The 142202-nt window shown below is 46.3% G+C and overlaps 3 protein-coding genes across 17 annotated transcripts in view; 1 reads left to right on the top strand and 2 right to left on the bottom strand.

Moving 5' to 3' along the window:
• The window catches only part of NPHP4 (nephrocystin 4), a 60529-nt gene extending 18449 nt beyond the window's left edge, over positions 1 to 42080 (bottom strand). The window contains exons 1-16 of one of the 4 annotated variants that reach the window (XM_089534503.1): positions 41907 to 42080; positions 40876 to 41017; positions 39175 to 39327; positions 31011 to 31183; positions 30261 to 30325; positions 29240 to 29389; positions 21810 to 21937; positions 17999 to 18180; positions 16215 to 16341; positions 9338 to 9520; positions 8751 to 8895; positions 4305 to 4363; positions 2689 to 2808; positions 1673 to 1821; positions 1288 to 1479; positions 598 to 788 (exon numbers count right to left, since the gene is read on the bottom strand). In XM_089534503.1, the coding sequence (XP_089390629.1) occupies positions 598 to 788; positions 1288 to 1479; positions 1673 to 1821; positions 2689 to 2808; positions 4305 to 4363; positions 8751 to 8895; positions 9338 to 9520; positions 16215 to 16341; positions 17999 to 18180; positions 21810 to 21937; positions 29240 to 29389; positions 30261 to 30325; positions 31011 to 31183; positions 39175 to 39327; positions 40876 to 41017; positions 41907 to 41941 (2194 nt within the window). In that variant the 5' untranslated portion in view covers positions 41942 to 42080. Of the gene's footprint in view, positions 1 to 597; positions 789 to 1287; positions 1480 to 1672; positions 1822 to 2688; positions 2809 to 4304; positions 4364 to 8750; positions 8896 to 9337; positions 9521 to 16214; positions 16342 to 17998; positions 18181 to 21809; positions 21938 to 29239; positions 29390 to 30260; positions 30326 to 31010; positions 31184 to 39174; positions 39328 to 40875; positions 41018 to 41160; positions 41173 to 41600; positions 41654 to 41906 lie in introns of those variants that run through there. The other 3 variants (XM_089534502.1, XM_089534504.1, XM_089534505.1) reach the window with 3 other exon arrangements.
• Positions 42081 to 44624: 2544 nt separating this feature from the next.
• Positions 44625 to 106679, top strand: LOC149307849 (voltage-gated potassium channel subunit beta-2-like). 12 transcript variants are annotated; one of them, XR_016282077.1, is made up of 18 exons: positions 44625 to 44709; positions 61716 to 61832; positions 62962 to 63003; positions 86558 to 86601; positions 87050 to 87087; positions 87356 to 87435; positions 88406 to 88450; positions 89090 to 89134; positions 90371 to 90414; positions 91862 to 91948; positions 93208 to 93252; positions 96750 to 96835; positions 98991 to 99111; positions 100358 to 100452; positions 100593 to 100713; positions 100865 to 100953; positions 101513 to 101696; positions 101911 to 101980. XR_016282077.1 is itself a non-coding variant. In XM_089534510.1 (17 exons), the coding sequence occupies exons 2-17, from the start codon at positions 61756 to 61758 to the stop codon at positions 101998 to 102000; spliced, it is 1149 nt and encodes a 382-aa protein (XP_089390636.1). In that variant the 5' UTR covers positions 44625 to 44709; positions 61716 to 61755; the 3' UTR covers positions 102001 to 106679. The 12 variants fall into 12 exon arrangements, 6 of the variants coding, with proteins under 6 accessions (XP_089390636.1, XP_089390637.1, XP_089390638.1 ...); XR_016282079.1 differs by lacking the exon at positions 44625 to 44709 and adding an exon at positions 45742 to 45759; XR_016282078.1 differs by lacking the exon at positions 44625 to 44709 and adding an exon at positions 49283 to 49512.
• A 1012-nt stretch (positions 106680 to 107691) lies between these two features.
• On the bottom strand, positions 107692 to 140376 carry LOC149307848 (ATP-dependent chromatin remodeler CHD5-like). The gene is made up of 41 exons (XM_089534501.1): positions 140132 to 140376; positions 138970 to 139094; positions 137954 to 138142; positions 137691 to 137809; positions 136640 to 136923; positions 136393 to 136520; positions 136020 to 136143; positions 135581 to 135747; positions 134565 to 134780; positions 133579 to 133782; positions 132929 to 133140; positions 132256 to 132387; positions 131725 to 131836; positions 130863 to 131054; positions 130580 to 130780; positions 129651 to 129788; positions 127991 to 128112; positions 127728 to 127901; positions 126763 to 126904; positions 126045 to 126176; positions 125556 to 125673; positions 125165 to 125289; positions 123767 to 123998; positions 123456 to 123581; positions 122478 to 122650; positions 121593 to 121767; positions 121353 to 121445; positions 120754 to 120842; positions 119993 to 120126; positions 119655 to 119799; positions 119244 to 119403; positions 119047 to 119126; positions 117360 to 117483; positions 116232 to 116330; positions 115920 to 116054; positions 115002 to 115110; positions 113975 to 114107; positions 113304 to 113499; positions 112723 to 112886; positions 111867 to 111981; positions 107692 to 109207 (listed from the first exon to the last, which is right to left on the bottom strand). Exons 1-41 carry the CDS (start codon positions 140190 to 140192, stop codon positions 109083 to 109085), a joined length of 6024 nt encoding a protein of 2007 aa, XP_089390627.1. The 5' UTR covers positions 140193 to 140376; the 3' UTR covers positions 107692 to 109082.
• Positions 140377 to 142202: the final 1826 nt, after the last annotated feature.

Genomic DNA, 142202 nt, shown 5'->3' with positions numbered 1-142202 from the left:
AAGAAGCACTGGGGCGGAGAGAATGAATTGCTCAAGACAGACTGTTTAAATCAGAGGTTCTCAATCTTTGATCCTCTAGCTATTTTGGACTTCAGCACCCAGAAGCCTTTGCCAGCATGGCCAATGGTGAGGGAATCTGGGAGATGAAGTCAAAAACATTTGGAGGACCAGAATCTGAGAACCACTGGTTTAAATGGATGGGGCTCAAAGAACTGGTCAACCTGAAGCCCCACGTTTTCCCCAATCCTGGGGCTCTAGGCGACTTCCATGATTGAAAGCAAACACAGCTGAGAAGCAGATACAGAGACATAACTGAAAACATATAAAAGTGGCTGTTAACATAGTTAAACCAACCGTAGAATGAGAAATATTGAAAAACAAATCCACTCTGCTTTTTAAAAAGATAAGTCAGCAAAACAGCACACGATTAAATGCACTTGCAATCGGTTCCTCAAAGCCTACAGGAACCAAAGAAGTTTTCATTTACCAATATGACAAAGAATCATGCTCAGGTCCTTCTCCTCCTCCATTACTTGTAAAGGGGTACTTTGCTCCCTGCCTCAGAGTCCCTCCTTGAGGGTCTCTCTCTGGGCTTACCAAGGTTCAGGGTTCCATCTTGGTTAATATGGACCAAAAGGTGGGGGGAGGCCACGGCCGAAGCCCCTCCGGAGCTGTCCGTCTTGACCAACTGCAGCCGCGGCGTCGTGACCGGAGGGAACCGGTAAAACTGGAAGGTGAAATAGATGGTCTTCGGCCAGGCCTCTGCGGCTGTGGGGTCCTGCAGGGTCCTTGTGGAACAACACCCCAAAGGAACAAAATGCAGTTAGTCTCATTTGGATTAAATTCCTGGCACATTCCCAGTCCCACACGACAAGTAACCAGTGTTGCGGATAAACTGCACACTTCCCAGAGAAAGGCTCCAGAGAAACAGAGTCCCTGAAAAACTAAGTGTTCCCATGTGGCAAAACATTAACACAACACAACCTGCTGTGGTTGCACAACTCACTGTTCAGGTATTGTCTCCTTCCAACCAGCTTCACAGTTGGGAGCAGATGATTCTGCCAAGCATCTCTAGCGGGTGGCATCAAACCACCTCCACTGAGTAACCTCATGAGAAGAATTAATGGACCAAAAAGACTTTGGTACCATTTTCTCTTTGTACAGAGAGTGTTTGATTTTTGAGCAAAAAAAAAGGGAGGGGGGGTTACACAAAGAAAATGCAGAACAATCTCCCCAGAACATTTCCGAATGTTTGAATGTTGCAAGAAAATAGCCTCGGGACGTTACCTGGTAAATGCGAGAAACTGCAAGACAATTTCGTTGTTCTGCAAGAGGTCAGCTTCTTCCCGTTGCGGGTCAAAGTGCACAGGGTCCGTAGGCTCCACCATTTGGACTGGCTCCTTGTTGCAGTCGAGGAGCTGAGGAAACCCAGAGGCACGCAGGCGGGCGAGGGAGGCCCGGGTCAGGACAGTGCTGGAGCTAGAGAAGAGGCAGGCCTATGAGTCTGGCGGAAACCACATTTTGGAGAGAATCCACCAAACCTAGGAAACAGGGGGTGCAAAAATCCAGCTGCCCAGTAGCCCCCAGTTGAACTAGAGCAGAGTGCAGAAGCAACAAGTACCAAATCAACATGGTTTCCTGCAATGAGGTTATTTCTCACCCTTGTACTCACCTTCCTGAGGGTGCCCCCAGAGCAATGATGGGCACATGGACAGGTGTGAAGGGCAGCTCACGGAGGTGGTCCACAGGAGAGGAGTCCTGGACCAGGGAGCTATGGCTGAGGTCCGACTCTAAGTGAGTGATGGCACCTTGCAGACACTCCTGCAGGAAAAGGAGAGAAAACAGTGAGCCTTTGGAAAAGGCGGAGGGGGTGATACAACTGGAGCAGGAATAAGGAGACCCCCAAACCTTGAAGCTCAACCTGCCCTTTCCAGGGTGCCAAGCTGGTTCTTCTTGGTTTTAAATGATAACCATGCATCCTTCCCCATAACACCATCATTCCGCAGACTCCCAGCTGTTTCATACAGCTTTTCTCCCAGACTAGAAATTGATCCAAAGTTAGGATCGTGCATGCCATGGTGTTTCTGATTTCTGTGCATGGTTGTGAAAGTTGGACAGTGTAGGAAGCCGAGGATGAAAATCAACTCATTTGAAACGTGGTGCTGCAGGAGGGTGATGGGGACTTAGAAGTTAGATGATCCATCCTGGAGAATTAAGGATCCAACTTTCAAGCTATTAATCCTAATGCTGTTTGCCAAGGTTGCCAAGCCACCAATGCCAAGCGCATGGGCTTGGACAGTTCCACCACACTAACAAACAAGACAGAAGTCAAAGCTAGGTGTCAGTGGTGATATACAGCATTCTTCAAGGAAAACAAAATGTACTATGTAGCCTTCATAGTGTCAGGTTGTTCTTTTGGAAGAATTCCCCTAGCACCAGGATACAGATGCAAGCAATTTTTGGCTTAGCACATGCAAAGCTGTTTTCATCCCTCCTTCAGACTTTTGTGGAATCTACAGAGAACGGATGATAAACATAGGAGGATTTGGATACTTTGGAGGTGCCTTGGGAGACGTAGTGGACCAGACAAAGAAGACAGGGGTCCCACATAGCCTAGGGGTGGCACTTTCTCCCCCCACCCCTTAGTCTAAACGTTCACCTCTTACCCCCATTTTAAGCCCTATTTACCTCTTGCGCAACCTGCCTGAGAGCCTCTGAGGGCTGGGATGGCAGAGAAGTGATGGAGGGCTGCAAGGGGGGCTTGGATGCGAGTTGCACCGGAGACACAGAGAGCTGAGATATTGAGAGCTGGAATGAAATGAAAGTGTTATCGTTAAACGTGACGTAGCACCATCCCTTCATCTCCTCTTGCATTGTGAAAATGTACGAAGAGAGGAGAGTTTGGATAGCATCCACATCTTCTCCCTTATACTATGCAACTTTCCCAGTAACCCTGTGAAGTAGGCTAGGCTGGCATGGGGCAGAGAGCAGCACCAAACCCAGAACTCCTGGGTCATAGTGCCCAGAATCTAACCAGCACCAATACAGACCATTCTTACAAGAACAGCCACCTCAAAAATGCTGAAAAACATGCTCAGTAAGCAAGTGAGTTAAGTGGGGAGCGTTTCTGAGTGAATGTGACATGAAAGAGATGGGAAGAGAAGCCAGCGTCCTGTTCATAAATGGGATTTGTGCAATATCAGCTTCTCATCCAGCGGCTGCAAAGAGCAGGTCACAAAGGGACGGACGGTCTCCTGGCCTCTTTCTCCAAATCCCAGTGGCTTTCTTTGGCATGCTGACCCGCTAAGCTCCTTTCTTTTTCTGCTGCCCTCGCCCTGCCGGGGCCAAGCTCTTTAATTTACCACGGGTCCTGCCCTCCATGAAAGACAGGGGGAAGAACTGGAACTTGAAATGCTTTTCTTTCTTTTTTTAAAGCAAACTAAAAACACAGTAAGTTGATAATGCCCAAACCGGACGCCACAAGAAACAACCATACTTATGACAAACAAAAAAGCAAAACCAAACTCTCTGGGGAGCCAAGAGAGGCTGCCTGTTGGGCCTCAGCAAGAGCCCTATTTTCTTCTCCTCGGCCCAATGGAGGACCAAGTCATTACGAATGCAGAATTATTTCATTAACTATCTGTTTTAATATTATAACAATTTCATTCCTTTTTAATCTACTTCTTTCTGTTTTTAATTGTACTGTTTTTTAATGTTGTGAAGCCGTTCTGAGTCCCAGTTCTGGGAAAAGAGTGGGATACAAATAAATAACTAATAATAATAATAATAATAATTATTATTATTATTACTTCCCACCTCTCAAGAATGATGTCCCTTGGTTTGACATAATCCTAGACTTATGTTTACTTCCCTCAAGCCTACGAAAGCTTATGCTACCAACTTCTTTCTTTCTCCCAAAGGTCCAAATGCATCTGAGGAAGTAGACTTAAGTCTAGGAAAGCTCATACTGCCAACTTCTTTCTTCCAGTTAGTCTCAAAGGTGCTGCAAGATCTCTCTTCAAACTACTTTCTTTCTCTTAGTTAGTCTCAGAGGAGCTACAAGTTCCCTTTGCTTTGATATTCTAGACTCACATCGCTATGTCTCTGAATCCTATTTGACACTGGAATAGATTGCTTTGGAGGGTGATGGACTCGCCTTCTTTGGAGGTCTCTGAACAGAGGTTGGATGGGCATTCTGGGGGACTGTGGTAGTTCTGTATTCCTGCATGGCAGTAAGATGGACTATATTGTTCTTCTGGTTTCTTCCAATTCTTAAGATCCTATTATCCTCCTCTGTCACTTACCCCAGGGCCTTGGGAATGATCTTGAGTGGAAACTAGCATCTGAGGAGAAGATGGAGAACCTAAGGGAGAAAGGAGAGAAGGAAGGTCAGGCACAGTTAGCTACAGGCAATATTGACCACATGAGTTTCAGATAATACAAGAAAAACCACAGCCCTAAAAACTGAATCAGACCATCTTTTGCCCACTCCTGAATGAGACCTTTCCACTGAATCAAACAACATGTAAGTAAGGGTTAGCTGAGCAAGTCCCCATAGATTCAGTGGGTCTGCTCCGTCTGGGGCCACTGAGAACCATGCCACTTTCCAGACATTCCTGCACTGTAGCTCCCAGCAGCCCTACCAATAAGCCCATGGTGAACGATGCTGGGAGGTGTAGTCCAGTGGCATCTACTTTTGGCAGCCTTTGAGTTGAATTGACTGTTGCTGAATTAACGGCACACTGTTTTGTTGATTTTTTAACTTCTGTTTTTAATGGATGTTTAAAGGATTTTACTTCTACAGGTTGCTTAGTGGCATTTTAAAATTGCTTTGATGTAATTCCTACTGATGTTTTTGCATATATTTTAATATGCATTTCTTTTCATGTTTTGTAAGCCACTTTGAGTCCCAGTAGAAGAGGTTTATATGCCCTGAAGGCACCCGATCTCCTCTGATCTTGGATGCAAAAGCAGGATCAGGCCTTGGATGGAGGACAGCCAAGGAAGACCAGGTGCTTTTGGCTATATTTCAGAGGAAGGAACCGTCAAAACAACCTCTTCCTGGCCTAAGAAAATTTTGTGAAATTCCTGAGGTTGCCATTTAAGGCAACTTAAAGGCACTTGTGTACACACTGAGAAAAAGTGGGATATAAATGAAGAAAAGCATCATCATCATCATCACCACCAAGAGGCCTAAGTCCCATTATTCATCCTGACTTTGCTCTCTGTTGCTGTTGTTGTTGTGTGCCTTCAGGTCATTTCTAGCATATGGCGACCCTAAGGTGAATCTATCATGCGGTTATCTTGCCATATTTCTTCAGAGGAGGTTTGCCATGGCCATCCTCTGAAGCTGAGAGAATGTGAGCAGTGGGTTTCCATGGCTGAGCCAAGAGTCGAACCCTGGTCTCAAGAGTCAGAGTCCAAAGCTCAAACCATTACGTCACGCTAGCTCTACGAGTAGACTCATTGACTAGACTAGACTAACTCTGAGTAAACTCATTGAATCAATGGGATTGATCTATGTGTTGACTTACCACTCAACTACTGATTCAATGGCTCTACTCAAGTGGAGAATAACCAACAGCTTTCTGCCCAGAGTTACCTGGCTTGAAGCTTGTTCTCCAGGTTGCTCTCCATGGTCTTGAACTCTGTCTGCCAGTCCTATGCCCAGCTAGAACGCCCTTCTGGGTCTTGGTGAAGTACCAACCAAAGAAAGGGAGCATCAGGTATGTACAGATCCACCCACCACCTTTTCCCTCTGCTCTCCTTGCTCTCTGACTTTCCTTCAAACCATTTGAAAGGATCTCGGTGTGTGTCAGCTGCTCAAAAACACCCAGATCCAGCATCCATTTATGTCACAATAAACTCAATTGTCTCTCTAAACACCGCACTGCCTTCCTCGCCGCTCCCCAACTAACTCCATAGCTCTTTGGGATGATGTCAAGGAGAGTCTGGCTGAAACAGTCACCATCACCCTTTTTTCCAATTGACCCATTCAAGCTCTGGGTTTTGAAAGCTATTAAGCAACTCACCATACCCACACCGCTCCTCCAAGGGAAAAAAACATTTGCAAAATAGGATATGTGTGTGTGTGTGTGTGTGTGTCAATGCTGAGCTCTCCACGGCAGAACCTGGGGACAAGCTGCACTCTAGTGTCCTGAGAAGGAATAGCACCATCTCTCTCTTTCTCTCTTTTGGCCCCAGAATGAGGAACAAAAGACGGTCGGAGGCACTGTTTGGGTCTCTAAGCCTGAGTGCTTTTCGTAAAGCTGTCAGCTCCGGTGTCATTTGGATTACAGAAGGAACTATCAGAGCCAGAGGAACAGTCAGGTGGAGAAAAGAAACTCCAGCAGAACTAAAGCCCTGCTATAGACAGAGGAGTCTTTGGAGAAGCCGATTTCCAGGGGAAGAAGACAGCAAGGCCAGAGACTCAGAAATGAAGCATATATTCACAGGCTGAAAAACAGCCAGAAAACCCCATCAAGGTTAATGTTAGAGAGCAGCAAAACATCTGTGCTGTTTGTCCCAGGATTCAAACATCCTGAAGTTTTGCAGCGGAACCATTCTCTAGAAAAAATATGCATGGTTTTGGTTTTGGGGAGGATTTTGTGCCCAAAAAACCCCATATGTTTTCTGCACAAAAAGCCACATGTATCTCTGGGCCAATTCAGACCGGCCAAAATAAAGCTGCTTCGGGTCACTTTGGAGGTATGTTGTTTAAATTATGCATGCGTCCTAAGAGTCCAGAAGCCGTGCCAAAGACACGCTCCATTGCTAAGGACTGAAGCATGGCTTTGGCATGGCTTCTGATCTCTTAGGACGCATGCATCATTTAAACAACATACCTCCAAAGAGACCTGAAGCAGCTATATTTTGGCCTGTCTGTATGGGGCCTCTGCAGAATAGTTCCTCTACAATACTTTAGGATGTTCAAATATGGGAAGAATACTGTGGAGAAATATTCCATTTTCTCCCACGTTGTGAAGAAAATTAGAATGATCATTCATCCTTGCATATGAGGATGAAATAAGTAAAGGTTTGCATCTCTGTCTGCCCAAAATACAAACAGGGAGGGACTCACGTGCCAGTTCTTCCTCAATTCCCTGGACGAGGCTTGATGACTAGCTAAGACTATAGTGAGATTTGGACATTTTCGTTCTCTTAAAGCAGGCTAAAATATTATTTACCTTCTTTCCTGAAGCATCACACTCCTGGCTGATGTTCAGCCTACGATGAGCAATAATCCCAAGGCCCTTTTCCTGTGTACTACTGCTGAGCCAAGCATCCCCCATCCTATACCTGTGTGTTTGGGATTTGTGGCCTATATTTGGCCTTGAATTATTCATTCTTGCATGTGAGAATGAAACAACCACAGATTTACATCCCTGAGATTTGCATCCTGATGCCTGGAATAAACATTTGCAACTGCGCCAAGCCCCCAGGGACAAGAGACGTCCTTTGAAGAACCCACTCTCTCAAACCCAAACCACAGCTCTCTGTCAAGGACTCCTTTATCCATTTTTTAAATTTCCCTGGGTTCTTCCTCAACCGATTGTAAAGTTGGCACTTTCCTAGGAGACTAAAAAAAACTTTTGCTAACAGCCTACTCTCGCCGACCTTCCCTCAAGTGCCCATGATCCTATAGATTTCAGTAATGGTGCCACATTAATAAGGCAATAAAGTCATGTGCGAGTGTTCGCTCAGGCTGTTAAGTGGAGAGCAATCTGGTTGAAACGTCCACAGACAAATGGGAAAAGATTAAAAAAGCGCAGAGTGAAGTGGATTTTGATGAACAGGGGGAATACTCTGCTTCACTTCACCTTTTTAATGCAAAACTGTGTGTTACCCACTCCAGTTGAAGAGAAACGCGATAAATGCATTAATTTCTATCACTGCTTCTTGAACTGGAGCCAATGCACCGGGGTTGAGAGTTCAATGCAATTCTCCCTTGTCTTGTTTACCGACTGAACAATAAAAGTCTAGGGTCTTGAGCTACAAAGTCAGTAGAATTACAGAATGCGGTTACTTTGTTGTTGCTGCTGCTGCGTGCCTTCAAGTCGTTTCCAACTTATGGCAACCCTAAAGTGGCCCTGTCACTACAACTAGAATATGCAGGTTGCAGCACAATCCCCTCCCCAAAATCTCTGGACGGAAAATTAGTACCTCGGCAAGGTTTCTCCTTTGGCGCTAAGGCCGACGGACAACGGAGGCTACCAGACTGGCATGAGGCGGCCTGGAGCAGACTTCAAAAGAGACGACACGGGGGCAGAACACAACCAAGAAAAAAACACAAGAAAGTCCAGAGACTGCAAAGAAGAGACTTTCCCCAACCTGCAGAAAAATCCTCCACTATAACATGGGGAATCTGTTTTTCCTTTGCAGGACTTTCCATGGTTCTCAGTGGAAAGTAGCATGCACTGCCCACCTCTGAATCTGCCACAAAGGCTCATGCGGTTTCTCATTAATGCAACTCCATGTATGAGCCTGAAACAATGCCTTCTGAAGCTGCAGGCACCTGTTGCAGCAGAATGGTGTCACTGTTTAAAATAATAGTAATAATAAATGCAACAGGAAGAAAGCAAGAAACTCAACAAGCCAGCTTAGCTTGAGATCTTGGACCTTCTCTCCTCCTCTCAAAATTCTCTGACCACTGTGCTACATTTTCAAGTGTTTCCTCAGTTTTGGGGTTGCTGTGCATTTGAAGAGTCAGAGATCTGGGGGGGGGAAGGGGAAGACGCAGACATGCTCACCAGGAGAGGAGAGGGGTGGGTTCTTTGCCTTAGCAAGAGGCGACTGTTCCTTGACATTGCCGGAGGGTTTTGTGGGGGTCCCAAGGCGCTTCTCAGAGCCAGCGGAGAAGTGGAACTGGATGGTCCCAGATTCAACTTGCTTCACCTGCAATCCAAAGGAAAAAAAGAGTGTAAGAGGAGGGAGTAAGGATATCCTTTCTGCCTATTTCCAAGATGCTGCAGTGGAAGTAGGGGTGGGCAACAGCATCATTTTTATCTCCAGCCCCTCTCCCTTGGGCCACAGCAAGAGGTCCAAGCACAGGCTAACTTCCTTCATGACTTTGGTTATCATTTTTGGCAGGTATTTGGCACAAAAATGAGTGTTTTGCAGAGGAATTTGGAAAGCTGAATTGCCACATTCACAACAAAGGATCTTCTGGAGAAACAACAGCAACTGAAAACATCAAAACCTTGTATAATCTTAGCCAGCAGAGAGAAAACTTGGGAAATGACTCATTCCTCCGTTACAAGAATGAAATATGCCTTCTTCATACTGCCAGCACAGGGACCTGCCTTCTCAAAAGACTGATTTGGGGGTGTTTCCTCACCTCTTCTGAGCTCATGGCAGCCGGGGGCGTCTTGTAAACCAGCACATGGTTGGGACTAGGCTGGGCTCCTCCTTGCAGCGGGAGGACCATATCCAAAGAAACCGCATCCAGCGAGGGGTTCCAGATGGCCCAGCGGATGGCATGCATGTAGGATGGTGTCCTCAAAGAGGTAACAGAGGACCCCTGGAGTGCAAAATGGGGTGGAGTGGGGAAGGTGGAGAGAGAATGGATTTTAACCTAGATTTAAACTCAAGGTTTTGCTAAATACATACATACATACATACATACATACATGAGGCAAAAACTGGAACACCTGTATAATTCTTTCTTTCTTTCTTTCTCTCTCTCTCTCTCATTCTTGACTTACCAACTCAGGTATCAAGCCACGGAGCAGCCCGAATAGCTAAGATTCTGTTTCTGGCACCTGCAAACTCTAGTTCTAATCCCGCCAAAGTTGCTCCAATAAAGTGGGTCAGGGTGGGGGCAGCCTGGCCCTCCGGCAACGAAGGGATTCATTTTCTCTGAGAAAGGATGCGAAGCCCAACAGAATCCAGATAACATCCCATCTGCAATTCCCTTTTGGTCCAGCTCCCCTGAGGAAAGGGTGCTTGGCGAAGAGTCTTTGAAGGTGCAACAGTCCTCTTCCTCCAAAGTGGACTCTCCAGAAAGCTCTCCGAACCCAAACACCCAGCACTCCCACTCAGAACTGCATCTCTCCCCCGGTGTCCTGTCAATTGCTCCTTATGAAAGCTGTAAAGGCCCTCCGCTTTGGGATTATCCAGCCTCCAGAAACAGGGAGGGCAGAGGTTAATTGGGTTCATTCAGTGTGAAGCCACAGACGGCTGGGCCTTGGAGTCACCGAAGGTACTCTGGTTGGAGGCACGCTAATCCGCCTGTCTCTTTGTCACATAACTGGTCAGGCTGTCTGGAAGAGGAGCTTGACTGAGTCAGGATATTCATCTGGCTGGACTTACTGGCAGGTGCTACTTGCTTCATGGAAGCAGTTTCTTCCTGCTGCAAGGTCTACCTTTTCCCTGGATGTCAATACCTCATCTGCCACCTGCTGCTTTGAGTGCAAAATACAAGTAGTGGTCACTGGGTAAAGAATAGGGCCTCCCTGAGAATATTGGCACAAAAACGTTTCTAATCCTTAATCTCTCCCAAGGTGTAAGAAAACCAGAATGTGGGGTCCAAAAGGGCACAGTAAATGAGGCAACATCACAGCCACCCAGGGCTGCAGGCAGAGGTCCAACACAGCCCCATTACCACCGATCCTTATAGCTGGACTGAGGCCAAGCACATACCGTTGCAAAGCATTTGCTCTAGTGCTCTGCTTTATCCCTGTGCAAAGTAATATTTGAGTAGTGAGGACTTGCTAGGCCCTAGGCCTCCGCACAATTTTCATCACTTTTCAAAATGGAACCGGGGTGAGTCTGGAGTTCTCCAGCTTCCAGCGAATGCATCGGACTTTTCTTCCCCTAGTTGGCCCATGCCTGCCATCTCTGTAAGAGTCCTTGCATCGCTTAAGTGAACATCCACGCACACAGCCATTGCCCACCTGTCTGGACTTTCCTTTGGAGAGACACTGTGCCAAGCGCTGCCACTGCTTGGCCTTCAGTTCCCCCTTGGTGGGATAATGAGGCATCCCTAACAAATCAATGGCTATTGATTAAAGCTGCACAGTTGCCACTCTCCTATGTCTCATGGCAGGGGAAATGCAAGACCCCTGCCTGCAAAGCATATTTCATATTTGCTTTTTCTAAATGAGTCTGGCTGGAGCCTCGCTAAGGAGACCTGCTCCTTGCATTGCAAACACCCACTGCCTTGCAATTTCAGGCTAACTTCAGCAGGGACAACTCTGCACCTATCCAAAGCCATTTGTGACTACCGATGGTCCTGCGAATGGCAAGACCACCAGAGCAGAAGAGTTGGGGACTGAGTCTCTTGGAAGTCTCTCATTTATAGTTGATGTTAACTTAACACATCAAACGACAAGATTCTCCATGTACCATTATCCCTAGTAATGGGTGGGTTAACAATGTCATTACAAGTAGTCATCTTAAAAGTCTTCTTCGGGTTCTGCTTCGCTGTCTCTAGTGTTCCACCATTTAGCAAAAAATCTGGCTCTTCCGCAAAATATTCAGCCAGAGGAGGAAGGAGGTGGAATTGTAGGATATAATGAGCTGTTTGCTGCCTGGTGGATTTCTTTTTTTCTTTTCTTTTTAATCTGATGTTGCTTGGCAACTCTTTCATGTGTTTTGATTTCTTTCCTTTTCTTTTTAACAAATTGAGATTCGTTCTTACAGTTGCCTTGGGCGTGCCCCTTTGCCAATTCTTAAAAAGGATATAATTGGTTTTTCATAAATAGCACAAGCAAAACAGACTGGCACGTGTCTGCGAACTTTTCAGTGGTGGTGGCATCCCCAACAAAAAATCAGGGGGAGGTAAAAAGAAAAGAATTAATCCATTTAAGTCATGTCGAGTTGAAAGTCAACAGTTTTCCTCTAAAACTTTCAGGGATGGAAGTTGTGGAGGTCACCTTTATACCCTGGCACCCACTATGAGCCACATAGTCTAGCCAAAAATAATATAAAAGAGAACTCCAAAGTACAGGGAGGCCTTGCAAACTGTTTAAAAGGTATATTGTTGCACCCGAAGGTTTCCAAAAGCAGCAGTTCACCTTCTTCTTTTGGCCAGAAAGAGGTCAGTCTGGGGATTCTGGAGGTGTTGAAGGCCATAAGAAAATTGGGGGGGGGGGGGGGGCTTTATGTGGACCCGGGGCCACACTTTTCACACCTTTACTGTTGAACATCAACAGTAAGATGTAGGACGCCTTTTTTGCACCTCAGGGGAAGTTGCTGATGAAGTCCGTTCCAGATCTGTGACACTGTTATACAAGAGCCGCTCTTCCTCTAGGGTGATGACACACATTATTCTCCTCCTTTCTCCCTGGAGACCCGTGGTCAGTTCATTTGTTATATTTTCCGACAACGTATTTGTCAGAACAAGGCTGCTCCTCATTCCAAGAGTGCAAGGCGACCATCAAGCAAGGAACACAAGCAGGGCATGACATCTCAGGACATTTCCAAAGCCTCCGGGGAAATCAAGCATCGGGTTGATGCATCGTCTGACAACTTCCATCATCTCCATCGCGGAACGGCCCCAACATCGATGCCGACACGGACGGAGAACCAGTTCTCCAAGCTTCTCGATAGCTGGCGGAAAGAGGTGAGAGGCTGCACAGCGGAGGAAGCAAAGATCTGGCCAAGTTGAGATGGCAAAAGCAATTTGCCTGCTAAGGCCCAATTAAGTGCTCAATTAACAGTCTTTCCGACAACTTCTGCTCCTTTCCCAGCAACTGCAGGGAGGCGAAGGAAGGGCAGAGAGCCAAAGGAAGGCCACTGTCCAAATTCCAGTTTCTTGAAAGAAAAATGAGACAGCAGGTGGAGAGAGAGAGAGAGAGAGAGAGAGAAGCCATGGCCAGATGGCCAACACAACGTTGCCACAGTCCTTGATGTCCCAAGGGCCTGTTGTGTGCCTTGATGGCTTCCGCTCTTGAAAATATTTAGGGGGAAAATTAATGAAAAAAGCTAACTCCATGTTTTAATTAACAGCTTCAAAGTAGAGGGAAAAAAACACAACTCAGCTGTATCAAAGGGAATGAGAGCAGAAAACACCGTCGACATTACTATTTATGTCTGCGTCTTGATATAGGACATAGGAAGGTACTTTTGGTAGGTTTAGTGGCTGATAGTCTATCCCAGGGCCCCTAAGTGACTGCCAAAAAATTCCCCTGCCCCTAAAAAACCATCCTGGAAGTGACTGGAAGCCCACTTCTGCTGCTGAAAATGGCATTTTACCTTAGACTATAGCAGTATAGTTTTTTGTGGGTTTTGGGGGCTATGTGGCTATGTCCTAGAAGAGTTTATTCCTGATGTTTCATCAGCATCTGTGGCTGGCATCTTCAAAGAAAGTTGCTGGCTCTTCTAGAACATGGCCACATAGCCCAAAAAACCCACAAAAAACTATGGATGCCGGCCACCAAAGCCTTCAACCTTAACGGTATAGTTGCAAGCCATTTTGAAGAGGAACGAAAATGGGAGGTAGCTAAGGAAACAGGAGTGACTGCCTTTCCTGGGCTCAGCTGTAGATGTGGAGAAAAAAGGACATGCAGAAAAGGAGTTTGGAGGACATCAAGGAGGAAGCCATTGTAGGAAAGGAGTTCTAGAGCCTGGGAGCAGCCATCGAGAAGACCTTGCCTCCTGTCTCCATCAACTGTCCTCTCCTGAAGATCTCAGGTCCTGGGTGGGATCATACCAGGAGATATAGTCTGTCAGGTAGCCTGGACCTGAGCCTCATGACCAGCACTTTAATTATACCTGGAAACAAGTGCAAGGGGGTTATATAATCTGTGTAACTCTGGTTGCAATTGGAGAGCATCCCTGCCCTGAAATGGTGTCTTCACACACGCAACCGAAATTGGTTTCCCTTTGCAGTTCAGCTCCATGACAGCTTGGTGGGCTTCAGCACTCCATTAAGACAATACCACTTACAGCCGATTTATGAACTACAGCAGAACCATCTGGCACCGGGTCAAAGGAAGCAGCGAGTTTCGCATCTGCTTTTCCTAGCCTTAAATAATTTTAAAGGGACTTAAAAATCAATGGGAACACGTTGTTGTAATGCGCATAAGCCTGATGACATGCTATAACTCTTCCCCGGCTGCTTCCTGAAAGGATCACTGCCGTACAAGGCAGGGGTGGCCTTTTTGACGGCGGCAAAATTCCAGACACGGAGCCGTTTGTATCATGCCGCCCGAAATGAGTTTTGCTATTGCTCTGCTCTGTCATTATATTTCCCCTCTTGATGGGCAATAGCAGTAGCAGCCCACGCAGAGGACTCCCTCCTTCGCTTCCATCCCTCCTCTTGCGTTCCAATTATGGACGCAGCACAGGTTTCCAAATTCATTAAAAGCAGCCATCAATTCAGCCAAGATAACAATGAACCACCAAGGCCCAGCTCCAGAGGAAATTTATTGGGAGCCTCTATAGATAACTCCAAAGATTTCTGGGAGGGAAAAGGGAATATTTTGACAATCCGTCACAAGAAGACCAAAGTCTAGTCAAATGAGGAAGTCAGAGAGGAAGTCTCATCCCTGGTGGTGCCACCACAAAGAAGGTCCTGCTACTAATTTTCATGGTCCAGCCCTTCTGGGAGTCCAGGATGGGAGGAAATAAAGTTTAAGGCAAATTCAATGCTTCCTTAACCTTGCAAGACTAGACTGGTGCACCAACAACGGACTTTCCTGGACAGGGATAATTTAGCCGCAGAAGTCCACAAACTGGTAACTTCCTAATCAGACTACCAAGGACCATCCAGTCCAACTCCATTCTGCCATAGAGGAACACACAATCTAAGCCTTCCCTGGAACAGATGGCCATCCAATCCTTGTTTAAATACCTCCAAAGAAGGAGACTCCACCACACTTGGAAGCAATAGCATCTTCCACCGACAATCAGCTCTTACCTTCGGGAAATTCTTCCTGATGTTTAGCTGGAATTTCTTTCCTTCCCGTTTGAATGCAAGCTTGTTCCATCTTCGATACGACCTCAAGCTTGTTCCATCTTCAATATGGACACGTTTGTTCCATCTTCAATATGACCTCCCCTCAAATATTTAAACAGGGCCATTGTATCACCTCTTAACCTTCTCTTCTCCAGACTAAACATGCCCAGCTCCCTAAATTGTTCCTCAAACGGCTTCATGGTTTCCAAACCCTTCACCATCTTGGTAGCCCAACTTTGGAGACATTCCAGCTTCTCAACATCCTTTTTGAATTGCATTGCTCAGAACTGGATGTAATATTCCAGGTGATGTCTGACCAAAGCAGAATTGGGCGGGACTATGACTTCCCTCGATCTAGATCCCATACTCCTATCGATGCAGGCTAGGATCGCATTCTGATTATGGGACTGCTGCTCGAGGCATAGAGACTCAAGAAGGGATGGTATAGAGAATTTATGGTTAATTTTCAGGAGTAGCTTTAAAGCATAAATCTGAGCTGAACACAGGCAGTGTCTGAATCAGATCTGGCTCCATGATGGCATCCCCAGAGGCAAGTGAGGGACAAGGCAAGTGAAAGAAAGTGATCACCAAAGTGTTTTCAGTGGGTAGCAATTTGGGATACTGCTTTGCAAATAAAAGAAAACAAAACCAGGGAGCCCTTTCCGCTTCCAGTATTATTTATAGTTTTGAACTATGGAGGCTGTTTCTGCTCTCTCTTTCCTCTTATCAAAAAGCACTCACCCCAGGGCTAGGGAAGCCAAAAGGAGTGTCACAGGAAAGCTGATAGGCAGCACAGTTCAGTCAATTACAAACCCCAGAAATGCCCATCGCGGCACACACCTTTGCCTTTTTTTGAGCAGCACCTTCAACAGACAGCTTGTAGCTATCCCATATCAGCATTATTTACAAGCCAGACAGAAAGAGATTGAAAGCAAGAACTTGCTTATTGTCGTGATAACTGAGCGGAGCCAGGAACGCATCACTATTCTGTGGCTTTCTGGTCTCTATCAGGGAGCCATATGTAAGATTTTTAAAGGCTCGCCACGGAAATGGGAATCGGAGGACAGAACACTAGCAGTTAACCAATTAATCAGAGGAAGGCAATGGGCAAAGCACCTCTGAATAGCTTTTGCCTTTAAAAGGCATGGTATTCATGGGCTCACCATAAGTGGACAGGTGCCTTCAAGGCACATATGCACACAGATACAATTGTGAGAAGACATTGGGATGTCAAGGGCAGCCATGGTGATGGAAACTTGGTTGACTTTCCAGAGAAAGAAGCCAAAGAGGTGGGCAGAGACACAATTCCTACCTTAATGTCAGATCTGCGCACAGCAGAGAAGACGTACTCCAACAGGAAGACCACTGCGAAGGCCGGATGGCGGACCATCTCTGTCAGGTGGATACGGCTCCTCAGGACAAGCCTTTGCCTCTCTGGGCTGTGCTTGGAGAGAACCAGTGAGAAGGACTGGTGAGAAGGAGCTCCTTTGCTTGTAAAGGCCAGCCAACCACATGCAGTCCAGCAAGGGTTGGAGTTGGCATGGACCCCATGGCATTGGACTGCAGCTCCCAGCAGACCCTACGCACCAGGGGCAATATAATAGCAGTTTGACACCACTTTATTGGTCATTACCCTATCCTACAGATTACTTGGATTTGTAGTTTGGCGTTCTCTGACAGACCAAGCTGAATACCTTACCAATCTACAAATGGCAAGCTTCTATAAGACAGAATCACTGTAGTTAAAGTGATGTCAAACTGATTTAATTCTGCAATATGGCTTCACCCAATGAGATACTTCATTGGTGTTCTTGTATAGATTATTCTCTTCTATGTGATTCTCTACCCTGCTGTAAAATTTCAAATTTCCCCCCTTTTATGAATCTCTGCTCCTCTTACACTGCCTAGGAATGTACCATGTGGTTTGTGGGTTTTGTCCTACTAGTTAATTGAATTTACTGGGTTGCTGTTCAACAAGTGAGACTTGGATATCATTAGCTCCTTGGGCAGCCTTGCTTGTCAGCTAGTCAAGAGGAACATAACAAATTCAAATAAACAAAGGCCCACGACATTCAATAGGTACAGCAGCAGAAAGATAATCTTTGTGTAGCAGAAGAACACAAGTTGTGGTGTAATTTGGCAAGGGGTGCAAGGCATTCCTTTCCAAGGACTTGGTGCAGAATGTGGGAAATTGTGACCAAGGGACCACATACATCCCCCTGGAGCCCAATTTTGAGGCCCTCAAAACCACCTGCTAATCCCCCAAAGCATCCCACCCACCCCATTTTTGGTGTGATATTTGGGGGGGGGGGGGGACAATTTTCATCCTAAAACTATGCCCATACCAAATGCACCTCAACTGTTGGGTGAACAATGGGAGATGAGATATAAGAATAGTCCAGTATATTGTCATAGCTGCAAGGGTAGCATATGCACAGGAATGGAAGAAGGACTTAATACCTGTGAAAGAAGGGTGGCTATCTAAACTGAAGGGTTTAACAGAGATGGATAAATTGTCTGTATTGCTGAAAACAATCATTAACAAGATTTTGGAAAGACTGGAAATTGTTAATTGCCTTTAGAAAATAAAGAAGGTAATTTATGATTGTTGGTTTTGTTAACTAATATGAGTTAAATATACAGATAACGGGTCATTAATAGAGAGAATGAAGAGCTTATAATGAATTCAGAAGAGTACATTCAGAAGAGATAGTTGGAAATCATATTTTTTAATGTTGCTTTTGTTAGTTGTAGTTTTGGTTGTAATTTGTTTTATATATAATTTATAGTCTATAGAAATTTGTGTTGTTTGTAAAGGTTTTTCCCCCCTTTTATTCTTTGTACATTTTACACAATAAAAATTATTGGAGCGGGGAATAAAAAATGAATAAACAACTGAATGCTCTTGGAAAGGCGACATCCCATCCAAAACAGGGCCAGAAGTGATGCAGCATCACTTTCGGTCCCCATTTTGCCTGGCACATGGCTATGCCCAGGGAGTAGAGCCCATGGTGGGATGGGGGGAATGGACCCCAACGCTGGCATGGTTTCCCAGCCTGTCTTAGGAAATCTCCCCTCTTGTTCTTCTTCTCTCACCTAGGCTTTCCAGCGGCTCCTAGTTTTCTATGGAAGCTTCCAGCACGTCCTCGGGCCACGTCCATCTCGGGCACCACAACTGCCACCTGCGGGGGCTGGACGAAGCAAAAACCGTTGTGGACCCCAATGTGGAGCCGCCGTTCCTGCACAAGAAGGGTGTTCCCATCCAGGGCCAAGTTACCCTAAGAAAATCCATTGGAGCAGGGAGGAAAAGAACAGTTTTTTAACCCGAGGTGGTACTCCCATAGCCTCCTAAAAGCAACCCCTCTATCCAGAAAGTCAGCTTTAACACTAACAACAACATTATTCTCGTTCCTAAACAATTCTGATTATTCTCCTCTTTCCAACAGGATTAAGAAAGGCAAGCTGTGGAAAGAGGGCGCTCGGCTCTAGCGCAGGACACCAATGAAGGCAAACAAGAATGAACCTCCAGGAGGACCAGGGAAGCATTAAGGCAGGTAATTTGCTCCAATAATAGATGAAGCCGAACGGAGTTCGTATCGATCGGTCCCCCGATCACATCGCTGATTGTTTGCTTGATAAATTTCCCCCCTTGTCTTCCCAGGTGAGATGTCGATGGCGGCCAACAGCAAAACACAATAAACAGAACGCAGTCTTTCAAACGGTCCACAATAAAAGAACTGTAGAGCAAAGAATAAAAAAGCAGGTTAAAATCCAGAGATGTAGGGAAACCAGTTGAAAGAGCACATATGAAGCAGCACTATGTCTGCACACATCCATACATATGTACACATGCATACATGCACACATACTTAGTTTGAACTAAGCCCCATCCTTCCTTGGAGCAGTGGTTTCCAAACCTTGCTCTTCCAGATGTTTTGGACTTCAACTCCCAGATGTTTTGAACTCCAACAGTCAGGAGTTCTAGGAGTTGAAGTCCAAACATCTGGAGGACCAAAGTTTGGGAAGCACTGTTTTAAAGGGTTTCATCTCTCCTCCAGAGCCTAGCCCACCATTGGCATACGACCGTTTCTTAAAAGACTCTGGGTGCATCTACGCTGTAGAAATAATGCAGTTCGGCACCACTTTAAGGTCCGTAGCTGCATCCTAGGATTTGTTGTTTTACAAGGTCCTTAGCCTTTGGTGCCAAAGAATGCTGGCGCCTCACTAAACAACAAATCCTAGGATTCGGTCGGATGGAACGCCATCATCAGGGGTAGGCAACCTTTTTGAGCCGGGGGCTGGGTTGCTGTCCCTCAGACAACTGGGGGGCCGAACTCAAAATGGTGCCCGGAGCAGCGCAGAAGCTGCGGTGGGGGCGGCAATCGGTGGCAGGACCGGGCTGGGGCCAGTCCTAAGGCCTCGCCGGGCCAGATCCGGCCCACGAGCCATAGGTTACTGACCCCTGGCCATCATGGTATTTAAAGTGGGGCCAAACTGCATCCAAGATCCTGCTGCAGGGAACCTTAGGAATTCATGGCATGATGAGAGTGCAGTCAGGATTTCTTGGAGATCAGGGCAACCAAAAGGATGGCTACGTACCATCTCCAGTGTCAGGAACAATTGGGTTCTGTATATAAGTTCCTGGGAAGAAGCGATGGAGGATGCAGTCAAACTCAGGTCCATTGAGGATACCTGGCAGGCGGCAGTGTGTCCAGAATATGTGACTAGCAACACCAGCTTCGGGTCCTTCTCATGCTTGCAGCTCATGTTTTTCACCAGAACCAGAAGGCAATGAACAGCAAAGACGGATCCTTGAGCCCAGTACGAATTTTGATTTTAACAACTGCCATCGATTTCTCCTCATTGCAGGAAAAAACAGATATTCTTCCCCGGGATTCTCCTTGGATGTGGATGTCACAGAGGAACAGTATAATGTGACTATTGTTTGTATTTTGTATTTTTATTCTATGTTGTAACCCCACCTCGATCCGCAGGAAGAGGCAGGAAATATAAATCAATCGTATTAATACAGTATTATTATACTGCGGTGAAAAACAGGGAAGGGTTTTTGTACCAAACACTGGTTTTCTGCATTGAAAACAGGCCTTCTGTGGCAGTAAACCATGTTTTCCATGCTGGAAAACCATTTTCTGTGCAAACAGTTTTCTGTGCAGAAAAAGAAAAAGGAAGGAAGGAAGGAAGGAAGGAAGGAAGGAAGGAAGGAAGGAAGACCATGCATTTCAGCCACAGACTAATTCTTCACAGTTCTATTTAGCTATTTAGTTCAAATAGCAGATGCTATTTGGAAGGATGGGGCTTAGTTCAAACTAAGTGTGTGTGCATGTATGCATGTGTACATGTGTATGGATGTGTACAGACATAGTGCTGCTTCATATGTGCTCTTTCAACTGGTTTCCCTAGATCTCTGGATTTTAACCTGCTTTTTTATTTTAGCTATTTAGTTCAAATAGCAGAAAAATTCTTACTGGGCTATTATTCTTCCTGACAGGGCTTCATGATGGTTGGGAAACCTGCTTTTCAACCTGGGAAAGGAACGATTACAACTCTTCTTTTCATCCCTGGTCCCAGGTGGAAATCCCTCTCTCTTTTCTCCATTCAAACACACTAGCAGCAACCTCAAACTACAAACCTGGCATCTTCTCAGGAAGGCCTGTGTTTTCCAAGCCAACCTTCCTGGGGTGGCGGCAGAAGCAGTGGTAATGTTCAGCGATATGTCATAAAGGTAATAAAAATGAAAGCTGCCCCAGAGTGGCTGCTCGATATTAAAGTATTTCATCTTCCTCCTCCGCCAAAGCCGTCCTGCACCTGACAAACCAACGGGGCTCATCCTCGGGGTCATTATGGCTTCCTGAATTACAGGAGCTCCAATACAGGCGTGCAAACACGGAAATCTTAAGGCGTCGCACCGTGCGCCCATTCATCAAAACCAGCCTTGCCCACAACGCAGCGGCTCATTAGTGTTCCCTCATTCCAGGGAGAAAAGCAAAACGCAGGATCAAGAAATTTGTCTCTGAATTGAAGAACGAAGGTAATAAAACAACTCGGAAGGAGGGGAAGAGGAAAGACACAGCCCGAAAAGTGATCCATATGCAAAGAGACAAGCAAATGCATTGTTACTGTACAGATAACAGAGGCCCCATCCCTCTTGCAAACCATCCATTCTTTTATTGTCGAGAAGCAGAGATTATATTTACTTGCAGCAAGGCTCCAGATGCTGGAAATCGATCTTGTTTGTTTTGGTTTTATAAAAGGTTGTCATCATTACAACAAAAGTGGGCCAAATTTGAGGTGCAGGTGGCCCTGGAGGCAATATTAAGGCCCACTAGCCTTGTGTTTAAAAGGGACTTTTAAAATGTCCCTTACAGGGTCTGGACGACTGGGCGATATTGGGCTGCCCTGGTCTGATCCTGGTCAGGGAAAGACCTTTTTAAAACTCTAACACAGATGGATGGAAGACTTTCTAAAAGTGTTACTAAGTGGGGATTTCTCTGTCAAGCAGAACACACAGGGTTTATTTTCACTATTCTTTTTTCATGTTTTGTGGAGGGGGGTTTGTTAAAAGGTGGGAGCTCAGGAATGATGACCAGAAGTCCCCGTGTTAACAGGGCAGTGAATCCGTTCCGGTTTTGGGCTTGCTTTATGAAAACAAAGGTGCTCATTCTATTGCAGGGACATACACAGACTTCTGGAATTGCAAGTCTGGAGTAACACCTGAGCTGGACTCAGTACCCCACCGACATGGGAAAGCTGGAGTTTTGAGACCAAAGACTGGAAATGATTGTGGAAGAAGAAGGCCACCTCATATATGTATATAAAATATACTTCTGGAGGTTTCCCCCTTTCTTTTCTTTGGACTTGGTGCCTTTTCAGGGTCAGAGGAAAGTACCTGGTCATCCATGAGTACGTCTAACAGCTCCTCCTCAAATTTCTCCAGCGAAGGGTACAAGTGGATGGCAAGGGTCTCCAAGTACCAGGTCACTGTCTTCATGAGCCGTGGTTTCTGCAAAGGATCTTCTGCAAAGGGAATAAAACTTGAATTAACCTAGCCAAGAAAACCCCATGGTAGGTTTACCTTACCTTACCTCCAACTTATGGAGTCGACTTGAAAGCATGCAACCACACCAAAAACTTAAATCTATTGGTGGAGACCCCTTTCTTTATTGATTTAATTCGAGCTATTTGATTTATATCTGGCTTTCCTCCCAGGCTGAGGATGTAAGGGTTTATCATTATCAAAAGCGATTTTAGACTGCATCAATAGAAGTATAATGTCTAGATCAAGAGAAGTAATAGTGCCACTCTATTCTGCTCTGGTCAGGCCCCACCTGGAATATTGTGTCCAGTTCTAGGCACCAGAACTTAAAAAGGATGTTGAGAAACTGGAGCGTGTCCATAGGAGGGTGGCCAAAATGGTGATGGGTCTGGAATCCATGTCCTATGAGGAACAACTCAGGGAGCTGGGGATGTTTAGCCTGGAGAAGAGAAGGCTAAGAGGTTATATGGTAGCCTGTTTAAGTATTTGAAGGGATGTCATATTGAGGAGGGAGCAAGCTTGTTTTCTGCTGCTCCAGAGATTAAGACACGGAACAATGGATGCAAGCTCCAGGAAAAGAGATTCCACCTCAACTTTAGGAGAAACTTCCTGAGAGTAAAGGCTGTTCGACAGTGGAACAGACTCCCTCAATGGAGATTTTGGTGGAGTCTCCTTCCTTGGAGGTCTTCAAACAGAGGCTGGATGGCCATCTGTCGGGGATGCTTTGATTTACCATTTCCTGCATGGCAGAATGGGTTTGGACTGGATGGCCCTTGCGGTCTCTTCCAACTCTATGGTTCTATGAAAGGGTCCCAATAAAACCACACACACACACACATTTCTCTAGATATTCTATATACCACTACAGGTCACCTTGTTTCGTACTGATGGAAATTCCATGTAAAATGATTGCTCAACCAGGACTCAGCGTATCATGAAAGTATTTCCAAATGTTGGGATTTCAGACTGCTGTTTCATCATTTCTCTGTGCCGAAGGTGGTGAGGATGTGCAAAGGAGCAACCGCATTGGATGTAATTCAACTGACTTTTTGACTATCCTATAACTCACGATCCACTGACAATAATACTGAGCGCAATGGGGGATTCATTTATGACAGTGCAGGAGATGGATTTAGAAGTTGTGTCAGTAGCAACCGAAATAGCCTGGGCTCAATATTGGAGTAAATGGATGCCTTGGCCTCTCAGTCCTCAGCCGGCTGAGGAAAATTCTCGAGATTGCCAAAATCGACTGAACTAATAAACCAGAGTAATAGAGGCTGCATTGCACAGGGCTGAGGAGAGAAATGAAAGGCGGTTTCTCAATTATGGGAATACAGATTGCAACCAACTGTTACTGCAAAGAGACACGGGCGTGATTTAATATCTATTCTACATTTGCTTATTAACTATGAGGATAAATCCTCGGTAAACACTGTCATTGGAAAAGGCACTTGCTTGAACTATGGATGTTGGCCATGAAAGCCTTTGCTTCCCATGTTTGAAATTTAATATCTGCTACATATGATATGTGCCTGTATTGTCCCCCTTTTTTCCTTTGTGTTTTTATTTTAGATGCATTGACAATTCAATTCCAGTCAAGCAACAACAGAGAGTTGTTATAAGGTCCCTAGATCCATGGAAGTGGCCACAATCCATGGAAGTGGCCTGGCACCCCATTTCCATGTCAAATGCAGAGACAGGGGTCTTTCAAAGCCCTCCCTGTGACAGATGGCCATCCAGCCTCTGTTTAAAAACCTCCAACGATGGAGACTCCACCACTTTCCACGACAGCAGCGTCTTCCGCTGTCGAACAGCTCTTACTGTCGGGAAGTTCTTCATAATGTTTAGGTGGAATCTCTTTTAATGTCGTTTGAATCCATTGCTGCATGTCCTATTCTCTGGAGCAGCAGAAAAGACGCTTGCGCCATCTTTGAGCAAGCAATATTAATTCATGCTGGGCCTTTTCAAAAAGCAAGAAAACAATCCGGTGCATACAATTTTGTACTTGGAGAGGAAGAGGAAAACAGGAAACAGGAAACCTTCTCACTTTAAAAAAACTCTTGCAAATGATTAATTTTTTCAGGGGAGGGGGGATATGTGCAAATGGCTGATGGCATCGAAGTCCTACTGCAAAAGCATGTCAGGCAACAAATTGCACCATTCAATCATTCCAAGGGAACACATCTGGGAGGGAAAGGAACAGCTGTTCTCCCTTTGGATCAGCTTTCTTCGTTCCCTGGGAGAAAGCAGCAACTGGAGCAAATCCCCAAATGGGAGAGGAACCAGCAGCCACCACTGTCTGCTCTGTGGGGCCTTTAATATGCTGACCACTTGACCACAACCTCCAAAAGGCCTTGGTGGACAGCCCCCGGGAAGAGGAAGGGGAGAGGGAAGACGCAGGTCTGAAGCCAGGGTTCTGGTACTGGCGGTAGTAAGAAGAAGGAAATGGGGCAGGGGGGCAAATCTCACACATCCCTGTACCCTTTTACTTATACAGCTTGGAAGCAGCCACTGAAAAGAAAGAAGAAATAATAATAATAATAATAATAATAATAATAATTTATATTTCCTGCAGATCGAGGCAGGTTTACAACAGATAAAATCAAATACAATTACAAAATATCAATAAACAAAATATCAGTAAAAGCACACAAAGATACAGGCACAGTCATTAAAATAGCCAAATCGTCATCTGTTTCTGTACTATTGAATCAGATGTGGAAAATTCTTTAAGATCAGCTATAGAAGATCAGATGGAGAGGCCCACCGGAAGAGATCCACCTTAAGTGCTTTCTTGAAGGCTTCTAAGGTGGTGATGAGATGGATCTCTTCTATAAGTTGTTCCAAATGGCATTTTGGAGCTAGCTTCTGGGCCCCAAGCTCTGAACAGTGTCTACAAGGCTCAGCCGTGAAGATGCCAAACCAAAACCGATTCGGCAGCAAAGGGTCTTCTTACAAGAGATTTTGCAAACCGCTCCCTTTTCTCCAGATGCATCAGTGGTTCTGATCCTGGAAGCATTTGAGCCAGATCCTGAGCTGTCAAAACTGCTTTGAGTATCCCTCTGCAGGCTTTCACTGATTTGAATGGACTCAAAAAGAAGGAGAGGAAGAGGAGAGGGGTGATTGCTCTGAGCCCCTTGAACTGGCTTCCAGGTGTGTGAAGGGGAATTGCATATAACTCAGGACTTAATCAGAGCCAAGTTTCAGACCATTTGGTAGGGCCTGAGTCACAGAAGAGCATGACAAGGCAGGGCCAGGCCAATGGGGTATGAAATAAGCCCACCCTGCCCTCCCTAAATCTGGGTTGTGCTAGCAGCAGCATGGGAGAGAGAGTCCCCTTTCACAACAGGAGGATCCATACATCTCCATTACGTGAATGGAGGCTGGGGAGGTGTGTGACTTCAGCCGCAGCTCCGTGTGCCTTTGCTCAGAGCGACAAGGTTGCAAAAGCTGGAGACGGTTGAGGCCAAACGGCAGCCGGGGAGATAGATGAGGATGCAGACAAAGGATGATGGATGGCGCAACCTCAGGAGAAGAGAGCTTTTGAAGGGCTCAGCTAGGAAGAACCTCTCAGAAATGAAGCCCCCGCTTCGGGCAGGGCAAGCCGGTGGGCCATTGGGGTCCGGGGGGAGAGTCTGAATAAGCATACCAAGGGGGTGGTCTTGGAAGAATAAAGGCAGGACCGGGAGGGGAGAGAAGCAAAAACGTTTCACAGCCTGAATTCCCAGGCTGCCAGTGCTATTTTTCACTTTCTCGTTGAGCTCTGGAATGAAGGTTGAGAAATCTCGTGTGCCCGCGACACAGTCATTTATTTGCTACAGAAACCAGTTTGACGCACTAGACATCGGCAGTACTAACAGGCCCCACCAGGTGTGTAGCTACAGGGAGGCAAAATGGAGGTATCGCCCTTCGAAATACAAATCATGCCTCCCAAATGAAATTTTCCTCCCGTCCCCATATTCCTCACAAGCATTGAGAAATACAGTTTAGCCATTCAGAGAGCGTCCAAGGAACGCAGCAAATGGAAGAACCATTGTCAGCGTCTCTCCCTCTGCAATGCTAGACTTTGAGGAATGGAGGGAAATTTCATTGGAGGGCCGAATTCGCATAGGATGCGGGATGCTTTCATTTTACTTCCCCTGAAGCTACACCCCTCATGCAGTGCCTGAGGTGAGATCTGAACTCGGTGCTTCTGGAGTCCTTCGTTTCTTCTCCTCTTGGTTCACTGGCGACTGCAAACATGAGTTACGTGAAGCCTCCATTTGTTCCAGTCCCAGACTGGTTTCTGGGGCAGAACCGCTCACCTTCAGAGTCCTTGAGAGAGGAGCTGCTTCCTCCAAAATACCTGCAGTGCCCAAAATCTGCTCACCTGGAAGGTCCCAGAAGGGAAGGATGAGGGGGACTTCACAAACCCATTTTCCTCCCTGAAGAGGCAGAAGATTAAAATTCTTCTCCTCCTCCTCTTCTCACAACCAAACATTACAGAGCTTCTTCCCCTGTCGAGTGAAGAGACTCAGCCCAGGCGAGATATAAAGCACTCAGCAAAGGCATGAAATAATACCTCTCCGGCCGGCAGAGCCATTTAAGAGCCGCGGGAAGCACTGGGAACAAGACTTTTCTAACAAATTAGCTTTCGCTACCACTAGAATCTGCCTTAATTCAATTTGGGGGAACCAAATATACCTTCTCCTTTTCATCGAGGCTGTTATCTGATGCTCCGGTGTATCAAATTACAGGGTACATTTGGCTGGAAGTGCCCATTTGCAGCCAATTTCAGGTCCTCCACTCTTTCCTTCCAGTAACCAACGAGTATTTACTGCTGAGCTGCCTTGGTTAAGGAGAACAAACAAGGGCTGGAGGGCTGTGACTTTGGAGGATGCCGTTTTCCATCAAAAGGAATTCAGCCAGAATACAGAACACAGCCAAAAGGAATACAGAAATATAACTACACTCAATGCAGAATAGGATTCCACCAGGATTTTCAAAGCCTGCCTAGTTTTTCTATAGCAAATTGTGAGACCCTCGTTCACCATAAGGACTGAAATCACTTTAAGATGTCCTCAGGACAGGGTAAAAGCAGGAGTATCCACATCGAGGGAAGGAGTAGTGCTACTCTGTTCTGCTTTGGTCAGGCCTTACTTTGTGGAATAATGTGCCCAGTTTCGGCTGCCACAATTCATGAAAGATATTGTCAATGTGTCCAGAGGAGGACAACCAAGATGATCGAAGATGTGGAAACCAAGCCTTATGGGGAAAGAAAGTTGGGTGTGTTTAGCTTGGAGACCTTCCTGGCAGTAAGAGTTGTTTGGCGGACTCTCCTTTGGAGGTTTCTTTATGTGTGAACCTGAGCTGTAACCATCCACTGACAGGCTGAGTCCATCTGAAGACTGTTACAGGAATGCATTATTGGCCATCTGTCAGGAGTGTTTTGGTTGTGTATTCCTGCATGGTAGAATGAAGTTGGATTGGATGGCCCTGCGGGGTCTCTCTCAACTCTATCATTCGATGATCTTCAGCTGAACACTTGCTGAAAAATCTTCCTGTTTCCACTTTTGGACCTTTTTCAGCCAATTTCTGGCTGGTTTTCAGTGTTTCTGGATCTTTCCCAATAAGTCATGTCATCTCACAAAGCAGGACTTTGTGGAGTGGAGGGGCTTCAAGGGCCAAAAAAATGGGGTGCAGTGGAGGCACTATATTCATCCCTGCCCTATAGCGATCCATGATGAAAAATCCTCCTACAACAATTTCTGTCCATGGCCACAGGGTGGTGTAATGATGCCACACGTTCTTTATTCAGAAGTTGCCTAGAAGCTGGTAAAGCCTCTGAGAAAGAACCCTTCTGTTTGTATGTCAGCCAGCCCAGGGATTTTGAGTTGTGGAGGTCTTGAGTTTGGAAAAGGCATAGCCGTATTAGTCTGGAAAATCAGCATGAAAAGGCATCTTGTAGCACCTTTGAGACTAGCTGAAAGAAAGCTGCTGGTAGCATGAGATTCCATAGACTCCATGCATCTGCGGAAGTAGACTCAAGTCTATGAAAGCTCGTGTTACCTGCTTCTTTCTTTCGGTGAGTCTCAAAGGTGCTGCCAAATCCCTTTGCCTACTGAGTTTGGAAAACATGTATTTTTTTGGCACTAACATTCATACAATCTTCTGTCACATGCTAAATTGTCTTGCTTTATATTGTCTTAACAGGCTTGCATTCATTTTTCTTGTGCATGAATTGGGCAGGACTGAAATATTTTAACAAATAGATAAGAACCATCAGGTTCTAGGACTTGGCCAACTTCTGCCCTTTCTCTGGGATTGTGGGAAGAAGAGGGTAACAAGTCCAGTTCAACTAGCATGCTTTTGGGGTGGTTAGGGTACTTTTTAGGTATTTCTTGGCTGCAACCTTGGCCAAGAATTGTTTCCAAACTTTTGGGGTGGTTTTCAAGGGCTGCAAAACAGGGTCCTTGCTGCCACACGTGACCCACACTTGCTCCATCTTTGCCTTAGATGTTTGGGCTGCAGGCCTTCACACACGACATTGGCTTAGAAAAGGTGGAGCATGGATAGCCACAGATGTCAGGGATGATGGGAGTTGTAGCTCTTCACCTCTGGCTCGAACTCACCACCTTGTTACGCACCGGCGCTGACCAGTTTTGGTCAGTGGTTAAAGCTTTGCTTCAAAAGCAGCAGAGTTACAGAGAATAGGCTGAAGACCCTGACAAACTCTCCAAGCCTTCTCACTCTTGCTTCCACAGAAGTCTTCCCACTTCTTCAGGATCCAGCTGGCTCTTGTATCTTCACCCAAGACACCAGACAACTCAGTAGTCTTATATAAAAGATCTACTTTATTCTACTATATACAGCTCCAAAACTATCCAACACAACTCCAACAATACTCCTCACTGCTACTACCCACAAAATACATTAGGAATCATAGCCATTATTATAGTCCTTGGATCATACCACCCACTCTTGTCAGTTTCCACCCAGTGGGCGTGTACATCCATTCTCATTGGCTCTCTTGTTTCTACCCAGAATTAATGATTTCATCATCTCAGCCTTGACCACTTAACAATTTTCAGGTGTGTTCAATTATCCACTTTGCATTTCTGTCCTTGGCATTCAGGACTTGTTAATTCCATTACCTTCTACACCTGTGTGGCTCTTAATTTGCTTCTGCTGAGTCACCCTGACTCTCACATACATGTTTTATTTCAATCACTGTATGTCCCATGCTGCTTTTTCCTTAACAGAGACTTTGCAGGTGGCAAAACCCAAATGCATTTCACACATACCTTCATGGACTGCTAAGACACCAGGGATTCCTTGCTGGGCAGAGACAGGAGTGTTTTCGGAGAGAAGGTGATAGACAGCTTCCAAGGGAGGATGGAGCTGCAAAGTACATTGCAAAAGGCTGCCCTCCATCACTGCCAGGAACTTGTTCTCTAAAGAAAGGAAGAGAGGAAACATATTGAAAACAGAGAAGAAGGCTGGTCTGTCCCAGAAAAGAAGCCCTCAGTGATCTAATCCGCACTGCAGAAATAATGCAGTTTGACACCATGCCATGTCTCAATGCTAAGGAAGCCTGGGATTTGTTGTTTGTTGTGGCACTAGAGCTCTCTGACAAAGAAGGCTTGGTATCTCCCAAAACTATAAATCCTAGAATTCCACAGCATTGAACCATAGCTGTTAAAGCAGTGTGAAACTACATGATTTCTGCAGTGCAGATTAGAACAGTGTCAGGAGGAGGACCAGATCCAGAAGAGGATGACAAGACTTTTGTCTTATCATGCAGAGAGGAGGATTTTATCTGGCGCCACTTCTCAGCCTCCTCCTGGGTGAAAAGCTGCACCAAGCAATGCTCTCTCTGTGAATTTTGGAGGCTTTAAAGGTGTTCCTTAACTTCCAGCTGCCTTTTAAACATCTTATAATGTCACTTTTGCAATTGATTCCTGGTCTGCTACACAATGCCTTAGGTTTCAGAGAGGCGATGTATAAATGCTTGAACAAACAAACCTGCACAAAGACAAAAAACAAGTTGACCAGGTTTTGTTTTTTTAACTAAATCCATTGCCATGGCTAACAACACACTGGTTACTGGTTTGGGCAGTGGAAAAGAAAAGTGGCAAACTCTAGCAGCCCTTTCCTCTTCCCAAGTCTATTCTATCCTTCCTTCCTTCCTTCCTTCCTTCCTTCCTTCCTTCCTTCCTTCCGAGCCCATGTGTTGCCTTTCTCTCAGAATATTCTGCAAGATCCACCATCTTCAATAAATAAAGAATATACGGAGTCTAGCATGTGGGGATAAAACCGACTTACTCTCTATCGGCTCCTGGGCCAGCGGGTGCAAAAGGGCTCGTGGCGTCCCATGATACAGACTGAACCTGTAGAGAAAAGGGCAGGTGATGAGACTGAAGTTTTGGGGACCCAACACAAAATGGCAACCCAGGAACTCTGTTGAGTCTCATCTTTGGAACTGAATGCATGCAGATATTTGGAACTGAATGCATCATCTTTGGAACTGAATGCATGTCTCTGGAGCATCAAGAAAGAAGATTTTGTGGTTTTCTAAGTGATGACCTTTCAGAGATTTGAAAATGATGCTATGCCACTCTCTTCCATCTAATCCCCTCTTCTACCATGTGTGAGAGAGAATGTGTGTGAGCGTGTTTAAGTCACCTGTTGGTTTACAACAACCCCATAAATGTCATAGGGTTTTCTTAGGCAAGGAATACTCAGGGGTGGCTTGCCAGTTCCTTCCTCTGAAATATAACCACACATATACAGTTGGATCTCTGTAGCCATGGATTTTTTAATCCATGGATTCAAGTATCCATGGCTTGAAAAGATTCCCCAAAATATATACATTCCAATATGCAATCCTGGATTTTGCCATTTTATGTAAGAGGTACAATTTTACTGTGCCATTGTATATATCCATGGGGGATAACTGGAACCAACCCCCAGTGGATATCAAGGGCCCACTGTATAAATATAACCACATTTTGTCCACTCTTGCCTTGAAGGCAATATGGTTTGTGCCCCTCTCTCAAGAGCTGCCTTCTGTACCCTTTGTCTTTCGAATCTGGGTTGGTTGGCTCGGGTTTGGTGTTGAACAAATGGAGTAAGGCAAAGCCGCAGGACAGATCTTGAGGAGTGCCGTCCCGTTTCATGGCCACAGCTACGACTTCGATCACCAGGAGGATGCTAGGATGAGCCAAAGAGGTGTGGAAGTACACAGTCTGGGGAGAAAAGAGGGGGAAACAGGGGTGAGTCTAGCTCAGAGCCTGGGCCACCGGATTTGCAGTTTGCTCCTTCTTGGCATAACTAGGGCACAACTAGGTTGCATTAAGACTGTAGTGCAGGGGTGATAAAAGTGAACCCCTCCATATACACACTTCTGCTGCTCACAAGCCCCTGATCCACTGAAAAGAAAGAAAGAAATATGATCATAGAATCATAGAGTTAGAAGAGACCACAAGGGCCATCCAGTCCAACCCCCTGCCATGCAGGAACTCTCAGTCAAAGCATACCTGACAGATCAACAGACAGACAGACAGATGAGGCTGAAGACACCTCACAAAGGTTAAAATGGACAACCACCACTTTCAAATTTAGTTCATATACAAACTAAAAATGTGTAATTAAACATAGTAAAATAAGGTAAATAGAGTTAAAAGCAAGACCATTAAAGAAAAAAGCAAGAAATGCAGACAATGCAACATGTTCTGAAAGGCCCTTTTGTACCTTCGTCCTAGCAACTCTTCCATCCCAACTTGGCCGGTTGCCCCTTTTCCAAGCATGCAATTCAGGGGCCAAAATTTACAATGCGGCCAACTGCAATTTGCTCCGACGAAAGGTTCCCCCCCCCCCCGCTTTCCCCTCTGCTTGACCGGAGGGTGACATGCTCCGGTGTCCATTGTCACCCCTTCAGTCAACAGGGTATCCTTTACCAGATTAACCTCTGGGTGATCGTCTTGTACAGATAACATGTCAGGGTTTCAGAAGCTGAGGAAGTGGATCCTGAAATTGGAAATGGTTCCGTGGGCAGCGTGCCAACAGAGTGGAGATTGCAAATAAAAATAACACATAGAACGGGGATCAAGAGATTGTCCAACACTCTTTCCCTCCTCATATAATGCGGGCTTTGGTTTTTCTCTTCTCTGGGAAAAGCTTCTTGTGTGCTTTCATTCCCTGAGATACCCTTGAACATCTAGTCTCTTGGTATCAGAGAGTCATAGAGTCTTATACTTTGGAGGGAGCCCAAGGACCACCAAGTCCAAACCTCTACCATGCAGGAAAACATAACTTACTCCTCTCCTGAAAGATGCCCATCTAAACTCTTGGAAGGAAATCCCATATTTATATATTTATAACGTATAATGTGCTGGACTTCTATTATTGTCGTTGTTTCTTGCTATTCAACATCTTTATCAATGACTTGGATGACAGAATTGGGGGCATACTTACCAAATTTGCAGATGACACCAAATTAGGAGGAATAGCTAATACTCCAGAGGACAGGATCAAAATTCAAAATGATCTGAATAGACTAGAAAGCTGGGCCAAAGCTAACAAAATGAAATTCAACACAGAGAAATGTAAGGTACTGCACTTAGGGCGGAAAAATGAAATGCACAGATATAGGATTATGGGGGACACCTGGCTGAATGAAACTACGTGTGAAAGGGATCTTGGAGTCCAAGTAGACCACAAGTTGAACATGAGTCAACAGTGCGATGCGGCAGCTAAAAAGGCCCATGCGATTTTAGGCTGCCTCAATAGAAGTATAGTGTCTAGATCATGGGAAGTAATTGTGCCACTCTATTCTGCTCTGGTCAGGCCTCACCTGGAATATTGTGTCCAGTTCTGGGCACCACAATTTTAAAAGGATGTTGAGAAACTTGAGCCATGTGTCCAAAGGAGGGCAACTAAGCTGGTGAAGGGTCTGGAAACCATGAAGCCCTATGAGGAAAGACTCAGGGAGCTGGGGATGTTTAGCCTGGAGAAGAGAAGGTTAAGAGGTGATATGATAGCCCTATTTAAATACTTGAAGGGATGCCATATTGAGGAGGGAGCAAGCTTGTTTTCTGCTGCTCCAGAGACTAGGACCCAATGGAGCAATGGATGCAAGCTGCAGGAAAAGGGGTTCCAGCTCTACATTAGGAGGAACTTCCTGAGAGTAAGGGCTGTTCGACAGTGGAACAAACTTCTTCCTTGGAGTTTTTGGTGGAGTTTCCTTCCTTGGAGGTCTTTAAGCAGAGGCTGGATGGCCATCTGTCAGCGGGGATGCTTTGATGGAGAGTTCCTGCATGGCAGAAGAGGGTTGGACTGGACGGCCGTTCTTGGGGTCTCTTCCAACTCTACAGTTCTATGATTCTATGATTCTGGTTTTTAATGGTCTATGCTTTCAACTGATTCTAATTTTATGATAATTGAATCACATTTTAACTGTTACATGCTATGAAACTTTAAATACATTTGTTTTAGCTTTTGTAAGCCACATTGGGGAAAAGGGAGGGTATAAATAATAGGAGGAGGAGGAGGAGGAGGAGGAGGAATGATGATGATGCAGCACAGCAAGGCTGAAATGTGAGTTGCAATTTCACCCTGAAAATGATGCCAGGTCTCAAGGCGGGGATTTGTCCATCTCCTCCGAAGGGTTTGGGTGCAGTCTCTGACAGCGGCACGAGGAAGGAGCTGGTTAATCCTTCTATTAAAGAATCATTATCCAAGTGTCGCGAGCAAAACATTTGCTGTAATCACAGACTGTCAGGGAAGGATAACAGAGAGAGGCACTAAAACATCGGCCTCCACAAATAAATCGTTATTCTATTATCTTTTATTGCAAAATGATGGGAGGAAAACAGCCAGCAACTTCGAACACGCCAGCCGGCCAAGCAGAGTTATGTTTGGGTTCTGATAGAAATCAACGGCCTTTTCCAGCACGCCAGCGTCCGTCGTATATACCTGAGCTGCCCGCCGTCTCCAGAAACACTAATATTGGTTTTGCTAACAGACGGTTCCTCTCTTTTCCTGCCTCTGAGCTAATGGGGCTGCCAGGTTGGCGTTGCCCGGTGAGTTAAGAAACATCGTGGCAATGTTTTGGTCTCTCCTCCCAAGTCAAAGGACCTAGAAAATACTGTGATAATACAGAGGGGTGTAGTTCTCAAGATAGCTCTGAGGACTGGATAGGTCGGTCCAGGCCCATGAATTGGATAAATTACCTAGAACTGGGTCAACTATTGAAGTCAGAACATCTATTAGGATCCTGAACATTTTCAGATTCAGGCCCAGACACTTCCAGTTAAATGCCTTCATTGGGAGGCAAGAGGAAAAAATGATGCTTGGTTTGACAGGTTGGGTATAGAGGGATCTTCCACTATTGATGTTAATATATACTTAATTTCCTTCTATCCATCTTTCTTTCTCAGAGGATGTTTTGCTTAGCAGTAGTACCTGGGGAAAGCACTTTGGGGTTATTGTTGAACGTGGCCCAGCAGCGTGACGCTGCAGCAAAGAAGGCAAATGCCTGTTTTAAGCTGTGTTAATAGAAGCAGAGTTTCCAAGTCAAGGGCTGCAATATATTCTGCACTCATCAGACCACTTCTGAGGTCCTGAGTTCAGTTCTAGGTGCGTCATTTTAAGACAAGTTGGAGCTGGTTCAGAAAAGGGAAACCAGAATGATAAGATGTATGGGGAACAAAACATGTGAGGAAAGGTTGAAGGAGATGGTCATGTTCAGCTCGATGCAAAGAAGATTGAAGGGTACATGACTGAAGTCTTGAAATACCTCAAGGGCTGACAAGTTTGGCCTCTGCTGCCCCAGAAGATAGGACCAGATCTAATGGTTGGAAGCTACAGGGCGGTAGATTTTGGTTGAACATCAGAAGGACCTTCTTGACAATAGCTGGGCAATGGAAGCAATGGTCCAGAGAGGGAGTGGGGTCTCTTTCTCTGGGATGCTCTAGCCCAGTGGTTCCCAAACTTTGGTCCTCCAGGTTTTGGGGGGACTTCAGCTCCTAGAAGCTCCAGCCAACTTGGCCAACGGTCAGGAATTTAGGGAGCTGAAGTCCAAAACATCTGGAGGACCAAAGTTTGGGAAGCACTGTTCTAGCTGGAGAGCTCACACTAAGCAGGAGTTGGATTTGATGGTCTCTGGGAGCACCTTCCAATTTAGGATTCTATCATTCTTTCTTTCTTTTATACCCACCTTCTTCTGATTTACAGAAAGAGTTACAGACATTAGGAGAGTTTTGGATTGGCCAAGTGCATTTTAAATCATCATCATCATCATAAACTGCCCCAGATCTACAGACGTCCACCTCGAGTCCTTAGAATATGCCGGCTAATAAACCCAAAGAAATGCAGGTATCTCCCGTCGGCCTATTACCAGCCAGCCTCCTTTCTGAAATAGGATCAATTTTTGGTATGACATATTTGTTATTTCACATCTCTTGCTGCCAACAGGTGAAACCAACCCAGACTCCCATCATTCAGGTAAGTCTCTGCGTTTGCCAAGACGTTTCTTTGCAGCCAAGCTGTGCCTCGCTCCTTCGCTGTGCCAAAGGCTTGGAAAGAAAACTCCTCTCCCAGCAAAGTAAACAAAGAGAAGGCCGTCATTTGCAGAGACACCTCTGCAATTCCCCCCATTATAATTGGAGAGAGACATAATAAGGGAGTATCAGCAACGGGGGAAACTCTTCATTAGCTGGAAGAGGATGGCTGGGGGAAGAATGAATTAGCTGAGCATGCGACGGAGAAGGCCTTGTTCTCCTGTCCTCCTTTCCAGCTGTTTGCCTGGCTTTGACAGCTGTTCTCCCTCACAAAAGAGACAACTTTCTAAGGCACTTAAAGGTGCTGCTGTTTGGCTGCTGCGGCTGACAGCCTTCGGAGGGAAAGAGAAAAATACAAAGATTTCTCATTCCTCAACCAGAAGAGCAAGTCTTATCCGCCAAATAAATTCACTTAGAGAGTCCCTTGAAAGCTATCCTAAAACCTGCAGGGGATCCACTGTTCCACCGAAATGGAGACCAACTGGCTCCATTAGGGTTCCTTGTGGGAAGCAGGAAAAGAAGAGGTCTTTGTGAGGGTCCAAAGGGCAGCAGGGTGGGAAGCCACTTTGTTGTTATTGTGTGACTTCAGGTCATTTCTCTCAGGCTGCCCTCATACGCAATGTTAGCATAGAAAAGGTGGAGCGTGGACAGGCTGAGAATGTGTGACTTACTCAGGGTCACCCAGAGAGTTTCCAGGGCTGAGCAGGGATTCGAACCCTAGTCTCCAGAGCCCTAGTCCAATGTGCTGCCATCCAGCTGCAAGTGAGTGGGAGTTCACTTGTGATTTCAAAAAGCGTCCATCTTAAACTGTACAGAGAGGGTCTATGGGGGAGTCTATAACCTATTGAATAGATCAATTGCTATGCTGGGTGTTTCCAAGAAAAGCAATTCATCTCTTCTCCTAAAAAAAAACCCCTCATTCCCTGGTGGTTCAGGAAGACTAGTGGGACTTTGCTGTTGCGTGCCTTCAAGTCATTTCTAACAGATGGTAACCCTAAGACAGTGATGGTGAACCTTTTAGAGGCCGAGTGCCCAAACTGCAACCTAAAACCCACTTATTTATTACAAAGTGCCATGTCCCTCTGGCTTTCTAGTAACAAACTCTGGCAAACTCTGTGCTGGGGCGATGGCACATGTGCCCACAGAGAGGGCTCTGAGTGCAACCTCTGGCACCCGTGCCATAGGTTCGCCATCACTGCCCTAAGATGACCCTATCATGGGGTTTTCTTAGCAAGGTTTGTTCAGAGGAGCTTTGCCACTGCCTTCCCCTGAGGCTGAGAGAGTGTAACTCACCAAAAGTCACAACACTTGGCTTCATGGCCAACAGGGACTTGGACCCTGGTCTCCAGAGTTGTAGTCCAACACTCAAACCACTCTGCCATGCTGGCTCTTAAGGGATGTATAAAGAGCCCCAAGGTGCTACATGTGAATCCAGATCTGTCTTTGCCAATCCCTGTGCAAGACAAAAAGCTGAGGACGTTGTATTTGGGGACCAACCTCATAATGATAAGACATCAGCCTTGCACACTCCCATATCACATGGATGCATGGTGTACTTGATTTCATAGCCAAAGTCCAGACCCCTGAGGGAAAGGGTAAAAGACAGAATCATGGAGTCACAGAGTTGGGAGGGAACCCAGTGATGGAGAACCTTTTACAGACCGAGTGCCCAAACTGCAACCCAGACCCCACTTGTCTATTGCAAAGTGCCACGTCCCTCTGGCTTTCTAGTAAGAAACTCTGGCAAACGCTGTGCTAGAACAACAGCATGTGTGCCCACAGAGACGGCTCTGAGTGCCACCTCTGGCACACGTGCCATAGATTCGCCATCACTGAATTAGGCCATTGATCCATGCAATGCAGAACATATTGCAAGGCTGGAGTTCTTGAAAATCTGTGAATTTTTCAAAAAAGGAAAGGGACCCTGATTTGTGGGAATACCAGAGAAGAGGGAAAGATAGGGGCTGTTCAAATCCAGTGCTGTAACCATTTTAACTCCAGGGAGGAAGATAATCCCAGAGGGACATCCACTGTCTCCTGGCCAGTCTCCTGCGTTTCACTGCCCTGCTTCATTCAGCCATTCCTAGTCCATTCCTGGCCCAAGAGCACCCTCTGCCGCCTCACCTCCAGCATGGCAACGCATGGCAAATGAAGACATCCGTTCATGTGCCAACCTGTCTCAGACAAGGCATGATGGAAGCGTAATTGCCATCTTAACTGCCTGCATACTAAGAAGAGGATTTGCAGTTCTGTGCAAGCCCTACTTAGAAGCAATTCTGCTGTTGGGGAGGATAAATTTAGAATAAGGGCGGAGGAGTTGTTTTTCCTGACAAAGTCTGCATCCCTGCAATGATAGTGTGTCAAGAGTCGTGGGTTGTACGATTTGAACCACAGATGTGGATTCCCTGCATTGGCAGAGGGTTAGGCTGGAGGATCCCTGGGAGTCCCTTCCAGGGGAAGGAAATGGGCAGAGGGCACAGCAGCACATACATATTTTATTGTACCATTTTTAGGGGGATCCCAAGCAAAGTGTGTTGCCTCGGATTTTTCCAGCTTCAAAGTCCATGCAGGACAAAGGGAACGATCCCCGTTTCAGAGAGCCAGCAGCAGAGAGGTTTGCATCGTGTGCCCTAGGCTATTAATAAAATGCAATGGAAAGAGAACGTCTTCTTTTTTCCACTGTGAGATCAATGCCAGCCCAGCCCAGATTACGGTTACAGAGCAGGAGATGGTTCACCGGCAGAGGTCTGTGTGGCGCGCGACGGGGGACCCTGTTCTAACCTCGCGTCCTCAGCACGTCCCATCTCTCTCTCCTTCATTATGATGATCAATAATTGATACTGACTCCCGGTGTATTATTTGCAGGGTGTAATGTGTACGCCAAAGGCACACTCTTTTCCGTCGTGACCTAGGACACTGAAGATCAAAGACAGCCCCTTGGATGGAACCAACAGGAACCTTGTCTGAACGGGCAGAGCATGGCATTGGTGTCAATGTAATACCCATTTATGGGGAAAAAACATGGGAAGTGTGTTTGTGTGTCTGTGTCTGTGTGTTGCACAATGGTTAGAGCATTGCATTAAGACCCAGGAGTCTCAGCTTTGAGTCCATACTAAACCAGCCCTTAGGCTATTCAGGTATGCTCACTCTCTCTTGATGTCCCAGCCTGACCTACCTCACAGGGTAATTGTTGCAGAGAAACTGGGAAGAATGTCACCCATGTGGGATGCCTCCAGCCATGGATGAACGATTGGGAAGGCTTGGGGGCCACATTAGCCCTCAAAGAGACCATGGAGAGCCACAACTTGCATTGTGCCTTCCCCAAAAGCCATTGAGGGGGTACAAGAGAAATTTTGCTATGTTTTTCAATCCTCTCCCAAGTCATTCTAGTCATTCTTTTAGACTTCCTTCTTAAAAAAAGGACCAAAGTTTGGCCAAAAAAGGACCTAAATTGAGCCACAGATTTACCAACATTACCTCCCATTTGCCCAGAGGACATTTGGGGGCAAAAATGTTTTACTTTTTTGGTCTCCACTGTTCATTGACAAAGCAGCATTGCATAGCTGCCACATTGCTTCAGGAGTGTCAAGTTGCGCTCCGTCTCCTTGGCTCAGCGCTGGCACTGTCTGATGGACCTCTGACCTCTGCATTTTGTCCCATCGCTCAGAGCATCTTACCTCATTGAAGACCACCGTGGGAGGCTGCCCCGGCATAGTTTTGAGGGTCTTCGTGGCACTTTTCCAGGTCTTCCCGAAGAAATGGCGGTAGGTGGCGTCAAAGAGGGAAAGGCGCAGCTGGAACTCCACCTCCGCCATGTTCTCCAGCGCCTTCTGCCAAGGGAAGGAGCAAACACCAGTGAGCAGAGGTTAGATGATGAGATGATCATCTTATTTATGTAGAGTATTTCTGCATCACCTCCCGGCCCACAAAGGGTTCCCAAACCAATGAACAAATAAAAACCAATTAAAACACTTGGAGGGTCCAAGGGTCAAGCGATTGGTGGGTCCACTGAACATCTGGGATGGTCCACATCCCATCCGACCCAACGTCTTTTTAACTCCTGGCTCCTGTGGGCTTTCGGCACCCGCAGCAAGCTCCAAATTAGAGCAGAAAGATATGAACGCGGGCGCGATTAAAGATTTAGTTGCTCTGCATTATTTAGAGGGCCAGGGCTTGAACCCGCGCAACGTTTCAGACCAAGGACTTGCAGGCCGGCCTGCTCCCATCTCTGTTTGCAGACTGGAAGCAAGGGTGAGGGGGATCAACCATGCTGTCATGCTACTGCAATGTGCTGCCGGAGAAGCAAAACGGCTGAAAATGCTCCTATTTTAAGCCTTCAAAGCCATATCTGTGTTGGCATAGAAAGCCTGGGGAAGAGAAGACTGGGAGGGGACACGATAGAGCCGTTTTTTAAATATCTGAAGGGATGCCATGGAGATGGAGCTTGTTTTCTGCTGCTGCAGAGACTAATACATGAACAAATAGAATTCAAATTGCAAGGAAAGAGATTCCAGCTAAATATTAGGAAGAGCTTCTGGAGTGTAAGAACCGTCAGAAAGATGGATATGTTGCCTCAAAGGATGGTAGGCTCTCCATCTTTGAAGGTCTTTACCCAGAGTTTGGATGGGCATCTTTCAGGAGAGGAGGAGTAGTGTCTTCCTACATGGAAGCTAGAGTAAGGCCTGTTACAGACTGCCAAAACAAAGCTGCTTTGGGTCTCTTTGGAGGTATGCTGTTTAAATTATGCATGCATCCTAAGAATCCGGAAGCTGCGCCAAAGCTGCACTCCAGTGCTTAGGAATGGAGTGTGGCTTTGGCGCAACCTCCGGACTCGTAGGACCCATGCGTCATTTAAACAGCATACCTCCAAAGAGATCAGAAGCAGCTTTATTTTGGCAGTCTGTAACAGGCCTACATGATGTTTACGGCACCTTCCAGTCCTATGGTTCTCCATTTTGAGATTGAGGGAGGTTTCCCTGTACAAAATGCAGATGCTATGCCGCCGTCATTTGTGCATATTAGAGACGACATAACGTTGGTCTTACAAGAACGTCGGTCTCATCTTGTGGGCCGCCTTGGGTCCCTTTTTGGAAAAAGGGCGGCATAAAAATGAAATAAATAAAATTAAATATAAGCTGGCCTTGCTCCATTTCTTTTGGGCTTCCATCAGGGCAGGGCCCTTCCACATGGCTCTGTTTTAAAACTGCATTTCTGAGCTGCTTTGAAAAGTGTTCAAAGAGCATTTTGACGTGTGTTGTCTGAAACGGTTTACCTTGGTACTCTTTTCACTGCTTTTACATATTCGTCATACCGGGAGCCCTTTTGAGCTGGGAGGTAATAGCATATCTCCTCAAGAAATAAAAGCATGATACAGTCACCTGCTTCAATGCTGTCCCCTCCACCCGCTTCAGGGCGCACTGAAACGCGGTGGATTCCCGGGGCGGTTGGTGTCGTCTTCTCTGGTTATGTGGAGGGACGGTCCGATGTCGGGCAAAGACCCTTTGCCATTCCCCCATATTGCTATGGAAAATAATAACAGAATCATAGAGCTGAAAGAGAACCCAAGAATGGCCATCCAATCCAACCCCTTTATTCTGCCATGCAGGAACTCTCCATCAAAGCATCCCCACTGACAGATGGCCATCCAGCCTCTGTTTAAAGACCTCCAAGGAAGGGGACTCCACTATACTCCTCTTGAGCAGCGCTTGGACAGTTTAATGGACATGAATCCATTGCTCCAGGTCCTATTCTCTAATGCATTGCTTAGGGGGATTCTGGGAGTTGTGACCTCAAAAAAAGGGGGTTTCCCCAACGTTTTGGTCCAGTTTGTGTGTAAATTTGGGGATGAGGAACGAACTCAGCTTGGCAAAGTTACTTTTCCCCCCTTTCCCCGGCATTTAAACGCATTTATTTTTTTAACGGCAAAGGCTTTTTAACACAAAGTGAGGCACTCTACTTTTCTGTGATGGAAATAATTGAGTAAATCTGTTTTCTAAGCCTTCTTTGAGACACAGGGAGTTGGGTTAAAATGTAATAACACTCTGCACATGTTCGGGGGCACTTTTGTTCTCGATTTTCCCTCCAAAATGGCAACTTAAGTCACCTGATAGGGGAGGAAAGGTGGCAAAAAAGAGGCCTGAGGTGGAAAAGAGGGCTGAGGAGAGGCCAGAAAGAACTTTCTAGAACAATCTAGGCTCCTCTGAGAGGGGAGTGTTCCTCCAGCCAATCAGGAAGCTCCTCTTATTCTGCCCCCAGCTTTCTTAGAGGAGAGGGCAGAAGAAAGGGGCTCCTCTATTGATAGCAAAGAAAAACCAGCCAGCCAATCAGCTTCCTCCCCCTGCTCCCCTCGTCCAATAGGAACGCTGTAGGGGTGTGATCCCCAATTCTGCCCCAGAGCCCCCTTTTTTACCTGCCCCGCTCAGGCTGCTCTCCTCCCAGCGCCATCTTGTTAGGACTGAACCATCTTTCTGGAAAGGAGAGGGGGAGCTGAGGGGGCTATTTATCCCCCTTGTGAGCCCCTCGCCACCATTTTGTCACATATTCCTATATCATTTTAATTTTCTTTCTTTCTTAATACCCTTCCTTCCTCTCTACGCCTCCTCCTTCTCTCTCTTTTCCCTCCTCAGCCTCCCCCACCAACTGCGAAAAATGGTACAACCCGCTTTAGCTTGCAACAGGCGGTGGCGGTTATAGCATCAGGGTTGCCTTGGCAACGGAGGGCGTGGCTTATCAGCCCAGGTTGCCAACTGTCTCCCAAGCCTCTGCTCCTGTGCATTTAAACTTGAAAGCAAGCTTTACAAAGCAGAATTTTAACCTGGGAAATCTTTATTTCTCTTTATTTCCTTGGAAAAGTGAAGCCTGGCTCTCTTCCAGAGGCTAGGAAAGCTGCCTTTTTTAGACTACAAGACCCAGAATCCCTTTCTGAGGGGGATTCTGGCGCTTTGAATGGTGATAACAGCAACACAATTAATTAAATACACAATGGCAAGGAACTGAACTCAGGGGATGTTGCTTTCTGAAGGAATACAAGCCCCAGGATCCCCCTCAGAAAGCTGGGGGTTCTGGGTCTTGTTATTCCCTCAGAAAGCAACATTATTCCCTCAGAAAGTAACCTCCTTGCCATTGTGTATTTATTTAATTGTGTTGTCGATATATATATATATATATATACTGTATATATAAACCACACAGTTCGACGTAAAACATGGACAAATAAACAAATAGGTCAAATATGAACAAATAAAACATAAAATTTGAAACAGAACACAAGCAAGACAATAAAAAAGATGTACAAATGCAAAAAGAAGATGTTTTTTATTGTTTTACTTGCTGTAGGCCTGTCGCAATGTTTTTTCTGAGGCTGAGAGTATGTGACTTGCCCATAAAAGCTTCATTTCCATGACTTATTGATTTATTATGGATTACATTTGTATAGCCAGCCTTTAAAGAAGCCAAAGGGCAAATAATATACATAGATTTTGCCTTTTGAAATGCTCACAATGACTCTGTGAGGTAAGCCAAAGCCAAAAAAAGGGAGCCCAGAGGCCTGTTTCCCTCCATTTGCAACTTGAGGCCATTAAAGTCTGGCTTTTATAAATAGTAAACAAAACAAATGAGTTAAAAGTGGGCTTTGTAAACAGCAAAGGAAATTTAACAAATTGGCATCACTAAGTTTGGGTCCTATACAAATAACCTCAAGACAACATTGGCGATAGTGTGTTTGCAAATAAACAAAAAATGGAGGCTCGGCTTTGTAACTAAATGTGGATTTTTACAGATCATAAATATTAATCTGAGTCCTATATTTAATCCTAGCTGTAGGAGGACTGTTGAATCTATAGGGTTTACTTAGCAATTGACTGACAAAGCCATTATTTAGGTCCAAAACATGCTGCAGAAATAATACAGTTTCAGACCACTTCGACTGCCCTAGGATCCTGGGATTTGTAGTGTGTTGGGGCCCCCAGAGCTCTCTGACAGAAAAGGCTAAATGCCTCATAAAACTACAGTTCCCAGGATTCCCTAACACTGAGCCCAGGGCAGGTTTCAAACTGAGTTATCCCTGCAAGGCGGTTTGGACCTTTGGTTGAGGCCTAATAACAGGATGGAGGCCAAAATGAAGGTGGCTAAGGTTGTATCTGCACTGTAGAAATAATGTTGTGAAGGAGAGATGTAGGCCACTTGGGTACCAAATGGATACCCAAAGGATGTTGCAAAGGAGGGATGTAGAAAGGGATGCAAGCCACCTGGGTACCAAATGGGTACCTAAGGGATGCTGCAAAGGAGGGATGCAGGCCACCAGGGTACCAAATTGGTACCTAAGGGATACTGTGCAGGAGGGTTGCAGGCCACCTGGGCACCAAATGGATATACAGAGGATGCTGCAAAGGAGGGATGTAGAAAGGGATGCAGGCCACCTGGGTACCAAATGGCTGTCCAAAGGATGCTGCAAAAGAGGGACGCAGAAAGGGATGCAGGCTACCTGGGTACCAAATTGGTACCTAAGGGATGTTGCAAAGGAGGGATGCAGGCCACTTGGGTACCAAATGGATACCCAAAGGATGCTGCAAAGGAGGGATGTAGAAAGGGAAGCAGGCCACCTGGGTACCAAATAGGTACCCAAAAGATGCAGGCCACCTGGGTACCAAATGTGTACCTAAGGGATGCTGCAAAGGAGGGATGCGGGCCACCTGGGTACCAAATAGGTACCCAAAAGATGCAGGCCACCTGGGTACCAAATGGGTACCTAAGGGATGCTGCAAAGGAGGGATGCAGGCCACCAGTGTACCAAATAGGTACCCAAAAGATGCAGGCCACCCGGGTACCAAATGGGTACCTAAGGGATGCTGCAAAGGAGGGATGCGAGCCACCTGGGTACCAAATAGGTACTCAAAGGATGCTGCAAAGGAGGGATGCAGGCCACCTGGGTACCAAGTGGGTACCCAAAAGATGCTGCTGATGCAGAGAGGGGAGGGTTCACCAGCAGTTGCCGCCTCTCTTTGGCCAAGCAGCCCATCGCTCACCGGGAGGCGTCTCCCTCCCCAGCCAATCCCCGCCTCCCAGGCAGGGGGAGTCATTTGCATGCCTGTTGATTGACGCCTGGGGGCCCCCAATCAGGAGCTGCGGGGGCGGGGCTGGGCTTCCACGAGGGCGAAGATGGTGTGAGGCTGCTGCTGGGTGACCGCTTGCTTTGGCTGCCGTCGTTGTTGCAGGTGAAGGGCTTTTTTTTTGGGGGGGGGGGCGCATGGGGATATCATTTGGGGGGCAAGGGGGTGTTATTTGCATGCAAGGGGAGGGGGGCTTGTTGCAAAGGTTGGAAAGAAAGCAATGCATGCCTGGGATGTTTGCAAAGAGGTTGGGGGGTTGCAATATATCTATATCTATCTATATATTTGTGTATGTATTATGATTATGATTTGCAAGGAAGGAAGTTGGTGGCTTATGTTTTTTTTCGCCACGAGAGTGGAGCTGGCAAAGAAGCCCCTGGTGCAGAAGAAAAGGAAGGAGGGAGGCTTGGAACCATATTTTGGGTGGTTTTTTATTGCATTGTGGGTGTCACACTTCCTGCTCTGCAGAGTGTTGCAAAAGCACCAGGCATCCTCTTGCCTCTCTTTTTTCTCTCTCTGTGTGTGTGCATTGTGGGATCTGTCACATATACACACACACACACACAAAATCTGCATTGGGAAACACTGCAACAGATGCAGTTCCTCCCAACGATCAAAAGCAGGAGTGGGTTTGAGAGTGTGGCAGCTCCATTTTTACCTTCTTCTCCTTTTGTCACTTGCTTTCCTTTGTTTCTGTCCTCTCCTTGTTGGAAAGGTTTGCTCCCCTTTGATGCTTATAGGCTCCCACCTATCCAAAATGATGGCTCAGAGGTACCCATTTCCATGCCATTCTGTACCTGCGAAGGGTGCGGTAGGGAGCCAAGGAGGCCCGCGACCTGAATGTTTTGAGATCCATGCGGCATTTTTGTTTGTTTGTTTGTTTGTTTTGGCACAGAGCAGCTGCATTCTCCCTTTCCTGCATTGATGAATTGACAAAACACATTGCCTTTCTTGGTGCATGCCTTTTTCTTCCCCTTTGCAGGAAGGAGCGCAGACCAGATCGCAGTGGTTTGTCTCCACCAGAACTGTTTTTTTTTCTGGGTTAAGGGACCAGGTTTGGCGCATAGAGGGAGCATGCATGCGGCGGCTTCTGCTGCTGTTGCTGCAGCTCATGTTTTTTCTTCAGTGCAGTTGCAAACCAGGTGCACCGTTTCGGTACGTCGGGTACCTTTTAGGTTGCTTCGGTAACGTTGGATGCGTTCGGAAGGTGGTTTGCTGGTGTTACTTCTTGTAATAACCAGAGATGTGCTTTGAATTGTACCCCATCCGACGAATGGATGGCGGATCGTGCCTTGTACTTGCTTTCCTGGTTGGAAATTTTGGAGGGAAAAGTGGGATTGGACCCACACGAAAACCCGAACTTCTTGCAGCTTGGCTGCTCAAACCCATTGGACGCCGAAGTCGCCTTCGAATGATGTGCCAAATATTTGGAAGCATCGGAGACGGCAGAGAGAGAAGTCAAGGGGCATTTCTGGGGTTCATAGCGGTGCATTTTGACCATGGAAGGTCAAAATGCACCAAAAATAACCCCAAAGTCACGTGTGGCTTGTTGTGTTGTTGCTTCTGTCGTATGGGACTACTGTTTCTGCACCAGCTCTTTCTTTACTATCTTGGTAACTTATGTAACAAGGAACAGAGAGAGCATCACTGTTGTGGAGTGAGATACCACCTTGGAAAAATGTTATTTTAATGTATTTTTCTATGTCTTCCCCAACATACGGTCCTCTTGGCAAAGTCCCATGTCCAAGTCAGATCCCTGCCCCAAACCGATTGCAACCAAAATGTCAGAAAAATGCAGGAGGGAGAAGGGGGGAAAGGAGGGATGGCAATGCAAGGAAGGGTAAAAGGAGGGGGGAATGTGTTGGAAAAGTGTGTTATTATGACTTGAATTAAGACTGTCGTCCTGCTTGGACACATTTGCTGCTCAGTTTGCACATTTATGTACCGGACGCGCATGCAAAGTGGCTTGTGAAATTAGAGACAAAAACCATGTCCAAGAGAAGAGAGCCAATATTGTGGAATACACACATGCATGCATTCAATCCCAGTGATAAATGGGCAGCCTACTGACCACAGACTGCTGTTAGACAGTCAATTAAAAGCAGTTTCATTTAGAAGCAGACTTTGGCAATTGTCTCTTAAAAGCACCATTTAGAAACCAGTCAGAGAAAAGCCCAGCAAACTCACCCAGAAGGAAGGAGAAGATGGCAGGGCTGCCACTGAGAAGACCCTGTCTCTGGTGTCCCTCAGCCTAGTGTTTTTGCTGGTGGTCATGCCAGGAGGTCTTCTGTGGCCTATAGTAAGGTACTAAGGCCTGTTACAGACTGCCAAAATAAAGCTGCTTTGGGTCTCTTTGGAGGTATGCTGTTTAAATGATGCATGCATCCTAGGAATCTGGAAGCTGCGTCAAAGCTGCACTCCAGTGCTTAGGAATGGAGTGTGGCTTTGGCGTGACCTCTGGACTCTTAGGACCCATGCATCATTTAAACAGCATACCTCCAAAGAGACCTGAAGCAGCTTTATTTTGAGAGTCTGTAACAGGCCTAAGTTTGCAAATGGGCCCACAAAGGCACGGATACTCCATTGTTGGTGCAGAATCAAAGCTATGTGCTCCATGCAAGCATCTGGCCAAAGGGTTTCCTTTGTGAACATGTCTCTTTCATGGATATGTGGGTGCCTAAATTCAGATACAATGGGCCCTTGGTATCTGCTGGGGTTTGTCCCAGGACCCCCCATGGATACCAAAAGCCATGGATGCTCAAGTCCTGTTATATGGGGTATTATTATTATTATTATTATTATTATTATTATTATTATGGGCCCTTGGTATTCCCTGGGGTTTGGTTCCAGGACCCCCCCCCCCCCATGAATACCAAAATCCATGGATGCTCAAGTCGTATTATATATCATGTATTGTTATTATTATGGGCCCTTGGTGTCAGTTGGAGTTTGGTTCCAGGACCTTCCATGGATACGAAAATCCATGGATGCTCAAGTGCCATTATACATAATGGGATATTACTATCATAATTATTATCTTTACTATTATTACAGTGGGCTTTTGATATCTGCTGAGGTTTGGTTCCAGGACCTTCCATGGATGCCCAAATCCACAGATGCTCAAGTCACAATCTATGCAATGGGGTATTGCTATAACAATTGTTATCATTATCATTATGGGCCCTTGGTATCCACTGAGGTTTGGTTCCAGGACCGTCCTGGATCCCCAAATCCATGGATGTTCAAGTCCAATTTTATACAATAGGGTATTATTATTATTGTGGCTCTTGGTTTCTATTGGTGTTTGGTCCCAGAACCCCCAAAATTCATGGATGCTCGTCCCATTATATACAATAGATTATTATTATTATTATTATTATTATTATTATTACAGTGAGACTTTGGCATCTGCTGAGGTTAGGTTCCAGGACCTTCCATGGATACCAAAGTTCATGGATGCTCAAGCCCCATTAAATACAATGGAGTAGTGAAATGGTGAAGCCAAAGTTTGCTTTAGGGATTTTTAAAAGTATTTTCAGTCTTCTGGATGAAGAGTCCCTGGATGGCGCAAGGCCAATGGTTACAATGGTGATTATTGATATCTGTAGCATTCAAAGACATAGCCGTGTTAAAGCCAAAACACACTGCAGAAAACAATCCGATCTGAGACTGCTTTAACTGCCCTGGTTCAATGCTAGGAAATCCTGGGAATCACTGTAAAGTGAGGTGAGACATTCAGCCTTCTCTTTCAGAGAGCTCCTTTGCTGCCACAGTCTACAATTCCCAGGACTGCTTTACTATCCTATACATTTGCTTTCCTCTTGCAGATGTTTCCAAATGGCCCTTGCTTTTTCTGGGGATGATATTCAGCCTTCTGTGTGCATTTTCTTTAAAAACCTTCAGTCCAAACAGCATTCTTGTATAAACCATGCCTTCCTTAGCCTCCTGAGGTGATGGACGGTCTCTCCGGTTGGGAGAGCGTTTTTTGCTGAACATAGCTCCTTTCCAGTTAAAAGGAAAATGCTAGTGAGTCGGTGGAGGCGCTAAAATGAAAAACGAATAAAGGCTTGGGCATGGTTTCAAGCGTTTCGTTTTGAGTCATGCAAACTTATTTACCAAGCTGTTTGTGGAAAGGTTTGCCTTCCCCTTTTTGCCACCTCCTCCTCTGTCCCAAAAAGGCTCTTGTGGTTTTCTGGCATGGCTTTGCCCATTATTAACCCTTTTGCGCAAATTGCACAAGCGTCTCCTCCGCCCGAAACCTCTTTCTTACTCATTTTTCCTGTGTCTTGCGCACCCAGCCATTAACCTGCTCCCCACCTCTGACTTTTCGGCGGCAGCGTCGGGCCTTGCGAACGCTTGGCAGCAGGCAGCTGGTTTTGCATTTTTCTGGTTGGCGTCACCCGTGTCGTTTGGACGCGGACGCTGTCACATCTGCGCCTGCACTTGGGGCATCACTTGAATAATTGAAAAATCTGTGTCATGCAAGAAGAGGAGATGGTGGCAGTGATGGGGACTGCAAAGGTCCGGGTGTTGCATTGAGACAGATCGGTGCGCTTAATCTCTATGAACGCTTTGCCAGTCTTTCTGCATTGTTGAATCCGGTGCGCGTCATCCTTACGTTCCTAATGGGTTTTGCTTGTAGGATGCAAAAGAGTGACTCACCTGCACAGGAGGCTGTCCTCTGTCTTTCTGCATGAGTCAATGGTCTGGAAATGCCTCTCGGTCAGAGCGGAGACTCCTGCAGACATCCAAGCGGACGTTTCTGCTGAGGAACTGGATCGTTCGATCGCATCTGCTGCTGCTGCAAAAAAGGAGCAGATTGATCTACCCCCTGTTTGGCAATGGATTAAAAGAGGGGCAAAACCTGAGCTGTGAATCATGCAGTGATACAAGGGACACACTGAGTAGGTAGGTAGTCTTGCATAAGCCTTTATTTCACTAGTGCTCCATCAAACTAGTGTGTCTCGGTGGCATATCTGGCTGTCGATAGGGTCCTCTCTTTTTTTAAATGGGAAATAAGTGTGCCTAGACTTGCCACCTTAGGAACTTAAGAAGGGGTTATTGTCGATTGTACGTTGGACATGAGCCAGCAGCGTGATGCTGCAGCAGAGAAGGCTATACTGTTTTGGCCCACATTAATAGCAGCCAAGTTTACCAACTCTAGTCAGCCAGAGTCTTGCATTTTTTGGATCCAAAGATGGATATGGACACATTGGAGTTGTTTCTTTGTATAGTTGTGGAAGATGGGCAGTGTAGGAAGCTGATAGCGTGGGGGAAATTGTGTTATTTGAGATGTGGTGCCGAGGGAGAGTTCTGCAGATCTGAAAAAGCAAATGAATGGATCCGAGAGCAAACCAAGCCTGGATTCTTCCTAGAAGCCAAGATGACTAAACCAAGACTGGCGTACTTTGGATACATCAAGAGATGATGTGACTCATTGGAACAGGTGATAATGTTCTGTAATGTTGAAGGCATTAGGAAAAGAGGGGGACCGTGCTCCAGGGGGGTTGATTCATTCATGCCATGTCTTCAGGTTTTGCATTTCTGTTGCTCTTCACACACACATAAAGGTCTGTCCATGGACCCTCCACTCCATGCATCTAAGGAAGCAAATCCAAGTCTACCAAAGCTCACGCTTCTTTCTTTTGGTGCTACAAGATCCCTTTGCATGCCTAGAAAGAAATGCAGTCGGAAAATGAGAGCGGGGTATAAATACTCCAAATAAAATAAATGAATAGTCGTGTGGCCCTTGCAGAAACAACAGAGCAACCTGTTGAGCAACACAGACCAAACACACAAAAATGCAAGGGTTGATACTTCCTATAAAACAGGAATAACTTGCGTCAACAGGCCCAGGGCCCACAAAGATTGCAATTATTATTATTATTATTATTATTATTATTATTGAAAATCAAACACATCTTCCTCACAAAACTACAGTTCCTAGAATTTTGTAGCGTTGAGCCAGGGCATTTAAAGCGTTCTCAAACTGGATTATTTCTGCAGTGTGTTTGGGACCCAAATCTCTCCAAGAAAGCTCAATGATAGGTTTGCCTTACGGTCTCCATAAGTCGGAAACGACTTGAAGTCGCACAACAACAAGTTGGAGAGGTCTAGTGCCGCCACAAACTGCAAATCCCAGGATTACGGTTAAAGTGGTGCCAAACTGGATTGTTTCTGCAACGCAGGTGCAGCCCTGGAGGTCTTGGAGCAATGCAAGAGTTTGGTTTGGTTTTGCAGCTTTTGGGGGCCTTAGAAAGAGCAGAAAAGACAGTGGCAGCTGCCTGGGAACTGGGGAGTTATCCGAGGCTCTGGTGCTTGGCAAAGATGTGGATCCACGAACCCTTCAGAAGGGCTTTTTGCCTTTGGGCGACATTGCCTGCCGCCCGGGTGACTCCGCCAAGTTGCGCTTGAGTCACTCTTCGGCTTGGTGAAAGCTTCGCCCGCAGGGAAGGGCACTCTCATCCCGATGCACAAATTAGAGGAAGGCGGATGCCTGCGATGAAAAGGCATTTCAAGAAACGAATAGCCCAAGAGACGGGCATCTGGCTGTCAGACAGCCTGGGAATGAGAGGACCGTGCCACGTTTGGGATGGCACTTGGTGGGCATCCTTTGCCAAACCAATGCAGGGAGAGAGGCTTTCCTCCTTGGAAAGAGTCGGGAGCAAAGCATGAAACCTGGAAGACATAGGATGGGTTTTGGAGATAGATAGATAGATAGATAGATAGATAGATAGATAGATAGATAGATAGGAAAGCCATTTACATCAGATACTGGCAAACACCATCACATAACATCAACCCATTCGCTTCAGTAGTTAGTTTATCAGTCTCCATATACTCATATAATTTCGTTAGCCAGGTTTTCCAGTTAGTGGCATACACCGTTCTGGCTGCTGTGGTCATATACTGTAAAATAGCAGTTTGCCATGTTTTCTATCTAGTTCCTCATCTTCTTCCATACTCGATGGGTACAATTTTTGGTTCTGGGTATTCTTGGACATCTAGTATTTCCCTTGTTTTGACACGAATCAGGTTCCGCCGTTTCTTTGCATATTTGCATTCGGAATATTTTGTTTCTATGCTGCTTTTGTCCCTAAGTGGCTAACACCATCGTTTGAAAGAAAACACATGTTTGTGGCTGTGGAAATGTTGCAGTTTTGATTAGTTGGGGTTTTGAGTAATATGCTCTCTCTAGGAATCTCTAGGTCCTTCGGCGCAACTCTGCTGGGCTTTTCTAAAGTCCTGAATTTATCATGGAAGGCTAGGTTTCATTAAATTGTGGACTAAATAACCTGGAATGGAATTGCCGCCTTGCTGACATGGAGACCATGGACCTCAGATATTGAACTGGAGGGGCCAAGGCCCTGAACTTGGGTTGTCATTGTTGTTGTTGCTGTGGTTGTGTGCCCTCCAAGTCATGGCCACCTTAAGGCAAAACTATCATAGGGTTTTTCTTGGACGGTCCGGACCCTTGTATAAACGGGCATAAAACTGCACTTTTCTTGCAGAGAGAGAGAGTATGTGTGTGTTGTGTATGCAAAGACAGCAGTAAGGCTTTCTTGGCCCTGAGTGCGAAGTCACAAGCGGTCGCTCGGCTGAGTCATCTGGGAGTGTTGCAAAAAGTCCCTGCCGAAGCACTTGGGAAGGGTTGCTGAGTTGCTTCATTTTGGGGCTGAGCAAAAGAATAAAACCACAGCAGCATTTTTTGTTTGTTTGTTTGTTTTGGAGCAGAAGGGAGAAACTGGTCATGAATGTGACAGTTCTCAGCAAGCACCGGGGAGCCGGGTTTTTGGATCATGCCCCTGGCAAAAGGTTCATATTTCCTTCCAAAATTGTGTACACTCGGTTCCTGGTGAAAATATGCATTTATCATGAACAGAGACAGCCTCTGAATGTAGTTCTGCAGGATGCGGCTGCTTGGGATGGAGACAAGCAGTGGACTGGCTTAGAGAGAGGAAGGTTTTGTTCAAATTGTCTTTTGCAAATTGAATGAGCCGAGTTACTTTTGGACCTACTACAGCTCCCAGAATCCCCGCAGCCAGCATGGCTAGAGTAGCTGGAAGATTTTGGAAACGGGAGTCTGGAGGTGACTGCAATGAGTGAGAAGTGACACCCACTATGGGGGACACCCATCTTGACCAGACCTAGGCTGGGGGAGATTATGGGGGACACCCATCTTGACCAGACCTGGGCTGGGGGAGATTATGGGGGACACCCATTTTGACCAGACCTGGTCTGGGGGAGATTATGGGGGACACCCATTTTGACCAGACCTGGTCTGGGGGAGATTATGGGGGACACCCATTTTGACCAGACCTGGTCTGGGGGAGATTATGGGGGACACCCATCTTGACCAGACCTGGGCTGGGGGAGATTATGGGGGACACCCATTTTGACCAGACCTGGTCTGGGGGAGATTATGGGGGACACCCATTTTGACCAGACCTGGTCTGGGGGAGATTATGGAGGACACCCATTTTGACCAGACCTGGGCTGGGAGAGATTATGGGGGGACACCCGTCTTGACCAGACCTGGGCTGGGAGAGATTATGGGGCACACCTGTCTTGACCAGACCTTGGCTGGGAGAGATTATGGGGGACACCCATTTTGACCAGACCTGGGCTGGGAGAGATTATGGGGCACACCTGTCTTGACCAGACCTGGGCTGGGAGAAATTATGGGGGACACCCATTTTGACCAGACCTGGGCTGGGGGAGATTATGGGGGACACCCTTCTTGACCAGACCTGGGCTGGGGGAGATTATGGGGGACACCCGTCTTGACCAGACCTGGGCTGGGAGAGATTATGGGGGACACCCATTTTGACCAGACCTGGGCTGGGAGAGATTATGGGGGGGGGGGCACCCGTCTTGACCAGACCTGGGCTGGGAGAGATTATGGGGCACACCTGTCTTGACCAGACCTTGGCTGGGAGAGATTATGGGGGACACCCATTTTGACCAGACCTGGGCTGGGAGAGATTATGAGGGGGACACCCGTCTTGACCAGACCTGGGCTGGGAGAGATTATGGGGCACACCTGTCTTGACCAGACCTGGGCTGGGAGAGATTATGGGGGACACCCATTTTGACCAGACCTGGGCTGGGGGAGATTATGGGGGACACCCGTCTTGACCAGACCTGGGCTGGGAGAGATTATGGGGCACACCTGTCTTGACCAGACCTGGGCTGGGCGAGATTATGGGGGACACCCATTTTGACCAGACCTGGGCTGGGAGAGATTATGGGGGGATACCCATCTTGACCAGACCTGGGCTGGGAGAGATTATGGGGGACACCCATTTTGATCAGACCTGGGCTGGGGGAGATTATAGGGGACACCCGTCTTGACCAGACCTAGGCTGGGGGAGATTATAGGGGACACCCATCTTGACCAGACCTAGGCTGGGGGAGATTATGGGGGACACCCATCTTGACCAGACCTGGGCTGGGAGAGATTATGGGGGGACACTCGTCTTGACCAGACCTGGGCTGGGAGAGATTATGGGGGACACCCATTTTGACCAGACCTGGGCCAGGGGAGATTTTGGGGGATACCTGTCTTGGCTGGACCTGGGCTGGGGGTGGTTTGGGGGGACACTCGTCTCTGACAAATGTGGGTTTTGGGGACACCTGGCTCAGCCAGAGATGGGGCATCCTTTCCCTGGGTTCCAGACCTTATGCGATTAGCCAGTGCCACCCTATTTGAAGCACTGCACCTTCCCATATAGCTTCATTTGGGGTGGATGGGAGAGATGAGGAGGCATAGGAAGAGAAGGACCATGGAGGGAAACAGCCCAGATGGCTGCTTTGGTGAAGGTTTGCAGAAGCGGAGTCCTGCTGACTCAGGCCTCCTTGTCGAATGGAGAAAAAGGCAATGCTGCGGCAGTGAGATCAGAAGCTGGGAGGGAGAAGCGCAAGGAGTGGGATTCGGGTGCATTTCACTTGCTCAAATAACCACCAAACGTTTTGGCTGTCGGTCGACCCAGACTAGACTTAATAAATTATTTTGGCATTAGGGGTGGCCATTGTCTGTCCAGAATCCAGCAGGGAATGGGGTGAGAAAGTGGCTCCTGCCCTACTTTTCTCCTCCCTCCTCTGTTTTCCCATCCCTTCTTCCCCAGCACATCCGTTCATCACTCTGCTTTTCACCATGCCTCCTTCCTAGGTTCATCATCTTGCCCTGCATTTTTTATTTTGCTCCTGCCTTTCAATCCTTGTCTCTTCTTTGATGGACCTTTGAAGTCTCAGAAGAAGCATCCAAGGTAGGCTTTGCTATCGTAAAACGTTATTCACCTTTTCTTAGAGAGGGGGAAGAGTAGGGTTTGGGGGTTCTTTGTGGGGTTCCTTCCTCCCCAGATACATGACCGTAGATGCACCAAACTCTCCGCATATGTTGCCAGAAATCCATCTTTCCTAGGCTCTGGGCTATTTCCACTTGAATAATATCATTTTTCCCCCTGTGTGCCGGTATGAGACAAGCCATTTTTGGGGAGATCACCCAATTTGCAATGACCTCTTTTGCATCCCGGTGTTATAGTACTTGGGTCCATTCCTTCCAAGACAGCAGCCCCGTTTCTGGGAAGAAATCCCCAAATCTCTTTTGGGGCCAATGGGGAATAAGGTGGGCAGTGCTATCGTCTTGGACAGGAACCTGTGAGCTGATCTCTTCACTGCCCCAAAGAATAGTGTGCGGTTATTTCCAAGATGTGCGCTTGTGCATTGTGGCATTCCCAGGTTGCATAGCAGTTTCCATGGCAGCTGGGTGGGAAAACAAGGCTTGTCATCTTCCATTCGATGCAAGAAAAAAGAGGGTGTTAGCGCACATAGATCCTTCTCTCCTTTTGTCCTTGGGTTCGTTCTGCTTTTTCTTTGGAGCCATCGAGAAGAAAAACAAAGGGATGAGGTGGAGTCAAGCATTTGGAGAGAGATGGGAGGCAGGTAACTCAGCTTGCCTGCATTTTTTGACATGGAGGGCTGTGTCGGAAATCTTGCATGCATCATTTTGTTGTTGTAGTAGTTAAAACCATTGTGTGACACCAGTGACAGCAATGGACACGTAGTGGACCTCTGAGTGCAGCACTTGAAGGGCTTGTATTTTGTGGTGTGTGACAGATTGTGGATGCAGGCAAAGGTCTGGAGGATGAGAAGGAGGTGATTTGTTTGCACTCGAGAAAAGGAGCTCTCAAAAGGCACGTGTTTGCCAAAGTTTGCAACTTCAGTTTCAGTACGCCTGCTTCTTTTGAGATGGTTTGTCGTCTTTGCTGGTTTACGTGATGCGACGGAAGGTTAATGTTTCCATGCCATGCAGGAGTACACAACTGAGAGATGCCCATCCAAACTGGGCTTAAAAGCCTCCAAAGAAGGAGGCAGCGTCTTCCATTGGCAAACAGCTCTTACTGTCAAGAAGTTCTTCCTAATGTTTTGGCGGAATTTCTTATCTTGCAATTTGAATCCATTTTCTGTTCTCTGGAGCAGCAGAAAACAAGCTCCATCTTCTGCATGGCATCCCTTGAGATATTGGAAGGTAGACATCAGGTCGCCTCTCCATCTTCTTTTCTCCAGGCTTAACATCCCCAGCTTCCAGTCATTCTTCCGGTGTTTTCTTGGCAATCGAGATCTGCCACCGTTGTCTTGCAGAGAAAGGGTGACTTCCAAAGAAACCCAGTGGCTTTCCATGTCTATCTGGAAATCGTTTTGCCGAAAAAATATGCACAGAGGGGTTTTCGTCCCCCATAAAAAAATGCACCATTATCATGCAAACAGTTCATGTGTATTTTTCTGCAGAACCGTTTCCTGAAAGACTTTGGGAAGTTGTTGCTGTTGTTATTGTATTCCTTCGTCATTTCCAACTTGTGGTAACCCTAAGGCAAACCTATCATGGAAGACCTATTTTCCGGGCAAGTTTCTTCAGAGGGGAGTTTGCCATTGCCATCCTTTGAGGCTGAGAGAGCGTGACTAACAATGTCTAGGTCAATGGGGGACAATATTCTTCCAGACTAAGGATGTAATTCTTCACTAAATTCCATCTTAAAGGAAGCTTTCTTTCCCCCCAAAAAACCATAGTTTCTGAAGCCAATTTGCAATTCGGTGCATATTGTGCACAAAATTTGCACATGGTTGCGCTGCACGGAAAGCAGCATTTTCCACACAGGAAACAACATTTTCTGTAATATTTGGTACCGTGTACGGTGCAAAAAATGCTATTTTCTGTTTTTCTGAATGTTGCGTAGAAAATATCCTAGGCTGTGAAAAAATTTTGCCAGACCGGTCTTCTCTTCATTGTTTCTCTGTGCTTTAAAAAATGCATGCTTTTTCACCATGTGTTGAGTATTTCCAAACATGTTTTCCCATCCCGCCCCAAAGTGGTCTGAGGATTGTAACTGGATTAGGGGTTATTCCTTCCATAAACCCCTTTTGTGCCATCAAACTCTCGTCTGCGAGGGAGAACCCAGCTTCTGCTTTCCCACTTATTAAAGCGCTTGCTTCCGTACATCTGCATTTCCGCAAGGTATTTTTTGGCTCGGCTCGACATCCCGCCATTTCTCAGCCTGGAGAAAATCAAGTTTACTGTGCAAAGCTCTGCAAGAGGAAACAAATTCTGCCCGGTGACATTTCGATGGCATAGATTTTGCTGGAGGGGAAGGGACCGTTCTGTGGATTCCTGGTAGAAAAACAAGTTGTCGTTCCCAGATCTACTCCGTCGGCATCTAGAGATGCACAAAAGTGGCCAGGAATAAGCATTGGGCTGTGAAGAGGAAAATATTTCAAATCGAAGGGAAATGGCTTCGTGGTGCTCCTTGTTCAGGGAGCCCCGAGTTCAAATTCTGCCTTGTTTATTATTATTATTATTATTATTATTATTATTATTATTAAGGTTAATAATAATAATAATAATCAAGGCAGAATTTGAACTCGGGGCTCCCTGAACAAGGAGCTGTTCTTTCAATTCGTAAGCTGCTTTGTGTCCCAATTTTGGGGGAGAAAGCAGGATATAGTAGTAGTAGTAGTAGTTATCCAGCATGGTTTAGTGGTTTGAGTGCTGGACTATGACCCTAGAGACCAAGGTTCGAATCCCTGCTTGACCATTGAGCAAGTCACACTCTCTCAGCCTCAGGAGAAGGCAATGTCAAGCCTATTCTGAACAAATGTCGCGCTTTATTTTCCAAACCTCCACACTCTCACGAGATTCAGGAACAAAAGTGTCAAGGCTAGCCACCATTTTCTTCGCCACTCGCCTCCGGTACTGAAGGAGGAGGTTTGACTTTCTTTGGAGGCATTTTTATAGTATTTCCTTACAATTATCCAAAACTTTTTACCTCAGAAAATACTCTTAACTTATTTATGCCTCAGCTGTTTATTTAAGGTGACAACACTCGGTTCTTGGTGGCAAATTACTGATCTCTTACTTGACACCAAATTTTTACCTCAGAAATCCCCTTTTAAAGATATATTTTTCTTTCAGCGTTCTCTTGTTTTTGGTACTTTCATAACAAATTACCTCAGGGACCGGTAATAATACTTTTCCCCCCAGTGTGGTCAGTTTCCAGATCATCTCCTACACCGTGGACCATTATTACCTCAGAGATTACCCTTGTTGACTTACACCTTATTGCTTTAAATCTACTGGACTTTTATACTTTTTAAGTCCAGGTCAAAATTTTGGGTGTCTGAATCTCGAAATCAGGACCCTGCCATGCCAAGTTTCCCAAGCACGCTAATGATGTCTCTTGGAGGCATTTGCCCATTTGTAGGTCCTCCAGTGCGATTTTATGGCCGGCGTCCAGCCGACGTTGACCATAGAGTTGCGCCGGAGGACCTAGAGATTCCTAGAAAAGTTCAGGTTTTTTAAAAAGTGTTTTCATTTTATTTGCATTTTTTTCCTCTTTCAAAAAGACAACCCAAATCCAAAATGACGACTATTCCTTGCAACCTTCAGGCTTGCCTCCTGCGTCCATTTTGCTTGCAAAGCGATGGGATCCCATCATTATTACTACTACTATTATAATTCTGTTTGTTTATATCCCACTTTATATTTATATTAATATCCCCCAAGTAAAGGGTCTCAATGCCATTCCTTGAAAACTTCGGAGCAGTTTTAATTTCCTCCGAACCGTCAGAAGAAGGCAGTAGAATGGGGCATTTTGCGTGTTTGTTTTTCTCCTGCAATGTCACTTTGCAGCAACCCAATTTTGGCCGGGTCCTTCTCTGGCGGCCCTTTTTGTGTCCTGTTACCGAACACCATCCCTTCCTGGTGTTTTTCTCCCTGTTTCTTATTTTAGTGGCAGAAGCTCCTGGCTGTCTGGGAGGCAGAGAGCTTTTGCTGAGGTTTTCCTTCGCCAGGAACACGATCCCCCAAAAGTCAGGCACCAAGGTGAGAAGAGGTTCGGTGTCTTCCAGATCATCCAACATGGATGCACAAAATGAAGAACTGGGAAAACAATAACAAAACCTCCCCCGAACAAACCTTGCCAAGAAAACCCCATGATAGGTTGGCTTTAGGGTTGCCACAAGTCAGAAATGACCCGAAAGCACACGGTCCCCCATCGAAAGAACTTTGATTTGGATTTCCTGCATGGCAGAATGGGGTTGGACTGAATGGCCTATGGTTCTATGATTCTCAAACTGAGCACTAAAGTTAGAGTAATAATAATAATAATAATGTGCTGTAGGCGCTCCTTTCCCTGCCGGATCAGGGCCTCAGCTGCCAGAATGACAGCCTCCGAGGCCCCGATCCGCCGCTTTCCAGACTGCGGGGAAGCGGCAAAAGGCCGCTTCCCACAGTCTGGAAAGGGGTGTCCTTGGGGCTTCATGCCCCAAGGACACTCGACGGCGGCAGGGAGGAGGAGAAAGGGCCCACTTGACCCCCTTCTTCCTTGCACTGCTGCCGAAGCCGTCTAAAGGCTGCGCCAGCAAAGCAAATCATGGAAGGAGCTCCGTTTCAGAGCTCCTTCTAGCCCCGCGGAAAGGGCGCTCTATACACCCTCGCATGGCGCAAAGACGTCACGTCTGTGCCGCCCCATTTGGAGGCGGCATGTTCATGACGTCGTAATGGTGGCCCCCGTGTGGAACGGGTGCCACCATTTTGTACATCCTGGGGACGTATTAGGGTTAGGTGCGTGCGTAAGGCACACACTTACCCTAACCCTAGTACGTCCCCGGGACATATTTTACACCCGTCTGTAACGGGCCATAGTAAATTTATGTATAGCCTGCCTCTCCCAAAAGGATCAAGGCAGATTGCAACCATAAAATACAATACAATAATAACAAACATAAAACAACATAAATAAAATTGCACAATCCCCTTACACCCTTATTAAACTAAACACACCATTGTAAAATACAATCCGATCAATAAATTAAACAGTATTAAAAGGAGGCATCCTGGGCAGACAAGGGCAAACTATATCAATATCATGGTCAGTCAGGGAAGGCCAAATGATTGTATTCCCCATTATCATGTAAGGATGCAAGAGCTGGACAATAAAGAAAGTCGATAGGAAGAAAATACTTTAAGAAGAGTGCTGAAGATACTGTGGATGGCCAAGAAGACAGACACATGGTTCTTAGAACCGATTGAGCCTAATATCCTTTTGCAAGCCAAGGTGACCCTAATGGAAGCTCTTATGCTTTGGCCACTTCATGAGAAGGCAGGACTCAATGGGGGGAAAATACAGTAATGCTAGGAAAGGTGGAGGGTAGAAGAAAGAGAGAAAGACCTCAAGCTGGATGGATGAGTTTCTTCATAAAGTCATGGGCATGAATTTGCAGGACCTGAGCAGTGGAGGACAAGGGATCTTGGAGATGTCTCATCCACATGGAGATGCCACCATGATTCGGGGCAGCTAATAACAACAAACAGTGCTTGCATTGAACCAGGAATAAATGGACTCTGTTTTTTGGGGGGCAATTTGGGGGCTAAGATTTCTAGACGTGTACATAAGTGAACATAGTAAGTCGGAGAGAGTGCATTTCCTTTTTCCAGCCAGATGGTGTCATCCAAGACCAAGGCATGGTCAAGGAAACGTTGTGGTCACTTGCCATCAAATTGCCCAGTTGAAGACTCCATCCTGAAACATATTGTTGGTCCAACATTATACCATCCCCCAAAGCATGCTTTTCTGTCTATTCTGTGCTTTTCCCCTTAATCTTTCCTCTCTGTTCTTAGCAATGGAATCGGTTGGAAGGAGTGTTAAGTATAGGGTTGCCATTTGTCCCAGAAAACCTGGAAAATCCTGATTTGAAGGGTCTTTAAAAATTGGTTTGTATTAGGGTTAAGGCTAAAACATAGCAATAGGAAAAGTGCAAGGATTAACGTGTCGAATTTGCACATTTAGAACCAGCAAATTAACAATATGCACAATTGTAATCATTTGCCTAATAAGAAAACTGGATACCCGGAGATGAGGAGCTGGAATATGGCAACCCTAGTTACTTATTATTATTTTTAATGGAATATTTTGTACAGAATGAAGCCAAAGCCTTGTTTTGTCCTGGGCTGCTAAAAATATATGGTGGGACTTGCAAAATCTGACAGAGAGATTAAAAAGAGGAACAAGGAAAGAGTTGCATTTTGCCCAGACTTTGCTAAATCAGCAAACAGCTGCAAATGTGGAAGACAAATCCACAAAGCTTGCACTTGGGAAGACAGAATTTGGAGAAGACGAGGGTTTGAGGAGCTGAAATGTAAAGGAGCTAAAACTAAATGGTTTTTTAGCCTTCGTCCCCCAGATTTAAAAAGTAAAATAAAATGGTACATCAAATAAAATCAATATCATGACAAGTGTTATCTTATGGGTTTTGGCCATTTGGAAGAGTCAGAGAGGCATAACACACGCATCCCTATAAAAAGAAATCAAGACCAGGGACCTATTCACACGGCACAGTTATAACACTATGAGTCCACTTTAATTGTTATGGTTCCGTTCCGTTCTATACAATCCTGGGATCTGGAGTTGAGAGAGAGGTACTTAGGATTGTCGTTCCTCACCTAATCCCAATATTGCATAGGATGCAGCCATGGCAGATAAGTAAATTTGCGCAAGGTGATGATGCAATTTGCTTGTGGCTTTCTTAACCCTTTCTTTCTCCTGTTGCTTTTTTAGTGGGTGTTGAAACCAACCGGACCTGGACCCTGGAGGCTCCATGTATCCAGAATCCACCACGGACTCCCCGGCTAGATTCTCGAATAGGCAGACGGGATCCCCAGGCATGATCTACAGGTGAGCAGCATGTTATTTCCCTGATCACTTCTGACCAGATCAGGGCTGCGTTATGAGCTGCAATTAGACAGATAGAAGCCTAAAAGTGGGGAGCAGCAAATGTGGGATTGCACCACATCATGGCACTTTGGAAGAATTGGAGGCCATTTAATCCAACCCCATTCTGCCATGTGGGAATATACAACTAAAGCACCCAAGGAAGACGCCTATCCAACCCTTGTTTAAATATCTCCCAAGATGGAGAGTCTAGCACCCTCCAGCACAATACGTATTCCTCTTGCTGTCATGAAATTCTCCCTAATATTTAGGAATTGTCTCTCTTCTTGCCATTTGAATTCACTGGGTTTTGTTCTAGTCTCCGGAGCAGCAGAAAAAAAGCTGGCTCTGTCTTCCCCGTGACATGCTTTCAGATATTTGAAGATGGCCATAGCGTACCACATTTGGGTCTCCTCTAATAATAATAATTATTATTATTATTATTATTATTATTATTATTATTATTATTATTATTTATAACCCCCTTTTCACCTAAAGGTGGAACGTCAGGCATATATAATCAAGAACGAAACGCCAAAGCACAGCGCCGTTCTCCATCTTCTTCTCCATCTTGAATAGTTTTGCTTCTGTTGCCAAATGAGTCAGGTTTCCAGCCTCATTTGTTGCGTCATTTGTTGACATCTCAGGCTGCGTCTGCACTGCAGAAATAATCCAGTTTGACACCACTTGAACTGCTGGGGCTCAATGCTGGGATTTGGAGTTTGTTGTGACACCAGCCCTCCCTGACAGAGAAGGCTGGGCATCTCACAGGACTCCAGTCCCCTTGGCCATGGTAGTTCAAATGGTGTCAAACTGGATTATTGCTGAAGTGTAGATGCAACCCTCTGGCGTTCCTGGAATGTCACTGCAATGTAGGCTTCTCCCACTTTGTGGCGCTGTTGCAAAGGCTTTGAGTGGCATGTCCTTAAAATGGAAGGAAATGAACGAAAGTGATAGAGTCTTGGGTTGGAAGCCTAGAGAGGTCCAAGTAATGCGTGGGGGGAAATGGTGCCTCCTGCGTCCTGTGCATTTGGGTCATTTTACTATGAGCTCTGGACCATGTCTCTCTTTCTTTCCCTTCTGCTGTCGGAAGTGCGCGCTACGGGAGTCCCAAAAGGCAGCTCCAGTTTTACAGGTAACGGTGTCCTTTTTATCTTCTCAATCTGATCTCCGGCGCAATTGTCGTACTGCTGCACTTGACCTTACGTCTTCTCCTGTTGTTCCAAACAGCAGAAATACAACAGGTATCCCTCTTTACTCATCATGGTAAAACCTTCCCCCCAATGAACACCTCTGGGATTCCTGTAGTTGTTGCAAGGCACAAGAAACTATCTAGGAAAGAAGGATGCACCCCTGTCTGGTTACAATAGTTGGGTATGATGGTAGGATCAGGAACCCTATGTATGCTATAAGTTTCTATAATGTATTTATTTTGCATCATTATGTTTGGGGATCCTTCTAGCGTACTACTTCCAGAGGTGAGCTGGGACTTTCTTGTGTTACTTTGCAAAAGTTGTCAATTTAGTGACCTCTTCGCTAAACCCAGATGTCCGTTCTACCAATTCCAAAAGCCAAAGATGCAATTTTTCCTGGTTGTCTGTTCATCTGTTCCAGAAAAAATTACATGTAAATCCAAGTTGGTAGCCATGTTCAAGGAGAAGTCCTTTTCAGACTCATAGCTAGATCAACTTCATAACTCTAATAAAGTTCCACCTGTTTTGCAAAATGCAGGCACAGTCCTTCGGTTGGCTTGCACAGACTCCCTCCTTACACAAACCTGATAGATCTGTTTGCAAATGGAGGAACAAAAATGTGAGGAATGGCTGTCAATTTGGCCTGTTCCTTCTGGAAACTATCAGTCTTGCAACTTTAGAAAGAAAGCATCATTTGAAATAAAAACCTGATTTGCAAGCATAAGAACTTCTGCTGTAGCTTTGCAATGTGTGGTTGTTTGAAAAGAAAACGTAACTGTGCCGGTCTATTCAGAAATGATGCTAAATCGAGTAGGAAATATTCCTAAGTCAATGCAAATAGGGTTGTGACCTTTGTTCCTTGAATTGACCCCCCAAAAAAAGAGTTTAAAAAATGAAAAATGACATCTAGAAGGGCAAAGAGAGGTGGAATTGGCACAGTAACCTACTCCTGGTCTTCTTACTCTGACTTGTAGCGGCTTTCCCCAGCAAAAGAAAAAAGTCTCTTCCCATCTTTTAACCTGGAGGTGTCAGGACTCGAACCCAAGAACGTCTGTGTCCAAATTTGTCCAAGGGCTATCACTTTTCTGGGGGTGGAGGTGCCCTGGGTTTTTTGGTTCGGAAGCTGTCCGACGTTAATCCTTTAAAGGAGAGGAGCAATCGCACAGGACGCAAAATGGATTCTGTCATTGGATTCCATCATTTTCTGGCTGCAAGCAATTAATAGAAAGGGGAGGAGGAGACATTGGAAATTGAAACCGGGTCCCTGAGGACGGTCTGGTCTTGTCGGAAAGGCTGGGCTCAAAACGGATCGTTGTCGGAAACCCGATCGGCTCTTTCAGATTGCCTTTGCAGCGTCTCTCCAGCTGAAGGTGGGAACCTCTTGTTGTTGTCCTTAAGTCAACTCTGACTTATGGCAACCCTTTAAGGAGAGACTTGAAAGCATCCCTGTTTTCAGCCTCAACAACCGTAGCACCCAAAATCCACAAAACAGTGACACCTTTATCGGCTTGGAAACAGACCGGCAGCCATCGCAACAAGGGAGTTGTGCATCTTTGTGGGTTTTGGATGCTCAGGTCTTTCCGATTCAGAGCTGTGGCTTCCTTGATGTAGTCCATCTGCCTGCAGTGGGTCTTGCCTTTTTTCCTATTGCCTTCCACCTTGCTAAGTATTATTTATTGCCTTTGCTAAATGAGTCCTGTTGTCTGCATCCAAAATACAACAGTCTCTCAGCCGTTTTGGCTTTTAGGTAGAGTCCAGGCTTGATTTGCTCCTATTTAATTGTCTTTTTAGCAAAACAGTATCTGCAAAGCTCTCCTCCTGCACCATATTTCCAAAGGAGTTGGGTTTTGTTTGATATCAGCTTCCTTCACTATCAGGAATACAGGAGTCGAAAATACAGTGAGATGGACAGTCATGGTATTCAGTGACAGATCTTTACACTTGAGGATTTATTTTAGGGTTTGTTTGGGGGTTTTTTTTGCAGCTCTCCTTCCAAGTCTTTGGACTAATCTGCGCTGCAGAAATAAATCAGTTTGACACGGCTTTATCGGCTGTGGATCAATAATTAAATGGAACCCTGGGATTTGTAGTTTGGTGAGATATTTAGCCTTGGCCACAGAGCCCCGGTGCCACAGGAAACTACAAATCCCCGGAGTCCATAGGATGGAGCCATGTCAGTTAAAGCGGTGCCAAAACTGGATTATTTCTGCAGTGCAAATGAGCTGAGTCTTCTGTAACAACCAACAATAGCACCCAAAATCCACAAAACAGTGACAGCTTTATCTGCTTAGAAGAAGACTGGTAGCCAGTGGAGCAGTTGCAACAAGGCAGTTGTGTGTTTATTTTTTGGATTTTGGATGCTATTGTACTTTGCTACCTGGCCAACATGGCTATCCCTGGATATATAACAACCATGCATGCGAGGATGCTCCGTCACTAGCAGTGGCTCTCCTCTAGGGAGGGTTGACTTGGGGCTCAGCTCTTTGTTGGTTCTCTATAACCAGCTACAGGGGAATTACCAGATTCCTCCATTTTGGAGATTGCTGGGCGATGCGGCAATGCAAACCCAGGGGTCGGGCGCTGCCAACCTTGGCCCAGGCCTACCATACCATGCCCATAGCTTTTGCATTTCACCCAGCCTTCCTTCCCTGGCATGGGATGCAAGCATTGTGTCCAGGGAGGATGTGTTGGCAAAATCTGGGCCAATTAACGTTTTCCCCAGAGCGAGTCTGGGAGGCTGTCCAGCCCCCTGCTAATCGGGGAAAGTGCATTAAGAGGGAGGATAAAAGGCCCAGCAATTGCTCTCTTTTCCCTGCCTTTTGACCATCTCCAGCAAAAGGAGCCACTTAGCCTTGGCCAGCCTCCGCATTAGTGGGATCGTTGCCCAGGGAAATGGCCACCGGCTAATGGAGCCTGGCTAGCGGAGGGGGCGGGTTGCGTACAAAAGCACACACAGGAAGGCACAAATAGGCACATCCCCTGTGTCCCACAAGTCATGGGGGTCCCCCCTCCCCCAAAAATATTTCCTTTAACTGTGTTTCCTTTTGTTAAATAAGTGAAAAATCATTCCTCTGCATCCTTCTCCATCCTCCACCCCCAAATCGAATCTAGGACTTAACGGAGACTGGTACCAGCAGGGTGAATTCGCTTTGGTTTTTAGCCTGAACTGCTATACCCTACTCACCAGTTATATTATTATATTCCCCCAATATTTTATTAATAAAGTATTTGTTAATATTAATACCATCATCGTCAACAACATCTTCATCCCCATTTTAAATGAGGCTAAACTCCCCCTGAAGAGACAGGTCCGCCGCACCTTGGGTTTCCTTCCTGCTTTAACCCTGAGCCTGGAAGCTGTGGTTTTTGCAGCGTCCAAAAGTGCAATTAGAAAAGGGGTCAAACAAGTCTTGCATCTTATCACCCTAACTGTTCAATTTATACGCAGGACATATTGTAAGAAAAGCAGGCTTGGAGACAGGAAAATTTTAAGATTGTTGATATTCATTCCTCCCGTTCTCACTCCTCGTTCTTCTGTGTCCAAACAAAACCATGCGCAAAATCCTGCAGCATAGACTGCAACCATCCATGGAGAGAGAAATCCCAAAGGTCCAAGTGGGGTTCAGGAAAGGAAGAGGCACTAAAGACCGCATTGCAAACAAATGAGGGCTAATGGAGCACACCAGGGAATTAAAAAAAAGAAAATCGGCATGTTTCTATAGACTGTAGCAAAACCTTTGCCTGCATAGATCTCAAAAGGCTATGAAACGCCCTTAAAGGCATGGTGGGAGTGATAGCCCTGATGAGGAATCTGTACTCAGGACAAGAGGCGAATGTCGGAACAGAAAATAGGAGGAAGGAATATCAGCCATATATGCAGATGACACCATAATACTAATAGAAAACCTCAAAGACCTGGAGCAACTACTAAGGAAGATCAAGGAAGTGCAAAGACAGGCTTACTGTTGAACATAAACAAAAATAATGACCACGGTGAACCTACACAAATTCAAACTAGACAATGAGGAGGTCGAAATAGTGAAAAAGGTTCTCATACCTGGGGTCAAACATTGATAGAAAGGGGGACTGCAGCCAAAAAATCAGAGGAAGATTAAGAATGGGGAGGGCGGCTGTGAAAGAACTAGAAAAGATCCTAAAATGCAAAGATTTGCACAGTTAAGGCTTGTGCCCGTTGCTTGAGATGTGAGAAAGACTGGCCACAGTGTCCCATGTCTCAGTTACGTCTGTAACATGCTCTATCTCCAATAGAAAACAGTATGCTTGGAATAATTTCCAAAGGACCTCTCACTCCACAGACCACCGCTCTTTTCCTTTCCTCAGAGATGCTGAATCTCCGTTTCTGGGTCTCGCCGTTTCATCATCTTTTCCCTCCGCTTGTGTTTCAGTTCTTCTGCCCCTTGGGATTGCCACATCTATCATCCAGGCTTGCTTTCTTTCTTTTTTCCCCCTCAACCGCAGTTCTGTCTGGCATATTATGTCCTAATGGTTTATCACGTTGCATCTTGCTTGCAGGCTCATAAAAGTTGTGCTTCGATATTTTTTCAGGTTTATGCTCCTGCAGTTTGCAGATGACGGTAAATCCTTTTTTGGTTTCTTTTTGCACAGATTCCAAAGTATCATTGCAACCACTTCATCTTGGCGTAATTTCTTATATTCAGTCTGAGTGATTTTGATGAGTTGGTCAGTAGTTTCATCTCATTCATATTTTTGTGCATTGTGTGTATGTGGGTGTGTATGTATGTATGTGCATATATATATAGAAAGACGCACACACAAACTATAATCTGTAGTCTTCTTTCCAATAGGCCACGGCATTTCTGTTTTCTATGCGTGGTTGAGAAAGGTGAACAGCAAAGGATGTGGATAGGAAGAGAACCAACTCATTTGCTGGAGGAAAGTTCTGCAAATACTGTGGATGGCCAAAAAGATGAATAAATGGGTCTTGGAGCAAGTCAAGCCTGAACTCTTCCTAGAAGCCAAGATGTCTAGAATCATAGAATCATAGAATCATAGAGTTGGAAGAGACCGCAAGGGCCATCCAGTCCAACCCCATTCTGCCATGCAGGAAATCCAAATCAAAGCATCCCCATTGACAGATGGCCATCCAGCCTCTGCTTAAAGACCTCCAAGGAAGGAGACTCCACTACACTCGGAGGAAGGAGTTTGTTCCACTGTCGAACAGCCCTTACTCTCAGGAAGTTCCTCCTAATGTTGAGCTGGAATCTCTTTTCCTGTAGCTTGCATCCATTGCTCCATTGGGTCCTAGTCTCTGGAGTAGCAGAAAACAAGCTTGCTCCCTCCTCAATATGGCATCCCTTCAAATATTTAAACAGGGCTCTCATATCACCTCTTAACCTTCTCTTCCCCAGGCTAAACTAAACTGAGGATGTTGTACTTTGGACACATCGCAAGAAGACAACAAGATGATAATGCATGGTAGAAGGCAAAAGGGGAAGACTGCATTGCAAATGGCAAGACTCAGAAAAGGAGGTCATGGACGTTGTCCTGAATTTGCAAGACTTGATAAAAAGGAGACTTGGAGGTCTCTCGTTCATAGGGTCGCCATGAATTGAAGTCAACTTGACAGCAAATAACAACCGCAGTAACTTGATGCTATTTGATCATCATTATCATTATACTCATCCCTGTCATCCCTAGGCTGGGTTGTTTAATCCCCCAAAATAACCCTTCTTAGTCTTGTGTGCCTTCATGTCATTTACGACTTAATGGTGACCCTAAGGAGACCCTATCATGGGGTTTTCTTGGTGAAATTTGTTCAGAAGGCACTTGCCATTGCCTTCCTGAGGAAGGTTATGAAGGTTTATAACATTATGCATTAAGGCTGAGAAAAGTAGACAGAGAGAGAATATTTTTCTCCCAAGTCCCAGTCCTTCTCTCTGACCATGGCACCAACACATTGGCCATTCACTTATATGAGATAATGCAGTCTGTCTTAGCCTAGTGATCTCCAGTTGGGATTGCGCTTCCCATTATTCCCAACCTTTGTCTAAGCTAACTGCAGATGCCCTGTTTTGGGGTCAAGATTGGATGCATAGTGGATTGAAGGCAACAGTTTCTTTAAGAAGCAGAGTTGGTCCAGATGCCAGCATTACAGGTGAACAATCTGGCACCGAAACGAACATAAATTTAGACAGGGAGAAGCAAACTGTCTTTAGCGTCACCTCTGTTTTCTTTTTTCAGGAGGGGTTGACTTGCTGGAATGGATGGATGGATGGATGGATGGATGGATGGATGGATGGATGGATATATAAATAGACAGGTATATAGGTAAATTGTTGTTGTGTGCCTTCAAGTCATTTCTGACATACGGCGACCCTAAGCTGAACCTAACATGGGGTTTTCTTGGCATGGTTTGTTCAGAGGACGGTTGCCACTATTGCTATCCTCTGAGGCTGAGAGACTGTGAACTCTGTGGGTTTCATGGCTGAGCAGGGAACTGAACCGTGGTCTTTGGCGTTGTAGTCCAGCGCTCAAACTATTGTGCCATGCTGGCTGTCAGATAAGTCGCTAGATAGATTTTCATTTACTTTTTAAAATATCGTGCCCCAAAGTCCTGTGTCTCAATGGTGGGTCTCAGTCCATTGAAACTTGGGATATAAACAATATTCTGCATTTTACCCAGTTGTCTTTTGCTCTTGCCATTCAAGCTTTTAAACGAATGATTTCCAGCTAGACCACCAAAGCCTCTCTATCCGCAGTTGGCGAGAGGGTCCTTCGTCTGATTTTCTTCCAGGGCCTTGTTCTTTGGTTTGCTTCCAACCGTAGCTTGAGTTTTAACTAACACCGAAAGCAAAAAGAAAGTAGGGTCTCCTTGGCTGCTGTGATTCGTCTGCGTTGAGGGAAACAGACGCCGCATCCCGTCCTTGGTGATGGCTATTTCAGGCCCACCGGAGAACCTCCCGACCCGCCAGAGCCATCCATCAAATGTCCTCCAAGGACTCTGGCCAGCCACCTTCTCTCTGTGCCTTGACAGGTCTCCGCTAATCAAAAGTGAGCGATGGACGCCATTCCTCATCAACCCTTCCGCGTCTCCAAATGCTTTTAGAGCGAGCGAGAAAGGGAGAAATGAGATCTTGAATAATTTAGCTCCCGTTTGCTAAAGGGAAAAGGGTGGGGTCGGAGGGGGGGAGAGAGAGAGAGAAGGGGAAAGACCTTAATAGGCCTAATGGATGCGCTCGCCACGCGACGTCTTCGGCTCAGGGCTGCAATCGCTTTGGACACTCGGGTGTCGACACTCCCCTCGCCAAAAGCCACGCCTGCGCCCCGTCCGTGGGGGGGAAAAACACACCCTAATAAACTAGAACTTTTTCTTTAATGAATAAGCTTCCAGGAAAGCGGGTGAGTTGGGCGTCGCTGGCAGGGATGTCGTGATGGAGGGGCTGCGCGGTTTGCGTGGGAGAAGCCGCCGGATTCCCCGAAGGGCTCCTTGATGGATTGCAAGAGCTTCCCTCCGATCGGGTGTTGAGGTTCCAGTTTCGAGTCCGGGGTCTTTCCGTGGGTGGTTTTCTTTTCAATACCCCGCTCGAACTTTCCTCCTTTGGTCGACGCCAAAGTGTGTTGTAGCATTTCTTTGCAGGTTTTGGAGAGGGCTTTGCACTTTTAGGAAGCAGAGAGAAGGATTCCTTGACGGACCGGAGAGAGGGTTGGTTTGTTGGTTTATTGCGGGAAAATAGGAGTTCTCAAAAGCCGTATTGACCGAGGAGTCATTTCATCCCAGTTTTGTTTAGGCATTGGCATAAGAGATGTAAAATCTCACATCTAGTCAATTGTGTTGTAGAATGGAGTCTTTTCTTTGTTGTCCCAGAAAATAGGTTGACTTTGGAGGTATGTCTTTTCCAGATTTTGCTTGTTTCTTAGCAAATGTGATAGACTGCAGCCTCCTAGATTTGAAGGATTGTTATTTGGGGCATGCATTTTTAGAAAGACGAAAGCAAAAAGCAGCGACGCATGTTGAATTTTTCCAGAAATGCCTGCTAACCGTTGCGATATGGAAGTTCCTCTGTGTTTCCAGAAATGTTCTAGAGATGTGTGTGTTTGTGTGAGAAAATCACATCCTGTTGTTGTTGTTGTTGTTGTTGTTGTTGTTGAAGATGATGTGTGTCTGGGGATGATCTTTCTTACGTTTCCCTTTGTGCTTTCCTATGCGGCTACGCCTCGTTTTCATTGCTGTTTCGAACATTATTTTGTTTTTGTGTGCCTTCAAGTCATTTCCAAAGCAGTTAATGTGGTGTCAAACTTGATTATTTCTTCAATGTGGATGCAGTCTATGGTCCAAAACACACTGCAGAAATAATCCATCTTGAAACTGTTTTAACTGCCCTGGCTTAATGTTAGGGGATTCTGGGAACTGTAGTTTTGTGCAGCGTTGAGCCTTCTCTCAGAGAGCTCTGGTGCCACGTTAAACTACAGTTCCCAGGATCCCCTAGCACTGAGCCAGGGCAGTTAAAGTGGTCCCAAACTGGATTATTTCTGCTGTGTGTTTTGGACCTAAATCTTCTAAGCACAAACAAGAATACGTTTAAGTTAAGACTATTCCTTCCCGTCCTATAGACCAAGGATCAGCGCAACATCCAATCTATATTTTCTAAACCCAAACAATAATAATCTTAAGACTATTCTTCTCTTCTGGACCTGGGATCAGTGCTCCAAAACCGTTCTTTCATGATGCGGGAGACGAACGCCATTCGCTCCGCGGCGTATCTGGAGGCTTAATGGTTTCAGATGGTTGAACATGACCAAGACTTCTCTCCTGCGGCGTCTGAGCTGAGCTGCCCCAGGTGAGGATGTCTACCTGCAGAGAAAGGCTTGTTAAGTCCTTTACAAAACCAAAACCACTCATCCTTGAAACAGCGATGCCATCTCTGTTGGGTTTGTCCTTTCCTTTTCTGCCACTCAGGTCAACCGGGACCATTTTCTTCCCTCTTGGCTGCCAGAAATCTTATTGCTGCAGACTGTTATTGTCATTTACTTATACATTATACATTTATCCTGCCTTCTTGCCAAGGTGCAACATCCCTGCAAGGTAGGTTAGGTTGACTGGCCCAGGCTCATTGGGGAAGTCATCCTTGTTTTGTGGATTTGGGGAGATTGTTGTACTTTGCTCCATGGCCAACATGGACCAAGATCTTGCACACCTTTAGCATATGCATCCAAGTATGCAGGATCTTGGTCCACAGATCCTTAAGAGGCCAGGAATAACCCACTGGTTCCCAGCCCTTGGTTCTCCAGATGTTTGGGACTTTTTACAGAATTTCCAACCAACTTGGCCTATAGTCATCAATTCTGGGAAGTGGGGTCCAAAACATCTGGAGGAACAAAGTTTAAGAACCCCTGCTATATTTTTTCCAAGGCTAAGATGTGCAATATCTCACCGCTGACCCCCCCATAGCCCCGAGACGCAGAAGGAGAGGAAATGGCCTCCATATCGGATATCAATGCTTCTTTTAAAAGCCATAAGCTGCCTTTTAGCATCCAGGCCCAGCTGCGTTGCAAGGGATGGAGGACAAGTTCCTTGGAAGGAAATCTCCAAGGGATTTCTTGGCTCTTTTTTGCAAAATGATGGGTACGACAACAAAGCCGGACCCGTTTTTCCCTAAGACTCAAAATTCATACCTGGAAGTCATTTTATTTTATCACTCCATAGCAAAAGAACAGCCCAGGACAGACCTGGGGAAGTTTCCTTGTAAGTAGAGATCCTTTCTCCCTCTTATCGCTGTGTTGAAAAAGTCACCGACTGCCATTGCACATTGCAGTGACGAAAAAGATGATGGAAAGTAACTTGGAAAGTTGGTTATTTCCTCGTTGCTAAGAGAAGGGTATAAAACTTGCAAAATTCTTCATTACACAAGTAACATAATTTTACTGAGTTGAGATGGGGAAGGAGGATTCTGGGAAATGTAGTCCCCCAAAAACCAGGCTCCTTTCGGAAGACTAATTTGCTTTGAGATACTTTGTGAAGGGCAATGCAACCTTAGCAGTCAACAAGAAACATGACTGGCTTTGGCTTTTTGTTTTGCTTATGCTCTCCTTGCTTTGTGTGTCTTTGTGTGTATGTGTTGGCTTTGTATACCTCTTTTCCCCATCTGTCCCTCTGTTCCCCAATTCCTCCGGTGTTTAAAATGTGTTGCTTACAATCTGGAGATGCTTTTTGGTGCTCTTGGAGGGTGTTGGAGGAAGATCAGGACCTGATTTGGCCTTCTGGTGTGAGCTTTTCCAGTTAATATTTGTGGTTTTGTTGCCCAGTGTAGGATGTGGAGTTGTTGGTTTTGTCGCACCCTGAAGCGATCGGTATTCCAGAGGAAATCTTTGGTGTCCAGACTTGGTGCCACAGTATGCAAGCTTTGAAAATGCAGAATGTCGACTCGCTTTGGAGCAAGATTTTGGACCTCTCTCTTGCAGCGGTGGCTGTTGGCTTCCATATTATGTCTATGTGTGAATCCACTCTGGAACCTAGTCTGAAGTTTGGAGAAGTTTGTCCAGCACTTTGGATAACCCCTTTACAGACCCAGAGCAGATTTGCCACCCCACAAATATGGGACACACACGGCGCTACCCTCCACATTTCTGCGCATAACCCTTTGGAACAAAACGGTCAAAGACATGGCTAGTTTCCCTTCGTTGAAATGACCTGTCTTTAACCGCTGCGTTGTCTACCATAAATTAAAGTTGCCTTTAAAAATACACATATATTTTAATGGAGGAACGACAGGGGATTATTAGGTTGAGAGGGAACGAAAGGCCAAAAATCCCTTAAACAGCACAAGTGTATCTCTGTCCCTGATTTAGGCTGCTTTAACTGCCATGGCTGAATGCTGTGGGATTCTGGGAATGCCAATTTTGTGAGATATTTTGCCTTCTGTCTGAGAGAGCTCTGGTGCTGCAGCAAACCACAAATCCCAGGATTCCATAGCATGGAGCCAGGGCCGTTAAAGCAGCGTCAACCTGCATTTATGCAATGCAGATGCAGCCTTAGGTGCCTCTCATCCTTCTATCAGTCCATTCCTTTTTCCATGGGAAGCTGACTATAGAGTCATGCTAGAGGACCTACAAATGCCTAGGGAAGCGTTCTCTGTAGGAATCACTAGCAGGATTTTCAGCAGACATTGGCCATGCTGGTGGACCTAGAGATTCCCAGAGAAAACATGTTAATCAAAGCTGCAAATAACCAAAGCTGCAAATGTGGAGGGTCATCCGTAGCTTCCAGCGGTCAGCTGTTTGCGTTGCGCCAGGGTCCCTCCTCCAGAGATTTCTCCGAATTCAGTAACCGATATGCAGTAAACAGTCCTTAAACTTAGTACAAACATCTCCATCCATACTGGTTCACACTCTGGTTCTATGCAGCTCCTGCAAGCAGAGAGATTGTATTTTCCACTCTTCCTAATGTGACTCTAAGAGTCTGCATACTCTGTCAGCAACAAGGACTCAGCTACGGTGGTGCATTATTTTCCATGCCTTCCTGTGGTGCAATGTTTGCAGTGGTTGGGGTGCAATGTTTACAGCAGTTGATGGTCAGTAGTTTGCAGACCAGGAGTGCAATGTTTGCAATGGTCAGCTGTCCGTGGATAGGAAGGGAGGGTCCCGTTGTCCTAGGTGCAACCCCTCTTAACATCTGGAACATCCACAGATCCCCGCCTCTGGCAGCGCCATGCTGTCCATGACGTACAGCGGGAGTCTCCGGAGTGTCGCCAGCCGGTGCCATTCCGAATGGGGCCTCCACCAGATCCAACCGACGGATGCGGTGGAGCTACAACGTCTCAGGGATGTCCGGGTGGCAGCCCAGGCCAGGGTTAGGGAAGAGTTCCTCCGGATGCATGGACTCTCCCTGGAGGAATGCACCGCCCAAAAGACCGGCATGAGGTATCGGTAAGCAACGCCATCCTTCGCTCCCGCTCTTCCGTCCTTCGCTCTGCGGCTCCCCTTGCATTTTGGCATTATCCTCCACAGCAAAACGAGATGCATTATTTCCCCCCCCCCCCCCCAAAATGGTACCCCAGCCAGAAAGAGTTTGCCAAGCTCTGCACTGAGCAGAAATATCCTAACTCCATTTCCCCCCAGATCTCTTTTGCAAGGTGTGACTTTAAGATACGGACCTTGTAATCCAACCAAAGAAACCTGATATGTTAAATTTCAGCAATGATAAACATATCAGTTTTTCTATCTGACCCCCAAAAATAAAATAAATTGCAATCTACGTAACAGTAAATGAAGTACCAATGTGTTACATACATTATTGCATCACCTATAAGTTATTAAATAAAACATATATACACATGTGTGTGTTTCTCACATATCTAGTATTAACTTAGACTTCTATAATATATTAATATCTGCTAGTTGGGCCTCCATTTTTGACATTCAGTTCTTAAAAATGGGAACCAAGTCTTTATTTATTTATTTATTTATTTTTACTTATACCCCACTCTTCAGCCAAAAGGCTATCAGAGCGGCTTACAATCTAAAGAGACAGGACACAAGAGGAGAAGGGAATGGGGTGGGGAAGGGGAAAAGTCCAGCAGATCTGCTCTCCCTCTGATGCCTGGACCAGGGCAGATGGTCTAGAATCATAGAGTTGGAAGAGACCAGAAGGGCCCTGATCCAGTCCAACCCCCTTCTGCCATGCAGGAAATCCAAATCAAAGCATCCCCATTGACAGATGGCCATCCAGCCTCTGTTTAAAGACCTCCAAGGAGGGGGGCTCCACTACACTCCAAGGAAGGAGTGTGTTCCACTGTTGAACAGCCCTTACTCTCAGGAAGTTCCTCCTAATGTTGAGGTGGAATCTCTTTTCCTGCAGCTTGCATCCATTGCTCCATTATGTCCTATTCTCTGGAGCAGCAGAAAACAAGCTTGCACCCTCCTCAATATGACATTCCTTCAAACATTTAAACAAGACTGGAGGGAGCACCCTTCTTCTTACTGATTAGGCCTGATTAGGGAAGGCCTTGGCCAATCCTCTCTTCCCCTCAGAGGCCAGGATAGAGTCAGATTCCTTGTGGGGAGGCTTAGTTCCTTTAGGAGATGATGATGATGATGATGATGATGATGATGATGATGATGATGATGATGATATACCTGCCCTCCACCTCTCCTTGTAGATTGAAGCAGTCAACAGGGAATAAGATACATAATGCCACTTTAAAGAGCATATAAAAGGAACACATATTGCTTTAATTTAAAATTAAGCATTTTAAAATTTAAAATACTTTAAAATTGTTCTTTTAAACTCATCTGGGTCGACTTGCCAGAAGAGACGGGTCTTTGCTGACGTTTAAGAAAGTGAGAAAGCAAATCTCCTCCGGCGGGTCGTTCTACAATTTGGGGGCAACCAAAGAAAATGTCCTCCGGGTAACAATTGTCAACCTGATTTTTGTTGACCGTAGTAAATTTTGCAACATTATTCCCCCTTTTCCCCCATATGAAAATGGAGGCATAATTTCTTTGGAATTCATGGCCCTGTTGTGTCAAGGTAGTCACACAATGGGGATCTTTCCAAGTTCTGGCTTTTCCAACCTGTGCTCAAATTGGAAATGAAAAGGGCCAGCATATCATCGGCATAGCAAAGGTATGTAGACTGCCATCTAGCATCCACCAAAAGTCCACAAGAGGGCAGGCTCTGCCTGCAAATGGAAATGAGTGAGGGATGATGGTATTTATAGTCATCCATTGCAACGGTTAGGTGCCAGGTGGCTGCAAGGACATTTCATTGACCCAGCCATAAGGGTTCAGACTTTTCTCCATTTGTTTTAATTAAGCACAGTGTGCTTAAGGAAATTAGTGCTCAGAGCTGCAGAATTAATGCAGTTTGACACAGCTTTCACGGCCATGAATCCGTCCTGGGATTTGTAGTTTCTTGGGGCACCAGATCTCTCTAACAAACAAGGCTAAAGGTCTCACTTTACTCCTGGAGATACGGTTGGAATATCAGTATAGCTATGTAAATACACAGATGTGTGTTGTATTTTTAAAAACTGTGTTTTAATTGCCTTTTAAAGTGTTGTTTTAATGTGTGTGTGTATGTGTGTGTATAATGGGTTGTGCGATGCTCAGAACATTTTTGTCGTTTCTTTGGCAATCATCTGCACATGACAAAGCAAAAAGCAGAAGCTCTTTACGCTTGCAGGTTTTGTTTCCTTGGAGAGGTGTTGAAGCATGCCTTGGCACTGCCAGCGATTGCCCTTCCTTGTTTTAAATGAAGAAAATCAGTCAACAAAGAACTAGAAATGCAAACCTGATGCTGTAACCGTAGTGTCCCTTTCCACCATTATCCTCTTCCTCCTCCTCATTATCGTTATTATCGCTTAATAGATATAGGCGGGGTACACACCGCCAGAAAGAGGCGCGTCTCCGGTGCCTCTCTTTGCTCTGCAGGAGCGCCGCAGCAACCAGATTGTGCGGCGCTCCTGCGCAGCAAAAAAGGAGCACCGGGAAGCGGCTCCTTTTTGTGGCGCACTTCCGCCGGCCCAAAGAGCCATCAATGGCACAGGGATGTCGCAGCTGCGCCGCCCCATTTGGAGGCAGCGCAGCTGCAACGTCACTGTTACGCACCGTGTCTGGTGGGCGCACTGCAGCTGCAGCGCCCTCGTCACATGCAAGGGTTGTCTGGTGGGCGAGTGGATGCTCCGTCCACCAGGCAGCCCTCGCATGTGACAAGGGCGCCGCAAAGGCCCGTCTGTTCCGGGCCATAGTCCCAAATCTTTGGATATCCAAAAATTCCTTGTTATGCCATGCACATAGTTTACTGACAACAGTTTGTAAGTTGCAGTTGAATTCTGATTTCTAGAAAACATAGTTTGGCTTAAAAATTAATATTGCTATTATTATTCTCCCCCTCGAACCCCACTTTCCTGACAATGGGGTCCAACCAACCAACCAACCAATCAATCAATAAAATCATTCCAACATACCGCCCTCCTGGATGCCCAGGGTCGGGCAGGAAGGCTTGTTCATTAAGGCACAGCAAATCCATGGCACCCCCATGTGCGCGCACACAAGTGTGCACACCTGACACACCTTTTGCGAGCGAGACTCCCAAGATAGACAGCACCCTGCTGAGGCCACGGATCGACTCCCTGGACGAAACCAGGTGGCACGGCATGAATATTTCATGGCCTTCCGCGTCCCGACACGGGGGGCGGGCAGCTGTGAATATTTCAAGGGACTCTGTTTATGAGTTTTAATGGATCGAAGGATGTTGAGAATAGTGTTGGGTTACCGGCACCTAATGAGGTTTGATATATTATTCATCTCTCTTTCTTTCTTTCTTTGTCTTGTATATAAAACTAGGCTGGGGATTGGGAGGACACCAGGAGGCTCCGCAGCTGCAAAGAATAACTGAATTGCAAGGAGCTGAATTGCTGTTGTCAGTCCTGACTAGAATAGACCCATTTGGTCACTGGAAAAGACAATACTTCTTGGAAAAGGTGGAAAGTAGGAAAGGTAGAAAACTGGAAAGTAGGACAAGTTAGAAAGGTAGAAAGTTGGAAAGTAAGAAAGGTAGAAAGTTGGAAAGTAGGAAAAGATGGAGACCGCATTTCAGGTGGTTAGACTCCATCATGGAAGTCACAGCCCTAAGTTTGCAAGACCTGAGTTGGGTCTTGCAAATAGAGTGACTTGGAGGTCTGTCTTCCATAAGGTCATCTCTCAGGGATGCTTTGATTTGGATTTCCTGCATGGCAGGGGGTTGGACTGGATGGCCCTTGCGGTCTCTTCCAACTCTATGATTCTATGGCGCGTTACAGACGGGCCCATGAGGCGCCGTCATTGCGCATGAGGGGCGGCGCTTCCTGATGCGCCTTGCCCCTCGCGTGTAATGACTATGTCAAAATGGCGGCGGCCGTTCCACATGGCCGCCACCATTTTGACGTACCGGACGCTCTGCATCCGCACGTCGCGTGGCAGAAGTGACGCCGTGAGTGCGCGACTAGCGCCTCGTGGCGTCTCTTCCAGGGCCGAGGAAGGAGCGCGATTTTTGCGCTCCTTCTTTGCTGTGTCCGGGAACGGCGTGTTTTGGATGCTGCGGTTCCCGGACGCAGCAACCAGCAGCGGCACGAGTCTGCCCCTTCTGGGCTGTCTGTAATGCGCCAAAGATTCTAAGGTTGCCCAAAGCCAACGTTGACTTGACAGCAACGAAAAACAACAATGATGCGCCTCTTCCAAACAGCGCTGCTTTTTGTCACTGTGATTTTGTGACAATTTCATTCTGATATGTTGCCAGTCTCTTTTGGATTCCTCCCTGAGCCTCTCTTACCCCTGGGACTGCAACTGTGTACTTTCCCCAAGGGTCCCAAATTTGTAGGTCTCAATGTTTCATAACCTTTTCCTTCTTGCTTTCTCCCCTGGAAATGCCACTTGCGTCATCCATGCTTTCACAGTTACGCCTGATGTTTGTTGCTGGTGTGTGTCTTCAAGCCATTCCCAACTTACAGCGACCCTAAGGTCAAATTTCCCCACGGCAGTTGGCAAAGAGCAGTGGGGCTTCCCTGGGACATGGGGTGTCTTCGTTAGGGGAAATGGACCTAATTTTTGGACTGCATCTCCTAAAATACCTCATCTGAGGATTCTCGCTAATATACTAGACTCTTCATGGGATTTCTTGGCAAGATTCATTCAGAGATTTGTTGTCTTTCTCTGGGGCTGAGAGTGTGTGACTCAACCAAGGTGCGTTTCCATGGTCAAGTGGGGATTTAGACCCCCGTCTCCACAATCCCAATCAAACCAGTACACAATGATGCCTTTCTAGAACAGATGACCATATACTCAGAAAGGAGGGATGTAGTAGCGATGGGTGACTTCAACTATCCTAATATTTGCTGGAAATCAAACTCAGATGACGATGGCTCTCTTTCATGGTCTAATCATTGATGGGGTCTTTAAAGTCCCTTAAGATGTTGACTTCACTGTTTCCGACAACTTCTCAGAGTTCCTCCTCCTTCTGCTGCTATTCTTGATCTTCTTTTCTTCTTAAAATCTTTTAGGATCAGCGCTCCCCTCCAGCAAATTATTCTCCCCCCAGAAATTTAGAAAGGACCAGCTGTTTCCCTTTCACAAACCCAAGCAGCGGATGGATTTGTGGCCGCCTTCGTTTCTTATCCTGACATCACATTTTGGGATGTTTTTTGTGGGGGGGGGGGGGGGCTGTATTTGTGGTTCATGAGTGTGTCTCCAAATTGAGCCGCAATCAAGAACCAAACTAAGCTGGATTACATTTGGCCGCCCAGATTAAGGAATCTGTAGGCTGTCGGAGGAAACGTGGAGCGTTTGACAGTCATTCTGAGTAGTTTTGGGATGGTGTTTTTTAAAGAAAATCAATTAATGATTCGGAAAGTTGGAGGCGCATTTTTTAAGAGATGGGGAAGGTCAAGCCAGTTCAGAGCATTTGGAGCATTTTTTGGGTATACTGCAAAAGGTTTGGCTCTAAATCCACTATTCCTAAACCCGCCAAGACTAAACCTCCAATCATCCTGTCTGCCGGTGGGCTGGGGATTCTGTGCATTGTAATCCAGAAAGATTTGAAATCATAAAATTTGAAGCGGCACCATTCCTCGAGGCCTTTTTTGCAGTTCAGGACCCGTTCTCTACAAAATCTGTGGCGTTTTTCCGTTCTATGGATGTGGACGGTCTAATGCAGGGGTAGGCAACCATTTTGAGCCGGGGGCCAGGTTGCTGTCCCTCAGACAACTGGGGGGCTGAAGCCAAAAAATAAATAATTAAATATTTTTTTTAAAAAAAATTAAATAAATAAATAAACCGGGACAGATGTAGGACAACATTTTCAAATAGTGGACACTTTTTTTAAAAAAAGTGGAGGACACGCAAAAACATTTGCTGATTTTTTTAAAAATGTTAATATAAATGCATGTTTCTGAGGTGTCTATAGACAATTGCCCCCCTTGCCCCTGCGTGCGAGAGGCCAAAGGCCCCGGTGGCAATCGGCGGCAGGACCGGGCTGGGGCCAGTCCCAAGGCCTCGCCGGGCTGCATCCGGCCCGCGGGCCGCGGCCCTGGTCTAATGCAAGGGAGCCCACTTCACCAAATCTACTCTCTTGTTTTCATCTCCATAGATTTGGGTGCATCCTGCGGTGCAAATCCTGTGCTTCTCTTCTCATCCACGGGATATTTTTGTTGCTGAAAATTGCCCTTTCTCTACGGAGAGCAGCATTCCTGTACACAAATGATAGTTCTATCCAGAAATGTTATTAATCTGCGCACAAAATCGTATTTTTCATATAACGAAAAGGATCCAAAGTTTTGTGCGGAATGAGTCCTAAATCATGAAGAATCTCGTCTTCCCAGGATTCTCCTGGTCAGAGTTTCCTAACACATTTTCAGTCACTTTCCACTTCTGCTGCCTTCTCTGCTCCCCATCCTTTCCTTTCAGACCTAGTTTTTTGGTCCAAACCAACCAGGGCTGTTGTTCGTGTCCTTAAAAAATAATAGCAACAACCCAAAATGTTAACCATCCAGAGTTTCCCTTCATTCGTGCAGATTTGAAATCAAAATAGGATGGCTCTTGGGAACTGCGTCATGTTTGCAGAGAGGAAAACCCAATCTGTGCAATATTCATCAAACCCCTTTCCCTCTCTCTATGTTTTTTGCAATGATGCTGATTTATAATAGGGCTGAGAAATGGACGGATGGAGAGTAAGGTTTTTGATTCTTTAATTTTTAAAAGAAGGCTTTCTTCTCCCATCTCTCCCAATTCTTGCTTAGCCACTCTTCCCCTCCGATTTGCAAATTGTCGATAAATAATCTGTGCAATATTCGTCAGATCTCTAATTTCCTTTGCAATGATGCTGATTCCTAATGGGGAGCTCTAATGGCTCAGAGGCGGAGGGACGGAGAGAGAGAGGTTTTTGATTCTTTAATGGTTAAAAGAAGGCTTTCCTCTCCATCTGTCTCCATCCTCCTTACTCACCGACCCCCCTCCAATTTGCAAACCAGGATCCCCACATTGAAATAAATGCTCTGTGGCAGCTCATGCCCAGTGGGCAGAACGGCTTTGCAGGGAGCCAGTTGCCGTGCGCTAATTCCTCTTTGCGTGGGCGTCTCACAGGGCAAACCAAGGAGGCCGGTGATGAATCGAGAACCCGACGCACCGGGAAAAGAGGGGGGTCTCATTTCACTGCCCCGTGATCTCCCCCCCCCCTCGATCCACGTGGCGTTTCGCTTTAAAGGTCAAGTTTCTCTGTGGCTCTTGGCAAAGAGCACTGGGGCTTCTCTGGGATGTGGGGTGTCTTTTGGGGGGAGAATGGGACTGCATTTTCGGACTTTTTGTTGCTTGTTGTTGTGTGCCTTCAAGTTGTTTCCAACTTATGGCGACCCTAAGGTTTTTCGTGGGCAAGGTTTGTTCAGAGGAGGTTTGCCATGGCCATCCTCTGAGGCTGAGAGAGTGTGATTTGCCCAAGGACACCCAGTGGGTTTGCCATGGCCTTCTCCTGAGGCTGAGAGGGTGTGACTTGCCCAAAGTGGGTTTCATGGCCCAGCAGGGAATCGAACCCTGGTCTCCAGAGTCGTAGTCCAGCACTCAAACCACTACGCAACACTACCGGTGTTTGCCACGATCATATTGATTCTGTGGGTCTTCTATAGATTGCCAATCGGATCTGCAACTCCCAAAATCCCTCGTCTGAGGATTCATATATACCTTACAGCCTGAAGGTAGTAATTTCATGCACAGTATTTTTAAAATCATTTTGTGCATGGAACAAAGTTTGTGTCTGACGAATCACTCGAAAGCAAAAGTGTCACTATCTCAGCCACCCAGGAAAACAAAGTTTTGGCTTTTGGAATACTTCAGAATTCTGGATAAGGGAAACTCAACCTGCAGAGAACTTTGTTCCTTGTTTTGTCACTGTTTCTCACTGTTTTGCAAAGTGTTTCTTCTGATCCTTGATTTGTCACCCTCCAGACAAGGCACTCTTCTCCCTTGCTCTGATTTAAGGTCACTCTGCCTGCTTCTCCCTTGAGCTCAGAAATGTGAGGTTTTTCTGCTCCAGAGCCTCCCGCATCCCTTACTATGGGTTTTTTCCTTCCCCCAAGGCTCACAAAATCTTTCTTTCTTTGTTGTCTTTCTTTCTTCCAAACATCCCAGCGATGCTCTTGACAGACAGTGCCAGGAGACCACAGGGTCTCCCTTTGCTTTTCCGGCATCTAAATTTAGCAATTTCTTTCCTGTATTTGGCACAACCATTTAAGACAGTGGATGGAGGAGGAGGAGGAAGGCACAAGGAGGAGGGAAGAGAGCAGTCTGGGGGCATTTTCGGGGGGGGGGGGCGGAAAGGATGCTTTCGTAGCCAGACTGTGGCATTCAGAGCCCAGAGCATCCATGCATGCAAAGGCAGCCAGCCTCTCAGCTCAACTCTCCGCAACCCCGGCGTTTTCTTTTCTACCGACAGTTTCCAAAGTTGGGGAATTAGATGCTTCTGGAGAGAGAGAGAAGAGGTAAAACAGGGACCCCGGTTGCAGGATTAGAAGAAATTAGGGTTGCATTGCTGGTTTGGTTGCTTCCAAAAGTTTCAGAATTCAACACATCTGGAGAAAGAGAAGAGGTGAAACAAGGACTCCGGCTGTAGGTTGAGAAGGAATTAGGGTTGCATTGCTGGTTTGGTTGCTTCCAAAATCCAGCACCTCTCCGCTGAACCCTCTGCAGCCGTGGCATTTCCTTTGCTGTTCCTGGTTTCCAAAGTTGGGGATGTGAATGCATCTAGAGAGAGACAAGAGGTGAAGCAAGGACTCTGGCTGCAAGATTGTTAAAAATTAGGATTGCATTGCTGTCTTGGTTGCTTTCAAAATCCAGCACCTATTGTGAAGAGTCAAGCCATGGAGAAACAATACTGAACAACACAGACAGAGAAAGCGGCACAGACATAACCTTCTCCATCTCCCAGCCCCATTCAGACAGCTCTCCAAAGAGATTTGAATCCACCAAAGTCTTTGTGACATCTCTGTGGACTCCTGGGAGAGGAATCACGAAGGAATTCATCCTTTTGGTAGGAAGAGACAGCCGTGGATATTGCATTGAACAGGAGAAATCCAGCCTGGGACTGACCCCTAAACCCTGGGAGAAAATATTTCAAACTGGTTGCAAGTGGGACACCATTCAACCTGAATTAGTGGTTTCTTCCATAATGGGGTGACAACAATTTTGCACTGATATTTTTGTTGCCCAATTTATGTGTCGGGTTTGTTTTCCGGAAAAGGGATCTTGAGGCGCAGCTTTTTCGTGAAATTCCAAATTTGGGGAACAGGGGAAAGGGTTTCTTCTTTGTTTTCTTTCCTGGTCGGAGACATCCCAAAAGACGGCATTGTGAGGAGAGGCTGAGCCAGCGTCGACACCATGCAGGTGTCTTTTGTTTGTTCAGACCACAACATCAAGAGCCGGGGCACTGAGGACCGTCTCAACCGGCAGAATGCCAACAGCCCCAGCGCCCGCGGCCGGTTCAGGGCAGTGGCCATGGTGGCCCGGAGCCTCGGACAACTCTCCATGCACAACGCTCCCTCCGCCAGCGAAGCCAGCGCGAAACAACCGGGCATGAAATACAGGTACGGAGAGGCACCACTAAGCAACCAACACTTGCCCAAATATTGCAACTTTTTTTGCAATGAATAAAACCTTTGCAACTTAATTCCTTGCAGAAGGAGTTATGTTGTTGTTGTTGTTGTTGTTGTTGTTGTTGTTGTATGCCTTCCAGTCATTTCCAGCTTATGGCGACACTAAGGCATATCTGTTGTAGGGTTTTCTTGGCAAGATGTGTGCAGATAGGGTTCGCCCAGTGGCTTTCATAGAATCATAGAATAATAGAGTTGGAAGAGATCGCAAGGGCCATCTAGTCCAACTCCCTGCCATGCAGGAAATCCAAATCATGGCTGAGCTGGGAATCGACCCCTGGTCTCCAGAGTTGTAGTCCAACACTAAAACCATTATGCCACACTGACCCATACACAGACGCATATAATCTTTTTTGGGACATCACAGAACAAACTGGGGCGGTTGGGTTGCATGTGCAAAATTAGGAAGACGGAAACCCCATTAATTCTTTGTATGAGAATCCGGAGCCTGATTTCCAAGGATTTTGGAACGAAGTGTCCCCATCGCCATGCAAAAGAACTTTCTGGAAGCGGTTGAGCCATGAACTCCTTTGCCCTCATTCTACCCCGCCGGGGTGAGGCATGGGTGCGAAAGGTTAGGAACCGTCCGCTTTCATGCAAAAGGTTAGGAACTGCTGAGAGGCGACAGAACCGCCAAAAATTATTTGTGTCCAGAGAAGTGACAGGCGTGTGGGGACTTATGGTGACTTGGGGCGATGTGACACCAACCTCAGCCTCCGGTTGCCCCTGAAGGCGAGTGCTGCGTCTTCCTCTGTCAAATGGATTTTAAAATCCAGCGTTTGGGATTCTCTCTTTTTTTCAGCATGGTGGATCCTATTATTTGCATTTCTCCGAGTGGTTTCTCCTTGTTTCCCAGACATGGTGCCTGTATTACCCTATCAATCTTTTTTGCATATTTATTTTTTAATTGTGCTAAATTAATCTCTAGGACCACAAAGGGTCCCATAAAGCCAGTGCAATAGTGTTGGTGTGTGTGTGTGTGCCCTCACATTTCCTATCGACGTATGGTGACCCCATGAATTTCACAGGGTTTTCTTAGGCAAGGAATGCACAGAGGTGGGTTTGCCGGTTCCTTCCTCTGAAATATACCCTTTCCATTGGCATTTGAAATATATACCGAAATATTGAAATATGCCCAAATACTGCAATTCATCCCAAGTACTTAGGGGTTCTAAGTATTGCAATCCAACCCAAGTACTAAATATTGCAATCTAACCTGGCAGAACCCAAGAACCAAGCACCTTTCGTCTTAAACCTTAAGAGGCCCCTCCCTCCTCAACTGTCATCTCGGCCTCAGAGGGAACCATCAGGCAGACCCAGCAACATCAGGGACTGCCTGAGGGACGAGACTACTCCCTCCTTTAACTGTCACCTTTTGTATTGTATTACAATTTTCACTGTACACCGCTATGATCATTGCGGAATAGCAGTCTATAAATAAAACGTATTATTATTATTATTAAACCCTCTTCCATTGTGCGAAATACAGTTATTTACACTAAGCGAGGTTTGCCGCCTGCCTTCCTAATTGCCTTCCATCTGTGCAATGAGTCTACAACCCATCCAAAAATGGGGTTTTCCCTGCATTTGAATACTCCGTGGTTATGAAAGCAGCACATGGTTTCCTTTTTCCTAATCTCTCCCCCCCCCCCCTTTACTGTATTTGTGTATTTTATTATATTTGTTTGTTTGGAGGAGAAACAGGCAAAGCAGAGGGAAGCCAGAGCGACATCTGCTCCCTGCAAAAAACGCCGACGGCCAGCGTCTATTTCTGACAATAGCGTCTGCCTGTTATTAAGAGGTGTTTGCATCCCAGCCTTAAATGTTTTCCTTCTTCTTCTTCTTCTAGAAACCTTGGGAAGTCAGGACTGCGGGTCTCCTGCCTTGGCTTAGGTAAGCAGAGGGATAGCATCCATCCTTATCTTCAGACATTGTTTTGCTCCAAGGCCCCGTTGCACTTAGACGCAAAGACCTAACACACACACACAAAGCTCAGGTTTCCTTTGAGTCCACTCTGCATTGACTCTCCTGGCATTAAAAATAAATGGGTCGAAATCAAGGCTGCTCCGGTTCGGATTTTGAAGATGCTTTGTTCCCGGCTAATGTTTCTAGAGAATACAGAGAGGTTGGACCTGGTCCTTTTTCTCTGAAATCTGTGGGGGTTTTTCCGTTCTATGGATGTGGACGGTCTAATGCAAGGGAGGCCACTTCACCAAATCTACCCTCTCATTTTCATCTCTGTAGATTTGGGTGCATCCTGCGGTGCAAATCCTGTGCTTCTCTTCTCCTCCACTTCTCCTCTCCTATTTATTATTTGTCTCTCTCTCTCTGTGGCTTGCAGGGACATGGGTGACATTTGGAGGACAGATCACGGACGAGGTAAGGCTTCGCTTTTTCGTTTCCGTGCCACACGATCCACAGATCTTCTAGGGACGATTCAGGACGTTCAGGGGCTGGTTTCCATATGTGGCCATGACCACCCCTCTCTTGGAACATGACCAGACGGTCAATTCTGATTGATTGATTGATTTTAATTACGATTTCTTGCGACCAACCTGTTTTTGCTGAAAGGAGATGCAAGGTAGGCTGTACTTCGGCAGTGTGACCAATGTCCTTTGGAGGAACCCAACAATGGTTTTTGTTACAGATGGCAGAGCAGTTGATGACGCTGGCCTACGACAACGGCATCAACCTCTTTGACACCGCCGAAGTCTACGCAGCTGGGAAGTAAGTCTCCCTCCATATCGCTGAACGGGGATTCAACACGCAACAGTTAGGATGAAGAAGTCCATCTGTTCCAATCTCTCCCACATTCATTTCTTTTTTAAATAAATCACATCAAGTTCTTTCCATCCCGAATATAGTGATCTGAAGATTTTGGCAAACCAGTGGTGGCTCAGTGTCAATGGGACTCCGTTCCAGTTGTTAATTTGGACTTTAGAGCAGTGGATCGCAACCTTCCTAATGCCACGACCCTTTAATACAGTTTCTCATCTTGTGGTGACCCCAACCATAAAATTATTTTCGTCTCGCTTCCTAAGAACATCGGAAATATGTGTTTTCCGATGGTCCTGGGCAACCCCTTTGTAAGGGTCCTTCGACCCCGAAAGGGGTCGCAACCCACAGTTTGGGAATTGCTGCTTTAGAGGAATGCAATCCAAGATACTGAATTTATTTTACAGGAGAAGTTTCAATACCTTGGACAGAAGTTGTTTAAACTTCAAACTAAACCCCAAAGCAGATATCCCCGTTATCCACATGCCGAACGACATAGCAGAAAACTTCGTCCACAAATGAATTCAAATTAAAGTCTCTCTCAAACTGGTCAGCTGGCCAGTTTTATTTTTCCGTATCTAATAGGTGGTCAACTGTTGTGCTGAGGATAAAAGACAGGATTTACCCAAGTTTCCTTGTGAATTCATGGCAATATCTAAGTTTGCCTTTCCACCCAGAGCTTGGAAATTGTACTTTTTTGGACTACAGCACCTGAATCCCTCATCCATCATGACTATTGGAGGATTCTGAGCACTGGGATCCCAATGGTTTTTCCCCAACCTCTGCTTCCCATTCTCCTTGGAAAGGGACTATAAGTTGCTTCCCATGTGATTAATTCCTCAAAAACAGCCTAACTTGCTCTGTTTTTTACCTGAGACCGCATTATTCTGCCTATTTCTCTTTCCCTCTCTCTCTCTTCCAGGGCCGAGATTGTATTAGGGAATATCATCAAGAAGAAAGGATGGAGGTAACCATTTTTGTGTCAAAATACATCACATCGGTGTGCTTTATGGGGCTCGAAAAGTTCCTTTGGAAACAACCTTTAAATGTAACTTTTGGAAATGGTTAGAAAATATAACTCGGTATCTTGATACAGGTTGAGTATCCCTTATCCCAGTGATGGCGAACCTGTGGCACGTGTGCCAGAGGTGGCATTCAGAGCCCTCTCTGTGGGCACATGCACCATCATCCCAACACAGACTTCACTAGAGTTTGTCATTAGAAATCCAGAGAGACGTGGCACTTTGCAATAAATAAATGGGGTTTGGGTTGCAGTTTGGCCACTCGGTCTCTAAAAGGTTCTCCACCACTGCCTTATCCTAAATGCTTGGGACCAGAGAGGTTCCATATTTTGGAAAACCTCTGTTTGCATATACATCATGACACTCGAGAGAAACTTAAATGAAAGGCATCCAAGCTTACTGCAGTTTTACAGATCCTTGTGTCTCTCTCCAGCCTTGCAAATACCTGACGGGCACTAGCTCAAAATGTTTGGGATTTTGGCATTGCGGACGACCTGGATTTGTTTTGGTCCTGGAACTGGTAAGATCAGGGATATGTCTTGTTTAAAGATGCCCATGGCTTTGCTCTCCTTGTCTCCTTGCAGACGCTCCAGCCTGGTGATCACGACCAAAATCTTCTGGGGAGGAAAGTACGTATTCCTTTTACAAACTAAAGTGGCATTCTGTTTGTGCAAGAATGAAAGGAGGTTGAGGAAGGGGGATGTGCATGAGCAAAGGGAGGAACGGGCCCTGACCCATTGCAGAAGGGGGTCCTGGTCAATGGGATGTTTGGGGTACCTTCGGGACATTGTTACTGGTTGACTCCTTTCCAAGACCAAATGGAAAGAGGTGAACCTCTTGAGCATGTACAGCAGGATGGAAAGTCCCCCCAAAAGCCTTGAGTCCCGTGCCAGCTCCATTTGACAAAATTGAAATAGATGGAAGGTCATTTGCAATTTTATAAAAATGGGGTGGGTTTGTAGGATGGAAATGGAACAAGTTGCAAGGTGTATTTGGAGAAGAATAGCATCCTCTGGGTGCCGAATGGTAAACTGCAATTACGGTTGGCCCTCTGTATCCACACATTTTTTATCCACGGATTCAACTATCCATGGCTCGAAAATATTCAATGTGTGTGTGTGTGTGTGTACACAGACATAAATATTCCAAATATATATGTGTGTGTATGTGCATTCCAAAAAAGCAAACCTCGATATTGCCGTATTATATTAGGGACACCCTTTTATTCTGCGATTGTATTTCCGGGACTTGAGAAACCACAGATTTTGGTGGGATCCTGGAACCAAACCCCAGCAGATACCGAGGGCCTGCTGTAAAAAGATTTAAAAAGCAACTGCAGCCAGCCCTCCATATCCATGGATTCTGCACTGGTGGAATCGGCCACCCATGGTTTGAAAATAGTTTCCAAAAACAAACCTTAATTTTATCATTTTATAGAAGGGACACCATTTTTACTGCACCATTGTATTTAATGGGATTGAGAATCCACAGATTTTGTTACCCGTTGGTGGTCCTGGGGCCAAACCTCAGAGGATGCAAACAGTTTAGTTTTACTTTTCAGCTCTTTCTTTCCAAATTCCCTGTATTAAATCCCTGCAGGGTTTTGCCTGCCGAAGGAAGGACCACAGGCCGTTCTGGTCTCCCTAGGAAGGGAGTTGCAGAATCTATAGGGCAGCCACCGAGAAGGCCCTGTCTTGCATCCCCATGGATCATGCTTGCAACAGGGATGGGACAGAGAGAAGGGTCCCTTCTGAGATGATCCTATGGGAGAGACTGAGTATCCTGTCCCTGAGCCATAGGGGACTTCATAGGTCAAAATGACACCGGTTCCATCTGCTAACCTTGGGTCTCTCTTTGCTTCCCAGAGCTGAGACGGAGAGGGGACTTTCGAGAAAGCACATTATAGAAGGTAAGCACATTATAGGGCAGTGATGGCGAACCTATGGCACACGTGCCAGAGGTGGCACTCAGAGCCCTCTCTGTGGGCACATGTGCCATTGCCCCAGCACAGAGTTTGCCAGAGTTTGTTACTAGAAAGCCAGAGGGACATGGCACTTTGCAATAAATAAGTGGGTTTTGGGTTGCAGTTTGGGCACTCTGCCTCTAAAAGGTTCACCATCACTGTTATAGGAAAACCAGGTTGGGGCACCGCCATCATTATTTTTCCATTCCTCCATCCAGGAACAAATCATTTGCCCACTCTTAAAGTAAATAAGGTTTTTTAATCCAACCATAATTAAAAACGAGGGTTTATGGTGCTCAGTGTAAAACTGTAAATACAGTCATCCCTCCTAATGCGCGGATCTGAGATCCACGCCCTTCAAAATCCACGGAGGGGCAACCTCCGCTATTTTCGATGGCACACCTGTCCAGCGCCCACACCTGGGACGCATGCACAGGGTGCGCCCCATTCAAACCTATGGGGCTTGAATATGTGCGAGCCTCTGTTTTCACAGAATGGATGCCCCCCAAAAATGGAGGCCAACTGTATAGACGATTGGCTCCAAAAACTAAATGAAACAAGAGATGGATAGATTTGACAACTGTAATTAATACGAGCGCAGTAAACAAAGTTGAAGAAGAATGGTCGCCAATAGGGTTATCCAGTTATTTTAATCTGTTGTCTGCCATATTTTATTGTTTGAATGTTAAGGGGTAATTAATATGTATTATGTTAGATTATTTTCTTAGAATGTATGCCGCAGGCGGCTTTATTTTATCTGTTTTAATTGATCGTACGTACACCGCTGTGTAAATATACAGCGCTTTATAAATAAAGCTTAATAATAATAAAAATAGTTAAATGCTGGGAAAAGATATGGGGAATAGATAGAAATTTAATTCAATAAAATCAGAAGGAAAGAAAGTAAGGAAAACAACACAGGAAAAGGGAAGAAATAAATAGAAGTTTAACTTGCTTGTTTAAGTTAAATAAGATTGAAGGGAAACTACCAATAAAATTAATGTGAAATGAAAGCTCAGAGAGGAGAGTAGCGGAAAAAGGGAAGATACTGTATATTAAAACGAGAAAGGAAAATATAGATTATATGGAGTGAATAAGAGAAGACTAATTATTAGAACAAGAGGAGATAGAGAATACAGCATGAAGACAAAAACATAGGAAACAAGGAGAGCCATATAGAAGACAGAGGAAAGTGGAAGCACAAAAAAGAAGAACATGAAGCTATGATCAATTGTAAAATGTAAGAATTCTTTACTTTTTAATGTATTTTCTATGTGTGTGTATTGTTTATATATTAATAAAGATCTTTTTTTAAAGTAGAACTGTATATATTTGTAATGTGAGATGTAAAATGTATATATTTGCCTCTATTTTCCGCCCTCACCCTCGGCAGGCCTAAAAGCATCCTTAGAGCGGCTGCAGCTGGAATACGTGGACGTGGTCTTTGCAAACCGTCCGGACCCCAACACGCCGATGGAAGGTAAGGCTTGTGTTGCTTTGCGCATTCTCCCTTGTGCGTTGTCGCAGGCGATGGAGTCCCAAAGGTCTTCTCCTCCCACTTAAATTAAAGACAGGTTTTGATTTCCCACCTGAAGTGGTTCGCGGGTGCATCCCTCTATGAGCCACTGCTCCCTTGGATGGGAAGGAGGTGAAGCCTGAGCAGTTTCTCATAAAGAGCAACCTTTCTAAAATTGTAGCCCAAAGTTTCATTGGGGGTAGTTGAATGACTATATTCTGCGTAAGGCAGAGATGAGGTTGATCTGCCTGCCTCAAGCACAGTTGGATTGGAAAGATGCAAAGAGAGGACAGGGAGTCATGCGGAGTCACAGGCAGGCAACCTCCTCTGGCGGAAAGTAATGTCCCTACGCCTTGAGTAAGGAGTAATTCGTGGATTTAATGACATCCAGTGCAAAAATTGAGTAACTTGCAAGCACACAATAACAACAAATCCCGTGGAAGAGTAGTTTTTAAGCAGGAGTAGGAAACACTGGGGCACTGTGGGTCCAGTTTGCTAAGTTTAGGACCCTCCAGGTGCTCTATAGATGACCAAAAGCAAAATCAGAGATGCCCTTGTCTTGCAAAAGAAGCATGTATGTATGTATGTATGTATGTTGCAAACAATCCAAGAGGTCCTGCAAAGCTCTTTTGAGACTAAGAGCATCCAAGCGGGCTGGGGGGAGCTGCATAAACAGCTTTTTGGGGGGCTACATGCATCTCTAGGGCCTGACTTTGCCAACCAGTGGCAACTGGTGGCTCCTATCTTGTAGGGCCAGTCAACCCAGCCCAGGTTTTATCCTGTGGTGCTAAACAAGTCCAGCCCTTTGGAAAGCGCCTTCAAAGGGGTGCAAAACCTGGAATGGATTCACTGCTCCGCTGACATGGATGCCACCAGCCACCACCAACTCCAACCCATGCGCCAGAGGAACAAGCGCATGGGCTTTGAAACATGGCGGGTTCCCAACCTACCCACTCTTCCTTGTGTCTGGATTACAGCTGCAACTTTGTTTTGAATGCCTGCCTGACACATTCAGAGTTGTTTTGAGGGAAGGATTTGGCACCCAAAGGCCAACCTCACCCCTCATATTACTTGGGTTTTGGTGAAGGGGAACGGGGAGAAGAGAAAAGCGGGGAGGATGGTCCCATTCACTGCCCAGATCCCCATGATGTGCCATGTCTTGCGATAACAGAACAGCAGCTGTAAACTCTGGTCTCTCTCTCAAATCTTTCTTTTATCACCAGGGAATTCTTTTAGCTCTTCCAAGTCGCGAACATTCATCATAGAAGGTACACTGTATCCCCCTCCATTTTGACTATCTGCATCCAAGCGGCATTTTATGGGACCAGAAATCCATGCGCTTTGGCTTTTCCGATTCCTTATTGGCAGTGGTACCTTCCTTGAACTCAGGCAATCCTTTTTTATTTATTTAAAAAAATTAAGAAATGCACCCGCGCATGAAAAACGACGACAGCAAATTCTCCATAAAATGCCCAAAGGAAGCAAAGAAAGAAAGAGGGGAAAAAAGAATTAATAAATAAATAAATAAACCAGAAAATAAAAAAATACAAACCTTTAGCCTCTTTAGAAACATCTTGCAAGTAATATTTTCAATGCAAAACGATCAGTTTTGTTCGTTCGCCCACTTTATTCGTCCTGATTCATGTCATGCCATAATCCCCTCCTTTCTTGTGTTGGTGAACATCTTATCCATGCTGATCCCATCTGCATTCGAATGGAAATTAGTGGGATATATATATATATATATATATATATATATATATATATAAAAATAATATAAACGGTGGGAAGGGCAGCTTTCTTGTGGACAGTCTCTTCTTGTGGACCCAGAAAAGGCAATCTCTGAGCTCTGGGCTCATGCCGGCTGAATGCGGAGAGCATGCCATTTTGCGGCATTACAGCATTTTGTTGCAAGATTGGGATGTGTTTTTTCCCATTGACTAGCATTGCAGTGCATTGCCATTTTCCCATTGCAGTGCAGTGCAAAAACAGTGCATTTCCCCACCAACACTACATTGCAGTTTTTCCACTGCACAAAATCTCAGTGCACTTGGGCTGTCGCGTTGTTGCCTTGTGTTAAGCGTTTTCTACTGCATTGCGTCGCAAAATGGCGCTCTTGGGGTTTTTTTGCCCGTCGCATTACTGCATCCTGTTGCAAAATCTCCGTGCGCTTTTCTTTTGCTCTATTGCTTTGCATTGCAAAATTGCAGTGTTTTTAATCATCCCCTTTGCATTGTGTTGACGTACGTTTTTTCCTCGTCACGTTGCCTACATCTTGGGATGTGCGGTACATTTTTTGACTGGCAAACCCAATGCAAAACCACCGTGAAATTTTCATTTGCCTCATATTGAGCCAAACTATTTACTCGTCTTGCTCTGAACAGCCAGGTTTCATTCTAAACAATGGCTCTCCAGTCACCAGGAAAGCACAGGCGCGACTTTCCCAACTCAGATACCCATCATCCTTGGCGTGGCGATGCCAGGAACGGAGCATGGGTTTTCTTGTTGAGCAACGCTCTCTGCAAAGCAGAAAGAACAGAGCTTTGTACAGTTTTTCAGTCGGAAGGCAGCCTTCCAAAAAACAAAAGTGAAGGAAGGTGTTTGTTTTTGCAGATCGAGGCAAAGGACTGCGCAGAAGGGATGCTCATAGAGATGCATTGCTATCTGTCTCTCTGTGTTGTCAAAGGCATTTTAGGTTTAAATCTTTTACTTTGGTTTCTTCTGGCCCTGGTGGTTCAAAGGTCTCTTTGGAGGCTCACAACTCATATCTCAATGGTGCCACGAATTCATTTTGGGTTCGACCCCTTCTGACACGGGAGCCGCAAAAACTGCATCCCTTTTGTGCATTTGGCTGAAAAGGACTCTGCTTTCGTTTTCCGTCTTTGTCACCTTTCGCCGGATGCAGTCTTAAATTCTTAGCATCCGTCAGACAAAATGTCTGCAATGCCCCAGACAGAATGTGAAAAGTGGCACCCAGAATAACTGTCTTGGGCCTCATTCCTACTACCTTTTAAACTGGATTGTAATTTGGTATGAACAAGGTCAAATGACCCTGATTCCCACTTAAATTGAATCGCCAAAGCGATTCAGCGAGGGAAACCATGCACCAGACCCATTTGACGGTGATTTTTTTCCACGTCTTTTTCAATAAATCATATCTGCGCAAGTGTAAACCACATGCAGATCGGAATCGATTCAAATTTCCCCTTCGGACGGCTGGAACCGAATCATTTTGAACTGATTCATGCATGACGTGAACCACAAGTGGACCATTTTAGAGGGGCAAATGTAGTGGGAACCACGCTCCACTGTCGAATCGATCCATCGATTTGGATTGCACACCAATTTATCTGTAAGTGGGAATGTATTGTCGGAGGGGGGATTCTGGCAGTTGTAGTCCATAAAAGCAATGAAAGCAACCCTCCCAAACTCTGCCCAAAAGGGACCTCAAAGCATAGAAGACGCAACAGCTAGCAAGGGTCTAAAAGTTTGGTGATACCTTAAAAAGAAGTCTCCCTTAGCTCTCAGTGACTAATCAATGCATGGGATGTAACCGATTTGTATTTTTTTCCTTACACACACACACACACACACACACACACACACACACATATAATTTCGGTGTTGTTAAATGCCTAGCCCTGCATCTTGGCATGATCCTTTTTTTCTAGCTGTGGTTTGACAGGCCTTTCGCTTTGCATGTTTCCTCGGGGAGGTCAGCGTGGACGTTTTGGGAGCATTTTTGAGCGCATTTCAGAAATACGATGGAGGCCCAGGGCATCTTTCGGAAGAACCCCAAGGCCCTTTCCTAGCTATTTGCTCAGACACTTCCAAGCACACATTCCCCACCCTCAGGGCTAGAAAACCTGACCTTTAAAACGAGGAAAAGAAAACAACAACTGCCCTGTTTCTGTATCCACCAACCCTAAGGCTTGGGCTACGCTTTTGGCCCTCTCATAAATAGGAATATAACTGAGAAAACTCCCTTTTACCCCAAAACTGTGGGGTAGGAAAACTGGGATATAGGGTTGGTCTGAGAGGAGCTGGCAAATGCAAAGACCCTAAAAATACTGCCTCAGTCTTCTTAAATCATATTTTTTCTTGGCTCAATTTTTGTGCAAATGAATCTTTCACCAAAAAGGTCCTGGAATGCCAAAAATATCCCATGGAAGGTGAAGACCATTCTCTCAAGATGGTGTCTCAATGTGTCAAGACACATCTGCTATATTGTATATTTCTGTATTTTATCGAAATGTACTGTAACCCGCCTCGATCCGTAGGGAGAGGCGGGATATAAATAGTAGTAGTAGTAGTAGTAGTAGTGAGCCTTCCATAGTCTGGTCCTCCTCCTGATGTGTCTCCATTCACCCCCATCAAACATGGCGGCCTCATCCTTCCATCTCTGTCCATTTTGTTCTCTCCGCTTGTTCCTTTTCCTTCCACATCCATCACCCTTTTGCACATGCAATATCCCACACACAAACACTTGTTTTCCTGGGGATACGGTCTAGTTTTTTCTATTTGGAAAGATGCTGTTTTTCTCCCAACCTTTCAAGGCCGAGATTTACGCTGCTTGCAAGATGTCTGAGTAGTCAAAGCCCTTCCCCAAAACAAAGCAAAACCTCAAACCTTCCCTTCCGTCTCGTTTTATTTCCCCCCTCCGTTTTGGTGTCGTGGCCTTAATTCAACCAGACGTGTCGCTCCTGTGCCTGATGGTCTTGCTCCTTTTTCTCCTCCTTTTCCTCTCCTTCTCTCCTTTTCCCAGAAACGGTGCGCGCCATGACCCACGTCATCAACCAAGGAATGGCGATGTATTGGGGTACCTCGCGATGGAGCTCCATGGAGATTATGGTACGGCAGACTATGGACGCAAGGGAGCCAGCGGTCTCTTCCGCAAACGCATGCGTGTCTGGAAGAAGTCCTAGCATCTAGAGAAGCTTTAGGTTTTATACAATGGCATAGGAGAATGGTGTCCCTGATATAAAATGGCAAAATCAAAGTTTGCTTTTGAAAGTGCCGCCGTGGTTGAATGCAACCCAAAGGTTGCAAGTTTGGAGGGCTCCAAGGTCCAATCAGACTTCCAAATGAGTACCCCGCTTGGTTGGGGGCCATTGGCTTACACATTGTAAACTGCTTGTAGTGCTTCTCATCCTTCCTACCTCCGCAACCTTTTAATAAAGTCCCTCATGTTGTGGTGATCCCCAACCATAAAATTATTTCTGTTGCTGCTTCGTAACCGTAATGAAGTAGCAGTTGGTCCGATGGTCTTAGGCGACCCCAGTGAAAGGGCCGTTCGACCCCAAAGGGGTCGTGATCCACAAGTTGAGAACCCCTTTAATACTGTTCCTCACGTTGTGGTGACCCCCAGCCATAAAATTATTTTCGGCTCGATTCCTAAGACCATCAGAAATACGTGTTTTCCGATGGTCTTAGGCGACCCCTGTGAAAGCGGCATCCGACCCCCAAAGGGACCACGACCCACAGGTTGGGAACCACTGGCTTAGAGAGTGCTGGATTCACTATTAAGCGGTATAGAAATGAAAATGCTGTTGCTGTGCTATTGCTTTTAGGGATTTATTTCCAAGCCATGCGTAGAAACAGAATCCATGGGCACAGAGGGTTGGCTGGGCATTGCAACCTGCTCTCTACTGCTTAATCTTTTAATAAGGCCATTTTTCCAAAGCCAAGAGTGGACCTCTGACCACTTCCCTTTTTCTCTTTTGGGAGGCATTTCTAGCAATCACTTTGCCCCCTTCTGCAAGAGTTCCAGGAGCAAAAAAAATGGCCTCCCTTCAGGTCTACAAGATGGTCTGATCTGGTTGCTCCTCACATCGAAACCGTATCTCAGGTCAGAGGTTTGGAGGCAAACATCTCACAGTGATGCAAACGGACAGGGCAGCGTTTTGCTTGCAGATGTGTTTTTGCTTCATTAGCTCCCACTCAGATACGGAGGAACGGACAGAAAGACTTGGGGCGTGCAAGAAAGGGAGGGCAGAGGAGGGAATCCCTAGCTTGAGCGAGAGGCGAAATGTCTTTGCATAAGCTAGGATTGTGCCTGGTCTGGTGGCCATCCAGTGTTTCAAATGCACTGAAACCTTTGCCAGTCCGACCAGTGGCAGCCATGCTGGTTGGGAAATCCTGCAAGCTGTGGATAGAAAAAAGTAACTCTCCCAAGTTTGGTTCCTCCCTCCCTCTGTCCTCCAATCTGTTCTTCCATCTGTCTTTCCCAGTGCCCTGGAGAGCTTTTTGCATTGCCCATTTCGGGTGTGAGATGCTGCTCACCGGATCTAGGATGTGCAGCGGCTGTGCATAGTTAGGAACGGAAAGGCTGTGCAAAATGTGTTTTCTGCATGTTGAGGGACAATGGCAAGAAGAAAACAGAACTGAAGAGAGTTTTTGCAGTTCAAGGCTTATTCTGCACAAAATGTACCCATGGCTGCTTCATGCAGAAAACAGCAATTATTTTTCTCAGCAATATGTGTGTGTGTGTGTGGGGCACAGAAATATTGTTTCCTGTGCAAAATGTGCCGCTTCCCACATAGGCAATGCTGTCGTCAAGGATTTACTCAACATTCCTAATGTTTAGGTGGGTCCATGAGAACAAAGTGTTTCCCAAACTTTGGTCCTCTGGGTGTTTTGGACTTCAGCTCCCAGAAGCCCTGGCTGGTTTGGCCAGTGGTCAAGAATTATGAGAGGTGAAGTCCAAAACATCTGGAGGGCCACAGTTTGGGAACCATTGACCGGAGGGGATACATTTGGGCCAGGATATGCTGTTTGGAGAGGGCACCAAAACATTGCAAAAATGGTTATTTAGAATTGCATGGAAGCAATTTCTGGTTCACGGAGGGTGAGACCCATTGAGGGTCAGGGGATGCTGGGGTGGGCTACCTTTTCCTCAGTGTGCCCCAATTCTGCCATGAGAGGAAGAGGTAACAAGGGCTTACTTAACCTTTGCAGATCCTGGACTTTGTCTCCTTTCTGACAGTCCTTCATCCTTTTCCCGCAGGAAGCTTACTCCGTGGCTCGGCAGTTCAACCTCATCCCTCCCATCTGCGAACAGGCCGAGTACCACATGTTCCAGCGGGAGAAAGTAGAAGTACAGCTTCCGGAGCTTTTCCACAAGATCGGTGAGTGCCTCGAATTAGCTCTGCTATGCCCATGCTGTCCAAATAAATGCTAGGAGAGCGAGCCAGCTTCTTCTTTGCATTTCTGGATTCGGTCTGTTGGAAACCACTCAGAAAGCCCCCCATATCCCATGCAATACCTATAAAGCAGACACCAGCTCAGCTAATCGTTTTGCGTAATCTTTACTTGCCGCCGGCTTGGGATTAAGAGGCTCTCGACATAGCAATTATCATTAATAATAATAATGGAAGTTGAAGAGGCGCTGGAAAGGGCGACCTTTTGTCTGGACATTTAATCCTCATCAATCTGCTTTCCTGGAAAGGTCAGGCACCGAACGCGTGCGGGAGGCACTGCAGAGGGTCCCACGTTTGCTGAAAAGTCCCATCTTCTGACCTTGCTTCCTCTGTTTTGTTTATCCGTTTCTTTGTTTTGTATTTCACTCATGCTTTGGGGCTGTAGGTGGTGCAGGAGATTTATATCTCTAGATGTTGCTTCTGTTCTTAAATGCCTTCACATTGACTCTGACCCACTCTCTCCTGGGACTTCCCTGGGAAGATTTGTTGATGGAAGGTTTTCCACTGCCTTGCTCTTAGACTGAGAGAGTGTGACTTGCCCAGGGTCGCCAAACCATCTCCATTGGCATGCATTCCCATGGCCGAGTGGAGATCCAAACCTTGGTTTCTCGGAAGAATCCTAGTCCGCCACTCAAACCATTGCACCATTCTAGATCCAAAGTTGTGTTGATCCTCTCCTAGGGTTTTCTTGGCCAGATTTATTCCAGGGAGGTCTGGCATTGACTTTCTCAGAGACTGAGACAGTACAATTTGCCCAATTTTTCACAGTTTTCACAACCAGACATAGAAATCAGAAGTCCAATGAGCAATCTTCACCTTGGTGGAGTCCTTGTTCTTTAGGAGTGTCCATTGTTCCCATCACCAACATGGTTTATCTATATTTATTTATTTTATTGATTTCATTTCTAGGTCACCTTTCTCCCAGAAAGGGACCCATACCATCTCACAGATAAAATTGTTCATCATCATCATCATTATATTTATTTGTACCCCGCTTTACCCATAAAATTGGGACTCAAAGCAAATTACAGTCTAAAAACACACTACAGTTAAAAACTTACAAAACGGAATTAGACTATTGCAATGTTTTAAAAAGAATCAGTTGTTTAAAAATAGAATACATTTTTTAAAAAAAAAAATATATATATATATATAAACACTTCTCTTTTCGCAGGCGTGGGTGCCATGACGTGGTCGCCCTTGGCGTGCGGCATCGTTTCGGGGAAGTACGACGGTGGGATCCCACCCTATTCGCGGGCGTCACTGAAAGTGAGTTCCGGTGCATGCGGTTTCAGATGGTGGTGATGGGTGGGTTTTATTTTGTTGAAGAAGGTGGGATTGTGCCATTGGGCATAGCCACTCGGAAGCCCTGGATGGAGCCTGGGGCAAACGTGTCTTTTCTTCCCCAGGGCTACCAATGGCTAAAGGACAAGATCCTGAGCGAGGAAGGAAGACGGCAGCAAGCCAAGCTGAAAGAGCTACAAGCCATCGCAGAGCGGCTGGGATGCACTCTCCCCCAGCTGGCTATCGGTAAGTGGAAGGTGGCCATGTGCCATTCTTCAGCAGGATGCTATAGGATGGAGTGAAAGCACTTAAAGTGGCGCCGAACTTCATTACTTCTACAGTGTAGACGCACCCTGTGTCTCTGCCTTATTCTGATGCATTTTGGGTTCCCCAACAGCCTGGTGTTTACGGAACGAAGGAGTCAGTTCGGTGCTGCTGGGGGCCTCCAATGCGGACCAGCTAATGGAAAATATCGGAGCAATACAGGTGAGTCCTCCCCCCTCCTCAGTCCCCAAAACACACCTGGCTGAGCTGGGACTTGAACCCTGGTCTCCCAGAGTCCTGTCAGACCAACACACCAAGTTTTTTGTGGGTTTTTTGGGCTATGTGCCATGTTCTAGAAGAGCTTGTTGCTTATGTTTCGCCAGCATCTGTGGCTGGCATCTTCAGAGAATGCTGGCATGGAAGAAAGTTGGGTATGTGTGTGTATATATATATATATATATATATGTCAAAGGCTTTCATGGCTGGCATCCATAGTTTTTTTGTGGGTTTTGGGAGCTCTGTGGCCATGTTCTAGAAGAGTTTATTCCTGACATTTCGCCGGCATCTGTGGCTGGCATCTTCAGAGAATGCTGGCATGGAAGTAAGTTGGGTATGTGTGTGTATATATATATATATATATATATACACACACACACACACACACACACACCTCTCCCTACCCAGGGTTACACAAGTTAGCGTGATTGTGCTATCTATCTATCTATCTATCTATCTATCTATCTATCTATCTATCTATCTATCCCACTCTCTTCCATGCCAGCATTCTCTGAAGATGCCAGCCACAGATGCCGGTGAAACGTCAGGAATAAACTCTTCTAGAACATGGCCACAGAGCTCCCAAAACCCACAAAAAAACTATGGATGCCAGCCATGAAAGCCTTCGACTTGACAATACACCAAGATTTATCCGTGGGAGGTTTGCCACGGCCTTCCTCTGAGACTGAGTTGGGTAAAACTTGCCCAACATCATGCAGTGGATTTCCATAGCTGGGTGGGATTCAAACTTGGGATTCAAATCCAGGTCTCCCAGAGCCTTGCTCACCCCTCAAGCCTAAGGCAAACCTATCATCACCATGCAGACTCTCATTAATAAACATACTAAACATACCTCCCCAAAGGCCTAAAATCTAACTGGTATTGTGTTTCTCTGTCCGACAGGTTCTTCCCAAACTTTCCTCTTCGATTATCCATGAGATCGATAGCATCTTGGGCAATAAACCCTACAGCAAAAAGGACTACCGATCCTAACTGGGGAATTCCCGTCCGCCTGGGACTTTTCCTCGACTCCCAATCTCTCCCGTTTGCTTGCTTAAAGCTACATCGAAGCCGAGCGAAGAGTTACGGTCTGCATCCAAGAATAACTTACAACGCGTCCGGAGATGTCCTCGAGAAACCACGTCATTGTTTGTTTGTTCGTTTCCAAAACATTGACGGACTGCGTAGGCTTCTTAACTTCTTTTTTTGTTTTCGGGCGTTTTATTGTTTTTGAAATGCAAGAAAATGCGGCAGGTTGGGAAAAGGGGCATGTGGAAGGTTTAGGCCGGTTCCAGCTACATGCTGCCTTTTGAAAAAGGAGAAAACCACACTCTCTCTTTCCCTTCCTTTCTTCCTTCTTTTCTTTTTCTTCCTTCCTTTCTTCTTTTTAAAAGCAGTGTTTCTTTTCTTCTGAGAAACACTTGTATGCACAAAGAATGCCACAGTGCTTAAGTCAGGGCTAGGCAACCTTTTTGAGCTGGGGGCCGGGTTGCTGTCCCTCAGACAACTGGGGGGCCGAACTCAAAATGGCACCCGGAGCGGCGCGGAAGCTGCGGCGGGGGCGGCAATTGGCGGCAGGACCAGGCTGGGGCCTGTCCCAAGGCCTCGCTGGGCCAGATCCAGCCCACGGGCCGTAGGTTGCCGACCCCTGGCTTAAGTCATTTTGCCTCTTTGTTTTTCCCCTTCCCTTCGGTTTGACTAGTCAGATCTGGCGCGCCACTATTAGTATTATTAGTATTATTACTTTAGAAAAAACAAATGGGCAGAGTTAAGGTTATGGTTAAGTAACAGCATTCATGCTCTTAATGTCTGACTAGAGGAGCTTCCAAAGATGCACCTTGGCTGGCCTCCTGGGTGCATTACAAAACCGCTTTATTTGGGGGAAGACGATTGCATGCAATATCTACCGACTCCCCCAACATTTCCTCTTCCCCCAAAAGTTTGTGGGTGAGGAAGATGCCAGGCCGCTAGGCAGCACCGGTGTGAAATCATGGCTCTAATGCAACTTTTACGAGGGTCCGTGGTCCACGAACTGTGAGCAAATGCAACTCATCCTTTCCGTAATGTGAGGCAGGGGGGGCCTTGAAGGAAAAGTAGAGGACAGTTGCAAGCCGTCATGTCCTTTTCTTTGGACAGCATCGAATCCGCACTGGAAGCAGGTTGAAATGAATAGCGGAGGTGATATGAATGTTAAAGCAACATCCAGGTTGGAAAGGGGAAGATGGATAGAGTGCATTAGCTAGCTGTTACGGTTAAGGCGCATTGATACCAACGGCTCTGGAGAATAAACAAAACTTTCATTATTGGAATGCGATTCGAGGTAGAAAAGCTCTCTGAGGATGCTAGGCAAAGGTATGCTAGAAAGGAAGAGGACTCAGTTTTGCTGTTGGAGCAGAGAGAGGACAAATGAAGGCAGAGAGGAGAGTTGGCCTGAGTTGGGTAAAACTTGCCCAACATCATGCAGTGCATTTCCATAGCTGGGTGGGATTTGAATTTGGGATTCAAATCCAGGTCTCCAGGCATCTCAGTCCAAATCTCAGAGATGTTAGGATCTGTATTATTATTTTTATTTTATTTTATTATATCCCACCTTTCTTCCCAATACAGGGACTCAAGGCAGCGATCTGTAGGATGAGGAATGAGATTTTAGGTCAGTGACGCACCCTTCAACCCCGGAGCTGCTGCTCTAAGACACATTTAACTCTAAATACTGTTAAATATTCAGGGGTAGCTGTGCGTTAAATATTCAGGGGTAACTGTGTTGGCCATTTAGCAAATTCAAACAAAAGCCCACCAAACAGCGATACCTTTATCGGCCAACGGAAATGCACAGTATGCTTGTTGCAAGCTTTCAAAGCTCTAAATACTGTTGTTGCTTTTCCAACAAAGGCACATTTAAACACTGGGAGTTGTTGCTGTTCCAACAATGACCCCACCTTTCTTTCTTTCCCCCCCATTTCCTTCCCACCTGAACAGGCCTTAAGGATAGGGTTGCTTCTCCCAAGACTTTCCCCATCATCTTTCCCTCTGTCCCTGAATGCTGAATGGCGTTCCCTGGAGACTCCGGGAAAGTCCTTCCCCTGTCTCCTTATGCGTCTTTCTACTCTCTTTCCAACCACAAACTGATCCGTAGCCAGGCAAGGAATAACTCGTGTTGTGTGGTCCCCATCCCCTGAAAAAGTGCAGCAAGTGCCCACAGAAAAGGAGGTCTCCCTCCCTCCAGCCATTCCTTCCCCAGCTGCTCATTGCTGCTAATGCATGAACCGTGCCTTAGTTTAGACGCAGGACAATTTGGGGGGAAATAAAAATCAGCATTCCCTCCTCCCACCCTTAAAATGGGTCCAAAGGCTAAAAAGATGCATGTGGCCCAGTCTTTCTGCTCACACACACACCCCTTTCCCTATTCGCCCCACTCCTCTGTGTGGGCTGATACATCTCCCAAATTCTGGCAAGATAAAATAGCTCATGGAATGGAGAAAAATGGCAAACGCACTTTTGGGTATCTTAGAAATTAAGGAACGTGTTAAGGAACAGACTTATTCAGTTGTTGCCAGCCTGATAACTGTCTAGGTGCCTGTACTTGGTGGAGGATGGGTGTTGGAGTCCATTGCACCAGGGTGGAAATATATAGCATTCTTTCCTGTGTGCATGCAACTGGCTTGTCCTGCCCTAGGAGATGGTTTGGGCACAGCTTGGAAAATTTACCCTTGTTTTGCCTATCACTTTCAGTATCCCAGTGGCCATGGGGGCTGGGGGAATCTGGGACTTACAATCCAAAAGGCCAGTTCCACATACATACATACATACATACATAGAGGGCATTTAAGGATAGCCACTGCCTTTGTTGCCAGAGAGAAAAGGTGAAATGGCATCTAAGCCATTGGCTCCAGATCTTCTGTTGCATCAAGATGTAGCTTTGCATTTCAGCCTTCTGTAGCTTTCAGAGAAGTGCCCACGAATAGATCAACCGCATCGCATTAGTATCCTTTTTATGCTAACTTTTAGAGGCACATTACATTCGGAGTCCCACATTGTCTGGCTCTTCCGGTCCTTTTCCACTCTTACAAGCACTTCAAGTTAGAGCAGTGCCCCCCCTAGGAAGAAGAAAACATTTCACGCCCCCTGTGCGACTATAAATAGTATCATTTGTCTATAAAATTGTTATAAGTACACCTCTGCATAACAGAGCCTCGCGCCCCCCTTTATGGAGCCTCGCGCCCCCCCTGGGAGGCCCGCCCCACTATTTGAGAAAGGCTGAGTTAGAGGAATGTCTGATTTAGATCCAGGTGCAAAACTTGAGTAATCTTTTCCGTCTGTTCCCTGGTTTTGCATCTTATTCCTCTGCCCTTCACCTGTCCTTCCTTCTTGGAAGTCATGTAGGCAGTTTGCCAAGGACATGTCCGCCAAAGCGTTCCCCTTTCTTCCTTCCCTTTTCCCCACCGTGGAAAACAATCATGGTGTGTTCGCCAGCTGTCCACACAAGGTGGGTCCGGGAGCGATCCAAGTCCCTGCGTTCCGGAGCCGTCAGAAGCACGAAACCAGTCTCTCTTTTCTTCCCTCCTCTTTTTCGGCTTGCCACTGGGAAGTGTAAATAGAGTGAGTTTTGAGGCTGGTTATTATTTTTTTACACACTTTTTCCTCCTGGTGGATGAAAACTATTTTTGTATGTGTTCCCCCCCCCCCCCCCCAAATAATTCAGCTCCTTGTTTTCATTTCCAAGGATGAGCCAAGCACATTTCCCACTTACAGGAACGTCTCTTCCGCTTCCAATTCGATGCATGAAAGTCAACAGAAATGGAAGTACAGTCTTAAACGTTTAAGTGGGGATGAGACATGGATGCATAAGCCAACAAGCCACATTGTGAACATGGGGGAAAGGGTCAGTGCTGTGCAGAAGGTGGAATGTCTGCCATATATCTGCCGTCCGAGGCCAGCACTGGTACCTTTCATTGCACAGAAGGGAGCAAGTTAGGGTTGGTGATGTGCACAATTCTTTCTTCCAACCCAGTGTTACCATTTCCCAGTATCCGCCACCCGGCCCTTTCCCTTTTGTGATTTCAATGGGAAATCTTAAGTTTAGCGAACTAGGTTTTCCCACGTATTTAAAAAAGAGAGAATCATGGGGTCCGCAAGCTAGAAGGCGGTGGATTCGGCGGCCTCTGAGGCCCCCAAAACACCCCAACCCCAAGGCTGGCATGTCCTCCCCATCCGTCTCCCCATATCGACTTTAGCCATTTGTGACAACTACATTCAGGGAACCGTAAAATAAATCTTGTCGCAGCCAGAAGAACCTGCGAATAAATCCTCCGCTGTTAAACCTTCTGGCATCTTTGTTGTTGTTGTTGGATTCCATGTATGTAATTCTTTTTTCTTCTTAAAGAATTTTGTTTGTTTTAAAAACAATGATGTGTATGTGTATATATATAGATATATGTATGTACATATGTATGTACGTCTCAAACACCAGACAAACCCCAACAACAACCGGTCTCTAGAACGACATCTTGCGACGGCGAGTCCCAAGCTCTAGCTGCGTAATCTTCTAGGCACAGGCTGCTGGCCACATCTGACCATGCTTCTTTATGGAGAACTGGACTGAAAAGACAGCTTCTATATTTACGGAATGAACAAATAAAAAACAATACATGAATAAAAACTGAGCCTTATTTTAACCTCTGGCAAGAGGCTCCGTAAATTTGTGTGCGTCCTCGTCCTTGGTGGGTTTGCTTGGCCAGGTCAGACGCGAAATCGGTCCAGAGTCGAAGGGGTCTTGTCCTCAGAAACCATCCAAGTTCATATGTTCGGTTATTATTAGTTACAAATGCATACCCAAAGTGGGCAATGGAAAGGTCCAAGGGGATAGTGAAGGGAAACGGTCTGGAGGACAGCGCTGTCATGGTGTCGCGACAGCCAGATCCACAGACTGAGAGTGGGGTCTACACCACGATAGATTTGTTGTTATGGGTCTTGAAGTCATCTCTGGTGACCCCATTCAAGGGTTTTCTTGGCCTGATTTTCCAAGGCCAAGCGGGGATTTGAATCCTTCCCTCCCAAAGTCCTAATCCAATAAGACTCAATCCATCGCTGAGGCCTTCAAATCACGTCTGACTTATGGTGACCGTATCCTAGAGTTTTCTTGGCAAGGTTTCTCCAGAGGTGGGCTTCCTCTGAGGCTGAGTTTGGTTTGCCCACCCAATGCGTTTCCATAGCCGAGGCAGGGATTTGAACTCTGGTCTCCCTGAATCCTATTCCTTATGCAGTGGCACCTCCTGTGCAAAATCTGTTTCCATGTGGGCTTTATCCTATGAACAAAAAATGTCCAACCGCTTCCAGAAGAGGAACTTGGCTGTTGTTCTTGTGTGCCTTCAAGGGGTTTCAGATTTATGGAGACTTGGAGGCAATGCTATCATGCAGTTTTCTTGGCAAGATTTGCTCAGAGAAGGTTTACCATGGCATTACTGAATTTCCATGGTCAGTTTGGGATTTGAATTTGGCATCCCAGAATCCCAGTCCAGCCACTACTCCACACTGTCTCTCAGCTTTGCCATTGTGCATCCATAATCCCAAAGCCATCCCTGACCCCAGAAGGCTAAAAGGACCAGAAATACCAGAGGACCACCTTGCATGAGTTCCTTTTTCAAAACGATTTATTAAAACATAAAATTATTTTAAAAACAGGAGGGGGGGCAAGACCTTTCTGGCATCCACAGAATACAAAAATGGGACACAGAAAGGAGAAACACAGACAGAGGGGTTATATTTATAATAGACGTGCCAGAAAGGCCTTCTTCGTAGGAGAAGAACTAACATTGCTTTGTTTGTCCCGCAAATTAAAAAAGGAAGAGGAGCGACGAGGCAAAGGAGCTTGAGACACTTTTCTTTCGCCACGTTAAGAGGTGTTAAACTGCATTATTTCTAAAGTGTAGATGCAGCCTTTGTATTTTTAACCTTTCCATAGCATACTCTGTGCAACTCTGGTCAGTGCTCAAGATATTAATGGCAACGGGAGAGGGGCTTTTGCATGATGTTGGTGGTGGAAAGTCCCCAAATAAGGGCTGCTGGTTTTAATTTTCACAAGCGTTTGCAAACGGGGGCAGAATTGAAAGGACACAACCGTTCGGTAACACAACTGGGAAGCACAGAAATGTGCAACTCACAAAGGCAAGGAATTCCCATCTCACTGGCTTTTAAGAGCGTAGGATCTAACTCTGGCAAAATTCAATCAAGACTTAGGAAATACTGGATGGTTGCAATCCAAGCAGCAATCCATGGTTGTAGTAGATTACAATCCATGACCCAGCTGCCCCAAAACACCACCTTCTCTCTTGTCGGGGCCAAAATGATAAATGTTATGGTACCAAAAACCCATGGTTTTAACAGGTGTTTGGATGTGGGTAGAGTTAAGGGTTCTCCAAAATCCTCAGAGTAGGATAAAGTGAAGCATGCTGAAGTCCCATCCCATTCAACAGGAGTTAAGCCAAGAAGTTGGACCTTAAAATCCCACTGGTTTCCAAGATTTAGCTCACATAGAAATCAATGTTTAAGATGCTTCTTTAGCTGGATAGGGCCCTGTGTTTACAATCCCCCTGGATTTGGTTGTGATTCTGGCTTTTTGGGTCAATGTGGGTTGCATCTGCTTCATGCGTGTAGATTGGGGTCCAAAAATTCAGAGAGGCTCCCCTTCGCCAAGTCATCCCTCCCCAAAGTAGCAGCACTAAACCTGGGCATGTCCTGTGCCCATAGACTTGAGTATGTACCATACCTGGCGCCTGGCACCCATCCCCAGGAGCATGGCAAGGCCTTTGGCCAACATGGCACTTATGACAGCCTCCCATCCGGTTGGGTATTGGTGCGAACCAGTGGAGGACAGCAACTGAAGAAGCGTCTCACAATCCATCCAACACAACTCTTCCAAGTCTCTTTGACGTGTGAAAGTGCAAACAAGGGGGGGAAAGAAGAAGACAGAAGGAAACAAAATCCCATCATCTCAAAGAAGTCTGTCCTCTTTTTTTTAAGGGGTGAAAAAGCGCTTTTTGTAATGACGGCGGTTAAGCCAAGGTCGCCAAGACCAGGCTTCAGTCTTCAATGCAGATGACGTTGTGATGCCGACGGCGGCCCTCGCAGTCCAAGGCCGAGCCGTCCTTCAGGGACTCGGGGGTCTTTTTATCCATCCGGCTTGGAGGCGGCCCGTTGGGTATCGCTGGAAGAAGGAGACGACAAAGAGCGAGAGGTCAGGTTCCCAGGACTGGCCACTTTCTGTCGTGGGTCCGAGTCTGAGTTAGTGGCAATTATTCAGGCCTGACACATGACATTTTTACAAAATTGGGATGGCAAGGGATGCACCATTTTGGAGATCCAGGCTTCTGCTGTCCAAAGAAGCCAAAGTATGCTTGAGAGCTTGCAGAGCCTGAACTATGTTCTCCAGTTCTTAGGACAAGAGTATTACCTTGAAAGTTGGGTGTATATACGTGTGTGTGTGTATACACACTTGTCCCTCCATATTTGCTAGGGTTAGGGACACAAGACCCCCATGAATATGGAAAAGCCGCAAATAACAAAAACACCATGTTTTTACTTCAGAGGACACCTCTCTAGGAATCTCTAGGTCCTCCAGGGCAACTCTATGGTCAACGTCCGACAGATACTGACCATAGAACTGCCCTGGAGGAGCTACACAGGCCTAGTAGAGTAGTCTCTCTAGGAATCTCTAGATCCTACAGGGAAACTCTGTGGCCAACTTCCGACAGACACTGACCACAGAACTGCGATGGAGGAGCTACAAAGGCCTAGTAGAGTGTCCTCTCTAGGAATCTCTAGGTCCTCCAGGGAACCTCTGTGGTCAACATCCGACAGACACTGACCATAGAACTGCACTGGAGGAGCTACAAAGGCCTAGTAGAGTATTCTCTCTAGGAATCTCTAGGTCTTTCAGTGCAGCTTATAGTTAAAATTGAGCATAGAGTTGCGCTGGAGGACCTAGATATTCCTAGAAAGAACATATATCAAATCTGTGAATAATCGAATCCGCAAATATCAAAGCTGCAAATATGGAGGGATGAGTGTCTATGTATATATATATATTCCACTCAATTCTTAAACTTAAGTGCTTTTAAAATTTCGACAGCATGCTTTGTACTACTCTGGTTGATGCTCAGAGACGAATGGCGTCACCTTGTGGCACCCTCCTTGCAACACCATAGGGTTCCCTTCCTGTAGTGAAATCGTAAAAGGTTATTCCTAAATCTCAAGTTTTGTTCCTAATATAAATAAATATTATTATATTGTTATTATATTAAAATCTCAGGACCAGGCAAAGTCCAGATCTGGCGACTCTAATCCAGAGAGACAGCCCTGGATGCACTGCAGAGGTCCAAGCTGCACCTGAAAATTAGTGTTTGCAACCATCTTGCAAGATGAGGAAGCAGAACGCCAAAATCATGGAGGTATAATTTTAATAATAATAATAGTAGTAGTAGCAGTAGTAGTAATAATAATAATATCATCATCATCATTGAAGGTCAAAAACTCCATTCAGTGGTAGACTGTGAAACTGATATAATAATAACACTAACAATAGTACAAGATAATGATCTATCTGTACGATGTCTCACTATGCATATGTTTCCAAATACAGGTATTCCAAAATGCCCCCAAAATCCCAAACGCCTCTGGACCCAAGCATTTCAGATAAAGGAGACTCAACCTGTAATGCATATTCCTGGACCTGAGCATGAGTTGGAAGGGGAAACCAAAGGAACCAGAGCTTTGAATCGTTCCCATACGCCATTCATTGCAACTCCAATCTCTCCATAGAACAGGATGAATAAATCCACTGCCGCATATCATTGCTGCCAACACAGTTTTCTGAGCATATGTGAGTAACTATAACCCAGTAACCCAGCCATGTGGCAAACTGGGTTTCTGGATTATGCTGGGCACATTTTCCCCGGATTCTAGAGCCTCTCTTGGATTCCATTTCAGGGATTTCATGACTTTAGAGCTACCCTGGTGATAGACACCTATCCTGCCTTATCAATGCTTTGGTTCTCAGCTACAAATCCCTTCCCTTTCAATAGTCTTTCTAAAGAGGAGACCCCCTTGCGCCTGGCAACGCATGAAAAAAGAGGAGGGATGGGGTACCAAAGGACCATAGAGTTGGAAGAGACCCCAAGGGCCATCCAATTCAACCCCATTCTGCCATGCAAGAAGATGCCCTTAAAGCACCCATGAAAGATGGCCATCAGCCTCTGTTTAAAGACAGCCAAAGAAGGAGACTCCATCACACTCTGAGGAAGCACCTTCCACTGTCAAATTTATGCATTTATTATTTATTGATTATTCAAACAGACTTTACTGTCAGGATATTCCTCCCAATGTTGAATTGGGATCTCTTTTCCTGGAGCTTGCATCAATTGCTCTGGGTCCAACTCTCTGGAGCAGCAGAAAACAAGTTTGCTCCCTCCTCAATATGGCACCCCTTCAAATGTTTAAACAGGGCTATCATGTCGCCTCTTAACCTCTCCTCCAGGTTAAACATATCCCTCTTCCAATTGTAAAATCAATTGTTTTAAAGCCCCTTTGGGGTCCCTTTAGGCTGAAATGATTCTTAAGCCACCTTGAGGTTTAAATACTTAAAAGAAAGAAATCGCACGGCAGCGTTATCAGAGTAAGAAGCGGGGCCTTACCTCTTGTGGCAATGAGAACTGCAGAGGAAACTCTTGCAAGCGGCTAAATATCTATTAATAAGAGAGAAAACAGCTGGCTTGCCTATTGCCCTTTGGTTTTTGCATTGCTTTTAAAAAACTGTCCTCTTAAAAGGAAAGAGAAAGAGGAGTTTGCGTTTCAGAGACTCAACTCACCCGTCACATAAGGTCCCAGGGGCATCTGGCTGTAGTTTATGAGCCCTCCGGGTCCCGGACCTCGGAAATTGGGCCCAAAGTTGTTGCTATAGATCTGGGAGGAACCAAAGGAAGCCTGGAGGTGGGTAAAAGGGGAATATTTATTAGAAACTGCAGCCCAACCCATTCCCCAATGAAATCCAGACTCCCAGGATTGCAAAGTATTGAAACGTGACAGTTCAAAGCGGTGTCAAACGGCATGCATTTCGCAGCGAAGATGCTGCTTCCGTCGAGGCTTCAACTTGAATCTCCCACATCCAGGTCTGGCACTCTAACTCCGATGTGTGTCTATGTGCCTTTAAGTCACCTGTCGACTTATGCCGACCCATGAATTTCCTAAGGTAAGGAATAATCGGAGAAGGTTTGCCACGATTGCCGTCCTCTGAAATATAGCCTACAGCGCATGGCATTTCTTAAGGGTGCCCTGTTCAAGTCCTAAACAAACCTGATGCTGCCTTATCTTCCAAGTTCGGATGGGGTTCGGTGCCATTGGGGAATTTAGGCTCTATGCCACACTGGCACGTCTCTTTTTACATATAACAATAAATCTTGGATTAGGCAGATAGGTTTCCAAAAGGAAAGGAGCATAAATGGTCAAGAATGATACATATACTAATGCTTTTGAATTCGACAATACCCCACCCCAGGTGCCATTGGGTCCATGTCAGGAGGGCAGTGAATCCGCTCCGGGGTTTGGATAGCTTCAACGCAGCTCTCCAAGGTGCTGGGCCATCTCCACACTTTGGAGAACTCCTTCAAAGTCTGAAATAAAGCCCAGCTTGACCACTCAGCCGCCATGGGGCCCAAGGGTCCTCACCTGCTGGACGCTGGGGTCGCTGCCCCGGTTCGTCAGGCGGCTGAGAATGCTCCTCTCGGACATTTGGAGGCGAGCGGCGACGGGCGGGATGCGGGACAACATGGAGGGGAGCCGCGTCACGTCGGCCTTCATGTCACTCAGGAGCTCTTCCAGCTGGTTTAAGACTGAAACACAAGCAATGGCCCATGGAAAACCATCCTTTGCCCTGAAAAGCTGGAGCCGGGGATGGTATCCAGTGGTCTTCATTCGGCATAACATTTGCACGAGTGGGAATCTTGTGGCCCCCAAAGCTTTTGCAGTTGACCCCTTAAGACCATTAAACAAATTAACCATTTCATGCCACCATTAACATTTGGTCATGAGGCTAACAAGGACTCCAAAACCCATCTTCCTGATGCCAGGGGCTCGGCTCACTACACCAGGATATGACAATTTTCTTGAAAGTTTATGCGGATTTCACAATTGGTGTGAAATCTCCCTTTGCCAGGGTTGACCAACCGGAGCTGAGCGACAAATGGATGAACGGATGGAGGGAAAGACAAGAAAAAGAAGCAATTACTCCTTCTCCGAAAAGGACCTACCTTTATGAAGGACAGCGTTGGCGGGCTTGTTCCCAGCGAGAGACTCTTTGGAGAGATGCTGGTGGCTCTCGGCAAGGCACTCCACTTCGGCCAGGCGGGCATTCAAGGCCATGGCCGGGTGGTTGGGCTCTTGGGTCATGTTGAGGTATGCGGCCCGGCGGAGTTGCTCCTCGATGACCAGCGCCTGCTCCAGCAACTGCGCCCAACGGCAAAAAGAAAGATGGCTGAGTAACGGCACCAGGTGTCACAGAATCATTGGCGCTAAACCTGCCGGGATGTGGCTTGGGGTGCATCTACATTGTCGAAACAATGCACTGTAAAACAATGCACTTTGACGCCAATCCTTCCTATGGCACCCTGGGATTTGTAGTTTGGGGAGGCACCCACTCCTACTCTTTGGAAAGGAAGGCTAATGGGCCTTGCGTAGGATGGAGCTGCAGTGCTTGTGGGATCAAATTGCATCATTTCTGCAGTGTAGATGCAAACCCAAGTCGTCGGCATGTGTTGTGCAGTGTTGCTATTTTGCATGGGGATTGCACCATGCCATTATGTCCACATGCAGCTATTTGCCTTGCGCTAAGAGGATACTGGGTTGAGAAGTCTTGGGATTTAGGAGAAGCCATAGCATCGGTCTTGGAGGGACACAGGTAAAGCCTTCTCCACGGACTCACCTTGAAACGCCGAGCCAAGAACTTGTTCTTCATCTCCAGGTAGTTGCCCTTGTGGATCTCCGACTTGAAGGGCTCATTCAGGATCACGTAACGCGGGTCATTCTGGATGTCCTGCCAGCGGGCATAGCCATGGCTGAGCGCCAGGGTCAAGCATTAAGGGGATAGTATTATTATTATTATTATTATTAATATTAACAACACAGGAGCTGCACTCACCTAACAATTCATATTAAAATTATTCAGAAGCCCATGTCAATGGGTTAGGAGAAAGTACAGACCCTAGGAAGCTCAGAGCTGTTTTTATGGCACTCTTCCTGCTGTTATTAGTATTGTTATTTATATTATATTTATTTACATCTTGCTCTTTTTTCCCCCCAAGTTGGAACCAACTTACAATTTAAGGGGGAAAAAACCAATTAAAACATATAAAAGCAAACATTAAAATAGAATCAAACTGATATAACTCGTGACATCGTCACTAGAATAAAATACCGATTATGTCCGTAACAACAGAACTCATTTTGCTCCACTTTTGCAAATCAAGCTGGTTTTTGGAAGGATATCTTAGACCAAATTGAACCTTTTGCAACTTCAAAAGAAAGTATTCCCAGATGGAAATCTTTAGTTTTTTGCTCATTCCCAATGTCTGCTACTTCTATTGTTTTTATGTTAGTTATTTGATAACACTATATATATATATATACACACACACACACACACACACACACACACAATCACACACACAGAGTACTATTAAAACTACAACACCCCCAACCCATTCTTTCTAAGCCTTCTGTTTTAAGCGCCTATCTGTTCCTGGTATGGCTTCTGTGTCACTTGGGGCATGGCAAAGGATTGGACTATATGGCCCTTGGGACCCCTTCCAACTCTGTCATCTTAGAAGTATTGGACCCAGGAATGGGTCCTCCGTTTTATTTTCATCCCCCCCCCTGGTAAAATGTCAGGGTGCATCGCTGCCATATTTATATGCTGAGCTTGTCGTCTCTCATGCTCAACCAAAGGATACGTGACGATGCCCGCCAGGAGCCAGTAATCGTGCCGCCGGTGCCAAATATCGTAGATCTTCCCCGAGGAGACGGCTGCCCTCTCCTCGTTCTGCCAAAGCGTGTGCAGCTCTGTCGAGCCAAGAAAAGAAACATTAAATAAACACAGTATATTATATACACACACACACACACACACACACACACACACACACACACACAAACACACACACACCCCACTCTCTTCCATGCCAGCATTCTCTGAAGATGGCAGCCAGAGATGCTGGCGAAACATCAGTTATAAACTCTTCTAGAACATTGGCCACGCAGCCCCAAACACCCACAAAAAGCTACAAAAGAAACTTTGCACTCAGAATGGGATCGCATGGCCTTTGCAAACCAAGTGGCAACTCAAGAACCCTTGGCATCTCGTTGCCGCAACGTACTAATTTATCTTGGCAATCTTTTTCAATAGCCGGGGCAGGGAAGACCCTCCAGATGTTGTCAGATGATGGGGCTGCACTGCAACAACATCTGGAGGGCCACATCTTCCCTATAACCTGGGCAACCAGTAGCTCTCCATAGGAGATGAGCAAGCCAGGGATCTGTGGATTGGAATCTCATGATCCAGGAATCCCTGGCCCTGAATGAAATGATAGGCTGTATGAGGACCCATGAATTCAGGCTAAATCCTTCCCAAATGGCGTATGCACAAGTTACTTTCTAACCCCTATATCTATCGATTATGACAAATAATGTTTTAAGCACTAGCAAGTAGCAGTGGACACTAGACAGACAGATAGATAGATAGATAGATAGATAGATAGATAGATAGATAGATGATAGATAGATAGATAGATAGATAGATGATAGATAGATAGATAGATAGATAGATAGATAGATAGATAGACAGATAGATTTCCAAGTAGATCCATTTATACCTGTGAAGCCCCCATCCGCAATGTTGAACATGAATCGGATCCCGCTCTTGTCGTCCTTCTTCCCGTCTTCCTCGTCTTCTTTCTCGCCGTTTTGCTGAACCTCCGTCGGCTCCTTCTCTTCTTCCTTCGCCTCTTCTGCGGAGGAAGACCCAAGGGAGTGTCAAGAGAGACATAGGACAGGGCCAACAATGCAAAGGACCTCATCTCAATGTGCATTTTTGGACAACTTTGGAAACTGAGCCTGGAATATTGAAAAGCCTAGGATAAACTGAGCATGTCAAGTGTAGAGCCTGAGATATGGAAAACATTTACCTGGCTTGGTTTCTTTCATGCCGCCTTTGCAAGGACTGGTACTTTGGTCGGGCTTCTCCACAGACATCTCATTCTCCTGGACGGTTTCATCTGTTGGATCTGGACCGGCAGCATGGGATGCAAGAGCCACAGAAAACAGAGTTCCTCTTAGGATGATGCATCAAGACTGGTTGAAAAATCAGTAAGTCCCAGACTTTGTTTCTCTTCTTTCCAGTTTAATGTAGGAGATCCATACACGTTTTTGTTTACCCCAGAGAAGGGAATTCGATTGGATGGATGGCCGAAGGGAGAAGTTTAGGACAATGGTGGCGCAGCAGCATGACTGTGCCATCACTGAAGTCTTGTTGTCATGCGCCACCACTGAAGTCCTGTTGCCTCTAATGGCGGTACGGTAGCATGTGCGCACTGCCATTGAAGTCCTGTTTTCCCTAATAGCAGCATGTCCGCATGGCCACACCACCAGGGAAAAACCGGTGGATTTCGGTATCCAATACAGATCCACCATGGATATCAAAGGCCGACTGTACCTTACTATTCCCACACTTTCTAGTGATTCCTACCCTTGATGTTGACTCAACAACCTTATTCCTTTCAATGGCCCTAATCTAGATGAGACCGATGCTGGATTGAGCCCCATAACTAGTGCGCAGGCGGCGTTCTCTTTTTAAGAAATTAACCTTCCAGCACAGGTACGGTCCTTGTTTTCCCCCCTCTATGAAGATTTTCCTACCTGGCTCCATCGCTGCTAAAATGTCTGTGAAAGGTCCTGAAAAGGTGGAGGAAGCGTGCATGTCTGAACACCAGGTGCGCTTCCTCCATCGTCAGGGAAACATCGCTCCCTCTAGCATTCCTGAATCGTCACAAGGGGAGCAGATTTCCTATGAACACAATGTTTGCATTCATAGGAAATCCACTCCCCAGGAATGATTCAGGGATGCAAGAAGATGCAAGGAGGGAGCGATGGTTCCCTGACGATGGAGAAAGCGCACCTGGCATTCAGACATGCGCGCTTCCTCCACCTTTTCAGGACCTTTCACAGACATTTTAGCAGCGATGGAGCCAGGTAGGAAAATCTAAATCTGGCCACTTGGAGATGGGGTCCCTTCTCCCCGCAATTCGGCCCCATACCTTGCTCTGGCTTCTCCGGCGCGGCGTCCGTCCTCTCCGCCTCCTCCTCCTCTGCGGCATTCTCCTCACCCGCTTTCGCCTGGGTGTCCTCCTTCTCCTCCATCTTGTCTCCGCTCGCCGTCACCTTCGTGCAAAGCAAACATTGAGACACTTGGGGCACATTCAATAGTTTGAAGGCATCACCCCAAATCCCTCTTTTGCAAATGGGAAGGGGCTATTGTTGTACCTCCGCGCATACTCCGTATTTCTTTTCTTTTCTTGTTTGTTTGTTTGTTTGTCTTCCTTTTGTTTATTTTATTTTTGAAAACGTACATAGACATCAACGTGTTAAACAGACACAGACGGCTCTCCATAACAACGCAAGTACATAACAACATAACAACACATAGACTAATCTAAAATGAACTTCCTTTCCTCTAAATTCAAATATTTATTGTATATGACTTTCTTAATTCTCGAATCTCCACTTCTGACTCTCCTTTTCTTTTTCCACAGTCACCTTTAATTCACAATGGTTTTAATGGTTTTAATGGTTTGTGATATTTTATTATAGTATCATTGGGGGGTGGAAGGAAGTAGTAGAGTGCATTTTATTATACATGTTGTATTTCATATTGCACTTTATCTGATATTGTAAGCCGCCTTGATCCTGCGGGATTTTATTTTATTTATCGTTATTATAATACAACATTTAGTAATATATGTCAAGGTACATTTTCCCTAATAACTTAATATTTTACTCTGTCAACCGTAACACATGAATCTCTCCCTCTTTTTGTTCAAGGTACAGCGCGCCCGCGTCATACATGGGCGTGCTTTACGCGGACTTGAGCTTACGCGCTCAAGCCACAGGGCACGCGCAGGGCAGAAGGGGTGGCGCGTCCCATTCAATTGAATGGACACGGGCGCCCATTGTGCCCCGCGCGCTGCCGCGCCGCACCGCACAAGCCCCATTGGAAACAATGGGGCTTGAGCATAGGCGGAATTCGCCTTACGCGGAGGGATCGGGAACGGATCCCCGCGTAAGGCGAGGGCCGACTGTATCTATGGACATATTCCTAATCTTTCTCATATTCATTCTTAGACCCATTCTGTATTAAACATGTCAATTTATCGATCTCTATATATTCATATAGTTTACTTAACCACTTGGTCACCGTTGGATCTTCCTCTGCCTTCTACTTTTTAGCAAAGTAATTTATTTATTTATTGGATTTATATTGGATTTCAAAAGAATTTAAAGGGCAAACCTCTCTGATTTTGGAATGCCTAAATCCCAAATATTCCAAAATCCCTTTGCTTTCTGATGGTTCAGTGCACCATCTTTAAACTTTATTTAATACACTGTGTATAAAATTAATACTATGTTTAGAAGGTGTATTCAAACTGTACGCGAATTTCATGTTTAGACTTGAATCCCATCTTTAGGAGATCTTTTGTATATCCAAACATTCCAAAATCCCAAACCTAAAAGACCGGGTCCCAAGCATTTTGCATAAGGGAGACTCAATCTGTCGTAAGTTAATTTAGGTTTAATTTTCACTTTGCACAGAGGCTCATGGCAAGTTTCAAGTGCGGAATCATGAGATTTCAACAGGTGCCAAAACCAAAATTTCACAAGGATTTTAGATGCAAATACAATAAATGAATTCAGGTGGAATTTCATCCTTGCCTGGCATTCCTTCACCTGGTTCTCCTTCTTGGTCCAAGATTCAGTTTGATCCTTATCCTCAGGAACCCCTGACTGCATTTCCACTTTCTCTGAAACTACAGAAGAAGAGAACAACTAAAATGCAGACAGTAGGACTACAAATGAAAATGAAAATGCAACCAAGTTTCGGGACCTCTGGGCTTGCAAGGCCGTATAAGGAAGAGGGGTCTTACCTGGCTGCGTCATGGCGGCCGCTTGACCATGAGCTGGACTGGCCGGAACGGGAGTGTTTGGGTCCGAAGAGGGCAGTTCACTGGACTTCTTCATCTCCAGACCTTCTGGGATGAGGTCTGGAGTGCTATATTTCCCATTCACAGGTTCAAACTCTTGGACCTGACAAAGGGAGAGCAAGAAGGAAACAGGAAGGTTGAGGATGATGGAGGAGGCAATATGGCCATATAGACCTAGATCCTGGCCCTCAATACTTTGCAATTCTCATTCAAACCAAACAATTAGCCTCATCTTTTGCAGTCCAGGTTCTGTTTTATCTTAGTGGGTGAGAGTTAAAGCCGCCTCTGGACTTCAAGGGGTCCCACAATGGGCACAGACACAACCCCAAGGGGCGCAAGGAATGGCATGCATACCTTCTTCCTGACCAGGGACATCACGCCGATGCGCGTCAGGACATGCTGGCGGGACAGCCCTTCACGGGGAACGCCATCCGCAAAGGTCTCAGCGCCATCCGCGCCCGGTTCGCACAAATGGCGCATGAACAGGGACACGTATGCTCTGGGGAAGGAAGGAAAGAAAGGGAGAACTTGGTGGCCCTCTTTGTTGGGGAGGAGAGGAGACGAATCGGCCGCCGGCAGCAAATGAAAGCATGGACAAACTCTAAGCCAGCCTCCAAAGGAAGGTGGCTAAGATGACCGAAAGTCTGGAAACCGAGAGTTACGCAGAACAACGTAAGGGATTCCCGCGTTACCTGAACTCCTTCTCGCTTTTCCCGCGCAGGTCCCTCACCAGCCAATGGGAGTTGAAGGCGTCCTGCGGAGGCATCCCCCACCTCATGATGGCATTCAGGAAGGCTTTCCGTTGGCGGGCGTTGAAACCCAGCACCTGCAAAGAGAGGCCAAATCATCACCCCCGGGGCTCAGGATCCCCACTGACCTTCCCAAAACGTTGACCTAGTTTGCTTAAAGAAAGGGACTGTGCCAATATTGCTCCCTAGGAGAAAAAATGTCCATATGCTCATGAGTGCCAATAGATAAAACATCAGCGGATAAAACATCACACTTTTTTTTGCTCCAAAATGCACATTTCAGGATATGACATGCATTTCCAACATATTTTTTTGCCATGTATTGTCCTTTGCATCCTATTATTGTTATTATTATTAGTAAGACGGTTCCATAGCAAGTACTGTAAACACATTTACATGCTCCTTTGTTACATGTTCACAGTTTGACCCTCAACTTTTCCAAGGGCCATATCAAAATACATAATTTTGACCCCAAAATCTGTCCCCAATTTATACATGAGGTCAATCTATAGTCAAGTATATACGGTAAATACATCACCCCCTTGATCTCACATCCTTTTACTGTGTATTGACCCCATGGATGGGACGCAGAGGAGGGCCTCCCTGAAGACTTCAATACATGGGCGGAAGTAGATAGGAGTCCATTTGTTGGCCCTCTGAGAAGGGAGCCACTGCACACAAGGCTGACCGTCTCCAAGACTGACCTCAATGTTCCCGCCAACTCTTGCCAACAACGGAGGAAGGGGCTTGTCCCGGTCACTCTTCAGTTGCCTCCGGGATTGTCTCCGACCACCTAGAAAGCGTTGGAGAAACCCAGAGTCAACAGGAGTTGTTCCTTTGGAGGAAGGGATGACACCCGTGGCCTTAGAAACATCCTATGGAGATGGTGTGGGGATTTGGAGGACCAAATTCACCCAAACCCAGGCTGGGGTGGCATCGCAGGTCTAACAAAATGAGGATATTTCCCTCCCTTTTGGAAGGTGGTGGAGTCTCCTTCTTTGCAGGATTTTCAGATGGTTGGATGACCATCCTTCACAGGGAGTGTTTTGATGATGCCTTCCTGTGCAGAAGAAGGTCCCTTGGAGTCCATTCCAACTCTAGGTTTCTGAGACCACATTTGGACACTGGAAAACTGACCCTTGGGTCGCTCTCTGCTCATGTCCCTCAAAGAGTCTAACTCTTTCAAGGGCCCCAAGAGCAGCCAACAGAGATGGATGTGGGATGGATGTGGGTGGGTAAAAGGTGATGCCGTAGCGCAGGCCCACAGAGGTCCAAAAAAGACAAGAAAACACGCTTGACTCACTCTGACCTTCGGGCCGCTCCTCAAAGTCTTCGTCCTCGTCTTCGGAGCCAATAGAATACTCCGACTGGTTGTCCGAAAGCTCATCATGCCACTCTGACAAGAAAGAAGCGGGGAAGGTCTCAGAAACAATGAATGGGAGGTCCAACTGGACAATGGTCCAAGAAGCCAAGGCAAGAGACTGAAAGGCCTTCTGAAGCTGAGAAGGTCTTCTGAAGTTCTCCTCTCCCCATCCTTCCTTACCTTGGTCCTCTTGGGAGGCGTCGTTGTAGTTGACCTGCTTCCGGACGCGCTTCCCTTTCCCGAGGTTGCGGGCGAGATCTTCTTGCTGCTGTTCGTAGTGATGCCTCAAGAGCTTTTCCCAATAGTCGGGATCCACGTTCTCCTCTTGCTTGATAATCTCTCGCTCAACTTCTTCCTGCAGCCGTGGGAGAAGAAGACGGAAAGGGGTTGCACACAAGGCCCATGTCTCCCCTTGGCCAGCTAAGAAAACCCAGTCCCTTGAGAAGAGACTGCGTTGACCCTCACCAAATCCACAAAACTCATATGAACCCCACCAGGGAAACAAACAGATTTGCAGGAAAGACCACTGTGCATTCCCAAATTGCAATTGTGGGATATCCTTAATGCCAAAAAGAGTCAGGGGGCGATTTCCCCACTTTTAGAAAAGCCTTGCTCTCTGGCTTTGGAGGACTGAGATCTTCTGGGGAGGGTCTTCTCTCTGTCCCTCCACCAAATTTAATGCATGTAAATGCATCTGAGAAAGCAGACTTAAGTCTATGGAGTTTATCACACGGGACGAATCCTGTGCAGAAACTAAATTTAAACTGAAAACAACCTGCTTTTGCGGGTTGTTTTACAGACAACATTTGGGGTTAACCCAAACAGAAAGTTGGCAAAAAACCTACATTTGCGGGATGTTTTTCAGACGACGTTTGTATGAAATAACGCAAAAATAACCCGAACGCAAAGTCGTCAAAACCAGCTCCTTTTTACTTTTGCTAAATTCCGAAAGTACAAAGGAGCTTTCTGTTTGGATTCTTTTCGCGTCATTTCTCTTCCACGCCAACGCATCTGGCAAATAACAAATAAGACCAAAGGAAAATCCAGGATGCCGGGGCACATTACCACACCGTCCTCTTCTCTCACAACATACTGGGCCACTTTAAAAGAGCTGAGATACTCGTTCATGTTCTGGAGCTCCGTGTCGTCGCTGGCGTCCTGGTTGCGGTCCAAGAGCTTGGAGATGGCCGCGTCGTCGTAGTGGATCACGCTGATGTCCTCCACGTCCTTGTTGTCCCCTGAGATGGGAAAGGGGTCGGAAGCAGAGATCGGGACAAGAAGAATCATAGAGCTGGAAAGGGACCCCGAGGGGCAACCCAATCCATGCAGGAAGACACCGTCAAAGCACATCTTTCGAAAATGGGGTCCACAGAGCTGAATGATCATTGGAAAGGATAGCCTTTGTGGTCTCTTCCAACTCTTTGATGCTATGATACTACTTTAGATGAAGCCTGACTAGTGCAGAAGGCAGTATGACTTCTCTTGTCTTGGAAACAATGCTTCAGTATCCACCTTGTTTGCTGCGAGCATCACATTGCTGGCTCAAGTTCAACATACAGTCAACAATAATCCCCAGGTGCCTTTCACATCTATCCTATCCTATCCTATCCTATCCTATCCTATCCTATCCTATCCTATCCTATCCTATCCTATCCTATCCTTTCCTTTCCTTTCCTTTCCTTTCCTTTCCTTTCCTTTCCTTCCTTCCTTCCTTCCTTCCTTCCTTCCTTCTTTCTTTTTCTTTCTATAATTTATATTTTGTTTTTCTCCCAACGCCGGACACAACATTAAAGCAAAGCGGAGCTCAGTTCCTTACTACACAGCGGTTAAGTAGAAACAGTTACATAAGCAGCTGTGTTAAAATAATATATACAATTAAAAAAAATTAAGGCAATAATTAAAAGAGACTTTTAAAAAGCACAGTCCCAATCCCAAGACCCTTCTGAACAAAAAGGAGATTACTAAGGAGATACAGTCTTACAGACCCAAACTTTGTAGGGCTGGGTGGCCCCTTGGTGTATTTTTGGGGGGTGTTTGCCATACCTGGAGGAGGGCCGCCGTGCTTTTTCTTCAACCCAGGAGTTGCTGCTCCTCCTTTCGAAGCCGGTGCCTCCGCGAAAGGGCTCACCACCTCCGGCATGACGATCCGTTGGGCCTGAGACATCATGGCTGGATGGGAAGGAAGGAAAGCAAATTGGTACAGGATCCGGACTTTTAAACAAAGACCGACTCCCGGTCCTCTTGCAAAAAACGGAACCAGTTGAGTCCCTCTAAAAGAGAAGAGTGAATGAATATGAATGGAAATTTAGGGGCAGAACGTGGGAAGGGGTTCCACAGACAACCACCATCCTTACCCTCCACGTCATCCTTGAATAGCTCCTCTGTCCCAAACTTGAGGATGTCGTCCAGCTCTTGCTTGGTCATGGAGCCAGACTTCGAACCCAAACCCGGGCGCACCACCAGGTGGGTGAGCATCATCTTGCGCTTGGCCACTTGGGTGATGCGCTCCTCGACGGAGGCCCGCGTCACAAAGCGGTAGATCATCACTTTCTTGTTCTGGCCGATGCGGTGAGCTCTGCTGAATGCCTGCAGAGGAAAAGCAAGGAGACGCGTCGGAAGGGGGATGTGGTTGCAATGCAAGTTCTTTGCATTAAAAGATCCATTGGGAACAACATTCCCAACTGGGAAAAGGGCATTGCCAAAGCCCTGTGCCAGGCAAGACCCATCTCCCACTGCTTTTCCTTCTTTTTTTGGGAAAAGGAGCCAGAAATTAAAAAGTGAGGTTTGCATTCTGCTTGGAGTGTGTGTCTTCGTAAATGGCCTTACATGCATGCAGAATGGAAGTGAGTGGTTTCACAATGTCTGCATTCACTTAGGGGTCCCTATAAGCCAAATCTTTATTGACTATTTTTAATTACATTTCCTTAGCCATTCCTTTATTCAATTTGTATCCTGGCTTTGGACTCAAGGTGGTTCTGCCAGAGATTGGAAGGAAGTACAGCCAAAAATCTAGGCTGGCATCTCTGTAAATCGGACTCCTGCTTCTATAAACAGGCTTATATGTGTGCAAAAGTGAGTGGTTTTGCAATATGTATTTGTTAAGGGTAGTTAGTGCAGTGACTGATATACAATGGGCATCAAAGCACCCCAAATACACATCAAGTGTGCACCAATGCACCCCCAAATACATATCAAGTGTGCATCTAAGCATCCCAAATGCAAAGCAAATATGTCTTAAAGCACCCCAAACGCACATTAAGTGTGCATCAAAGCACCCTTGAATGCACATCTGGACAATGACTAGGAAGTGCCAGAGTACTTGATGTGCATCAGAAGTGCCCAATGCACATTGGAAATGCATGATGTGCAACCAAAGAGCTGTTGAGTTTTGCTAGTCTAAAAGACAGAGAAAAGAGGATACAAACTTGGAAACAATCCTGAACTTCCAGTAAACATCAGCAGCAATTTTTGGTAGAGTGATAAGGTGGGGAAGGTTTAGGGGACACCCCTCCTGCAAAATTGTTAAGGGAAATGGGTTGAGAAAAGAAGGAAAGTATATGAAATGGAGGCAAGAAAATGTTGATGACTCAGGTAAACAGCAACGGCAAACCTCCTTGGAGCAAATATTGCCAACATCAGTTTGCCATAGGGCTGCCATAAGTTGGAAATGACTTGAAGACAGACAACAACTGCCAAGGATCTATTCATTCTAGGATAAGTGAGAAAAGGAGAGGGGGGAAAGAAGAATTGACCTGTATATCGTTGTGAGGATTCCAGTCAGAATCATAAATGATGACCGTGTCGGCTGTTGCGAGGTTGATGCCCAAACCGCCGGCGCGGGTGGAAAGAAGGAAACAGAACTGCTGCGCTCCAGGGGCTGAGAAAGAGAAAAGAAAGGGAGACAAGAGGGAAAGAGACAAGAGGAAGTCAGGGTTGATAAATGATGGAGCATCAAATACGTTGAAGGCACCAGATCCTGTCTGATCTTGGAACATAAGCAGGGTCACTCCTGGTTAAGACATGGATGGGAAGCGCCGCGAATGCTGCACGGTGCAATCCCATGGTGCAAAACAACATCCCACCTCTCCACTCCCTCCCCTTAGCGCAACTTGCACCCTGGACAGAAAAGCCAAAGCGAAGTACCGTTAAACCTGTCAATGGCTTCTTGCCGCAGTCCTCCCGTGATCCCGCCGTCGATCCGCTCGTACTTGTAGCCTTCGTACTCCAAGAAATCCTCCAGGAGGTCAAGCATCTTCGTCATCTAACGGAAGCGGAAAGAAGGCAAGCGCAAAATGAGACCGGGGTTTAAAGAAGCACCCAGTTCAAGGTGCCTCAAGTGCAATGGAAGGCTCCTGCTCAAAAGCCAAAGTGGGCTCTCCATCTTTGGAGATCTTTACGCAGAGGTTGGATGGGCAACTCTCAGGCTTGGAGTTAGACTACATGACCCTTGGGATCCCCTTCCAACTCAGCAATGCAGGGCTCTCTGCTGCACAACTCTCTCCATCACACCTCAACCGAGCTATGCTTGATATTGTTTCTATGCTAGATGCACGTGCTGAATTTCTACCTCTTTCCGCTTTTCCAAGCACCATAATCCATTGTACCCAGTTGTGCATCCCATCATCCCCTGACCTGGGAGAAGATGAGCACCCGGTGACCTCCGTCCCTCAGCTTCTTCATCATCTTCTGCAAGAGCATGAGCTTCCCAGAGGACTTCACAAGGGAGCTCCCATCATAGGAACCGTTTGGCAAAACCGGGGCTTCCTAGAAGCAACACAAAGGCAGGTCAGGGAGAGATGGACAGACAAGGGACCAGACATCTTCCTTTTCCAGGACATGTCCTACATTTCAATCTTCCATCTGGGAGGAATTCCCAAATGTCCTCCGCGTCGCACATGATGGAGAAGCCCATTGAGTAGCACCACATTTGCTGTTCCCCTGGAATTCGTCTACTTGGCAGCCTGTCCTCATTGCATTATTGCATAACTAACTATGTTTTTATTTTAATATTAATAATGCTTTAAATTTTTTTAATTTGGTAATTAACTTTTTTGCTTCTGTCTTCTTAAATTATTCTGCCTTTTTAAAATTACTGCTTGAAATAAATGAAAGATAAAGATTGCAAACAGGGGCCACGGATAGAGCCTGAGATGTCAGTTCAGTCAAGGGTTTGTTGTTAAGCATTTGACTTGTTCAGAGTTCGGTAAGTATATTTCAAGGCATTTTAACAAAGAAAAATACAGTTGAACACATAATAAAATACAGCAAATGTAATGCAGAGGTAAAAATAAATCCTAGGAAAATAATTTGTATTTGTGCTAATGTTGTTATATTAGGAAAAGAAACCCACCACAGCGGCCACCGGGAAAAGGTAGGGGTGGTTGCAACACTTCTTCAGATCCATCATGATGTTGAGGAGGGACACTTGGCTGCCACCGCCTTTCGAATTCAGGGCCTCGAAGTTCCTGGTCAGGATTAACTTGTAGTATTTCCTATGGGATCACAAGGAGGAGCAAAAATGAGACCAATACGGCTTAGGTCCATATCTCCTCATACGAACCTAAGATCTTCATGGGAAGGATTTTTCTTGGTCCCGGCACCAGAGCTCTCCAAGAGAAGCGGCTAAATGTCTCACAAAACTACAAATCCCAGAACTCCATAGCACTGAGCCATGGCCATTAAAGTGGGGTCGAACCGCATTAATTCTGCAGTGCAACTCCGTATTATTATTATTATTATTATAGCTTATTTTTATAGCGTTGTAAATATACGCTGCACTGTACATACAGATAATCATATCAATAAAAATATAAAACCTGCCAATGGTGTACGATCTACAAAACACATATAAAACAATAGGTAATAATATAAAATAGAACTGGTTAAAATTAGTAGGCAACAATTAAAAACAATGACATCAACTCTGGGAGACTCAGTCCAAAACTGGAACTTAGCAGATTCTCATAAATGTGAAGGGTTAGGGTTAGGGTTAGGGTTAAGTTAGGGTTAGGTTAGGGTTAGAATTAGAGTTAGGTTAGGATTAGGGTTAGGTTAGGATTAGAGTTAGGTTAGAGTTAGGGTTAGAGTTAGGTTAGGGTTAGGTTAGGGTTACGGTTACAGTTAGGTTAGGGTTAGGGTTGGGTTAAAATTAGAGTTAGGTTAGGATTAGGGTTAGGGTTAGGTTAGGGTTAGAGTTAGGATTAGGGTTAAGATTAGGGTTAGAGTTAGGGTTAGGGGAATCTGGTCATCGCAAGGTAGTTGCAATGGAAAAAATTACAAATGTTTAACCCGGAAAGACATATATCTGGCGCTCACTTCTGCATCTGGCTGAGCTCCACTCGGACAATGAGCTCCGTCTTGGCCGGCATGTTCTTGAAGACGTCAGCCTTCAGCCGCCGGAGCATGTGAGGCCCCAGGAGATCATGGAGCTTCTTGATCTGGTCCTCCTTGGAGATGTCTGCAAACTCCTCCAGGAATCCTTCCAGGTTGCTGCCCGGAATAAACATAGCCTTGGTCAGTGGGACCCCAATTTTGCCAAGGCAAAGGAGTAAGTGGGGAAGGATGCGGCGGATACTCACTTGAACCTCTCTGGAGTGAGGAAGTTGAGCAAATGGAAAAGCTCCTCCAGGTTGTTCTGGAGAGGCGTCCCGGTCAAGAGCAGCTTGTAGTCGATCTTGTAGCTGTTGAGGACCCTGAAAAACTTTGGGGATAAAGGGGTAGGAAATCGAGGTGACCAGAGGCCTTATCATCCCAGCCATATATTTTTATTTTATTTTATTTTTATTAAAGTTTAATATTAAAAGGAACAACACAACAACAATGTAACAAACGGCACCGTGTGATTATCTACCTGATTTTTAATAATAATAATAATTATTATTATTATTATTATTATTATTGATTTTTGATTGGATGGCTGATGTTGTTTTTAATGGTTGCCTGCTTATTTTAACCAATTCTATTTTATATTGTTACCTGTTGTTTTATACGTATTTTGTAGATTGTATGCCATTGGCAGGCTTCATTTTTTATTGATTTGATCGTTCAGATGGACAGCGCTGTGTACAGTTACAGCGCTATAAAAATAAACTATAATAATAATAATAATAATAATAACAACAACATAATGAAGCAGGTACACTTTATACAAACAAGCAAAACTAACACGTTTAACCACATTACAAACCACAACAAACAATCAACCGGTTCTGATTTATCTCAGTCTCACTGTCTTACTACTTCCTTATGACTATTTTCACCTCTTATATGAGAAAATCACATCGATTTCCCTGTTCCAACCTTTATCCAATGTTATTCCACAGTAACAGTATAAATTAATGAACACCAGCAATTTGAGCAAGGCCGTTATTAATTTGTTATTACCTTTTCCAGAGTAAATTAATTTAATATCTTTGCTTTCTCCATATGTCCTAAGGCCTTCCCATTCTTTTTCTGTCTTATTTTTAGTTTCGTCTTGCATAACCGCCGTTAATAAATCCATATTTCTTGGTAAGCATCCCAACCATTGCAGAATCTTATCTTCCATGATTTCCTGCGGCTGAATTCTTTTTCTTCCCTATCCCTCCAATGATTTATGGCATTCATAGGTCACACTAGACTAGACACAGATGTGTGTCCCCTACATCCGACTTGCGTTCCCTCTCTGAGATGTCGTTCCCAAACTAAACTTGGGGAAGTTCCTTTTTTTGGACTCCCATAATCCCCATAAACCCAGCATGCGCAGTTACTTTTGGGGAATTTTGAGGGGACTTGAGCCCCCCAAAAGGAACTTTTCCAAGCTGATCTTTGGGAAGACACATAAGAGTCTCTGTCTGTCCTTAACCTGAGCGAAAGACAGAGGCAGATCACTTTACATTTTATAATGTTTATATATGTATGCATTATTGTATGTTATTGGTGTATTTTACTGTCGTAACCCATCTCAATCCTTTTGGGAGGTGGGCTATAAATAAATTTTTATTCTTCTTCTTATTATTATTATTACATCATGTTGCCTCTCTGAACATGTTACTGCTCAACTTTTGCATTCTTTCCAATCAGGAAAATGACCAACCCAAGGTTTGGTTCTGCAGAAAAGCAACTACCTCCGTTTCCCTTCTGCAAAAGCAAAGCAGGGAGTCCCATCTGAATCCCCCCAAAAGAGCATCCGATGCAAGTTTAGCATCGGTTCTTGTTCCAAATCCCCCAGGGAAAACAAAACAAAAAGGAGGCACCTACTTTGGACTGGTTGTTCTTCAGCCGGTGGGCTTCATCCACCACCAAGCAAGCCCACTCAATGGACCCCAGGATGGCCTGGTCGATGGTGATGAGTTCATAGGAGGTCAGGAGGACGTGGAACTTGATCTGGGCTTCTTTCTGGAGGAAACAGAGAAGCGGGAGATCCATGAACCTCCATAGGGAAAACCCATAGCTCACCTGGGGAGCACCTCCTGAGAGTTGAGAAGGTCCCATATTCAATCCCAGGCTTTACACCCGCTGACTGGATTATTCCTTCTCACTGACGTTGGGAGATGGGGTAAGGAACATTCAACTTAGTCTACCTATTTCTAAAAAGAGCCAGTACAGTGTAGTGGTTTTGAGCCTTGGACTACGACTTTCAAGGATAGGGTTCGAGACCCCATTTGGCCACGGAAACCCATTGGGTGACTTTGGAGGCGTCACACTCTCAGCCTCAAAGCGAGAGAGGCAAAACCTCTCCGAAGATATCTTGCCAGGAAAAAACCCATGATAGGGTCTCCAGAGGTTGGAAAGGATTTGGAAGGTGCACCGCAAAAACATGTTCAGAGAGGCAACTTGTTTCTAGCTAGAAGGTAGATGCAAAGCAAAGTGGGAAGCCCCTTCCTCTCTGCTTTGCATCCACTTTCAAGCAAGACACATGTTGTTTTTGTTGTGTGAAAAAATGTTTTTGTTGTGTGAAGTTCTTTCCAACTTTTGGCACCTCCATGACTGAAAGATAAGGAGGAAGCTAGATGAAGAACCACCTTGCAAGTTGAACAACTAAGAATTAAATGTTATTGAAAACTACAGTTCGAGTAACTGAGCCTGGAGCTAAGCCCCCCCAAACTAGAGAATTTGCACCCTTGTCTCCTGCTTGGAGGTGCCACATGGGCATTGCAGTCTCAAGGCTACCTCCCACCAGGGTTCACCTTCATCCGGAAGACTTTCTTCCCGCTCCGGATGGCGTTGTCCTCGAAGGAGAACTCGTTCTCGCGGATGACCGACCGGCTCTCCTTGTCCCCGGTGTAGGTGACCACATAGAAGTCGGGCGCCCACATCTCGAACTCACGTTCCCAGTTGATGATGGTCGAAAGCGGGGCACTGACCAAGTAGGGCCCTTTGGAGTGGCCCTGGGGGGAGGAAGAGGAAGAGGTGTCGGACATGCCGCCAAACACACAATGGAGAGATTGGGGATGTTTCAAGGCGGCCTACCTCTTTGTAAAGGGAATAAAGGTACACAATAGTCTGGACGGTCTTGCCCAGACCCATCTCGTCGGCCAGGATGGTGTCTGTCCCTTGGGCCCAGGAGAACCGGAGCCAGTTCAGCCCTTCCAGTTGGTATGGGTGCAGCGTCCCGCCGGTCGTGTCAATGTACCATGGCTGCTTGTCGAATTTTACCGTCGGCTGAAAACATGGGGAGTGAGAGAGGGAGAAAAAGAAAGGATCCACGATTACCAAGAGGTCAATGCTTAAACATCTTTCAAAGGGGTAATTGAGCAACATAATCCTGTTTCCCATGGGGAAAGGCAAGTAAGAAATAAATATCATCATCATCATCATCATCATCATCATCATCATCATCATCTTCTTCTGGTTGGAGATACAGTTGAACCCACTCTTTCAGCCCCAAGGGAAGGCCATGGCAAACCCCTTTGAACAAATCTTTCCAAGAAGACTCCATGGAAGGTTCGCCTTAGGATCACTGTAAGTCAGAAATGACATATGGGTACACTGCCCACAACAAAACCCCTGAGGGACTGAGCTTCCTTTTTCCTTTTCGAAAGCCCAAAGCTAGAGATTGTGTCTCCGTCTAGATGTTCTTGGATCGTAGCTCCCAGTAGCATCACCCAGCATGTCCACTGGAGAAGCCTGCTGGGAACTATAGTCCAATGACCTCCCAGTTAGCAACCCAGTGCCTCCTGCGCTTGGAAAAAGTATGTTTTCCAAAAAGTCACTAGCCACAGGGTGCAGCAAGGGGTTAGTTGCTGTTACAGCTGCCACTTTAAAGTTGCTTCCATATTGTACAAAAGTGACTAATGCAGGGGAGTTTGGGGTCCCTTGTTCCACAACCTACATCCACAAGAGGCGTTTCTGGCGGACGCTCGGCTTTCTCCTCGCCTGGTTTCTTCTCTTTCGAACTCAGCCTTTTGGACACCTGGATGCTCTCTTCCCCCAGCATCATCTCCCTGGGACAAAAAGGATAAAAGCGAAAGATTGAAGCTGTGAACGAGGCATGATGCACAATGCACAGGATGCAAAGGGATCTTGCAGTGCATTGGGATGTGACGGCAAACCCCCTCTGAAGAAACTTGCCAAGAAAACCCCATGATAGATTTGGTTTGCCTTAGGGCTGCCATAAGTCAAAAATGACTTGGAGGCACACAGCAACAAAATAATGGTGATGGTGATAGTGATGATGATGGTGGTGGTGGTGGTGGTGATGATTCATTCTTTCCTCATTTTCAGCACTCAGAGTAGACCCCGGGTGTAGAAGGATGGCCCCTGGCCCTGACAAAATGGCCCTCCCCTGCTCCACCCGCTAGGACACACTGCCTCTCCAAATGTGGCCGCACGATGTGGGCTGAGCATCCCTTGGAGCCGCAACCTGTGGTTCCAGTAGAGCTGCTTGAAGTTCTCATAGTATGGGATGTCGATCTCGTCCCCTTCCCAGGTGCCTTGGTCGTAGGGCAGGTCCTTCCACTTGATCAAGTAATGCACGTCTCCCTTCTTGTCGAAGCTGGGAGGCAGGAAAACGAACGATCAGGGCCAGAACCACAAGGTGCATGTGCTCTCCCTTTCTCACACTCACTCACGCACAGCACACATATGCACACATGGCACTGCCAGTATCAGTCCAATCTGCTGGACTGTGACTCCGGAGACCAGGGTTCGATTCCCAGCTCAGCCATGTAAACTCATTGGGTGACCCTGGGCAAGTCCGACTCTCTTGGCCTTAGAGGATGGTCATGGCAAGCCTCCTCTGAACAAATCTTGCCAAGAAAACCCCATGATACGTTCTCCTTAAAGTTGCCAGAAGTCGGAAGTGACTTGAAGGCACACAACAACAACAACAATGAAAGGCCAAATGCCAAGCCCTGTCCTCAGTGCTGAGTTTCCAACACCTTGGACAGCTTTGTTAAAGCTATTCTGTAGGGCACCAGGTCTTCCAGGTGTTTTGGATCTCAACTCCCATATGCTCCAACTAATGACAAGAACAGTGGCTACACTATGTTGCCTCTCTTCTGGGTCTGACACACATACACAACATATGTGCTCACCTGTGGTTGAGGATCCGGTGAATCATCATCCACTCGGGCTTGATCCCGTAGCGATAGAAGCTCTCCTCCATCTTGGCGTAATCGGGGTCCTTGTTCTTCCGCTTCTCAATTTTGCTGTCCTCGTCGCCGGAACCGTAGTCGAAGGCTGGTGGATCGTCCATGTCGTTTTTCCTTTGGTAGTTCCGGAACATCACAGTGTGGTAAAGCTCCAGCTGAAGGAAGGAAGGAAGGAAGGAAGGAAGGAAGGAAGGAAGGAAGGGACAGATGGAAAAAAGCAAAGAATGTAGGAAGACAGAAGGAAAGAAGGAATGAAGGAAGATTTAAAAAAAGGCATGCCCACATCTAGCCCATTGGTTTGTATGGCCCACCACCAAGGCACACTGTGAGTAAAGTGCCCAGATGTCCTCCTTTTCCAGGACATGTCCCAAATCTCAACCTTCTGTCCAGGAGGAATTCCAAAGTGTCCTGAACATGACTAAGTGCTAAGACATTCTGAGCATGACTAAGAAGCATGCATTTATGTTTATACGGGTGTTTTTTCACTTTGCTTTGGGAAGGTCCTACCCTTACCTCTTGAATGGCCTACATTTTATGGCCCTCCTTTGTGGTTCTGACATGCGATGGTCACCCTGAGAGTGAGGTCCACTCACCTGCAGCTCTTGGACCCAGGAGCAATGCCAGTAGGAGAGTCCGGCCCATTTCACAAAGAATTCCCGCTCGGGGAGGACTTCCCGAAGAGGCTTCAGGGGCGGTGGAGTGACCAACTGGGGATCCTCCGGGATCAAAGCCGGAGGTGGAGTCTCCTTCCATTTCCAGTGGAGGATCCGCTGGACTTTGCCTTTCAACGGCGGACACTGAAGGAGAGCAAAAGACATGACACACCATTGGCTTTGGTTGCATCCCTGGTACTCCCAATAGATAGCCATCCAGCCTCTGTTTCAAAAACCCCAAAGAAGGAGACTCCACCACCCACCATCTTCTACTGTCAAACAACTCTTACAGTCAAGAAGTTCTTCCTAATGTTTGGGTGGAATCTCTTCACTTGTCATTTGAACCCATTACTTTGAGTCCTAGTCTCTATCCCTTATCCATCTTTCAGAGGAGTGTCAATAGTGGCCCCAATTCTCACTTCTGAGGACCACCAAAAGTTAGGATGTGTCCCCGGTACTAGGATCAAGATATAAGCCTAAATACTTAGAAGCTAATCAAGATCAGCCTTGGTCTGTACTTGGATGGGAGACTGCCAAGGAATACCAGGCGCTGCGGGTTCTGTTTCAGAGGAAGGGACTGGCAAAACCGAGGATCCATTGCCAAAGAAAACCCTACAAAATCCATGAGATCCCGACCAGTGACTCGAAGGTACAGACACACAGAGACAGCTTGCCTAAATCCCCGAAAGGCACCAGATCCCTTCTGATCTTGGAAGTGAAGCAGGGTTAGCCCTGGCTAGGAGTTGGATGGGAGCTGACAAAATCACCCCTAAGTCTTCCTTTCCTAAGAAAACCCTATAAAATTCATGGGGCCACTATAAGTCAATAGATGACTTATGGTAGGTACATAAATACACACACACACACACACAAAGGGGGCCAAGGGGAGCAAAATGGAGGCACGAGGAAGGCTGGGCAACACTCACTGTACAACGGGGGCAGAGCCATTCACCGTTTGGGATTTCCGGCAGCGGCGGGTTGAGGCAGTGGAGGTGATAGGAGGATGGACACGTGTCGCAGCAAAGGAGCTCCCCGCCATCTTTGCAGACCCGGCAGAACTCCATGTGGTCGTCCGCCTCCTCGCCAAGGTCTTCCTCCTCGTCCTCCTCGTCTTTCGGCTCCCACTGGATGCCCTCTTTCTCCTGGCACAAGATCAAGACAAGAGCTGAAACAGTGGACCCTGGAGCAAACGGCCCAAGGTCCCCTAGTATGTTTTCATGGCTCATTTTGGGACTAGAAATGGGATTATTGTTTGGTGAGTCAGGTCCTTTTCTTTCTTAGGTTGCACATTGACCACTGCGAATGCACCGTCACTGCGATATTCACTTCTGCAATGCTGCAATTCATCTGTTGCAGACCTCTATGAGCGTAGCATCACCCTCGGTCTCTCTGGCTGCATCTACACAGTAGAATTAATGCAGTTTGGCACGACTTTATGTGCCAGGGCTCCATGCTATCAAACTCTGGGATCTGTAGGTTTGCTTTATTCAGCCTTCTCTGCCAGGGAGCTCTACAAACTACAAATCCTAGCATTCCACAGCATGGAGTCGTGGCAGTTGAAGAGGTGTCAAACTGGATTAATTCTGCAGTGTGGCAGCATAGTCCAACTCCAACCAGTGAGCTGTGCTTCCTCTGCCAGAGAGTCATAGTAATAGCACTTGCGTTTCTATACTGCTTTTATGGTGCTGAGCACTCTCTAAGCAGCTTACAATGTGATATTTGTGTCTGTGTATCTGGAGATTAAACAATCAAATCCACATTATAAAGTATGTGGCGAATTCTGAAAACTGAAGATCCCAAAAAGTTATCCACTGCCCAGAAGTTCACCCCAGAGACTTGTTGGGCCTGGAAGCTGGCAATCTTGCTCAAACTGCACATGCATGAGGAGATGCATGGGTGGTGCTTTCCCATCTCCTGCGCCCTGAATCCCATCGCTCCTTACGCAGTGCGGACAGCTCCATTTGCCCTCAGGGGCCTTCTCCATCTCAGGGTCCAGGCAGACAAGGTGGTATGCCCGGGGGCAGGTGTCGCACAGAATGATTTCCCCACCCTGCTGGCACACCTCGCAGTAATCCTGGTGGTCCGTCTCGTATCCATCGCCTTCTTCGACTGCGAGGAAGAAGCAAATGACCGTCATCCAAAAACCGAGGGGAGTGGAGAAGCCCAAAGCATCCCATTTTGGTTTTCATGTGGCTCTTGGCTTGGAGGTGAATTAATGCACAAACTCAGAACTTGAAAAAAGTGATATCTGGGGGCTGCAGCCCTCCCAGCTGAGGTGGGAGTAGGCGGATTCTGGGATTTTCAGTCCCCTCCCCAAAATACCCACCAAAGACATTGTCTAGTCTAAATCAAAGGAGTTGGGGGTGTTCGTTCCAACCTACTTTTCTTTTTCTTCTTCCTCTTCTTTCCCTTCTTGGCCAAACCGAAGGAGGCCTCGGAGCGGACAGAGACGCTATGGATGCTGGCACTGTCCAAGTCCGACTCCTCTTGTTCTTCCTCCTCGCTCTGCAAGGCAAACCGAATGCAAGGACATCAATAGGGGCATGCAGGGAGGGTGATACCCTTAAGGGGGGTGATACCATTGTACCCCAAACCTTCTGGCAGAAATGGTATTGTGTGATGCATCACCACCATCATCCTGAATCCTGTCTCAAGCAGCCCAACAAGGAACAAAGTCCCTTCCAGAAAAGCCATCGGGGCCACGGACCACCATGGTCCACCAAACGTTGCTGGGTCTGGGTTTCTCATACTCACCGAAGACCCTTTTTTCCGCTTGTTGGCGATCCCCCCAAAACGGAATTTGAGGGACCCCGTCTTCTTCCCCCCTTTCCCCTTCTTCTTGCTCTCTTTGGTGCTCTTGATCTTCTTCCGGACGCCGGGACCTGCGGCAGAAGAGAGGACAGCAGAGATGACCGGTGGTAGCAACCGCATCAATGGCATTCACGCCTTTGTGCAAGCTTTGCTCAGCTGGGTCCCCATCCTTTCCTCCCCTTTCCTTTACCTTTGCCCTCCTTGGTCTTGGCTTTCCTGATGGCCGGTGGAGGGGGCAGTAATGGCAGAAGTAGCGGCTGCGGTGGCAGGAGGGGCAGATGTTGCGGGGGGCCGTCAGACATCGGGGCCGGCGCAATGGCGACCGTCTCTACTGCCGCGGCCACAGCGGCTGCAGCGGCCGCAGCAGAGCTGCCTTTGAAAGGGTTGTTGGCACTGAACTCTCTCCACTTGGCCCCCAAGACAGTCATCATCTTGGACATGGGGATTTTGGGGTTCCTCTTGGCAACCAGGGGTCTGGAGGGAGAGGAGGAGGAAGGAGAAGGAAAGTTTAAGTTTTATTCATTTCCAGGATTGATATCCCACCTTTCTCCACTGTGGGATTCAAGGCGGGTTACAATACTTTTAAAAGACAAAGCTAAAACATCACTTATGACGTTAAAAAAATAATTAACTATTACCAAGCTTAAAACATCCTATATAGTTAACACAGTAAATCACCCTTAAAACAGAAACCAGCACACCATATTATTCAAAGAAAATTCACTCTCCAAAGGGAAGAGGAAGAACAAAAAGAGGAGGAAGAGGAAAGATGGAAGTAGAAGAGGATGAGGAAAGAGTAGAAGTGGAAGATGAAGAAAAAGATGGAGGAGGAGGAGACTGCAAAGAAGTGGAGGAAAAGAAGGAAGAAGACCAAAGAAGAGGAAGAAGAGGAGGAAGGAAAAGATGGTTTTGGAAGAAGATGAAGAAGAACAAAGAGTAGTGAATGAAGTGGAAGAAGATGAAGGAGAAAGGAAAGAAGAGGAGGAAAACAAGGATGAAGACAAGGACGAAAAGATGGAATTGGAAGGGGGGAAGAAGAAGAAGAAGCAGGAACTGGAAGGAATGATAGGAGGAGGAGCAGAAAGTAAAGAGGTAGAGGAAAAGAAGAATGAAGAAGAGGAGGATGAGGAAGAAGAATTAGCTCATTAGGGTCAGTCAGGAAAGAAATCCCAAGCCATCTAAATCCCTCCAAAGCCTAACCAAAACACCTGGGGAAGGAGAGGTGTGTCATGGCAGCCCACCTCAGAAACTGGCTGAAAGCCTTGTAGTTGGTCAACATGTGATAGTCCTCTTCGGAAAAAGCGTAGTCGACGTCGTCCAAGCCCCACTCCTCCATCAGCTGCGCAGAGGTCTTGGGCTCCTACAAGAGAGCAAAAGAACGACACCGAGAGTGTGATAAACCAACACAAACACACAATGCTAAAGCTCTCTCTATTGAGGGCTTCCTCTTCCCTGTCTTAACATTTTGTGTTATCAGGGCTCTGCTCTAGTCAGTCAAGGATACCTTCAATCCCGCGTCTTCGTTCTCCTCCTCTTCCTCCTCTTTCTTCTTCCGCTTGGCCTTTTTCTCCTTCTTCTCTTTCAGCTTCTTCTTCTTCTTCTTGTTGGGGTTGTAGTCGCTGCCTTCACTCTCCGACTTCTCTCCCAGCTCCAGTTCTTCTTCGTTTTCAGAGATTTCATCATCAAGACTCCCCTGAGTTTCAACCAAAAGAAAGAGGCATGCATTGGAGGAAAAGAGGCCAGAGGAAGAGAGGATGGCTGGGCCCGCATTGCAGGAATAAGTTTGACACCACTTTAAGTGCTATGGCTCCATGCTATGGAATCATGGGACTTGTAGTTTGTTCTGGCATTAAAGTTCTCCGGCAGGGAAGGCTAAAAACTTCACCAAATGCCGAATCTTATAATTCCAGAGCATGGATCCGTGGGAGTTAAAGCGGTGTCAAACTGCATCAACTCTGCAGTGCAGATCGGATCCTATTCTGGATTACGTTTTTTGGGTTTTTTTTACCCAAAGTCTTGTGTTCCCCAAATTCCTCAGAGCCTTCGGCCGGTTTTATTCTTTCCTAGAAAGGCTCAGCGGAAGAAGCGATGCTGCAAAATGGCGGGAAGGAATCAAAGCAACGTTTTCAGCGCCACAAAGGGAGACTTCAGCACTAGAGACAGCGAAGGGGGCACAAATTCAAGCAAAGAGAGGAAATCCAGCCATGAATACAAGGGATTTTGTCTGGTTTCACAAGATCAGCAGATTAGTTAGTACTGGTTAGTACTGGGGATAGAAACCTATTTGTTTCAGAACTTGTATGTGCATTTGACAGATGCACACACAGAGACTGGTCAGCACTCCTAATGGATTTGACATTTTCCATTTCATCATATTAGAAGAGAAGGAAGAAACTGGACTTTTGGCTTTTTGCTATAAATGTAATTTTGCCCTCAATAACTGAGTGCCACGGTTCAAGCTGAAACGTGGCCCCTGGCATAGGATGCCAACGGCGGACACAGCAACCGCCGGACACTGACCTCTTTCTTCTTCCTCTTGACTTTGGAAGCCTTGTTCTCCTTCAGCTTCTTCAGCTTCTTCTTCTTCTTCAGCTGCTCCTCCGGGTAAAACTCCTCCAGGGCCTCCAGGATGCCATCCTCTTCTTCTAGACGAAGGAAGGAAAAGGAGAAAAGGAAGGAACAGGGATGATGGACTTTGCACTTTCAGACTGAACTCCTCCCAGATGAAAGAGCCACCAGTTTGTTGAGGTCTATCTTCAATGACATAGGAACTGAGTCGGAGGCCTTTGGTCCATCTAGGCTACTATTGCCAACTAAGATTGGCAAGGAGTCCTCCTTTTTCCTGACCTACATTTCAGCCTTCAGGGGGAAATCCCAAAATGTCCTCCATTTTGAGCATCACCAACAAGCAATAACACATTGGCTGCTCCTCTTTGAGAAATGCATCTATTTGGGAGCCTGTCCTTGATGCAAAAAATAAGGTGAGAGGATGGATCCTTGCTAAAGTTGGAGATCTTTTCCAACTGTGGGATTCTATGTATTTCTGCACAGAAGGAGGGGGTTGGACTGGATGTTCCCTGGGGGACCCTTCCAACGCTGGGATTGCATTATTCTATGTATTCCTGCATGGCGGAGTTGGACTGGATAGCCCTTGGGGTCCCTCCCAGCTCTAGGATTCTCTGATGGCCAAAGGGACCCTTGGAGATCTCTTCCGACTGAGGGATTCTATGCATTCCTGCATGGCAGAAGAAGGGTTTGGACTGGATGTCTCCTGGGGCCCCCTTCCAACCCTGGGATTGTATTATTCTATGACTGTATTCCTGCATGGCAGAAAGGGCTTGGACTGGATGACCCTTGGAGATCTCTTCCAACTGTAGGTCCTATGTCTCCCTGCATGGCCGAAGAAGGGGCCCCTTGGAGACCTCTTCCAACTAGTCCACGGTGGATCTCAATGGGTCTCTCCTTGACCTGAAGGGCCCAGTCCAAGGCCAAAGGAGGATGGGGGGGGACCCTCCCAATGGAAGGGGGCCTTGGGGGAGTGCTGGCCAAGAGAAACCCCATTGATGCCTATAGGTCTACTCTGACTTTGGGAGCAGGGAGGCAACAAAGGGGGGCTTCTGCAGAGGCTCCTATGGGTCTGGATGGAGACATAAGGATGGCTAAGGCAAGGCTGGTCCTTTACCGGAGAGCTGCTCCTGCTCTTGCTGCTGGTGCTGCTGCCCCTGGCCTTGGCTTCCTCGCATGGCTCCTCTGCGGAGGGAGGCAGGGAGGGCGAGGCCCCGAAGATGGCTGCTGCCAGGGAGGGATCGGGGCCGGAGGGGGCCAGGGGGGCCAGGGCCAGCCTCCTGGGGGTCTCCTCCTCCGTCCTCCCAGGAAAAGGGGCCAGGGCCGGGCTCCCCTTCTCCCTCTTTGCAGAGGCGCACCCGGGGAAGATGATGCCCACCAGGCGCGCGCCTGCGCTCAGCTCCAGCTCTGTTGCCTTGGCAACCGCATCCCAGCATTTCTGGGGGGTCCTCCTCTGCCCCTGAACCCCCCCCCACAACCCCAGCCAGCATCCAAGGGGGACCCCCCCTCCAAGGGCCAGCCCCAGAGAGAAAAGCCCTGCGTAAAAGGGACCCTGCGCCTCTCCAAGGTGCGCAAAGAGAAGGGGCAAAAAGGGGGCGCAGGAGCCCCAAGTGGGGGGCAGAGGGCCTTGCCCTTGGGATGCCATAGGAGGGCACAGACCCCACGCTTTGCAAGGAGAAACCTTTTCCTCTCTAATGCCAAGGGTGGGCAGAAGGCAGCCCTGGGAGTTGAAGGTGTGTCCTCTCCAAGAGAGGACCCAGGGCTCCAAGGACTACTCCAAGATCCCCAGCTCCTGGCCCAGGCCAAGTTGCCAAAAACTCAAAGCCAATGCATTGATAGCGTGGCAGAGATGCTACCAGTCCCCAGTCTCTCCAAGATCAGGGCTGCTCCAAGGGATAGCAAATACTCCACTCCTGACCCAAGCCAAGCTTCCAAAAGATGGAAGCCAATGCAATTATGGTGCGGCACAGATGCTGCCAAGCCAGGGCTACTCAAAAGGACAGCGGATAGTCAGCTACTAGTCCATGCCAGGTTTCCAAAAATTAAAACCAATGCAATCCAATATGGCACAAATACCTTACCAGTCCCCAGTCTTCCTGGACCAGGGCTACTCCAAGGGATAGAAGATACTCCGCTCATGGTCCATGCCGAGCTTCCAAAAAAGGAAGCCAATGCAATTATAGTACGGCACTAATATTCTACCAGTCTTCAGTCTGCCCAGAGCAGGGCTACTCCAAGGCTTAGCTGACATACAGCTCCTGGCCTATGCCAAGGTTCCAAAATAGAAAGCAAATGCAATCTTAGTATGGCACAAATATCCTAAAGCTCCTCAATCGCTCCAGACCAGGGCTATTCAAAGGGATAGCCGATAGCCAACTCTTGATCTATTGCAAGTTTCCCAAAAATGAAAGCAAATGCAATCCTAGTATGGCACAAATACCTTACTAGTCCCCAGTCTTCCCAGACCAGGGCTATTCCAAGGGATAGAAAATACTCCGCTTATGGTCCGTGCCAAGGTTCCAAAAAAGGAAGCCAATGCAATTATAGTATGGCACCAATATTCTACCAGTCTTCAGTCTGCCCAGAGCAGGGCTACTCCAAGGCATAGCCAATACTCAGCTCTTGGTCTATGCCAAGGTTCCAAAAATGAAAGCAAATGCAATCCTAGTATGGCACAAATAACTTACCAGTCCCCATTCTGCCTAGGGATACTCAAAGGGATAGCAAATACTCAGCTCCTGCTCCACGCCAAGTTTCCAAAAAAAAGGAAGGACATGCAATTATAGCATGGCACAAATATGCTACTAGTCCCTGGCACACGACGGAAAACACACCTGTTTCCATGCCAGCTAGTCCATAATCCTCTCAGCCCAAAAAACAAAGGGGCTGGGAGATCACTCTCTGAACCCACAGGGAGCCACCATCTTAAATCCTTTATAACATTTTTTGTTGTTGTGCGCCTCCAAGTCATTCTAAGGTAAACCTATCATGGGGCTTTCTGAGCAAGTTTCTTCAGAGAGTTTGCCCTTGCCATCTTCTGGGGCTGAACCCTGTTGGCTTCCATTGCCAAGCAGGGATCCAAACCCCAGAGAAACAAACAAGATGACAACCCTTCAAATCAAGCTTACCAAAGCATTAAAATAGCCAACCGCCCCAAGTTCAAAAGGCGCCTACAGATTCCATCAGAA

Source organism: Sceloporus occidentalis, unplaced genomic scaffold (assembly GCF_023333645.1).
Source record: "Sceloporus occidentalis isolate IW3139 unplaced genomic scaffold, rSceOcc1.0.p SCAF_8, whole genome shotgun sequence".
NCBI classification, from domain to species: domain Eukaryota; kingdom Metazoa; phylum Chordata; class Lepidosauria; order Squamata; family Phrynosomatidae; genus Sceloporus; species Sceloporus occidentalis.
This window is presented reverse-complemented; position numbering and strand designations above follow the sequence as displayed.

Bases quoted from the DNA above. Each gene is read 5' to 3' on its own strand.
- LOC149307849 (XM_089534507.1), top strand. From the start codon at position 74,748: ATGCTGTCCATGACGTACAGCGGGAGTCTCCGGAGTGTCGCCAGCCGG. The intron at 87,088-87,355 runs GTAAGGCTTCGC...TTTTTGTTACAG, and splicing joins GAGGACAGATCACGGACGAG to ATGGCAGAGCAGTTGATGAC. The intron at 90,415-91,861 runs GTAAGCACATTA...CACCCTCGGCAG, and splicing joins GAGAAAGCACATTATAGAAG to GCCTAAAAGCATCCTTAGAG.
- LOC149307848 (XM_089534501.1), bottom strand. From the start codon at position 140,192: ATGCGAGGAAGCCAAGGCCAGGGGCAGCAGCACCAGCAGCAAGAGCAG. The intron at 133,783-134,564 runs GTGAGTGTTGCC...GCTCTCCTTCAG, and splicing joins GGCTCTGCCCCCGTTGTACA to TGTCCGCCGTTGAAAGGCAA. The intron at 125,290-125,555 runs GTACTTCGCTTT...TCTCTTTCTCAG, and splicing joins AGCCATTGACAGGTTTAACG to CCCCTGGAGCGCAGCAGTTC.